Source organism: Mesocricetus auratus, unplaced genomic scaffold, assembly GCF_017639785.1.
Source record: "Mesocricetus auratus isolate SY011 unplaced genomic scaffold, BCM_Maur_2.0 Super-Scaffold_100028, whole genome shotgun sequence".
NCBI lineage: Eukaryota > Metazoa > Chordata > Mammalia > Rodentia > Cricetidae > Mesocricetus > Mesocricetus auratus.
In genome coordinates, this window is record NW_024429209.1 from 1,170,834 (window position 1) to 1,289,311 (window position 118,478).

The 118,478-nt window shown below is 41.4% G+C and overlaps 2 protein-coding genes across 4 annotated transcripts; one reads left to right on the forward strand and one right to left on the reverse strand.

The window, feature by feature from the left end:
• The first annotated feature begins 7,964 nt into the window (after window positions 1-7,964).
• Window positions 7,965-81,624, forward strand: Raly (RALY heterogeneous nuclear ribonucleoprotein). Of its 3 annotated transcripts, XM_021235636.2 has the most exons (11): window positions 7,965-8,096; window positions 36,536-36,621; window positions 64,971-65,074; window positions 73,623-73,887; window positions 75,487-75,559; window positions 75,725-75,772; window positions 77,157-77,323; window positions 78,621-78,734; window positions 78,835-79,073; window positions 80,232-80,280; window positions 81,316-81,624. In XM_021235636.2, the coding sequence occupies exons 4-10, from the start codon at window positions 73,632-73,634 to the stop codon at window positions 80,274-80,276; spliced, it is 942 nt and encodes a 313-aa protein (XP_021091295.1). In that variant the 5' UTR covers window positions 7,965-8,096; window positions 36,536-36,621; window positions 64,971-65,074; window positions 73,623-73,631; the 3' UTR covers window positions 80,277-80,280; window positions 81,316-81,624. The 3 variants fall into 3 exon arrangements, with proteins under 3 accessions (XP_021091295.1, XP_005084698.1, XP_021091294.1); XM_005084641.4 differs by lacking the exon at window positions 64,971-65,074; XM_021235635.2 differs by lacking the exons at window positions 7,965-8,096; window positions 36,536-36,621; window positions 64,971-65,074; window positions 75,725-75,772.
• Window positions 81,625-84,407: 2,783 nt separating this feature from the next.
• Window positions 84,408-99,264, reverse strand: Eif2s2 (eukaryotic translation initiation factor 2 subunit beta). Its single transcript, XM_005084640.4, has 9 exons — window positions 99,100-99,264; window positions 95,307-95,484; window positions 94,665-94,768; window positions 91,830-91,965; window positions 91,082-91,182; window positions 90,392-90,540; window positions 88,894-88,950; window positions 86,725-86,810; window positions 84,408-85,971 (listed from the first exon to the last, which is right to left on the reverse strand). The coding sequence occupies exons 1-9, from the start codon at window positions 99,112-99,114 to the stop codon at window positions 85,796-85,798; spliced, it is 1,002 nt and encodes a 333-aa protein (XP_005084697.1). The 5' UTR covers window positions 99,115-99,264; the 3' UTR covers window positions 84,408-85,795.
• Window positions 99,265-118,478: the final 19,214 nt, after the last annotated feature.

Genomic DNA, 118,478 nt, shown 5'->3' on the forward strand with positions numbered 1-118,478 from the left:
CCTGTGGCCTGAGGTCAGGATGGTGGTGTGAGTAGGTTGGGCTGAGAGAGCAGAGCAGGCTTCGCAGAGAAACAGTCACAACCTGCTAGGCCTTCCTCCTCCCCTTCCTTTTCCCTCCAGTTATCCCCAAAGATTTGTTTAGGAAGAGAATATGGATTTGTATTGTCCCAGAGCCAAGCTTCAGAATGATTTTCTCCCTGTAGTAAGTCAGTGCGCTTGCTTTTCATCTCATGACAATCGTTATGTACTCTCACTCGAGAGCACCTTCTGTGTGTGGGTCACGCGATACTAAACATTTTGTTTCTAGTTTTCCAAATAGTTTTCTATGTAAATGTTGTATGTGTCCACTTTATCTATAGAGGACAAAATTGGGGTCCACAGAACCACAGAAGCTTGACCTATAAGGATTGGGGTTTCAAGAGGCCTGCTCATTTCGATTTCTGGCTCCAGTGTCATCAATTATTGAACAGTAGGGAGGGCCAAGTTCCTGGCTAAGGCTTGCTAATGGATGCATCTGAAATGAGAAATGTCTTCAAGTTTCAGACATTTACAGTGATAAGGATTCAACACAGACTAGCCTGCATTGTCCTAGGAGTCAAGATGGGAAGCTCTTGCTCTGTTCTGTAATTCTATTGATGGGCAGCTTTCAGTCCAAATGAGTTCCCTTCTGTGGCCCTCACATCTCTGTATAATGGGAAAGTTAGACTAAATATTCCAAGGGCATTTGGAGTTCCAGTTCATCGTAATGCAATCTGACAGCACTTACTGGGGACATCCTGTGTGATAGTGCTGAAGGACACGAAGAGACACAAAGCCTTGGTCCTAGGACAGCTGGAAACATGTGCTCCAGCAGTTGTATATATACGGACCATGCAAACTTGGGCAGACAGAGTGTTTCATTTCAGTGTAGCCAGTGGCATAGGTGTGGAGGGTGATAAGATGGGATTCCCGGAGGAGGCACCATTGGTACCTGAACTTGAAAAAGAAGAATCAGAACTTATGGAGGTAGAAATAGAAGGGAGGTTTCCCAGACCAAACCACATGAAACAGAAGATGATCAGCCCATAAATTTATAAAAAAAAGAACAAATCAGGGGATAGAGAGATGGCTCAGAAATTGAGAGCACTGACTGCTCTTACAGAGAACCCAGCACCCACATGTGGATAACAACCATCTGCAACTGCAGTTCTGGGGAGATGGGAGGTCCTTTTTTTGCCCTCCAAGGACACTGCATGCACATGGTGTACAGACATACAGGCCAAACACTCACTGTTTCGAGTCACCAAGTTTTGAGGTGGTTTATTTTGCAGCAATAGATAACACAAACCTCAAAGATGTCTAGTTATAGACTTTAACAGCATTAGACTGCCAGTTTTTAGACCACAACCTACAATTATTGTTTTGCAGACATAATTTATTTGGCTTGCATAGGGTTATTTTTCAAAAGATGATCTGATACTTAGAAACTGGGAGATTTCCTGTGAAAATCCATATTTAGAGGTTCTCTTGAAAAATCTTGCATCTCACACCTGCGTCCTAGCAACAGCTGGTTAGCTGTTACCTATCTGTATGTGCACTCTCTAGTTTGCTGTGGTCCCTCCACTCCTTGTTATCTTGCCACTAACATGCTTTCTGACCCCTGCAGGCATTTGAATTTTTGATTCATGCTGTTGGCATGGCAATGGGAAGGCACTGGAGGCCTCTGAGGAGAGGAGAAAGAATAAGAGCTGAGTAGTGAGTAATGCATTGGTGGGGGCGACTCTGGAGCATGTGTAGTAAAAAAAATCTATTCTTTAGTCTGCTCAGAACCATGAACTCCATCTTATGGGAAACACTCCTTCCCTTTCTCTGATTGTAAGGTTCTAATTGAGCCGCTGAGATCTCCCTGAATCTCCCACTTTCCCATACAATAGAATAGGTTAATAAATGGCATTTGGATGCTGGGGAGAGAAAGTGGCTGAATGTATGCCACAAGGCTCAGATAGCTTTGGGTTTAAATCCTGGCTCCCTCACCTACCATCTGTAAGAGGCTGGCCATGTCACATGTCCTCATCCTTGAAATGGGGGAGAAACTGACTTTGTAGGGTTGATATGATTTAAAAAGACAGTTAAATAAAATTAATTTTAAATGTTCTCCCAACCTTGACACTGTAAAAACCTTTTTTTGTATCCAGTTGAATGTAGAAACAAGTGCCTAAAGCTAGTTTATTTTTTATTCTTATTTTTCTCAGCTCATACATCACTCTCTAGAGCCCTGCAGCTCTTCTATGCCCATATTCACACTTGCTTTTCCTTCTGTGTGGTGTAGGCAACTTCTATAAATGAAATCCTTATAAAACATGGACCCTATTGGGTCCTACGCATCTTCGTTAGTTTTAGTTAGGAAATTTCAGCTTCAAGTTAGAAAACCACTCAAACTAGGAAGGTGCATTTGTTATGGCTGAAGTCCAGAGCTGGGCTGAGGAGATGGTTTAGTCCTTAATGTGCTTGCTCTGCAAGCACAAGAGCCTGAGTTTCCTCTCCCAGACCACATAAAAAGTTGGGCATACAGGCAGGGCAGTGGTGGCACATGCCTTTAATCCCAGCATTCAGGGAGGGAGAGGCAGGCTGATCTCTGTGAGTTCAGGGCCATCCTGTCTACAGAGTGAGTTCCAGGACAGCCAGAGCTACACACAGAAACCCTGTCTCAAAAAACAAAACAAAATCTGGGCACAACAGCAAATATCTGTAATTCCAGTGCTGGGAGGCAAAGACTGTGAGTTTCAGGTTGAGAAACTCTGTCTCAAAAAATAAGGTAGGGGGCCCTGAATGTGGCTTAGTGGTTAAGAATACTAGCTGCTTTTACAGAGGACCCTGATTGGATTTTCAGCACCTGTATGGTGGCTAACAACCATCTGTAACTCCAGTTCCAGGGGGATCTGATGCCCTATTCCAGTGTCTGAGGGCACTGCACACATACATACAGGGCACAGACATGCAAGCAGGCAAAATACCTACACACATAAAATAGAAATCAAATCAAATAAATATTTTTTAAAAGTCTCTTCCTATAAGACTTGCAGTGTAAGTGGTCCGAGGTGATCTGTGAAATGGTCTAATACCCTCTTAACCAAGAAAACACTACAAACTCAGTCAAATCAAGTAGTTCAAGCCTCCATGCATATGAGAATACCTGTAAAACTGTCCACTCAGGTGGTCAATGTAATGCTCGTCTGAAAGATGTCACTTTAAAGAAGCAATGTGTGCCATTCTGTCAGTATAATGGTAGAACCGGGTGGTGTCTCAAGGTCAAACACTATGGCTGGTCTTGATGGCCTAAAAAAGGTGTTGGGCTTTTTCTGGACACACTTAAAATGCAGACAGTAATACTGATGGGGGAAGTCCTTCTGTGTATGTTTGTCTTATTGGTTGATGAATAAAGCATTGTTGGTCAATAGGGAAGCAAGATATGTGGGACTAGGCATCAAGAAAACAGAGGCACAGTCAGTCACCATGTAGGACACGATAGAAGAGGTCCGGACCCTTTCTCCAGTAAGAGAAGACCATGTGGAAATACTCAGATTAGCAGTTATGGGTTAATAATTAAGTCAGAGCTATCCAATAAGAAACCATAGCAAACGACCAACAGCTTTATAATTAACATAGCATCCTGCATGTTCATTTGGGACTGATGCTGCTCAGGGGTCAGGCTGGCAGGAAGAATCACGTTACATAATACTGAACTTAACTATTTGGATGTGGACTCTCTGGTCTTTGAACATGTCCAGATGAACAAAGTACCTAAGATGCAGCCCTGAATTTACAGAGCTCAGGGTCAGATGAACCCATACATGAGCTTCTAGAATAAAGAGTTCCCAAGCAAGAAGAAGAAGATATCCCAGAAGAAACAAAAACCTACAGTATGGGAATAAATACAGCATAAAAGCTTGCTTTTAAAGGTGGGGAGAGATGACAGAAAACACCCATGTCAACCTCTGTACACACACACAGACAGATACATACCAACATATACACATGTAACACCACCACCAAGTAAAAAGTTCAGAAGTGAGCGTATCTTCTGAACAGTTTCATTAGGTTTTTGATTCAATTTTTCAGAAATTATTTTCTAGATTCTGTCTTCCAAAACTTCTACATCTTCTGACTGATGTCCCTCATGGTAACTGAGGGAAAAAAATTCTGCTGTGATGGTAGGTGTTATATTAGATTATGCTATCCAGGAAACAAAAGAATATCTCTTCTTCATTCTTTCCTTTTATTGAGTAACTACCCTGGGTTTTAAAAAAGTTTTTATTTATTTGTTTTTGAGACAGGGTTTCTCTATATAGCCCTGGCTATTCTGGAACTCACTGTGTATACCAGACTGGCTTCGAACTCACAGAGGTCCACCTGCTCTGACTCCTAAGTGCTTCGATCAAAGGTGAGCACCACCACCCCATGGCCCTGCCTTGGGTTTTTAATAATTTAGGAAGACTGGAGATCCGGTTCAGCATCAGTTAAGCATTTGTTGCCCCTGAAGAGGATCTGTGTTCATTTCCCAGTACCCACAAGGTGGCTCACAATAACTCCAGTTCTAATGGACCTGATGCCCTCTTCTGACCCATTCAGACACATACATGTAGTCAAAACACTCATACACTTAAGATAAGTGTTAAAAATAATTAGGGAGGACATAGCATATTCATTAAGCATGTAGATTCTAAAATTGGACTCCATCATTTTCCAGCTGTATGGTTTTGGGAAAGTTAACCTCTTTCATGACTGCTTGTTCCTCTATGGGGATTTTAATAGTACATATTTCATAAGGCTGTTATGAGGATTAAATACGTTTGAAAAGCAGTCAGTTCACTGCCTAGCAACTAGTTAGTGCTCCATAACTGTTAGCTAGTGTTGCCAGTATTTCCTTAGAAACATCTCCCTTCAAATTCTCATCTTGTTAGATTGTTTTAGGCATTACATAAAGTCTTCTTGACATTTCTTGGTTGAATTTGTTATAGCCAACCGTAAAACAAACATTAAACGAAGGGGTCTACTATTTTATGCACTGAGGAGCAAATAAAACAGACAACAGCCTGTCCTTATGTTGATCATACTGTGTGGAAAGAGACAATAAGCAGATATACAGATTTCAGATGGGACATTGCTATGGAGAAGAATCCACTGAGAAAGGGTGTAAGAAGTGAAGAGCTGTTACATAAAATGTGGACAGGTAAGACTTTATGTAAGTATGTGTGAATGCATGTATTTCTTTAAAGATAGTTTCAGTATAGCCTTAACTAACTGGTCTTCAGAGTTGGTTTGTAGACCAGGCTGGCCTCTAGCTCCCAGAGATCTGCCCTGCCCAGGTGTGTGGATTAAAGGCGTGCTCCTGACCGTGTAAGACTTCTCTTTAAAAAGTCTGAAAATGGCTGGCCATAGTAGTGTACACCTTAATCCCAGCACTCAAGAGACTGAGAACTCTCTGGGAGTTTGAGGCCAGCCTGGTCTACATGGTGAGTTACTGGACAGCTAGGGAGCTACATGGAAAGATCTTATCAGAAAAACACTTTAAAAAAAGAAGAAAGGAAAGAAAAGGAAACTGTCAAGATGGTGAGGAGTGATCTTGCTTGTACAAATAAAGCCTGCCTGGGGGTCAGAGAATGGAGCTTGCCACTAGCTAACCATAGAGGTCTGGAGGTCTGTACAGACAGACAGGAAGTGAGATAGCTGGGCAGAAACAGGATATAAGCAGGTAGAAACAGGAAATCCGTTCTCTTGTCTGCTCAGAAGCTAAGGAGATAAAGTGTGCTGTGGCTTGCTCCTTCTCTGATCTCTCAGCATTTCCCTCCATATCCGATTCTGGCTTTTTATTATCTAGACCAATTAAGAACTCCATTTACATGAGCCAATCCAATACCTAGGAGGCCAACACAACAGCAAAGGCAAAGGCCCAGAAGGAGCAGTATGTTATAGACCAGGAAAAAGACCAAGACATAGCCAGAGCAAAGCAGCAGACTGCAACTTACACCGTGTCAGAGGGGTAACCAGTGATACATTACACAAGGAAGAACTCGAGCGAGACTGTTCTGCAGTGTTTTCATAATGCAAGCCATGGACAGAGCAGGGCACCAGCTGCAACTCTCGTAGCTGTGGGGTTGAGAGTTCAGGGACCGCTCCTCAGAGGAGGTGGCTCCTGAGTTGAGTATTGGATGAACTGGAGGTGTCTGGAGAGAAGTGGAAAAGTGAGACCGCCACAACAGAAGGTGGCGGGGGTGGGGGGGTGGGGCGGGGTGAGGGAGGGGTGGGGGACCTGCAGAAGCCCCATCTGCAAGGACAGCCTGGTCTACAAAGTGAGTTCCAGGTCAGCCAGGGCTACACAGAGAAACCCCATCTCGGAAAACCAACAACAACAAAAGCAAACACAACAAAAATAGACAGGTACATTCAAACAAATATGGTAAGACTACTGCACAGAGAAGGAAGAAAAGGTAGTCTGGACCGATGGATGGCAGTGTTTATTGAGCACTAGACATTACTTACTTCAGCTGTGACAGGCATTGTACAGGTTTGGGGAACACAGTAACGTAAAAAAAAATCAGTAAAGAACCCCTGGTCTTGGCGCTGGGGAGACGGGTTAGTGGTGGAGCGGTTCTGCAAGGCTTGAGAACCTGTTTGAATCACCCCTTCTCCACCTAAAAGGCCTGGCATCGCTGTGATTCCAGCAGCTGGAAGCTAGAGGCAGGAGGATCAGGAGTTCAATTTTTGGCTACAGAGCAAGTTCAAAGCCAGACTTAGCTACATGAGTCCCTGCCTCAAACAAATCACAGGTCTGCGGGGGATGGGGAATCCAGCCTTCTGGGAGGTCTGTAGCCAGAGCTGACAATGGTCCCGCTTGTGCTCTCAGACCTCTGATTGTCTGGGGAGGCCAGAGGGAGATGTGGATATGAGAGACCGAAACATTGATTCGAATGGGAGATCCTGACACAAGAACTATTTAAGAGCACCCAGGTTAAGTAAGAAAATATTTCATCTCGTAAGGACAAAACAGCTCGAGTAAGCTTCCCCCCCCCCCCCCCCCCCTTTTAGGAGAGGCACCCAGACCCTGGACACGAAGCCTCTCCGCCCAACCCTAGTCTACGCAGAGTGGCAGCATTCTAATTCCTAGAAAGTGAAATAACCCGGCTCTGATTACTTCAGGGCCCTGCCCACATCGCCACGGCTAACCGTGGGGGGCCCCTCTCCAGGCCTCGCCCACTCAAGCACCACCCCGTCGCTCCTCCTTCCGGCTCCTGCTCAGGGTTTACCTCACACCCACTCCAGCTCGCTCTGCTTCCAGGCCCACCTCCTTCAGGCCCGCGGGAACCTCGCGGCTTCTGGGTTTCTCTTAGCACCGCCTCCGCGTCCCTAGGCCCCCGCCCGGCCCTAAGTCTCCTCCTCTGGGCACGCTCTCCCGTCGGCTCCGCCCTCAGCCTGCTCCTCCCCAGGGTGGTCCGGTCCGTCGTCCCGGGGACCCCCCGCTCCGCTTTCAGCTCCCCGCGGGTGGAAGCCTCAAGCTCCTCTCCCTCAGCCCAGCCAGCTACCTCCGCCCCTCCTCCCGTCAGGCCCCGCCCCGGGCCCGCCCTCCTCCTCTCCGCGCCGAAGCTCTGGAGCTTTCCAAAGCCAGGCGCAGGGGTGCGCAGGGAGCCCACGCGTTTGGAGAGCCGGGCCGGGGCAGGGCGGCGCTGAGGGTTGAGTGCTCGGGTGGCGGGCGGCTCCGGTGGCACGGTCCGCCCAGGAGGACGCAGACGAGAAGCGGGCCGGAGGCGAGGCGGCGGGCAGGCCGTGTGCGGAGGCCTGTCTTTCCCTCCCCTCCCCGCGCGCGCCCGAGTGGTGGCGGCCGAGAGAAGGACTCGTGGCTGCGGGGCTCGCGCCTCTGTCAGTGCGGCGGGGCGCGCGAGCGGCGCGGGGCGCGGAGCCGAGGGAAGCTGAGGGGGCGGAAGCGGTCGCGACTGTCGCGCGTGTGCTCCGGCTCCTCACGCGGCGGCCGGGGCCGCCTCTCCCTCCCTCCCGCCCGCCCTCCGAGAGCGGCCGCGCCGTCGCCTTCCGCGCCGCGCGGCTTCCTCCAGATCTCAGCGCGGGTGAGTGGGGGCCGCGGGCCGCTCCGGAGGAGTGCGGGCGGGCTGTTCCTTGTGCCTTTTCGTGGCTCAGCTCCTCAGGCGGGCCGTTGCCTATTTTTAGAAACTATTTTTTTTTCCGGCTGTGCCTGCAGTCCTGGGAGCCGGAGTAACTCTCGGCGCCCTCCCTCTGAGCTTCCCCTTCCAGGCCCGCCGCCCCGGGGAGCCTTGCCCGGGGCTACCCGCGCTCGCTCTTGGCCGCCTGGCGTTCGCAGCTTGCCTCTGGTCAGCAGGCCGGGCCGGGGCCAGGAGTTGGGGGTGGGCCGGCGCCCGCTCGGAAGTTGGAGTCTTTTGTGCTCGCGCCCCGCCCCGACCGGCGAGGGGAGGAGCGGAGGTTGCGCCCGGGAGGCCTCGGGCGGGCTGGGGCCTGGCCCTGGCCTTGGTCGGGGCCACCCGGACTTTTTCCGGCTTTCCATCTCGGGCCAGCTCTTTGGGTTCTCTTAGGCGCGCAAAACTGGTCCTCCCCCGCGCTGGTTCGAGAGCCTCGCCCGCCACCCTTGCCTATCCTTTGGTCGTTGTCACCTGGGGACGACCAGCCCTCGAACCGGGACTGGGTCCCACACCTTGCTCTAGTCCTCTTAGCGGCCGAGCCTCAGTTTTCTCTTGGGTGAAATGGGGTCAAGAAGGGACGCAGCCTCGAAGGATGTTAGTGAATTCAGGAAGGGAGTTAGTACATGACAGAAGCGTTACATGCCAACAGGTGACGTTCGGTTAGGCTGACCCAGGGACTTCGTGGATGTATCGCCTAATGTCCGCAGCGGTCTTCCAGAGTTGTCCCGACTCAAAGGGGCAGAAATCTAGTTGCAGAGAAATGAAATAGCCTTAGAAGTGCAAAGCTGTTAGTAACTGTTGCTTGCTTCCTGATATGAGCATGTGTCATCTCTTGTTCAGAGGGCATTTTGATTTACCGTTAGGACGAACACCGTATAGTTAAGAAACGGTTCCTCCCTGAGACATTGACCTATCTGCCACATATCCCCTTTTGTTGCTACCAGAACTCTGAGGGAAAGGTGATTAGGATTAATTTGATTTGCTGGTGGTGTGATTAGCTACATCCAGAGATCTCCGAGCCTCGAACTTAAATGAAGTTCTGAGCTTAAGTTCTGAACTTAAATGAAGTTCTGAGCTTAAGGACCTCACCGAAGTCCACCTTCTGCTTTATTGCACCTCAAGTCGTGTGTGTTCTCCATGGTCTTAGTTGGAAGGTCAGGGGTGTAGGCGGCTCAAGTTAAGTGCTTCAACTCCCTGCCTTCAAATAGTGTTACTTTTCTTTGTTTCCCAATGAGGCCTAGAGGGGTTAAAGTGAACCAAAATGAACTTTGCAATTGTTTTCTGTCGGCAGTGAGTTTGATATTGGTTGTGGGGATCATCTGTAAAATCAGACAGGGCCGGGTCTTGAGGCTCTCATGTTTGCATTAGTTCTTCTGACCTGTAGGTTTGCTGTGCTTCCCCCTTAAGATTCTAGATTTAGTAGTGGTGGAATAAACAAGTTTGATGGCTCAATAGACCACCCATTCTTTGCTTTTAACTGATCCTTGAAAGGGAAGGTTGTCTAAAGAAGACTACCTTGGTGATTACTAGAATTCCTGGTAGCCTTCCAGTCTAGTGCCGACCCCCCCCCACAGTATGTTGTTATTTGTTGAACACAAACTACTTTCTCAGGCCTCAAGATCAGGAGTCTCAATTGATCATCTCAAAAGACTTTGTAGTCTGAGCCACTTTCTGTGCCTCATGTCTAAAAAGCAGGTGTCTGTATTTTAAGTTAACACATTTCTTTTAGTTTCCTAATGGTTTAGGTACTCAGTATTGTCTGTTTTCTAATTTAGTGTGAAGGGCTTGATTTATGTGTCAGGCAGTATAGACAGATTAGGACATTTGCTTTGGGATCACAGGATTTAACTGGTGTTGACTTCTACAAGGAGCTAAGTCATTCCTTGTAGCCCTTTGAGTCTGTTTTCTTACATGTAAAGTTTCATAGGGTACTGTGGAGACAAGAAAATGATTTTGAAAATGTTTGTTGCAGTAATAATAGCTAACATCTATTAATCAGTCATAGGACTGAAGATTTTTAGTGGACCATATCATTTATTCCTTGGAACAATCTATGAACTAAGTATTATTCCTGCTTTATAGAAGAAACAGGCTTAAAGAAAGATTACCTCACTTGCCTAGGGCCATGTAATTGACCATGCTGGATTCACTCTGCAGACAGTAACAGTAAAATCAGATCCTTTCAGAAATTGTGTCATACATGTATGTCATATTTTAAATAGTTGGCATTGCAACAATTTTACAGTGCAATTCTGTGGGAGTAAGTATACTTTTCGTTGTTGTACAGCTGATATCCCAAATTACCTTACCTTTTTTAACTGAAACTCCTAGTCAAACACTTAACTTCTTGTTGAAGATTCCTGGCAAACACCATTCTGTTTGCTGTAAATTTGACTAATCTAGAACCTTCACAGTGAAATGAAATAATTCAATCGTTGTCCTTTTGCGATTGCCAAAGCTTGCATTACCTGCCTTCATTTCAGTGTTGGATAAATGCAGAATGATATACTAGTTCTCATCTGTAGCAGAGAATGACATCCCTAGAGCAGGAATCCAGGCCTGGTTGTGTCTCTGGCAAAGCCCCCTTCTCCACACTACAGTTGAAACTTAAATGCTGGAAGCCAGTTCTGGAATTACACTAGCCCCTGTATTTTCAGAGGGAGATCTTCCTTCTACCCTTGAACTAGAACCCAGACTGCTCCATAGTCTTTGCAGGTTTGGGTGTACAGCTGTAGTAATCAGGCGTAGCAGACTATGACAGCAGCTTGGATTAAATTTGTCAGCTGATTAGGTGGATTAATTACCTCAATGACAAGCTCCCCTTTTGTGTCTCTCTTTGCATCAAGGTACACAGAAAGGATTAGAGTTTGGAGTCTGGAGTCTTAGAATCTTGTGAATCCTCACTGCAATAGGTGGTTAGGGTGGGGTTAGGGTTACATTGAGCCTTTCAAAATTCACGTTGGTTAATCTGTTTCTGTGTCTTGTGAGATTTTTATATTTATGAAAGTTGGCTGGAATTTTGTTCTGATAGTAATGTGACTTTGGAGAGTAGGGAGTGTTCCAGAGATGGGGGCTAGGACAACGAACTTGGTTATGTTCTGCTCTCTAAAAATCTGATAGCCTACATTGCCTATATACTAGTCAGTGTGTTGAATAGTATGTTTGATAAAGTGCCATTTTCTCTCTTTTTTTGTGGTTCTTGAGATTGAACATGGAGTTCGTGCATAGATTTGTTTTTATTTTATGTGTATGGGTGTTCGGTCTGCATATGTGTTTGTGTACTATGTGTAGTGCAGTGCCCAAGGAGGCCAGAAGATGATGTCAGATTCCCTAGACTAACTGAAGTTTCAGACAGTTGTGAGCTGCCACGTGGGTGGTGGGAGTCAACCAGGTCCCCCGGAGTGTAGCTAGTGCTCTTTTTTTTTTTTATTTTTATTTTTATTTTTAAACTTAAATTTAAATTAGAAACAAGGTTGCTTCACATGTCAAACCCAGGTTCCTCTCCCTTCCCCTCCCCTCTTCCCATGCCCTCCCACCAACCCCTCCAATATCCCCTCCTTTCCCCAGGGAGGGTGGGTAGCTAGTGTTCTTAACCATTGAGCCATCTCCAGACCTTGGATTGGTCTGCATTGCTATTTAGACCAGACTTCTTTTTAGCATTCCAGATGTCTACTTGTTTCAATGGACACCTCATTATTGGAAAGTTTTTTAATTTACTGAATTAAAAAACAAATTTTTTTTTTGGAGGAAGGGTTTTACTATGTAGCTAAGACTGTCTTAGAACAGTCTGAGAAGTGTTGTGACAAGGACAGGCCCTTGAAAGCATAGAGAGATGATGTCTAACCTAGCATTGTTGGGTCAAGAGGGCATCCTTGGAGAAGTTTGTTAGGGCTAAACGTAAGCCAGGAAAATGAAATTTGGGGAGCTACAGTAGAGGCAGAGACAGGACTATTCAAGGCAGAAAGAACTGTAATTCTAGAGTAATGGTAATGATGTTATATGAGACTTTTGTTTACTTACTGTACTGGGTACAATTGTAGGCATTTAACATTTGTTAGCTTCTTCCTTTAGAGGTAGCTAAAATTATTGCCATCCTGTAGGTGAGGAAAGCATCTTGGGAATTAAATGAATTTCTCAAGATTCTCAGATCAAGTGTAAAGTCTCAGCTGAGTGGATGTGGTGATAACAGGACTGGCAAGGTAGGCAGAATAGAAGTTAGCTCACAGAAGGGCACTGCTGACCCTGTGAAGGACATTGGCCCTTATCTTGAGATAAAGGGGTCTGTGACTTTGCATCTTTTGGAGGCTGTCTCTGGTAATTTCTAGGCGAGTAGACTGAGAGCTAGAGCACTGTGCGTAGAGACCAGTTAGCCTTGTGTAGTATCACTGGCCCGAGAGTCTGGTGTTTCAGATGACAGAAACCATAGAGTATGTATATATGAAAAAAGAGAACCAAGTAATAAGAAAAGATTGTTAGAATGGGGAGTATGGAAAGAAGCACATTTTAATCTTATATAGATGAGGTTTTTTTTTTTGTGTGTGTGTGTGTGTGTGTGTGTGTGTGTGTGTGTGTGTGTGTGTGTGTGTGTGTGTGTGTTTTGTTTTTTCGAGGCAAGGTTTCTCTGTGTAATAGCTCTGGTTGTCCCGGAACTCACTCGGTAGACGAGGCTGACCTTGAACTCATAGAAATCCACCTGTCTCTTTTCTCCCTAGTGCTAGGATTACAGGCATGTACCACCACCATCTGGCTAGATGAGGTTTTATGTGGGAACCAAATCAGGGAGTATAGAAGGGAAGGGTGAGAATTTATCTGCTTTCATTAAAATCTATTATAGATACCTGTTCTGTATCAGAGCTAGGGACATTGGTGAAGGGAAATGGGGATTAGTATGACTTCAAAACCTGTGGGTCACAACCATCAGAAATATTATTAGGAACTGAGATACCACTCAAGCAAAATTAGTTATGAAGTAGCAATGAAAGTAATTTTATGGTTGGGATCACCACAGTATGAGGAACTATAGTAAAGGGTCAAAGTGTTATGAAGTTGAGAACCACTGGCCTAAACTGAGTGATGCAAACACTAGTTTTGGAAACAGAAATGTTAGTTTCTAGGCATGTAGATTCTGTACAGCTGCAAAGAAAGACTGCTTTTGGTAAGCCAGGATAATCTTTTCTCTAGGTAGCGTTTTGTAACATTCTCTTGTGTTCCAGTGTGCTGCTCTATAAGTATTGTCACCTTAGCTAGGCACCAGAAAACCAAAAAAATGAGTAAAGGAGCTCAAAGAACTCCCTTTCTAGAAGAGCAACAAATCTTAATGACTTGATAGAGCAACAGGGTGGGGAGGGGAGAGGATGGTGGGATTGAGCAGGACAGGACAAGACAGGACAGGATGGGACTGCATCAGGGACTGTTTTCATTAGGGATACAATTTCGAGACTTCCTATTTGGTGGCAAATGTTCAGGTTTGTTCATCTGAATAACTAAGGTCCCTTTTAGCAGTAACATTTTATGACTAAATAATTTAGGAACTATATATCCAGGAGAGGTTATTTCCCTCCTAGACATCTTTGGCAGTGTTAGGAGTTAGGGGAGGAGATAGCAAGAGGGCTTTCACATGAGTGCTTTGTGTTAAGGAGAGAAAAGGAAAATTTGAAATCTTTGTTCAGGATGCAGTTCACAGATAGTTAGGGTAGAGAGAGTCTTAAATTGGATGATTAGTAGCCTGAGGATTATCTGGTCTGTTTCTTTGATCCTAAGTGTGTTGGCTAGAATAGGCTGTTTTCATTCACTGATCTTGTTTTCTTCATAAAGTAATCTAGGAGGTTCCTGAGAGTCTATAAAGGCCCAAAGACTAGAGATAGGAAGTGGTGACAGAACAAGATTGGAGGTCCCTTCCTACTCCTCCTCCCTCTTTCTCCTTAGGTAAATACATAGGATTATGCCCAGGCACCATTGCTAACTTCTCTCATTGTTTCCATGGCACTTCCTTTTCTTCCGTGTTAAGTTTCTTGTCATTTCATAATTGCCTTTGTAGTAAAACATGTGCTGTACCTTCTGGGAGGAAAAAAAAGAAGATGAAATGTGATCCCTTTTTCTAGTTTCCATTTCTTAGAAGAATACTTGAAGCTGTCTACTGTGCCCTGCTCTGGATGGAAGGGTAAGAAGTCAGGGTTGTGGCTGGTTACATAGGTTTCCCAGAGGGCGTGTGTATTTGGAATGTTGAGAGTGGATGAAAATGTAAATCTAGCAGTCCCCTCACCATGTCTAGTGAGCTCCATTAGGGTTAAAAAATCATTTGATGGGCTTTGATGCTGTCTGAACTCAGTTAGTTAGAATTACCTAAGACTGGAATTTTAGTCTTTTGTGAAACAAGGTGATAGTACTAGATAATCTTTTAATTTTATTTACTATTGTGTGTATATATATGAGTGTGATATATGTGTGCCAATTGGCGTGTGTGTCCTGCTCAAGTGTGGTGGTCTTTTGGAAGTTGATTGTCTCCTTTCACCCTGACTATGTCATCAGGCTCTGCACTGCAGGTACTTTGACTGGCTGAGCCATCTAGCTGGTTCTAGAATAGATTCCCCCCACCCCAACAGTATTTCCTCTGTGTAACCTTGGCAGTCCTGTAACTCACAGAGATCTGCCTGCCTCTATCTCCTGGATGCTGGGATTAAAGGTGTGTGCCACCACTGCCTGGCTTGAAATAGATATCTTAAATGATATTTCTACTACAGTTATATGGAAGTGGCTTAGGAATTTTTCTCTGGAAGGAGAAAGGGGTTTACCTAAAGCATTAGAAGATATCTGAGGGTTAAATTCTGGGGTCATCAGATAAGCGTTTGACTTTATAAACACATGGATCTTGCCTTTTAAGAGTAGACAGATTGCTGAAAAAAATATGAGGTTAATTTACCAAATTATCTGCTGAGTTCCATTATAATCTTGGAGCTGAAGTCCTGTGGGACAAACTTGAGAACGTAAGACTGTATAGAACATTAAATTTAAATATGTGACAAACTGAAAAATCACATAATGAAAGGAAAGTAGAAACAGTAGGAATGGGAAATACTAGCTCCAAAACTGTTGTTGTTGTTTTTGAGACAGTGCTGTCCTGGACTTCACTAGGCAGAGTGTGCTGGCCTCTAACTCACAGAGTTCCATCTTTCTCTGTCTCCTCATTGCTCAGATTAAAGGTGTGTGCCACCATGCCTAGACCCCAAGCAAAGAGTCTTTGCAGAGCTTTAGCCTTACGATATAGTAGGTACTCCTATTTCAAGACACCTGGTCCTTGAAATGACATCTATAGAGAATAAGTAGTTCAGTTTGTCAAGCCAAGAATGATTGCATTACTCCAAATACATATTCTCTTTCAGAAGGCCAAGTTTAGCAGCTTAATGTTTTTGGCCAGGTTTTCTTCATCCTGGAGACATTTATTTGGTATTTAGCTGTCTCCTATTTATTGAAAATTTTAGTGAGCTTAGTTAAAGGTGATGTTTGCATGGTGTTTCTTCATCTGTTTGTCTAGTTTGCTTTGTAATTCTTTGTGCTAGTGGAAGCAAGCCCAGCAGTAGGGTCATTTCTGTAACTCATCATTTTGTAGGTCTAGGTTTTCCCTGTGTTAGGTCTGATCACACGGTACTCAGAAGTCAAATGTAGCTTGTTCCACAGACAGACCATTTTCAGGCTTTGGACCTTGTTCTTCTAGATAGTTGTAGGCTATTACTGAGGAATGGTGCTGTCAGTATAATGAGGACTGTGCATGAGTCAGTGGAATACAAGAATTACTTTTCTTAAAACCTTAAAATCTCACCTTAATTTTCACATCAATTAAAATGGCCCTTTTATAGCTAGGGTTGTAAGTGGAGTTGGTGTGTTACCTTGGTGGTGTAACGTTTGGAAATCCCCACAGCCTATCTCCCATCCCTGTGCTCATGTAGTCATTGCAGCAGTTTGTGTGCCTGCTGTGTATTCTCCTAGTAGAGAACATAGAAACCAAGTGAGACATGATTGCTTTCTATATTATGCTATCTATACGGTGCTTTGCCTGCATGCGTGCCTGCAGGCTAGAGTAGGGCACCAGATCTCATTATGGATGGTTGTGAGTCACCATGTGGTTGCTGGGAATTGAACTTGGGACCTTTGGAAGAGCAGCCAGTGCTCTTAACCTCTGAGCCATCTTTTCAGCCACGTGAGACATGATTTCCATCTGCAGATATTTTTCAATAGTGGGAGGGAAACAGGTAAACAAATCAGGGGGTAGCTAGATGGCTCACTGGATAAAGAAATTTGCCACTAAACCTGATGACCCAAGTTTGATTCTTGGGGTCCACATGTGTAAAAGAGCCAAGCCCTGCAGATTGTCCTTTGACAATGGGCATTATGATGAGAACACTGCACACACTCCTTAAATACAATTAAAAAACAATGTCAATTTGTATCCCATTCCTACCTTTGCTTCTCTGGCCCAGGTACCTGAGTTGTAAGTTCATACTGGCATTAACATAATTGGTAGATAATACCACCATGAAAGGCTTTGGTTTTTTGGCTTCTAATGTATTGATTTGTTTTTGGTATTTTCTTCCCTTCTCCTTTTCTTCTGCCTGTTTTCCAGTTGTTGGTCTTTATGTCCAATGTGTCCAGTCCTTAGCAAGTAAAGTCAAGACCATTAGCATAGGGGAGAACACTGGTCTTGTTTAGGGTCCAGTCATCTACCTCACACCTTCTCTAATTCTTATATCACTTCTTTGGCTGGCTTCCACAAATACTATCTTTCTTCTGAGATAAGAATAATGAGAAATAAGTTTCATATTGAATTGCTACTTTCTTTTGATATAAAATAAATCTGTTTTGCTTGCAGTAATTTGAGTTGTGTTTTTTTGGAATTTGATTAATTTGCAGTTTACTAACTGATTCTCAACACTCATCACTGTAATTGCCTTCTTTGACTGCTTTGCTTCATGGAGTCCTAAAAAAAATGGAAATAGAAATGTGTAGAGAGAGCCTTTTCCTTGCCAGCAGCTTGGTTCCCCCACCTGGGCTCTGCCGCGTTGTAGTCCCCAAATAACACACAAGATGCTGTATTAACTATGAAGCTGTTGACCTTGCTTGTTTCTTACTGGCTAGCTCTGACTTAAGTATTTATCCCATAATTGTTCTAGGTATTTCTCTTACCGGAGAAAAGTTCCGGAAATCTTACTTCTCTGGCGGGCTACATCGTGACTCCCTGTGTTTCTCCTACCCAGAGTCCTCCTGGACTCCTAGTCCCACCTATCTTGGTTCCCTATTGGCCAACAGTGCTTTATTGACATATACACAGGACTTCCCCAACAGAAATGGAGGGAACATGGAGGTTTCCCTTCATCTTGAAGAACTCCTTTCTCTTAAGGGAGAAAAGTTACTTAGGGTAGTGTATTGTGATCATGATTTTTTTCCAACAACTTAGCTTTGCCTGAGAGGTTTAAAGGACTAAGTGGGTTCTTGAGATAGTTCATTGGGTAACTGTACAAACCTGGTATTCTAAATTCCATTGCCACCATGTAAAGGAGAGAACCAGCGTCTAGAACTCTCTCTTCTCCCTGCCCCCACTCCTCCAAGAGATAGCTTGGTGGTTAAGAACACTGTTGTTCTTCTAGAAGACCTGGTTTGATTCCCACCACCCACATGCGGTTCACAGCTGTCTGTAAATTCAGTTCCAGGGGATTCAGTGCCCTCTTCTGGCCTCTGTGGGCACCAGGTGTGAAAGTGGTACACAAGCATACAGGCAAAATACTCCTAAAATACAATAATAAAATAATTTTAAAAATAATTAATACTTTTTTTTCAAAAAGTTTAAGAAGTATGCCTTTGCTAACCCTTGAAGATGAGTGATAATGTTGAAGGTAGTCGGCCAAACTAGAGCCCATTGAGGTGCTCTTTTGTCTTCAGTGACGTTATATTCTCCGTGGGGGAGATAAAAAAAAGCTGATAATGAGGTAGGTAGTGTCTTGGACAACAAAACTTGGGACAGGAAGGTCTACTCTTTCATGGCACTAGTAAACTGGAGAAATAATTTTTCTTTACTGAGCTTTGTTTTCTCTTTTATAAGGTGGGGTTAATATTCTGTATCTTGCTTTCCTTACCATGTAAGGGGAAAATTAGGTAATGTTACTAAAAGTACACAGGAAAGTAAGATGGTGAGGCAGTTTTAATATGAAGAATCCATGAGTCATTTGTCAGATGTAATAGGTAACTGGCAGGGGTTTCTATAGAAAGGGAAGTCTTTGGACTGTAGTGGTGAGCAAGAGTATCTGAGCCAGTCTCTAGAATCAAGAGACATACTTGAATGTCTGAGCTGTCTTGGTTTTGTAGTATAAAGATAGTGACTGTTGTTTGAGATGTTCCTCGTTTCTAATATTCTGACTGACTCAGCTTACAACTGATTAAATGCCAGTATTTCTGTTTCTGGACTATATTCCCCAGACTCTACCCAGAAGCAACATGCAAACACTTATTCTCAGTTACAGGAAATCCTTTCTTTCCTTCTACTTTTACAGCTTCTAGTCCATTACCCAGGAAGTCAGGACAGGAACCTGAAGGCAGGAACTGATACAGAGTCCACAGAGGAACTTATCAGCTTGCTCTCATGGTTTGCTCAGCCTGATTTCCTTTCTGCTTTTTAGTTGCAGGACAGCTAGGGCTACACAAAGAGAAACCCCATCTCAAAAAACCAAATATATTATGTTTTGTGTATATGTATTTGTACCATGTGTATGCATGGAGATCAGAAGAAAATGAAGGATGGTTATGGACTGCTGTGTGGGTGCTGAGAACTGAACACAGATCCTCTGCAAGAGTAATAAGTGCTTTTAACTGCTGAACCATCTCTTCAGCCCCAGCCTGCTTTCTTCTCTGTCTAGGACCACCTGCACAGAGTGGCATCACCCCATTGAGCTGGGCCCTCCTGCCTCAGTCATCAATCAAGGCAATGCCTTACAGACTGCCTACAGGTCAGTCTGTGTAGCTATTTTCTCAGTTAAGATTCCTTCTTCCCACGTATGTAGAGGGTTCGTTTTCTTTTAAGCAGAGGAGGAAAGCAAACACTGACACCTAAAGATTTTAGTCTCTCAGCTCACCTATTATTTGTGTATTTGCTCAGGGGAAAAAAATGACCATTTCTTTGTTAGCTTTTATCCTGCCAGTGGAACCTTGCTGGGTGTTTATTTTCTGTAGTTTTACCAAATCACTTTAAACACTGGCATGGACATAGATCATGTCTTAGAGCCTTTCTTCTTTGTTCTATAAGCAAATACTAGAAAATGTACCTTAAATTACCTGGTTGGGGGGGGGAATAGATGGTCCTGGCTGTTCCCTAATGTTAAACATTAGTCAGCTCTTGAGTCTGTGTCTGTAGGGCATTCGTTAAAAAAATCTGGGGGTGTTGGAGCTTCCACTAGAGACATTCACCAGAGGGTTATTAGGCTCCTGGTCAATTCGAATATTTTTTGTAAAAGATCTGGCCTGGGTTCTGAATCTGCCTTCATTTTAATAGCTACAGTGAATTGTGTGCCTATTTTGTAATTATGCCGTGTGTGGTACCATGTATTTGTGTTAGTAGACCTGATACTCAAAGCTATGTGCTAAGCCCTTTAAAAATATTTTTAGTTCTATTTTAGCCCTAAGAGGTAGATTCTGTTGTCCTATAAACCTGTGTGTGTGTGTGTGTGTGTGTGTGTGAGAGAGAGAGAGAGAGAGAGGGAGGGAGGGAGGGAGGGAGGGAGGGAGGGTGGGTGGGTGGGTGGGGGGTTGTTTCTGTGACCATAAATATAGCTAGGGAAACCTGGTAAAGAAAAAACATATGTTTTTCTAGCATTAAACCTTCCTGGGATTGAGTTACTATTTCATGGATAACTAATATTTTCTTGCTGAGTAAAGGTATTTTTGCTTTTGTGAAATATTGAAGGAATCCAGAGGCAGTAGAATAATGTTTGCCAGGGGTAGCAAACATTTAGGTGGGACTGTTGACCCCGAATGGCACCTCATGAGGACAGTTTTTGTGAACTTCAGAGAAGCAGTCTCTTTGAGAGAAAACAGTTCCTTTAACCTTTTAGATCTCTTCACAGTATCTTATTCTCTAGATCAGAGATTAAAAACTGGCAGCCCCTGGGTTGGTAGGCCCTGAGTATATGTTGTCTTTGACCTGTGATGTTTTATTTTGAATTAGACCCTGAGATAGCCCTGGTATGTATGTTACAATGGTGACTGGTAACATGTGAAGAGGGTTTTTGTTTGTTAGTATACAAAGTAATGAAAGGGTTTCATTATTTCATTTCCATACGTATTTTGTAATTTGTTCTTATCCCACTTCCCTACTGTCTTTCCTTATGCTCTCTGCCCTCCTTTTACTGGTCCCTGTTCTTCCCCCAAAGGCCCTATTTTTTTCTTTCTTCTCTTCCCTTTTACTTTTAACTCTCTCTCTCTCTCTCTCTCTCTCTCTCTCTCTCACACACACACACACACACACATACACACACAGACACCCGTCTTTGTATAAGATAAAATGTGATTATTTGAGTCTCACTTATAAGTGTAATGATCTCCAGTTTTAGCCATTTTTACTGCAAATGTTATGATTTTGCCTTTCTTTTGTGACTGAATAAAATTCTATTGTGTGGCGTGGTGGTGGTGGTGGTACACACCTTTAATCCCAGCACTTGAGAGGCAGAGGCAGGTGGATCTTAGTGAATTCAAGACCAGCGCTGTCTACAAAGCAAGTTCCAGAACAGCCGGACTGTTACACAGAGAAACCCTGTCTTGAAAAACAAAACAAGACAAATAAGTTTAAAAAATTCCATTGTGTGTATGTAGCACATTTTCTTTATCCATTCATCTATCAGCAGTTAGGCTGGTTCCATTTCCTGGCTATTTTTAGTAGTGCAACAATAAACATGGATGCTCAAGTATGTTTGTAGTATGTTATGTTAACTTTGGGTGTATATCTAAGAGTGATATAGCTTGGCCACATGGTGGTTCTATTTTTAATTTTTTTCCCACCCCTTATGGAACCTCCATGCTGACTCTTGCATGATGGGTACACCAGTTTACATTTTCACCAGCAGGCTTGTCTTTCCCCACATCCTCCTTACACTTGTTACCTTTTGTTTCTCTGATGGCTAAGAATAGTTATTACTTTTTCAAATATTTAGTGGTCTTTTGTATTTGAGAGCTTTATTCAGTTCATTGGCTTATTTATTGACTGGATGGGGTTTTTTTGTATTTAATTTTTGCAGTTCTTATATATTCTAGTTTTGTTTAATGTATAGTTGGCAGACTTCTCATTTTGTAGACTGTTGCTTCACTGTGATAGTTATTTGCTTTGTAGAAACTTAAAAGTTTTCATTTGCCAGTTGTTGGAACCTTTCAGAAGTCATTGTCCACCCATATCTTTAAGTCAAACTATGTTTTTAGAGCAGGAATTTTCGTGTGTTTGTGTGTCTGTCTGTGCGGTATATGTGAGGTTGCATGCATGCTATAGGTTTATGTGGAAGCAGTTTCCTTCTACTGTGTGTACAAGGTTTCAAGAAGGCCTAGTTGGTGACAAACACCTAAGTCGCTGACCTGCCACCATTCTAAGAAAGATGTGGGGTTTTTTTGTTTGTTTTGTTTTAAAGTTAAAAGAGAAGACATCAAAGAAACGAAAGATTATAGAAAACCTTTTGGTCTTCCAGTGGGTCTAATGTTACTAGATTTTGACAATTATAAGAATAGTTAGAAAATTTTTAAAAGAACAGTCCATATGGCTCTAGTTGGCCTGGAATTCACTGTGTAGATCAAGGCTGGATTGAATTCACAGAGATCCACCTCCAGTGTCTGTTTCCTGAGTACTGGGATTAAAGGTGTATTTCACCATGCTGCCTAATTTTAAAAAGCATGATCTAATTTTGAATGTTGGTAACTAATCTGGGATTTTTAAACCAGATTTGTATGGATCAGAGATACCTGTTTTAGTGACCTATAAGATATATTACTGGTCTGGGAAGGAATTAGACGTTGGACATGGCTAAAAAGGTAATGGTGTCAAAAATGGCAGGCAATTACTGAAACCCTCGAGTAGAAGCCTGGCTCTGGGTTTGAGCACTTGCCCCCACAAAAAGAAAAATGACATAAAACATATAAAAGAGAAAAAATTGACAGTTTTGTCCCAAGCTGGAGACAAAGCCATATTCAATTTGTCTGTTTTCCCCATCGAAATGTTAAATTTTATAGAAAAGATAAAGCCAGGGAATAGGCTTATGTAGATTTATGTGGTTCTCATTGATTTGAAGTGGGACAGGTGTCAGTCACTAGAGTTCTAATTCTATTTGGTTTTTATTTAACCTACTCAGGGCTTCCGAGCAGGCTGTCTCTGCTGTCAGCATGGCGTTTCTTACAGGGAGCTGGGGCTGAGAAAGCCAGTTAACATTTTTTTCTTCTTAGGCTTGATGAGTTCTGTTACAGAATGAAGCTAAGAGACTTGATAGGTTAGGACAAATTGTTACATTAAACATCACCCTCTTGTTGCAGGCCATCCTCCCTTCTTGTACATGCACTGACACTCCTGCCTAAGTCCCACATTCCACACACACTTAATGCAGTAGTGCCTTATACACTCCTTACACTGAGATGCAACCATTTTCTTCCTAGAGTTTGTCTATCTTCCTAACAAACTTTTTTTTTTTTTTTTTTTTTTTACAAGACAGGGTTTCTCTGTATTGTTTTGGAGGCTGTCGGTCCAGCCCAGCCTCGAACTCACAGAGATCCACCTGCCTCTGCCTCCTGAGTGCTGGGATGAAAGGCGTGCGCCACCACCACCCGGCTCTTAACAAACTTTTTAAATTAAAATTTTATTTTTCTCCCTGATACAGGATCTCACTTTATAGCCATCACTGGCCGGGACGTGGCAGGCATTTTAATTTTAAAAATTAGGGATTTTTGTTTGTTTTCTTGTTTTTTTTTTTTTTTTTTTTTTGTTTTTTTTTTTCCTGTGTAACAGCTCTGGCTTTCCTGGAACTCACTTTGTAGACCAGGCTGACCGCAAACTCACTGAGATTCACCTGCTTCTGCCTCCCAAGTGCTGGTATTAAAGACGTGTGCCACCACTGCCCGGCCAAAAAGTAGTTTTTAAAAGAAATGCCTACTGACAACTTAGTGGATTGCTTGTCATTTATTTTGTAGATTGTGAACTATTTATGACAGATCTTTTAGAAATAACGTAGAGGAAGGTTGGGTTAGAACAGCAGTTTTCAACCTGTGGGTTGTGACCCCTTTGGAAGTCCCCTTCAACAGGGGTGCCATATCAGATAGCCTGCATATCAGATATTTGCATTCATAAGTAGCAAAATTATGAAGTAGCAACAAAAATAATTTTATAGTTGGGGGTCACCACAACATGAGGTATTAGGGTCGAAACGTTAGGAAGGTTGAGAACCACTGTAGATCAGGCTGGCCTTGAACTCATATGCCTGTACTTCCCAAGTGCTGGAATTAAATGCATTGGCCACCATAGCCTACTGCTTTATGCGTAATTTAGTCTGTTGTTTCAATCTCACTAAAGTAGTCTCCAATGGGCAGGCATTTCAGGACATTCAGTAGAGGCTATCTAGAGCCTGACCTGTCAGAAGTGTTACAGTGGTTCCTAATTAGAAACGGATCTATATGGGCTTGTAGCCAGAGCTGGGGAGACTCCTGATTACCATGAAATGGATCTGGTTATAATTGTTAGCATCATGGTTCTGAAAGTATAGTCCTCTCCTGGGATCAGTAACAGGCAGAACTGCCCTAAACAAATTGTGGAAAGGCTGGTGAACTTGTGCTCTCCTTCATTTTTTCCTCACCTAATAAAATCATGCTAGTGCCTAGTTACAGACCACGTTCTCAGATGGAAGTCACTTATTTAATACTTCATAAATGTTAAATAGTAGGGTAAGCTCTTTTACATGTTTATATCTTCTAAGTTACCAGAGTAGGTTAGAAAAGGAAATGGAAGCTGAGAGAATGAAATAAAAAATACTTGACTGTTCATTTTTACATAGCATATTGTCTGTGGTGATGACCAAAATTTGAGAGACAATTGTAATTCCAACTACTGAATTTTTTTTTTTAATCAGGCCCACCTTTATCCTCACATATATTCGATTGAACATCAGGTCCTGTCTTTGTAGCCCTTCAAAGACTGGAGGAAATTTCTTTTAAAACCAGTGGTAATATAGTTACGGGGTGGGGGTCTCTGCTTGTTTTTACTTCCTCATCTCCTTTTCAAGGTCTAAGGAATGAACAGGATCTAATGGGAGAGATCAGTCATCATTTGGGATCAATGGAAGAAGGCCTTTTAGAGTGATGCTCAATTGAAGGAGGAGAAAAGGACTCTGGATATTTCTATGCACTGAGAACCTGAAGGCTTAGTATGTTCAGTTACCTGTGTTGTGTCAGATCCTGGATGAGTATTGTCCTATATATTAAGACTTCTGCTTGTGCCAAGGATTCCTAGATAACTTCACAATCTAGCATCATTTAGGGAAGGATACCAACCATGGTAGATGGTGTGTGCTCTTTAATAGGATCATGCATAAGGATGAAAATGGACTTTCCTGGGGAATATAAATGATTTGTGCTTTTGTTTTTTTTTTTTTGAGATAATCTCATGTAGTCCAGGCTGGCCCCAGACTCTCAGTTCTCCTACCCTACCTCCCAAGTGCTGGGATGACAAGAGGATGCCACCTGTTTTATTTTAGGATTTTACTTATTCATTGGTGTTATGCGTGTGTGTCTGTGTGAGGGAATCAAATTCCCTGCTCCTGGAGTTAGAGTTGTTAGCTGCCATGTGGGTATAGGGAATTGAATGAGGATCCTATGGAAGAGCAACCAGTCTTAACTGCTGAGCCATCTCTCCAGCCCCCATGGTTCTCGTTCTCTTTCCCCTCCCCCCTCTTTCTCTTCCTTTTTGGAACTCTCCATGTAGACCAGGCTGACCTTGAACTCATAGATCTGCCTGTCTCAGCTTCCTGAGTGCTGGAATTTCAAGGTGAGTGCTGCCATGCCAGGCTTTACTTGTGATTTGAAGGAAAAGTGAAGAGTTAAGGTAGAGAAGGAACCAGCACAAACAAAAGCATAAAGTTATATTCAAGAACCCAGGGTATCTGGGCGGTAGTGGCACACACCTTTAATCTCAGCACTTGGGAGGCAGAGGCAGGTGGATCTCTGTGAGTTCGAGCCCAGCCTGGTCTACAGAGCGAGTTCCAGGACAGCCTCCAAAACAATACAGAGAAACCCTGTCTCGAAAAACTAAAAAAAGAGCCCAGGGTAAAGGAGTGGACATTAGAGTAGTTGTTAAAATAGCAAATCTGATTGAGCCCTTGGCCTTTGCCACATTTCTGCTGTAACCATTAGATATAGGACTATAGGTGGTGGAAGAGTTAGATTTATAAGAAGGTACCACTTGAAAGTTTTAGAATTCCGTAGAGGGAAGGCAGAAGGAAAACTGAAAACCAGCAATCTTTTGGACCAAGCCTGCCAGAGGTTCTGAGTTTTTGGCAATGATTTGAAAATTCTGGCCTGGGCAAATTGGTTGGTTTTTCTGGCAAAATCCCACTAGCTCCATATAGTCTGCCCCTCCTCTCTGCTTTTAAAAAAAGAAATTAATGGAATCTGTTCAAAATACTTCTGAAATGAAATTACATTTTTAACTCTAATTACCCTAATTAAAACTTGACAGCCGTAATCCTGAAATGACAGATTAGTAAGTACCCCAGGCCTGTGACAGGCTCACTTACCCAGATGAAATGTCGTTCTGTTTTGGGCTTAGAAAAATTCTTTTATGTTTCTCATCAGCAGTGTAGTCTTTGTGCCCATAGATTTACCAAGGTAGGGGAGCTGTAGTGGTGGGCTGAAGGCTTACCCGGACATAGTCTTTGCAGAGGTGCCATCAAGATGGTTGTTACCGCATACATCTAATGTTTTTCTTAAGTTGAAATTGGACTTAAGCCTTTGAATGAAATTCTCTGCTTTGAAGATGAAGGAAATGGCATTTGTTAGAAGCCTGTTGATCTAGGGCTAGACCTTGTTCTTGGGTAAGTTATGACTAGTATTAAGGACACTTTAACTGTCTGTGGTGATGAACACCTGTAAATCATTGCTGTAAATCCAGGAGGCTGATGGCAAGAAGATCACCAGGAGTTCAAGACTAATCAAGGCCTGTTCCAAAGGCAAGCAAACAAAACCACCAACAATTTGAGATTAGGAACAAGAAAGTCTGAAAACAGAAGTGTTTTCATGTATCTCCAATTCCTCTAACTTTGTACAGTCTTGATGGTTGCCTAGTCTTAACTATTTACCTGGCTACCCTCAAAATATCTTGGGGTGAGAACTAGGTCCAAGTCCATGAAACTAACTGAAGAATCGATTGATACCAAGTCAGGAATTCTGCTAGAAGCCTTTTTAAGTCACCAGACACTGACTGCTATGTTTTATGCTAATAACTAGAGAGAGAGTAAGACACAATCCCTGATCCTGAGAACCTTAGAATTGTGGTGAGGCAGCAATAGGTAAGGAATAATCATTCCTATATTGACAAATTATGAAAGGCAGGATAAGCCTTATTCAATGTTAGAAAGTTTGAGTGCCTTATGTATATGAGGTACTGAAATGAGTACATAAATATTTCAGATACAGGTTCTACTTTCAAGAGTGCCTAGTAAATTAAGACATGTAGGCTTGTGAAAAGTTGATTGTAACACTCAACATGTAGATGATATCTGCTGGACAGATTTACCTGGAGAAGAGAGGGACTGGTCAGGAAAGTTGAAAAAGGATTAATTTTTCCACTGATCATTGACAAAGATTTACCACAGCCTTTTTCATTGAGCTTGCCCTTGAATAGGGAATAAAAGAGAAAAGCATTGCAGGTGTTGGGAAATAGCTTGGCAAAAGTTAGGATCTGTCAAATGATAGCTGTCTGTTGTGATTTGAGTAGTGTACAGGGAAAGGATGTGGTAGATGATGAGAGTAGAGTTTAAACTTCATCCAGAGGGCAAGGCAATCGAATTCATTGAGATGGTATAAGACTGAGATAGCAGTGTATATATGGTGTAGTCTCTGATAGAAGTGATTGGAGACAAGTAAGTTAAAACAAGTGTCAGTAAATTATTATCATAGGCTGATATATAGCCTCTGACCCACAGAATGTATGTGTAATGTTTTTGCTTTACAGTGATGGGTTGAATACTATAGAGATTGCTGCTGTAGTAGCCCACAAAGCCTAACAGTCTAGCTGTCCAGCCCTGCACAGAAAAGGTTAACTGATACCTGAGTTAGGTAATTATATAGGGTTTGTAAGAGAAGGTAAATGTTAGAACTAAGTCTGAAATAGATTGGCAATATTAAAAGAATTTAGCAATATGATTTAACAGGTAACATTTGTCTCTTCTGCCTCTCAAGTTTATAAAAACTAACTTTGTTGAAATATCATCATGTCAGAAAAAGGCATTTGATGTGTAGGCAAGTACTAATGTGCTTTTATTAGCTGCTAACCTTGACCCAGTCATCTAACTGCTCAGAGGCCCAGATGAATCTAATGTAGTAAGTAGGATAAAAGCCTTACCAGCTTGAGTCTTCCTTACAGATTTTTTGTTTTATTTTGTTTTGTTTTTATAGACAAGGTTTCTCTATGTAGCCCTAGCTGTCTTGGAACCCATTCTGTAGACCAGGCTGGCCTTAAGAAATCTGCCTGCCTCTGCCTCCTGAGTGCTGGGTGGGATTAAACGCATGCGCCACTGCATGTGCTGGTGGAATTTTGTAAGTCATCCAGTTGGAAAGACAAATGTCCTAGAAAGTAGTTGGAGTTATGTTAGGCATGGTGGGTGTGGTGTCATATTTAATCACAGCACTTGGGAGGCAGAGACAGGTGGACCTCTCTTGAGTTAAGGTCAGCCTAGTCTATGTAGTGAGAGCCAGGCCAGACAGGGATACAGAGTGAGACCCTTTGTCAAAAAGAAGTTGGGCAGAGGGTTTGGTGACTGAGTATGTCTGGAGGTATAGGGGAAGTAATTTGAAAATACCATGTACCTTTTCCCTTCATTACTTCTGACATTTGTTGTAGCCAGATTGAATTTGTTTCTATCCTTCAACTGCCAAAAACCAAAGGCTGGATTTATCCCTAGCCAGAAACAAGCATAAGTACTAATTGACATTTGTATTGTTAGCATCAGTTGTCAATGCAATCTGTAGTCCATCTTCTGAAAGGAGAACCTCAGTTGAAGAATTGTCTACATCAGATTGGTTTGTGTGCATGCTTGTGGAAGAGTGTCTTATTAATTAATGCAGGAGGGATCACAGTCCACCAAGAGCAGCGCCACCACTAGACACTTGGTCCTGGGCTGTGTAAGAAAGCTAATTAAATATGAGCCAGAGGGAGAGCCAGCAAGCAGCATTCCTCTATGGTTCTGACCCTGACTTTCCTCAGTGATGAATTATGACCTGGAAGTATAACCAAATAAATCCTTTTCTCCTGTGTGTTGCTTTTAGTCAGTGTTTTATCATAGCAACAGAAGAAGACGACTAGCTCAACCGACAAAGGAGCAACTTAAGATAGAATTCATTTTGCTTAACATTTCAAGGTACATGCCATCATGGAAAGGTAGGACCATAGAAGTGGCTCTGAGCAGAGCAGTTCGAGAATGTAAGTAACCATACTAAGCCTTAAGGCCCACATCACAGTAACCCTCTTCTAGCTAGCTCCACCTCTTCTATCTAGGCTGCACCTTCTGAAGGTTCCACAATCCCCCTAAACAGTGTCATCAGATGGGAAGGATCATTGTGAGGAATTTTTTACATTATAAAAATGAGAAATATAGCCAGGCATGATAGTGTAAGCCTTTAATCTCAGCACTTGGGAGGCAGAGGCAGGTGTATTTCTTGAGTTCAAGGTCAATGTGGTCTACAAAGCAAATTCTAGGCCAGCCAGGGGATGTTAGAGAAACCCTATCAGGAGAGGGAGAAATATCTTCTCTATAACTTCAAAAGTCCTGGTAAGTCCTAAGTCTCATCCGAGCCATGAGACACACTCTTGGCTGTGAGCCCTTGTGATTATTAAAATAAATAAATAAATAAAGTTCTAAGTGTAGATTGAGAGGATAGCAAGTAATGATGGGTTAAGTAAAAGTAAGCCTGAAACCTAATAGGGCAAACACCAAACCTTGCAACTCTGTGTTTAGTGTTGGGATTATGACTTGTGCTTTAGCTGATTGGGGTTTGCACTTTGCATATTTGCAAACCAGCATCAATGGGTGACAACGCCAGGTTCTCCCAGTTTGAGATGTAGCATGGTCCTCTTGGATTACAATTGCTGCTTCTGTTATTGATGGGCAGAAAACACTTCCCTAAGTGACACTTAGGACAGGATTGCCCAGAGTTCTCAATAGGTTGAGTCCTGCACTCAAGGTACCTTTCTTATTGTCCCAATGCAGAGCATGAGATTGACAGTGCTAATAATATTTTTTCTTTTTTATTTTTTTTAAAGATTTTATTTTATGTTATATGAGTGCTCTATCTGCTTGTACACCGTTACGCCAGAAGAGGGCATCAGATCCCACTATAGATGGTTGTGAGTCACCATGTGGTTGCTGGGAATTGAACTCAGGACCTCTGGAAGAGCAGCCGGTGCTCTTAACCACTGAGCCATCTCTCCAGCCCCAAGGTGCTAATATTTTCAACAATTGACAGCTACTTTGCTCACATTACCATGTTCTCAACTTTGACCAGATTCAAGCTCCTTTTCTCATTTTCCATCTTTTTTTGCTTTACTTGATGCTTTCTTTTGCTGTAAACCTAGGTAAATGCAGCAAACAGTAACCATACCACAGCCTGAGTGTTACACTGTCATGAAATTTCTTCTACCAAATTAGTCTGTTATTTTTAAATTCACCATATTCATGTCTTTTAGGACATAGACAGATGTAGCCAGATTCTTTACCAGAGTGAAACTTAGTGGTTTCTAGTTCATTCCTGATAGAGATAGCTAATTTTCATTGTCAATTTGGGATTTAGAACCATCATGGGACATACCTCTGGATGTGTTTATAAAGGTGTTTTCAGAAAGACTTAACAGCAGGGAAGAATGTGGATGGCATGATTTCATAGGTTGAGGTCCCAGACTGAGTAAGAAGGAAAAAGCAAGCTAAGTACCAGTATCAGTCTCAGCCTTGCCTGCTGGTTATGGTTGTTGTGTGTCCAGTTGCCTCATGCTCCTGCTATAGTGTCTATCTTGAAACTTTGAACCAAAACAAATTCTTCAAAATCAGAAAAATATTTATTGAATGAAGAATGGGGGGGTAGGGCACACATGTGCTCATAGTATAGTGCAAGTATGGTGGTGAGAAGCAACTTTGGAGTTTCCACTTTTATGTTGGTTCTGGGCATTGAATGCCTACTGAGCCATTTGGCCTGCCCTCTATTCTTGCGTTTGTGTCTTCTTTCCATCTTTGGAGCTTGCTTTAGAAGAGCCCTCCACAGTGACCCATTAAGCTCTGCTTGTACCATTCTAATTCTTTTCTAGTCTTCAGTTCTTTTCCCATGTGGGTCAGATTGAATGCAACAATGATTCCATTTGGTTTTGTAAAAAGATTATTGTTATTTATGTGTACATCTATGTATGTGTACGCACATGTGCGTGTGGATACCTGTAGAGGCTAGAAGAGGGTATTGAATCTCCTGGAGTTGAGGTTATAGGTGGCTGTCAGCTGCCCATTATGGGTGAAGGAAACTATAAGATCTCTTAAATGTTGAGACATTGACTCAGCTCCCATCATTTTTTTTTTTAATGTTTTTGTGTTGCTGTCACCAAGTAGCTGACAAAAAAGTAACTTTAGGTATATTTAGCTCATGGTTTTAGAGTACAGTCGATCATGGTGGATATCTTTGGCTCTTGTAAGTTCCAGTACAGATGGCCACTTTTGGGACTTGGGATTTCTTTTCAAGGGGTAGTGTCAAAACATATCCTTTTTCGTTTTAACCTTTTCCTAAAGTTTCCCTCTTTTAGTGTAGAGTATGAGTTTATGCATGTACCTTTATGTGCTTGAAATTCACCACCTTTAATTGTGAAGACTGTAGCCATCTGTAACTGTTCTTAATAGCCAAACTTCATTTTACAGTTTATCATTTGATGTAGACAGTGATTTTCAATGATTAACTCATTGAGAGAAAAGAAGTAGTAGAGGAGATAGTCAAGAAAACAAGAGTGATCAAAGCACTGTCACCAGTTTGGGTGCTTCAGCTAGGGCTCAAAGCGAGACCTATTTCCTTGGTATTTCAGTTGTATTTTGCTGCCTTTTCTTATAGGAGCTTGGGAAAGGAATGAACTCAATGGAAATGGTAGCAAATAGATAGCCTTTGGAGACTGGCCATTGGGGAAGCCTGGCCTTGGGTTCAGAGATGTGCTTTTATCTCAGGAAGGACCTAAGTTCAAGGCAGGTGCCAAAGATAGGGGCTTTCAAATGGACCTAAACCTATTTAAGTAGTAAAGCCTCATCATGGTCAACTGGCTGTGTCCTGAATAGCTGCAAGAGCTCCACAAGATCTTGCCCTACAGCCAGCAGCCTAATGTGAGATAACAGGAGGAAAAGTTGATTCCCAGGCCTTACCAGGAGGAGAAGAAATCACAATTTGTTTGATAGCTGAATTTAAATTTCTCAGTCTCAATTTGAAATGATAAAGCTATGGTAGCTAGAGAGAGGCAAGAAGTGAGTCTCAAGCTGAAAAGCAAAGCACCTCTCCCAGCAGAAACAAACAAAAAAGCCAAGCTTTGATAAGTTATGTAAGTTATCCCATTTTCTTCTCAGCTTAGTATTTGTAAACCTGGTGCTTTTTCCAAGAGATCAGGTCTTTTTCACTGACCATGGCTGGCTCTGAACAATAGTGTCTTTCAGTTATCTGTTTCCCTTTACTCTGATCTGTGAAGCTTTTGATAGTTTCTTCATTAACCTGGGAACAAACAGCCTGAGATCTCAGTATAGATACTTAATGTCTTACTATACCTAAGGTTCCTTCTTCCTTTAGGCTAATCTCCCCTTCATACAAATGACCTGAATCCCAACTGAAATCCACGTGTTGTCTTTTTAATTATTCTATTCTCCTGTGGTGTTAATTTGGTGGAGTTTATCATTGTCTCAGATTCTGGTCTTTCACCCAGGCCTTGGTTTTCTTGGGTTGAGTCCACATCTACATAACATTGTTATTGTTGGTTCAAAACTGACATGAACTTAACCTACAATCCCAGCTTCCATACTGAGGGAACCCCAAATTGATTCTACATCACAAAGTCTGGATAATGTGGAAAGCACACTAGTTGGGAAATAAGAAGGTTCATTGTGGTCTTGCCATTCATTGACTTTGATTTTAGACAGATCCCCTTCCAGCTCTGGTCTGGCCTGTCCTGTCAGGTGGTGTGGTCCTTCTAGTGCTGCTCTCATCAGGGATAGGAAAACTATCTTCTGTGTAGTCTTAGTTGCACAGAACACTGTCTGACATGAGCTTTGGTGTGTTGGTTTCTGATTGTAAAGTCTGAGATTCTCCTCTTAGCTCTAGAGGGGGAAGGGGAACCATCCAACTGTCTCATTAGCATGGAGAAAAGAAAACAGTAATTACTTGTGCCTCCCTTGATAATTCTGCAGGGTTGGTTCTTAGGGAAGGAGGAGGGGAAAACTGGAGACAGCTTCAGCTGAGGAAGGAGAAATGTTCTTACTTAGTTCCCAGAATATGCAAAAGCAAGAATTTGCACATCTGTTGTATTCTTAGGACATTCCTCCGGGCAGGCTGGAGACTGCCTGGATTGAATTTCAATTTTTGTGACATACATTAATGTGCTTACTGTCTGACATTAAGTTACTGGCTATGCCAGGCATTCTGACATTTGCATTTGTTAAGGAGTAGGGTGGAGATTTGCTGGACCACTTTGTGACTTGGCTGAATTTTTGTTATGAGATCTTCTTGAAGCAACACAATATTTGGATTTATTATTCTATTCAAGGTTAGGTGTCTTTGTAAATGGGAGGAGTCTTGGAAAAACTGCAAGACTGTAGTGTTCTGTCAAGTCTAAGAAAAGCAGGACTCCGGAGGATTGAGGGCAGCTTTGAAAGTGGGAGGACATCTGGAACAGAATTAGCAAATTCATATGCAAGCTTGGCTGTGGACAATGACTGTTTGCTCTGTGTTAATCTTTCTTTCCCTGTGTGGGCAGTTGTGAGCCCAGAAGTACTGATTGTAGTAGAAGTGAATTGGAGAATGCCCTTTGCTGGTGAGCATTGCTGGAGGGAGCTTGGAGCTAGTAGGTTCTTCTGTTACTGTTTTCTCCTGCTGGTTGCTACTCCAGAGGGCAAGAGAACTCAGTCTCTGTCTCTGTCTCTGTCTCTGTCTGTCTCTGTCTCTGTCTCTCTCTGTCTCTGTCTCTGTCTCTCTCTCTCTCTCTCCCCTCCACTTTTCTCCCCCCTCCTTCCCCTTCCTCCTCCTCTCCACCTTCCTCCCAGGAAGATAGTTTCAGTGCCTCCTTTCAAGTAACCTTCTTTTAGACTTTGGAAGTCATTTATTGTAAACCACCAAGGGATATGTAAAGACATGTTTAAAAATTTGTTTACAAATATATAGGAAGTGATTGTTTCTGTCAGGTTTATATTCTTCTACCCCTTGAAGTATTCCCTTTCTTCCTCCTTTGGCCTTTTGCTTGATTAGTCTGCGTTTGCTGTCCAGGCTCCAGTGTTCCCTTAGCCTCTAGGTATATATTCCTGGTTTCCTTATACTTTTGTAGAATCTGTTTCCTATTTTTAGATGGAATGCTCTAAGGGAGGAGTAATTCTCTTCAGTCTTAACTTGCAGTTAATTGGGCCATAGTAATGTGGTTCCCAGGAACAGGGATAGAACACACATCCAGGACACAGTAAATGCTGATTATCAGAAAGGTCTCCATGTTATTATATAAGGTACTTTGATCAGATATTTCAGGAAAGGCCTACTTGTTAATAATCTCAACCCTTAGAATATAGTCTCCAGGGAATGGAGAAATGGCCTAGTGATTAAGTGACTGAGAATAGTTGCTACTCTGAAAAAGTAAGGCCCCTAGCACCCACATCCAGTGACTCACAACTACCTATAACTGTCACTTTAGGGGATTTGATTCTTTTGGCCTCCATGGGTACTGCACAAATTTGACATTCATTCACAAAAATCCACACAGAAACACATAAATAAATAAAAATAAATCATGCTCCTTTATAATTTTATTTTTGTGTGTTAATATTTATTTTCTTAGTTTTATTTATGCATGTCTATGTTTGTGTGAGGGAATGCCTTGTGTATGCAGGCGTCCACAGAGGGCTTGGGAGTTGCATTTGATAAGTGTTTATGAGATAGATGTCTGATGTGGGTGTTAGGAAACAAATATGTCCTATGGAAGAACGGGAAGTAAAAACTCTTAATCACTGAGTCATCTCTCTAGCCCCCAAATAAAACCAATCCTTAATTGGTGGGGTAGGGGAGTAAGATTACGCAGTGGGTAAAGGAACTTGCTATCAAGTGTGACTACCTGAGTTTAAAACCTGGGACCCACATGGTGAGAGGAGAGAGCTGACTCCTAAGTTGTCTTCTGACCCCAATATATGTACCATACATAGCATGCTCATGTGCAAGATACCTCCACTCCCACCTAAATAAGTAAATGGTTAAAAAAAAAAACAAGGATGTGGCCCAGTATGGATGGTAAAAGCCTGTGTTGTGGTTTCAAAGTGAAATGTCCCTTGTAAGTTCATGTATTTGAATACTTTGTCCTGAGCTGGTGGTGCTGTTTTAGAAGGGTGTAGACTCTTTTGGAGCTGGAGCCTACCTAGAGGAAGCAGGTGACTGTGGGACAACTTGAGGTTGTATAACCTAGTCCCATTTCCTGTCTGTCCTCTGCTTCCTGACATAGAGTGCTGTTAATGCCCTCCTCCCACTCCGTGGTGGACTATATCTCTTCTCCTTTCTAATATTGACTTACTAATTGAATTGTGTATGTATGAGTGTGTGTAGGTCAGAGGACAACCCTCTTGGTTAAGTCAGTTCTCTTCTGCCTTTTGGGTCTTTTGGATAAAAGTCAGGTGGTCAGACTCAGTAAAGTGCCTTTATCCGCGGATCCATTTTGCCAGTCCTGTACCCCTTATCTGTCTCTCTACTTTTCTTTCTTTATTTCTTAAATTTAACTTATTTTATATGTGAGAATGTTTTGCTTGCATGTATGTCTGTGTACCATGTGTGTGCCAGGTTCCTGCTTAAGTCAGAAGAGGGTTTTGGACTTGAGTTATGGATGAGTGTGTGTCACCATGTGGGTATTAGGAATTGAACCTTGGTCCTCTGCAAGAACAAGTGCTTTTAATTAACCTGAGCTTTCAGTTTCCTCTATCCCACCTTAAAGCCAAAATAGACTCTTCCTCCCATAAGTGGCTTTTTAAAAAGATTTATTTTTATTTTATGTGTGTCTTTGTCTGCATGTATGTGTGTGTATGTGCCTGGTGCCTGCAGAGGCCCGAAAAGGGCATTGGATCACCTGCAACTGGAGTCATAGGTGGTTGTAAACTGTCTTGTAGGTGGCCAAACTAAATACTGGTCCTCTGTAGGAGCAGCCAAGTGCTTTTAACTGCTGAGCTTTCTCTTAAGTGACTTTTTGTCAGGTATTTGTCACAGAAAAGTAACTAATGTACCTTTGTGATCTCCTTATATAACAATAGACTGACAGCTGGTTGGGCTGCAGAGACTTCTTTAATCCTGGTACTTGGGAGGCAGAAGCAAGCGGATCTCTGTGGGTTCAAGGCCAGCCTGGTGTGAGTTCCACAGAGAAACTCTTGAAAAATCAAAAACAAGCCAAAAAACTCTAACAGACAAACAAATAAACAAAATAACACCAAGAAAAGTGTCAAAAAAACAATAGCTGACAGCAGCATAACCAGGGTTGGGTGTGGTACATCTGTGCCCAACCAGGCTTGGAAAGTGGAGGCCGGAGGATCAGGAGGTAAGGACCATCCTTGGTTACATAATGAATTGAAACCCAGCCTGAGTTACATCAGATCCTATCTCAAAAAATAATATTTATATAATGGGTCATTACTGCTATTCTTTTAAAGAGAAAAGCCCTTGGTTTTTCCTCACTCTGCTCTTATGGCATCCTTTGAAAGGCTTCCGTGCCATTTTATCTAAAGTAGATTCTACTCTTAACTCCCTGTTTTTTATTTCATAACTGTTTAAATTTTCTTCCTAATACTCAACATGGTCTGAAATGATAGAAACCAGGATTCAAAATGACCTTCTTTCCTCTGTTACAGGTGAACCCTGATTATAGAGGAGACAGCTGCTGCTGACCCTGTGCCCCTAAGGCCGAAGTAGCTGGCTAAACTCATTCTTGGTACAGGTGAGTGAGGGTGTTCTGGCAGATTTGGCTAACCATGGTTAAGATAAAGGGTAACTGGTTTAGGAATTCTTTTCAGCCTTTGTACTGATATCTTACAATTACTATTTTTTTTCTAGGTATTGGATTATTCTAGAGATTGGATGTGAGCCTAGGTAGCTTGTTGGCCTGAGAGGAGAATTGAGGCCACTTTCTTGGAGTTGCCATAAGAATGTTTGGGATCATTTGCCAGAAAAAAAGTGCTTCCTTCTTTCTTGCTTTTGCCAGTGCTGGGGGCAAGGGTAAATCTCAGGACCTAGATCCTATATTCCCATTGGGGATCTTCTTGACCTCAGTCTCTTTGGCCTAGTAAGCCCCAGGTTAGCCTAAGGAAATCTTAAGTCTTCTCTGTTCTGCAGAATGTGATCATGAATGGGTTAGAAAGCAGTGATCCAGTAGAGCTGTGTGACTGGGTTAGAAAGCAGTGATCCAGTAGAGCTGTGTGAGTGAGTAAGGATGCAGTGATCTAATAGACCTGTGTGACTGGGTTAGAATGCAGTGATCCAGTAGAGCTGTGTGAGTGAGTAAGGATGCAGTGATCTAATAGACCTGTGTGAATAAATAGGTAAAGATGCAGTGATCCAGTAGAGCTTTGAATGGAAAGGATGCAGTGATCCAGTAGAGCTGTGTGAGTGTTAAGCAGCCCAGAGAGGAAGAGAAGGCACGACATTGAGAATGTATTATGTTAGCTCTCCCTTTATCTAAGATAACTCCATTTTATAGATGAAGAAATTGAGGCAAATAATCTAGGAACCCATAAAGCTGATCTTAGAATCAGCTCACTATGAACACCATTATGATGTGACAGACTTTTCTGGGAACTGCTTGATAGTTTCCTTGGAATTCTACTGTTTCTTTCTTAAAATTTTTCTAGAAAATTTAAGGAGCCAGCCTTCCTCAGAGATTCAAGTTATTTGAGGAACCCATCAGGACAGGGAGGAATTGGGGTTCCTTGTGATCAATGATGCAGTCAATGAGAAGGTCAGGGAGTACAAGGCAGGAAGATCTTAGTCAGGAAGTAGCTTATCTGTGACTGGGAGGAGAAGAAAATACCCTAAAATGAAGAGGTCTACGAAGTTGAGCTGACAGGAGTTACGGACCTGGACAGCTGGGTTGACATTGGGAGACAGTTTCTCTGTGTAGCCCTGGCTGTCCTGGAACTTACTCTGTAGACCAGGTTGGCTTCAAACTCCCAGAGATCTGCTTACCTGTGCCTCCTGAGTCCTGGGATTAAAGGTGTGCACCATCTTGAAATACCTGAGTTTTTAATTTCAGCGTGTCTTTGGACAGTCTTCATTCCCCCAGTTTGTAAAATTGTAACTTCCTGCTTCCCTGCAGCATTTTTTCCGTGTGTGCTAAGGACTGTACCTAGGGCATTGTATTTGCTTGGCAAGCACTCTACCACTAAGCTAAATCCCCAGTTCCCTGCCATATGTGTGTACAGCCATTCAGTAATAATGTAAAGACCCAAACAAGAAATCTAAATCAGAAAACTTTTGTGAATTAATATGTAGCATGAATGAAACCAGAAAGTGAGACCTGTTTGTTACCCTACTCCCCAAAGTCAAAAGAGAAGGTTTTTCTTAGGATGTTTCTGCTGTCTTTCCCCGAATCTTTCTCTCTTCTGTAGGACTTCCCCAGAGCAATATTTTATCATAGAGAAATGGATTCCAGGGCATAGGTGACAGAATCATTCAACACTGGCAGTTGAAGTTTGCAGCATGTGCTCTGCAGAGTTAGGTTTAAATGCACTCAGGGGCCCAGGCTTCACAGCCTCTGCTGTGGTGTAGATCTTGAAGCATCTCTTTTTAATAATCCATTTCAGAACTGACCAGCTCAGTACATAGCTTGTTTTCTGTTGCCACAGAATAGTCTACTACCACATCCACTGTTAGTGAAAGAATGGATACCTATGTTGAAGTTTCATGCCTTACTGGAGATCATCATTCCAGTTTTCCTACTGTCTTGCTTTTCTCCTCTGACCAGTGATTTAGGCTGTTTTGTTTTTCCCCTCTGTCTACTTGAAGGGGCACAGAGGAATATAATGCCCACATAGTGCTCGAGTTTTGTGTTGGCAAGTTTCAGTTGTACTCTGAATCTTCAGGTTTTTACTAATATTTTTCTGTCTTGCTGATCTAGAGTTCCAGGGATTATGATCTTTCCATGGCTTGTGTGCCAAGTTTAGAACTTACTGCTCTATGAAAACATTTCATTGTTACTTAAACATGTGAGCGGTTTCTTGTAAATAAGTGTGTAATATACAGGCAGTCTCATGGTTCCTAGAGCCCAACTGAAAAACAGAGAAGCAAACAAAACATTGCTGTCCTTAAGCCTTGCATAGTACTGATAAAAGTCTTGCTTTTTTAAACTTTTGCAGATAAAATTAAAAGCAATGAGAGGAGCTATGCTAATATTAATAACAGCTAGAGGTAAGAGGCGAAAGCTGGCAGTAATGGAAAGGATAAAAGAAAAATGATAATATACTTAAAATAATAGGCTGGAAGGCATTGAATATAGAGGTGGGTAACCGCACTACAAATAAATACCTGTGTGCTTTACTAAGATGGGGGTGGAACTTAGGGAAATAGGTAAGTTCTGTGGTTTTATCAGAAAAGTTAGTTATTTGTGGGATATACTACATTACTAGGCACATTCTGAATCTTCTATGTAAATTTATTTCATTTTCATAACAGCGCTTGGGATGTATTTGGTGATATTCTTGTTTTATAAATTACTAACACTTAGAGAAGGCACGAAGGCATTAATTGGAAGAGCTAAGCTTAGAATATAGTAGAATCTGGGTACAGAGACCTAAACCTTTTCTGTTATACTTGGGTTTGGGTTTTTAAACTGTTGTCCTTTTCAGCCTTTTGGATCAATAGCTCCCCATTTTTATTCATCCCACTATATTTCTGTTTTGAAGAAATTGTTATTAATTTACTTAGTACTTACTGGTATTTCCTATTCACCATGCATGGTTTTAGGTTTTGAGATCTAGCAGTGAATAAAATAATTTGATCTCAGCCAGGCAGTGGTGGCACACAACTTTGACCCCAGCACTGGGGAGGCAGAGGCAGGCAGATCTCTGTTGTGAGTTTCAGGACAGCCAGGACTGGTAAACAGAGAAACCCTGTCTCTGAAAACAAAAAGAAAGGAAAATAGTTTGATCTCATGGTTTACATTTTACTGGAAGAAAGCAGAAGAATGAATAAATATGAAGAAAAATAATGTAGGATAAGGGAATATGAGAACTATAGATTGAAAAAGGTCTGTCTGAGAAAATAAGGTTAGTGCAGAAGCTGAAGTGTTGAACTTTGTATATCTTGAACTAACATTCTAGGCACAAGGATTCAGCAAGGTCAGAAGTCCTGAAACAGAAGCATACTAGTTGTGTTTGAAGAAACCAAAAGTGTCCTTAGTGTCTAGAGAGGAAGTAAGCAAGGGACATTAGACTATGGAGAAGTTGTCTTAAAGATTAAGGACAAGTTATGTAAGGCTTTTGAATAGAGAAATGTTATGATTAGCTAGCTGTCTTTAAAAAAATATCCTGCAGGCGGTGATGGCATACACCTTTAATCCCAGCACTTGGGAGGCAGAGGCAGGTGGATCTCTGTGAGTTCGAGGCCAGCCTGGTTTACAGAGTGAGTTCCAGGACAGCCAGGGCTGTTATACAGAGAAACCCTGTCTCAAAAAAACAAAAAACAAAAAAACCAAATCCTCTGACCGACTACAACAGCTACTACCTCTTACTCTCTATGTAGTATGGTGTTGCAAAGAACTGGTGAGAGCGTTACCTTGTTCCAGTTCTTATTTATTTATTTTACAATGTAGTATTCAGTCTTAATTTGTTTGTGGTGGCTTACTATAAGAAAATTCCCTTTTACTCTAAGTTTATTGAGAGGTTTTATTATGACTGGTTATATTCTGTCATCAACATGGTATTATATTGATTTTCAGGTGCTAAATAAACCAAACTTGTATTCCTAGAATAAATCCCACTTTGTAGTAATGTATAATTATTTTTATGTGATACTAAATTTGATTGCATTTTTGTGGTGTCTTGACTTTCATATCAGAATAATAGTGGCCTCAAAGGCTAAATGAGAAGTAGAGTCACAGTCTGTTTTATAGTCTGAAAATTTGTAAAGAATTATATTATGCTTTAGAAGTTTGATAGAATTTACCACTGAAGCCATGTGGACATGAAATTTTCCTAAAACATCTTAAAATTACTAATTCATTATAAAAATGTTTTAGGGGTTTGTCCCTGAGTCCTCCCTACCTATCATGTCAATCACATTGTTTTCTATTGGTAGTTTGCCCTTTCCCTCTTAAATTTTTAAAAAGTATTTAGGTGCATAGGTGTATGCATGCTATTAGAAATTAGTTTGCAAAGAAAGACTACAATTATTCCAGTAAGAGTCTGAGCAAGGCAAAATTTTACTCTTGGTCTTTATCATGGGAATATACCATTTTATTTTAGCCGTTATCTTAGAACCACCACTTTGTGCAGAGAGAGTAAGTTGCTAGTTTTCCACTCTAGTCATGCTGCCCCCACACTTAAAACTAGTAGCTCATTCTCCTCTCTAGTCAATGTGCAGAATTGTTTGGAGCCTGGCTACATTCTTAACCTCCACAGAAGCAATTGGAAGAGAATTGAGATTTGAAGTTGACTATTTCTGGGTTTGAGCCCTAGGAAAACTTCTCTCTATTCTTATTCTAGGAATACAAGTTTGGTTTATTGAGCACCTTGTAAAGAGAAGCTTTTTGTTTGAGAGAAGCCTTCCCGCCAGCCTGGTTCTGGAGCCGTATCAGTCCCAAATAAACACACAGGAGGCTATATTAATTATGAAGCTGTTGGCCTTGCTTGTTTCTTACTAGCTAGCTCTGACTTAAGTAATTACCCCATAATTGTTAATCTAAGTATTTTTCTTACCGGAGAATAGTTCCGGGATTCCTACCCCATGGCGTTACATCTCGACTCTCCTGTGTTTCTCCTTCCCAGAGTCCTCCTGGACTTTTAGTCCCTCCTATCTTGGTTTCCTATTGGCTCAACAGTGCTTTATTGACATAAGACTTCCCCAACAGCACCTGAAAATCAATATAATACCATGTTGATGACAGAATATAACCAGTCATAATAAAACCTCTCAGTAAACTTAGAGTAAAAGGGAATTTTCTTATATAAGCCACCCACAAACAGATTAAGACTGAATACTACATTGTAAAATAGCTTCTCCCTTTTCCCTAGTTAATTACTAGCTAGTATTAGATGGGAGTCTTTATATACTCAGTGCTTTGAGCATGTGAATCTACAGTTAATTCAACAGTCAATTTTTAAAAAAAATTCTTTACTAGCATATACTATATATAACATTGAGTTTTGCATAACATTGAATTTTATGACATTTTCATGCATGTATATAATCATATATTCATGTCCTATCACTGATCTCCTTCCTCTTCTTAAGTAGTTTTCCTACTCCAACCCCATTGTCAAATCAGAGTAGGCTTACTACAGGAGCATATTTGAGAATACAGGCAACATAGAGTGTGGCTACACCACTGAAGAAAATGTCTAAGCTGGAAAAACTTTTAAAAAGAAAGCAATTATATATATATATACACACACACACACACACATAAATACATATATAATATTACATCTAAACACATGGAGCGAAGTCTTGTAGAAGTTAGGATTCTGCATGTATCTGCTGTACAATTGTTGCTCTGGTCCCCTTCCCCCTTTTTGCAATGTAAATTTGAGGTCTTCTGCTTTTCCCATCAGAGCCCTAAAATTCAGCCTCAAAGCCATTTGGAAAACCTAATGTGATTATGTCTGCTCACATCAAAACATTTCTGATGATTGAACAGTAGTAATCCAACTGGCAGTGTGCCACTTGGAGAGAACAGGATGAGAAATGATTATCTAGGTACATGGGGACTGTTAGATCCATGACTAGAAATACTCCACAAATCAACTAAAGATTTTGAAGACAGGATTTGCGGTAGGGGGTTCCTATCTAATCTTATAACTTACATTGGCCTATTTCCATTAATTTACTTCCTGCCTTGTGGCTTTATTACCTTTACTCTGCCCATGTTGCTTTCCTGCTTCCTCCATGTCTGGCTGGTGACTCCTCCCAACTCCACCCTTCTTCCCAGTGTTCTCTCTGCCCCGAAAGTTTTTCCTAACTATTGGCCATTTAAATTTTTATTAAACCAGTTACAGTGAGATATCTTCACACAGTGCAAAGGAATATTCCACAATATAAACAGTTGCACATTTTCCCATGTACTTGTATAAAAGACAGTGAATTGGCAAGTGTCCAAATGTTGCTGAGGCTGATGGGAGGCCACCTCTGCTATTCTGGACATCATTTCAGGTGTCTCAACAAGGTTATTATAGTTTGATAGAACCTTTCTTCATAATTATACAAATAAAGGTTCTGATTTCTATATGCTTGTTTACTAATTATGTTCCTAGGTTAATTCTTTCTCTCTTAAGAGCATCAGTTTTTATATCTAATAATAATAGTACTGTTTATAACGGCTTTTAAGATTCTGATAGTTTTTAGATATGAAGGTATGGTGGTGGGTCATTCTCTGCTTCCCCAGTGACTTGATGGCTTGGTTTTCTAGCTAATGGCACTGTTGAAGTGCTTAGACCATAAAGGTGATGACTTCATCAATGGGTTGAAACTATCCGTAGATTCATACTAAATGGGCTTTTAGGAAGTAGGCCTGGTTGGAAGATGTAGGTCAATTAAGACATGAGTTTGAAGGATAAATCTGGCCCCTCTGTCTTCACTTATTACTAGTTGCCATGAGGTGAGCAAACTCATTGGTTATAGGCCCATAGCAATGGAGCTAGTTAGCCATGGACTGAAACCGTAGACAAAAATAAATCTGTCCTTTTAGATGATTTGTCATTGTGACAGATAAACCTTACAGATTAGTATGAGAGTTCAAAATACTTCCATAAATATCATAATGTTTAAAACTTGCTTGAGTAAAGGCTAAGGTGAGCTGATCTGTTTTTGTTAGCTCTTTGAAGACTCCAGGAGATGGCAGAAAAGTCCATCTTTCTCTAACCACCCTTATCCTTAGAAATGCTGGGTCTCATTTTCTTTCTTAGTTTCATGGCCCAGAGGACTTGGGCAATAAAAAAGCCCCTCAGGTCAGGTTCTGTCATACCATTCGTCATACATGAGTAACCAGGACTGTAATGTAGCAGATACCAAGGGCAGGGCAGGGAGCTCAGGAAGCGAGAGCCGATGAACAAAAGGCTTTCTCTCTGTTCCTAATAAATTGGTCCTTGGAGATCCTAGCTTTGAAATTCTAATTGACACAGGAGGAAAAGATTCATTAGGCTCTGGACTCATTAAAATGCTCTGCTGCTCACCTTCAATTTATTCTTGGCAGTTCTTCAGAAGGAATTAAGTAAACTGACAGTCTGTGATGCTGTTGACAGCAGAGTCCTATGTGCTTGGTGGTATTGAGGGCTGTGGGTGTTGGTTGTGCCTCCTGTAATGGAATATATAGATGGTTTGAAAAGCACAGCGTCCCTGGGACTTCATGAGTTTAAATCTCACATGTCTTCAACCCTAGAAGGACATTCTGAGATCATAAGGGAGAGCTCATTTACAGATGGTCCAAAGAGTGACTGGAGCTTGCTCTTAAGATCACCAAGCACTTTAATGGTGAAATTACAGTCACATAGACTAACTTTGGGCAAAGAATATTTCCCTTGAACCCATTTTGAATTTTTAGAATCAGAATGTCAGTTATTGAAACATAATATTTTTATTTATGTATATGGGCATTGGGCATTTTGCCTTCATGGTGCTTGAGGAGACCAGAAGAGGGCATAGAATTAACAGGCAGTTGGGAGCTGCCATGTGTGTGCTGGAAACTGAACCCAGATCTGGGGGGTGGGGTGGGGGTGGAGATAAGTGTTTTTAGCCACTGAGCCATCTCTCCAGCTCTTAAAACACAATACACATTTTGTGTGCCAAGATTCTGTGACAAAGTAAGCATGGGGTTGGGGAAGGGGGAGGGTAGAAGAAGGGAGTCATGTACCTTTACCATTTTAGAGATTAGAAAAACTACCACATGGACTGAGGGGATGGGGTCAGTTGGTAAAGTGCTTGCTTGCCATGTAAGCATGAGGACCCCAAGTTCAATCCCCTAAACCAGAGTTTAAAAAATTAGCTCGCTGGTTGAGGCCAGCCTGATCTACAGAGCAATTCTAGGACAGGGAATTGAGAAACCCTGTCTCAAAAAGCAACGCCCCCCCATTAAAAAAAAAAAAGCTTGCTGGTCATGGTGGCTCATGGCTTTAATTGTGGGCAGAGGTAGGCAGGTCTCTGTTAGGTTAAGGCCAGCCAGGTCTACATAACAGCTCCAAGTCACTCAAGGCCACATAGTGAAACTGCCTCAAAAAGTAAGTTAGTAAATAAATAAATAAAAACTGAATGTGGTGGCTTGTGCTTATAATCCCAATGCTAGGGAAGTGGAGATGCCCTGTTTGAAAAAGGCAAACAAGATGGGTAGCTTCTGAAGAATGAGATTGACTTCTGGTTGCCACACTCACCTGTGTACAACAATTTGCATACATACATTCATTCACACCTACATGGACACATTTCACAGAAAGAATGACAGACAAAAGAAAAACGAATGATTACTACCAACGAGGAATTTGTTCACTAGAGAAGCATATATGGAATATTAAGGCTACAGGCCCAGCGCAACTGGGTTCTGTGACCCAGTCCTGAGATTAGATATAGTTCCTTCATTAAGAACACAGACTTAGACAGCTTCACTGTTCTACTAGGGCCTAGATTCAAGAATGCTTTTGGTTTTAGTTGGTAAAAGCATGGGAGAACAGATGGCCATCTCTCAGCAGTTTAGACCACGAGGGTATGATCTCAGACAAAGCTAGAAGATACATTGAGAGCTCTATATCTAGTTACTGCTGTTTTTTTTTCTTTTTCTTCTTTTTTTTTTTTAATTTTTAAAACTAGGCTCCTCCTAAGCTATTCTCTATCTCAGAACAAAACAAAATTAGCTAACTCTATTTCCCATCTCTAGCCTTCTACTCCCAATCCTTTCCCTTCTCCTAGTCCCACATATTTTTCCTACACTGACCTCAGTGTAAGAGCTACTGGAATCTGCTATCCTGAATGATCCTTTGAACCTATTTCCCAGGCATGTCTCAAGATGAAGTTAATGAGTCTGGTCCCACAACCCCTGTGATGTCTACTTTATTTAGATCGTTTTAGCTATAGGTCTCCTACCAGGCTCCCATCCACTCTCCCATTTCTTATTCCCAACCTTGAAGAATTAGATTGGCTGCTTACTATGACTGCATAGCAGCCTAAAGAATAATCAATACTGAGAGAAACTGATGGTTCTTGATTATCTAAAATGCTGTCAAATTTTAGTAAGTATTAAGGGGCACATGACTTGGAATCCCTGCAAGAGTGCCATAAAGTTTTAGGAAAAAAGAAAAGATAGCAATATGTATTTATGTCATATTAGAAATTTCCTAATATCCTGACTTTTGTACCTGGTTTTACCTTTGAGCTATTGAGCTGCTCTGAGGGAAATAATATAATGCAAGGATTTCTATTTCTGCTTGACATTTATGGAAGCCTAGGGAAGGTTAGTGACCATTTAATAATCTTAATGGCAGAGCCCAAACAGAAATAAGATTTGGGAAATAAATGGTTACAGACTTGAAACATAGTGTTCATCACTTTCTAGTCATGTGACTCTGAGGAAGTTATTAAACCTCTCTGGGTCTGTTTCTTTCTGTGTCATATGAGGAAAACATGTACTTAATATAGCTGCTTTGTGTTAGCACCCTACGGAAGAAATATTAGAAACTCAGTATTGTTCCTATCTCAGTGGGTTTTCTTCCCAAAGATTTATTCAACTTGTTTTTAATTTTGTGTGTACCCTTGTGCAGCAGCATTGTGCATGTGTGTGTGTGGGGCTGTCAAGGCCAGAAGTCTTCTGGAAGAGCAGTACATGTTAGTACTGCTGAGACATCTCCAACTCCTTATGGTCTTTTATTTTGTTTGTGAGACAGGGTCTCACTCAAGGTTGGCCTTGATCTTTCTGCCTCTGTTTCAGTGCTTTAAATGTGTATTATTTATTGTTTTTTTGAAAATATATTCTTTTTCTCATACAGTATACCCTGATTATAATTTCCCTCCTCTGCTCTTCCCAGTTCCTGTCCATCTTTCTTCCCTCTCCTCCAGATCCACTCCCTTTCTGTTTCTCCTTAGAAAAGAACAGACTTCTAAGAGATAACAACCAAATGTGACACAATAAAATAAGATGATGTAAAAACTATCTTATTGTCAGATATGGCCACCCAACAGGAGGAAAAGAGTATCAAGAGCAGGAAGAGGAGTCAGAAACACACTTGTTCTCAGCAGTCAGGTATTCCATAAAATACTAAGCTAATAACTATAATATATATGTAGAGGACCTGGTGTAGACCCATGTCGGCCCTATGCTTGCTGCTTCACTCTCTGAGTTTATGTGCACTTTGCCTAGTTGATTTAGTAGAGGGCCTTGTTCTCTGATGTTCTCCATCCCCTCTGGCTCTTAAAATCTTTCCACCTCCTCTTCTGCAGGATTCCCTGAGCTCTGACGGAGGAATTTGATGGACCTCCAATTTAGACTCCCCTCCCCTGGCTGTGGGTCTCTGCATTTGTTCCCATCTGCTACCAGAGGAGGTCTCTCTGATGATGGTTGGACAAGGCACTGATCTTTGAGTATAGCAGAATATCATTAGGAATCATTTTATTATTTTTTTCTTTTTAAAGAGCCATAGTGTTTGGTTTTACCCTAGGTCTCTGGGCTATCTAGTCTCTAGTTTTTGGTTAGCTAGGCAGTGTCAGGTATGAGTTCCTTCAGACATTGGCTGACTGTGCCACCATTGCTTTAGTATATTTTGCAGGCAGGACAGATTGTAGGTCAGGTTTTGTAGCTGTGTTGGTGTCCATGTTTCCTTTCAGTAGCCTGCAGAGTACCTTCCTACACCAAACAGTAGAATGTGGTGGTGAAGGCTTCATGTAGGCACCAGCTCAGCTTCTCCATGTTCAGTGAGTTGTGTGGGTGGTGTTCTTGGCAATGGGATCTTGCTGTCCATTTGCTGAGAACAACAGTTTGAATTGTTTGAGGATTTCCATGGGCCTTCTTAACCAACAACTCAATTGAATTCAACCGAGTCCAGCCACTGAAGTCTTGCCTGGCTACAAGAGATGGCTAGTTGAGACTCCATATGCACCATTACTAGGATTCCTCAGTAGGATTACCTTCATAGATTTCAGGAAGTTTCTGCTGCACTAGGTTTCCACACCACCCTACAAATGCACCCCAATTCCATCTCTTCCCTACACTTCCTCCCTCTACTCCATCTCTCCCCTCTCCCTAATTCCCCACCCTCCATCCCAGTCCACCTATAAAATTTATTCTATTTTCCCCTCCCAGGAGATCCTCTTTTTGCCTAACCTCTGGGTCTATGGATTGTAGATTGGTTATTGTTTCCTTAATGGCTTCTTTATCAAAAATCAGGTGTTCATGTGTATGGATTTATGTCTAGGTCTTCAGTTTGATTCCGTAGATCAACTTGTCTGTTTAGTTTTGTAGTACAACTTGAAATCAGGAACGGTGGAATGTCCAACAGTTCTTTGATTGTTTTAAATATCCTGGGTTTTTTGTTTTTCCATATGAAATTGAGAATTGTCCTTTCAAGGTCCAAAGAAAATTGTGTTGGAATTTTGATGGGGATTGCATTGAATCTGTAGATGGCCATGTTTGCTATGTTAATCCTACTGATCTTAGAGCATGGGAGATCTTTCCATCCTCTGATATCTTCAGTTTCTTTCTTCAAAACTTGGAAATTTTTATTCTACAAGTCTTTTCACTTGATTGGTTAGAGTTACCCCAAGGTATTTCATACTATTTGAGACTATTGTGAAAGGTACTATCTTCCTGATTTCTTTCTCAGTCAAGTCCATTTGTCATTTGTATAGAGGATTTTTTTTTTCTGAATCTTGTTTCCAGTCATTTTGTTGAAAGTGTTTATCAGCTGTAGGAGTTTCCTGGTAGAACTTTTAGGATTGCTTACGTATACAATCATACCATCTGCAAATAGTAAAACTTTGACTGCTTCCTGTCCAATTTGTAGCCCCTAATTCTCCTTCAGTTGTCTTACTGCGCTAGCTAGAACTTTGAATGCTATATTGAATAGATAATGGAGAGAGTGATCAGCCTTGTCTTGTTCCTGATTTTAGTTGAATTGCTTTGTGTTTCTCTATTTAATTTGATGTTGGCTACAGACTTGCTGTAAATTGCCTTTATTATATTTAGGTATGTCCCTTATATCCCTAATCTCTTCAGGATGTTTATCATGACCAGCTGTTGGATTTTGTCAAAGGCCTTTTCTGTATCTAATGATGATCATGTGATGTTACTCTTTCAACAGTGTTCCTTCTGTTTTTATTTTGTGGAATAAGTCGAGGAGTATTGACATTAGCTTTTTCTTTCATAGTCTTGTAGAATTCTGCCCTAAAACATCTGGTCCTGAGGTGCTTTCATTTGTTTGTTTGTTTGTTTGTGATAGGGTTTTTCTAGCCTTACTTGTCCTGGAACCTCATTCTGTAGACCAGGCTAGCCTCGAACTCAAAGAGATCCGCCTGCCTCTGCCTCCCGAGTGCTGGGATTAAAGGTGTGTGCCACCAACACCTGGCAGTAGTATAGGGGTTTTTTGTTGTTGTTGTTGTTGTTGTTGTTGTTGTTGTTGTTGTTTTACGAGACAGGGTTTCTCTGTATTGTTTTGGAGGCTGTCGGTCCAGCCCGGCCTCGAACTCACACAGATCCGCCATGTCTCTGCCTCCCGAGTGCTTTGATTTTGTTAATCTGAATAATCTGTCCCTGGCTTTTAGTTAGTTTGGATAAGTATTTGTCTATTGTTGATTTTTCTTAAAAAAAAAAAAGATGCCATGTTTCATTTATATATTTTTTGCAGTCTCGTTTCTATTTTATTGATTTCATCTCAGTTTGATTATTTCTTGAGGTCTGCTCCTTTTGGGTGGCTTACTTTTTGTTCTAGAGCTTTTAAGTGTGCTCTTAAGTTTGTGGTATGAGGTATCTCTACTTTTTTTATGCAGGCACTTACAGTAAACGTTCCTACTTTCACCATGTCTCATAAATTTAGGTATACTACTTATTCATTCTCATTTCTTCGTTTCTGTTTTTTTTTTCCTTGATCCACTTTTCATTCAGTAGAGAGTTGTTCAGTTTCCATGAGTTTGTAAGCTTGCTGTTGTTTCTGTTGATACCTAGCTTTAATCTGTGGTGGCCTGATAGGAAGCAGGGAGTTACTCTAATTTTCTTGTATCTGTTGAAACTTCCTTTGTGTGTTCAAGTATGTGGACAGTTTTGGGGAAAGTTCCATGAAGTGCAGAGAAGAAGGTATATTCTTTTGTGTTTGGGTGAAATGTTCTGTAAATATCTGTTAGGTCCATTATTTCTCTTTAGTTTTTGTCTGGATGGCCGTTCTCTTGGTGGAAGTAAGGTATTGAAGTCTCCTACTGTCAGTACGTGAAGTTCAATATGTGATTTAAGGTGTAGTAGTGTTTTTTGTACAAACTTGGGTGCCCTTTGTGTTTGGGCATAGATGTTAAGAATTGAAATAACATTTTGGTGGTTTTTTCTTTTGAGTATATGGTGTCCTTCCCCATCTCTTTTGATTAGTTTTGTTTGAAGTCTATTTTGTTAGATACTAAAATGGCTACACCAATTTGCTTGTTAGATCCATTTACTTGAAATACCTGTTTCCAACCCTTTACTCTGAGGTGATGTCTACCCTTGATGTTGAAGTGTGTTTCTTGGATGCAGCAGAAGAATGGATCCAGTTTTTCACGTCTATTGTGTCAGTCTGTGTCTTTTTATTAGGGAATTGAGACCATCAATATTATAAGGTATCAATGATTATTGAGTCCTGTTATTTTGTTGTTTTTGTGTATTGTGTGTATTGTGTGCTTCCCTTTTGATTTCGCTGGTGAGATTATTTGCTATACTTTCATGGGTGTAGTTAATCTCCTTAGGTTGGAGTTTTCCTTCTATAGGGTTGGATTTATAGATAGATATTGTTTAAATTTTACTTTTTCATGAATATTATTGTTTTCTCCATCTATGGTTATTGAAGGTTATTCTGGGTACAGTAGTCTGTGCTGGTGTCTGTGGTCTCTTACAATTTGTAGGAAATCTCTTCAGGCCCTACTGGCTTTTATCTTCTGTGTTGAGAAGTCAGGTGTAATTCTAATAGGTGTAATGCCTTTATATGTTGCTTGGTCTTTTTTCCTATAGGTTTTAATACTCTTAGTTCTGTATGTTTAGTGTTTTGATTATTATGTACTAAAGGGACTTTCTTTTCCATTCTAATCTATTTGGTGTTCTGCTTGCTTGTTGTACCTTAGGCATATCCTTCTTAGGTTGGACCTTTGAGCTGGATTTCTTCTCCTTTCTCTATACCTATTGTTTGTAGTTTTGGTCTTTTCGTTGTGTCTCAGATTTCCTGGATGTTTTGTGTTAGGGTTTTTAGAGTTGATATTATCTTTGACTGATACATCTATTTCCTCTATCATATCTTTAACGCCTGAGATTCTCTCTTCCATCTCTTGTATTCTGTTGGTGAAGCTTGCCTCTGTAGTTCTTGTTCAAATTCCTAAACTTGTCATTTCCAGAATTCTCTTAATTTGGGTTTTCTTTTTTTTTTAATATTTTTATTTTTGCCTGTTTGAGTGTATTAGATTCCTTGGAACTGGAGTTACAGACAGTTGTAAGCTGCCATGTGGGTGCTGAGAATTGAACCTGGGTCCTCTGGAAGAGCAGCAGTGCTCTTAAGCACCGCGCCATCTCTCTAGGCCCTCAATTTAGGTTTTCTATATTGATTCTATTCCCAATTTCAGGTCTTGGACAATTTTATTTATTTTCTTACACCGCTTTCTTGGGTTTCTTTAAGGAATTTATTAATTTCCTCTTTAAGAAGCTCTGCCATATTCATAAAGGCTGTTTTAAGGTCTTTTTCTCTTCTTCAGCTATGTTGGACTATTCAGGGCCTGCTGTGGTAGGATAGCTTGGCTCTAGCAGAGACTTTATTTCCCTGCATGTTATTGTGTTTTTGTTTTAGGTGCATTGATGTTTTGTCAGCATGTATGTTTGTATGAAGGTGTCAGATCCCCTGGAGCTGGAGTTACAGATAGGTGGGAGCTGGGAATTGAACCTGGGTCCTCTGGAAGAGCGGCCAGTGTTCATAACCACTGAGCCATCTCTCTAGTCCCCACTGATTGTGTTTTTATGTTGGTGTCTCAGTATCTGGGGTTGGGATGATTATAGGTCTGGGGCTGATTGCTCAATTTGTCTTTGTTAGGTGGTTGTTTTGTTCCTTGGTTTCTGATTCTTTGAATTTTTGGAGAGTATAATGGCTGTTGCCTGTTTTCCTGGCATGTTCTGCTGGTGTGTTCACAGGGAATGCCTGCTGGTATTGGAAGATGGGATACTGGGATGAGTTAGGGGAAGGAAGGGTGGAGGAGGTTTTTTGTGATCCTTTGGGAACATGCTCAGAAGACCACAGCAAGTTTCCTGCTACAGAGGTGGGGATGAGACTGGGGGAATTGGATCTTAGGAGCCTTTGGAGAGGTTTGCCCTCAGCTTACTTGTTGCCCTGGGAGGAGTGGCCTTTGGGTTAGCCAGGGCTGCCTGCTGGAGTTGGGTTTGGGAAGAAGCAACAAGTGGAGGGAGGGAGGGGAAAGTCTATAAGATCCACAGAAGATACAGGCAATGGAGAAGGAACACCAGGGATGAGACTGGGGGAACGAGAAGGTCTGTGGGCAAACTACCTGGTTTTCTGTCAGGTATGACCTATGGTTTATCAGGGGGTGTCTGCTGGAGAGGGGGCTGCAATACAGCAACAAATTGGGGGAGAAAGGTTTAGAGTGGTTGAAGAAACTGACCAGAAGTAGATGAGATGGAGTGTTAATGCTTCTTAATATTAGGCCCTTTTCTGAGGAATGGTCACTAGATTGTTAAAGGGCATTAATTTCCATTGAAGAATCACTACAGAACTGATCTCATCTTGCCCCTTTATTTTCAGGATCAGGTGGGTAAGGTTTGCAATTGAGCTTTTAAACCCACTATTTATATAAAGCTGGGGGAGGGGGCAACTCCTGGACCACAACAGTATTTGTATTGCATTATCCTTCATTTTCTAACCAGCAGATCCTGAAATTATAGGCATTTCTATAGTCACTAATCAGAGCACATTGTCTGAGCATCACGTTTTCTGTTTTGATTTGTTTGTTCCAGTGAGCAGGAAAATAAGTAAACAACAGATTTAATGGCTGTCAAATGTTTCCAAACATTTGAAGGAACAGAGAGTCTTGGTCAGATAATTAGCTTTGTGTCTGCAAAGGTGAATCTAACTCACAGGCTGTTTTCTTACATCATTGTCTTGCCTCCTCTTTTGCTCTACTAAGCTGCAGGGTGAAGAACTTGGGCACATTCAGTTCTTCCTGTAAGTTTAGATTGTATCCCAGGGATCTTGGGGTTCCACCAACTCTGACTATCCTGGAGCTCTGTGTATAGACTAGGCTGGCCCAAACTCACAGAGATCCACCTGCATATGCCTACCAAATGCAGGGACTAAAGGTATGTATACACCACTATGCCCATCTGTGCTTTTGGATTTTTATCCAGCCCCTGGGAGAAGTTGTTTTGGCAATTGGTGGGGATTGTCTTTATAGATTTCTAAGCCGTCTAGGTTGGATCTAGTTAGTAAACAAACAAACAAACAAACAAACTTCCTTAGCCGGTCATGGAGGCATACACCTTTAATCCCAGAATTTGAAAGGCAGAGGCAGGTGAATCTCTTAGTGTGAGACCAGTCTGGTCTACAAAATGACTTTCAGGGCTACACAGAGAAACCCTGTTTCAAACCAAACCAAAACCTCCCTTGTATTTTCTCTCCAAAGAAGAGCTCTTAAAAGCCCCCCTTTTTTCTTTAAATTTAAATTTATTTTTATTGGTTTCCCTGCACATATGTCTGTGTGAGGTTGTAGGGCTTTCTAGAACTGAAGTTATAGGTAATTGTGAGCTACTGTATGGATGCTGGGAATTGAACTTGGGTCCTTTGGAAGAGAAGTCAATAGTCTCAACTACTGAGCCAGGTCTCCAGCTCCAAAACCTATCTTATGTTCAAAAGAGTCCAGTAACATTGACGTTATTATTTCCCTTGTCATAGGCCATTAAGGTGGGGAAAGGGGTGATCATTTATAGGTTTACTGTTATCTCACAGTTGCTTAGTATGATCTTGATGTGTGATTAATGTCCAAGAAGTGGTTAGTAATTTAAAAACCATTAATCTGAGGAATGAAGTTCATGCCTTTTTAAAACAATGCTTTGTATTTGTTTCTGCATGGTGGGACACCATGCAGTATATTGAATATCACTGGGTAATACAGAGAGGGAGGGCTGGGTGTCCCTCTCTTAGTTAGTTGCTGATAGATGGGTGTTTTCTGACTTTTGCTACTTTCCACTTGGTGAAGACTTTGTGCATCTTCCTACCACAGAAAGCTCGGATCCAGAAGTCTGGTCTGAATACTCAACTTCTCTTTTTCCTTTGCTCAAAATAATGTAATGAACTCAGCTTATGCTTTTGCTCCAACTTTGTTTTCTCTCTTCACTGTCTTGACTCTCTCTCTTTCCTACTGAAGGGTAAAGGACTTGGGCACATCTTAATAACTACAGCTATATATTTGACATTAAAGAATTTCCCTGTCAGGAACTGTGAGGAATCATTTATTGTAACAGGAACTTGGGTAATATTCTAAAATGAAATGACAGGGTCTCACTTTGTAGCCCTGGCTGGCTTGAAACTCACTGTGTAGACCAGACTCTTGAGCTAGCCGATATATGAATGCTGGGATTAAAGACATGTACCACCATGCCCAGCTTTGGGAAGATTCTTACACTTATTTGTTGGTATAAATTTTAGCAAACACATGCTGGTTTCATGGTAGTAGTGTTGGAGGCCAGAATTGCAGTGATTAATGTAGTAGTCTCTTTTTTTAGCATTTAGAATTTAGTAAAGGGAGACAGATGTATAAATACAGAAGTGCGGCAGATACTGCAGCTGAAGTTTGAGAAGGATTTCAGAATCTCAAGGATCTGCATGAGAGGAAACAAAGGCTTTTCCTTGAAGAGCTTCATCAGGACTATCAGTCACATTAAGGGATTTGTACTTGGAAAATTCCTTTGTCTTCAGCTTCCATCACCACATTTGAGATTTATAGATGCACAGTCCTGCTTTATAGATGCGCAGGCTCTCTTAACACGAGCCAGTACTAATACTGTGATATTGGAACCATCTAGTAAATGGGAAAAACAGTAATTTTTACTGAAAACAGTTCTTATTTAGAGAATTCCCCCAATGATTAATTTTTCTAATATTTTATTAAATTCTCCCAGTGACATATATGAGAAAGATCCTATAATATTTCCATTTTACAAATAAGAAAACTGGACTGATAGGATGGCTTAGTTTGTCAAGTTTGATCTGAGTTCAATCCTCAGCACATGGTAGAAGGAGAGAACCAACTTCTGCAAGTTGTCCTTTGACCTATGTGTACATATGTGCCTCTTTCCCACTCTTAATAAATTAACATGCAGTAAAAACAACAAACTTAAGGCACTGAGAGGTTAAGTTACTTACCTAGCATCCTAAACCTTGATACCTGAGAAAGCTCATTTTGTATCCAGGTCATTGTCTTAAAAGGGCTTCGAGGTATGAGCATGATGGAGCACACCTATGGTTTGAACTGCTTAGAAGGCTCAGGTTTTAGGATCATTTCGGCTCACAAGTTCAAGCCTAGGTAACATAGTCCTGCCTCAAAAAGGAAAAATAAAAGCCTCTACTCCCACAAAGGACATTGAGACTGTTGATATAATTCCTTCAAGAGTTATAAAGCCAGGGCTGGAGAGATGGCTTCATGGTTAAAATAAAAAAAGTTGTAAAGCTGAGACGTTAATTATTTAACAAAGCACTTTGGGGGGTGGTCAGCGCTACAGGTATGTAAGATCTCTCCCTACACCTTGATGTTTACCACTCTAGTGGGCAGCATGAACCTGGAAGAGCAGGGACTAAAAATGAAGTGACCTAAAGTCTCATGCAATAGCCAACTTGGTTTGGAGTATCCAACAATTTATACTCTATTAAAAAGAAGAGTCACCCAAGGAAGGTATATAATTACTAGGATAAACCACATACATTTTCCCTTAGAGGTATATAAACAAATAGCAATAGCTATCTGTAATGAATAATCTTAAAGTGAACTCACTCCTATCTGCTATACTGGGAGGGGCATGAAAGCACATTCCAAGAACAATTCCATGTTTTTGAAGAAACTGAGGTCACAAGATTCTTGTCTTGTTTTCTTACAAGCATTCAGAATCCCCACACCTCAATTTTTGGACTGTGTTCTAACACCATATGATAAGCAGTAATTATTTGTATTACAAGAAGTGATTCCTAAAGGCTGATGTGGCTTGCTTAAACGTTTGCAAAGATGTCTCATTTTCTCTCCCCTGCTTCTTTGTTTCTTAAAAAGTAGGATTGGGGAAAGGGGAGAAGTAGAGGTGATGGTGCATGGTTTTTAGCTCAGTTTCGCAGATAGTCCTCTTGACAGGCATTGAGGATGCTGAGATAAAATAGATGGTGTTTGCTGTTGTATTAGGATGAAGTCAGGCTAGGAAGAGATGACACCGAGACATCATTTTGATAATGGTCTCCTCAGATGGACTTTAGCCAGCATATCAGACCTACAGCCCATGCCTGATACCACAGCAGCAAGGTATTCGTATTAGTTGTTAAAATAATCACCCATATCCTTGCCCTCCTTAAGGTACTGTTATTAATATAAAAAACAGTAATACCTTAGATATTATTTAAGTCTTCTCAACACTAAAATTAGTAAATTCTATTTTGATGTTACAGTGCTGGTAAGGCTGAGGAGAGAGTCCTTGCCTTGAGAACTGTGCTTTAGGAAAGGATTTATGTCTCCCTAGGCATTCTGTCTGGCTACCTGATGTACTTCTTAGTTATCACATACTTTATACTTTTTTGTACCCAAGCAATTTTTTTCTTCCTAATTTGGTAAAATGAACAAGAAATAGGAAGGTTTCTGAGGTCAGACAATGAACTGAGTGGTTTCTAAGATGAGAGGCTATGCTAAGGCAACGAGGGCTTATTGAATATTATTGTATGAGGAACTTCCAAATAATCTGTGTCTGTGCACATTCTTAGCACCTCTGCTATGTCTAGCAGTGTGCTAAGTGAATGGAGAATAGTAGATAAGTTCTGTGCTGCTTGGTGAGAGAAAACTAACGAGAGAAACAGAAATCAGCGTTGAGAACAGGGTGCTCTGCCCTGGGGTTGGATTCAGGGTTAGACTCTGAAGAGCACTTTAGTGTGTGCTTCCTTCAGAGCACTGTGGCTTGTCACACAGGAATAAATGCTGGCTCTCATACTCTTTGGTGGCAACAAGGTCTTCCTGATGTACTGTCATCCAGTTCTCTGGTGTCATTTTCTGTAGCATGGATCCTTATGCATCCCAGAGCACACCTATAGTTTTTAAGCTTCTATAACATTTTGCTATTTCCATTTCCCCCGAGATGTGGACTGATTTAATTTTGTCCCTCTTAACAAGATTAGAATTCCTTGCTGATTCCTCTAAGGATTGCACATATTGGATAACATAGTACTGGAGAACTAGTGGGTTGTGAGCTGCCTGATGTGGGTGCTGGGACTCAAACCTGCTTTCTCTGCAAAAGAGTAAGCACTCTTAACCTATGAGTCATCTGTCCTGCTCCAATAAATGCTTTCATGATAAATCAGTAAATAAATCTTTTTGTTCTTTTGTGTAAGTATCTATAATTATTTCCTTGTAGCAGTCAAAACTCTGTGAAGTAAAAAAGCCAGCAAACAAAATCAGAAGACTATTCATATTCACCTGGGTAGAACAATAGATGAGGATTTGTTTTCCCCTACTAATTCACATGTTATACATAAGCACAATATAATACATGATCCTGTTTGCTATGAAAGTGGCAGTCATTCAAGATAGCACTGTAAATTGGCATAGCCATTTGGGAAAGCAATTAGGCTGTATATCTCAAACTGTAAGAATGTTCATAAATATGACCAGTAATTCTGCTTCTGACAATCTATCCCAAGAAAGTATGTAGAATAAACTTTCCCTTAGATATTATTTATAATAATGAGAAGTTGGAAAATAGCTGCAATGACTACCATTCTGGACTATTACAAATTCATTTAGCTCATTTAGTTATTAAAGCAGTAGTTCTACAGAATGATGCTTATTGAAAACTATGAACAAATAAAGTTGCTATTATATGTATATGTCTAATTATGCTAATTTGGAAAAAGGGTTATACTGGGCATGGTTTGTGTATGGGTGGGCATTTGCATGGTAATTTCAAATAATAGGCATTAAATGAAGCAAGTTCTCAAATAGCCATATAGGCATTTAAAAATAATAAAGTACATTTTTAAAATCTTAATTTTCATTTTAGGCTATAAACAATGAGGTAATATTTTTTTAGTGGCAGTAGAAGATTAATTTTAATAATAATAGAGATTAGGGGGCAGGTGGTGGTGGTGCATGCCTTGGGAGGCATAGGCAGGCAGATCTCTGACTTGGAGACCAGTCTAGTTGGTCTACAGAGTGTGTTCTAGGACAGCCAAGACTACACAGAGAAACCCTGTCTTGAACGCCCCCCCCCCAAAAAAAGCAAACAAAAAATGGAAGGCAAATTCCAAAAGAGCTATTACCTAGTCAGGTGGTAGTGTTCACGCCTTTAATCACAGCATTCAGGAGACAGCGGCAGGTGGATCTCTGTAAATTCTCAAGGCCTAAAGACAACTATAACAGAGTCCTAAATTACAATTGAGTTAGCACCCATATATCTACCTGAATGTGGGAAATAAACAAAACCATAGCCAGTGAGTGCATTTGTTGTCTTTTAGGATCAAGCCTTTTGTGAGGCTATTAGGGATGGTGGTCAGAATTTTCAAGGAGAAAGATTGTTGTAATGAAAATATTGATTCTACTTGAAAGGATTTTAATCAATACTTATACTTAAGAGGCAACACACTTGGTTGCAATGCCAACTTGTACTATCCTGTCCTGCTTCCAACTGATTGTTTGCCTATCTGGGTGGCTCTGCCTGTGAAGATTTTCCACCCTTAGGGGGTCTTCTTGCATGCAGCTACATAGCACACTCAGGTAACACAGCATGAAATCTCCTATTTTCACAAACACCTGTGTCACACAGGGACAGGACAGAAGTTTTATTTCCGCTTTATACAGGTGGGGAACCTAGAGGTTTTGTTGTTTTGAGACAAGGTCACACTATGTATGTAGCTGGGTCTGGTAATCTGTCTGGTTTAGTCTTGAAGGGGTGGAATAAGGATGGGAGGCACATTGGGATTAGAGGTCTGCACTACCTCACGGTGGGGAACCTTGTGCTTTGAAGAAGTAATATAACTTTCTAAGGCCTCTTAGCTAGTAGAGTTGGGATTGACTTTCAGCCTGATAAGGAATGGGTTAGGCACCCTCTCTGTTATTCTTTACTTTCACTCATATAGACCCCAAAAGGGTAATATGTGCACAACTGTGATACAACACTATGCAGTAATTGGAGTAGCTACAGACTATAGAGCTTCCAGCAGATACGGTATACTGAATGATCAGAGATGACTTACACTTTCGGCCCTCAAGGCTTTCTTTCCATATAGAGACTAATCTGTGTGTCTGGTTCTCAAGGCACGAGGAAGCTTTTTGGGGGACCTTGGCTTAAGGGTTCTTTTTCTGTTCTCTTCAACTTGGATTCTTTGTAGGTTCAATAGACTGCTTTTTTATTCCAGATACCTATTCATTGAGTACTTAATGGACACCCAGTTCTGTGATGTTCAGAACCATCCCTGTGGTGTTAAAAGACATGTCTTTACTAGAATTTGGTGACCCATTTGAAGAGTCTTGATTGTAACCAGTGATAGTACTGTTCTCTTCGTCATAGTTTGACTCTAGGTTATTGTTAAAGTAGAGCTGACCACCTGTCTCATTATAACCTCAAGGAAATTTTTTAAAGTTCTAACAGGACTAAACATGGTAGGAGGAGCTAATGTATGCAAGTTTTGTTTGTATTTGAGTCCTGGGATTAGAGGCCTGTTCTACCAACCTAACCTTATTTGCATGCTTTGTAATGTTTTAGAAGCTTACATGAATTAAGTTGTTTTATCTTCCTATAACCCTATTGATATGAATAGCTGCCCTGTTTTAAGGTGAGGTGTCTTCACAAATATTGTAATGTATTTTGGAGGCTGGAAAGATGGCTCAGTGGTTTAGAACACTAGTTGCTCTTGGACAGAACCTGGGGTGAGTTCCCAGTACCCAACATGGTGGCTCACAACCATCTGTAACTCCAGTGCCAAGGGACTCAACACCGTCTTCTGACTTCTGAGGGCACCAGGAGGCATGTGGTACACATACACACACACAAGCAAAACACTAATACATATAAAACAGATCTAAATAAAAAATTTTAAAAGAGTAAGCATATTTTATGAAGTTACATTACACAACTAGTTCAGTAATGGGATGAAATGATGTGGTTTCAAAGAATATTTATTCTCTTGGCTACAGTTCATGGTTCCTTACAAGGAAAGATATTTTAAGTGCTGACTTTTGCTCAGTGGCAAGCTGTGTGGGTTTTTTGTGTTATTTGTTTGTTTTGAAACAGGGTCTCTCCATATAGCCTGGCTGTCTTGGAACTTAATATGTGGGTCAGGCTCACCTCAAATTCAGAGAGGTCTGCTTGCCTCTGTTTCCTGCAACGCTTCACTTAAAGGCATACACCACTGTAGCCAACTTAATTTTGCTTTTTAAAATATATTTTTAAACATTTATTTTATGTGCTTGAGTGTTTTGCCTGCCCATTGAGGCCAGAAGAAGACATTGGGTCTTTTGGAACTGGAGTTAACAGTTGTTAGCTGCCTTGTGGGTGCTGGAAATTAAACCTGGGTCCTCTGGAAGAGGAGCCACTGCTCTTAACTGCTGAGCTGTCTCCAACCCAGGCTGTGCATTTAATGCCAACTCACAGCAAATTGTTTCCTTCTCTGTAATGTGTATTGTTAGTTCTGGTTGTACTAAAAATAACACTAGGTATTCTCTCTCTGTTGTGGGCTGGGGGGGGTGGGTAACCAGGACAGCCAGGGTTGTGTAAAAAGATCCTGCCTTTAAAAGGGGGGAGAGGGGAATGCTTAGAATAGAAAGAAGTTTGTACACTGAAAATTTAACCATGTATAAAGAAGGTACAAGGTATATAAGTAGCTCTTGTATGCTTTCTCAGCTAGCCACAGTCTTAGGCATATAGTTGTTTTGGGGAATGAATTTGGTATTTCTCTTAACTTCCTAGATGAAAGGAGAGACTGATGTACAAACAGCCACAATATAATATTAAACATAACAAGAGGGTTAGAGATATGTTTCAGTGGTTAAAATACTTACTGTGCGAGCACAAGGGTCTTGTGTCTGGATCTCCAATGCCCACCATGCCAGATGTGGCATTCCATGTTTGTTACCTTAGTGCTTGGGCAGGGGCCAGACATAGGCAGATCCTGAAATCATCTAGCATACTGTGAGCTCCAGGGTTAGTCTCACAAAAAAAAAAAAAGATAGCAATAGAGAAAGACACCTGAATTTGGCTTCTGTCCTCCACACATGCACAAGCACACACATTGGTTTCCTTTTTATTGTGGTATACAGAGAGACAAGACAAGCATATCATTCTTCTGGAATATGTCCTCTTCTTAGGCCTCTGGCACCAGAAGGTTGTTCTAGTTCTTGTTAAGCCTAAGTCATCTTCCCTGGCACATGGCTTACAGAGTAGATAACCAAGAAAATTACCTCTAGTAGAACATACCCTTGGCCTACTTATTCTCTTCACTCTCAAAAGGATGGTGGCAGCAATTTTATGAAGTAGTCTTGACACCAAAGTAATTTCTTACTTTTTTTTTCTTTGTTTTCTAGAGTTTGGTAGGGCAGAGCCTGGAACCATTCTTTTAAATTGTAACCCATCTGTTGCTAGTTCACTCTAAGTATGAAAATTGAGAGTAAATACTTAGAAACCTTGGTTGCTTGACATTTTCTTGTATTGGGACTTAGATTAGAATTGTAAAAAACAAGACAGAAAACTGATCCTTCATTAATAGTTTTGAGAAATACTGGCTTACTTGGTTATTAGTATGATAAAGTAGAAAAGAGCTTTGGTCTTCTGGTCTATTAAACAATCAATACCTACCTGAAAGAGTTGCTTTATAGATGATTTGATGGTAGATATTTGGGTTGCTTAATATACGTGTGCATACCACTTAATCCTCACCACCATGCTGAAGCAAGTATCTCATTTTTCTGGGGCTGTGTAGGTTATAGGGCAGTAGTGACTATGGATCTGCATGGAGCTATGCTATTTTCTGCATAGAGTGGGCAAAAGAACTCTTCCTTGTCCCTTTACTTTTTCTGTGTCACCAGAAGTAGAGTTCCAGTTCTGCCACTAACCTAACTTAGTTTTAACCTTAAGCAAGTCACTTTGTCTGGTTCTTAATATTCTCATTTACTTGCCATTATTGAGGGACCATATTTTGTTGTCTTGCATTCCTTAGCATCTAGCATGACAGGGCTTATCATGTTATAGGTGTTGAATACTATGGCCACTGATTATAATAGAGGTTTTCTAAAGGTCCTTTCAATTTGTTTTTATCCAGACATCCATTTTATCTTATGCCTTTCCTCTGGAGGATCATGTTTATCTGTGTGTGTGTGTGTGTGTGTGTGTGTGTGTGTGTGTGTGTGTGTGTGTGTGTGTGTGTGTGTGTAACAGTGTAACAGTGTAACAGTGTTAACAGTGTTCTGCCCGCATGTATCCCTGCAGGCCAGAGGAGGGTACCAGATCTCATCATGGATGGTTGTGAGCCACCATGTGGTTGCTGGCAATTGAACTCAGGACATCTGGAAGAGCAGCCAGTGTTCATAACCACTGAGCCATCTCTCTAGCCCCCATGAATGAATATGAATATATATATGAATATATATATATATACGAATATTCTTACTTTCTCATGTCTGTTTATTTTAGGCAATCTCTAACCTGACTACTTTGAGACAACCAATATGACTAAAGTAAACCACCAAGGGTTATACTATAAAGGTAAAGGTGGCAGGGGCCAGCTCAAAAGTCAGGAAAAGTACTCTTGTCTGCTCTTACTCTATGGGGCTTGGGCCTAGGGCAGCCCTGCCAGGCCTGAGTAATGGCTGCAGCTTCCAGCAAGGTTTTCCATGCACTATACTGGGGTCTCCAGTAATTGGAGCATGGCACTTTCCAACTTATAATGGATAGCAAAACGAGAGGGGCATTTGTCACTGCCTGACGTCCCTGCAGGAAAAAGGCTCATAAGTCACAGCTGACAAACCCTTTGATGACTTTTAAACTTCATTTACAGCAAAGAATAGCTATAATCAAGCAACAGCAAGCAGTGACTAATCTTGCTACATTATCACTGTGAGGAGTCAGCCTCATGAGGCATGAGAAGTGAGAGGGGGCCGTTTTGCAGTTTCATAGTATGTGTGGTTTGGCTCTTGGCCTTGTGAGCATGCTCTAGGAAAAACCACATGAATTTGCCTAAAGGATCAGAAGCTGATCAACCGTAGACTCAGCATTGAAGCCATTGAACCAACTCTGTCTTGTCTCACTGAACTCTGGCTTAAGTAGGACACCATCATCTGCCTCAGTAAAGACGCTTAAAAGATAAAATAGTTGAGTAAGGGCTCTTTTTATGCTTGCCCATGTATACAGACCTGGAAGGGTCTTTTGTTGTCTAAAATCTAATGTTTATGTGTTCCAGAGAATGACCTATGGCAACCATAGTTTTGGTTTTGAACAAATGAGCTAAGTATATAGCAACCCAAAATAAAAGAATAAATATCAGCCGGGTGGTGGTGGTGGTGGTGGTGGTGGTGGTGGTGGTGGTGGTGGTGGTGGTGGTGGTGCACGCCTTTAATCCCAGTACTTGGAGGCAGAGGCAGGCGGATCTCTGTGAGTTGGGAGACCAACCTGGTCTACAAAGTGAGTTCCAGGACAGGCTCCAAAGCTGCAGAAAACCCTGTCTCAAAAAACAAAAAAACACACACAAAAAGAGTAAATATCAAATGATAGATAGATGATAAATAGCCAAGCAAAGCATCTTATCAGGTTCTTAAAACATTCAGCAGAAATTCACTGGGGGAGCCTCTTTAAGTCAGTCAAGTCAGCTAGAGTTCCCAATAGTGAGTCCCTAGTAGTGTCCCCCTCCAGTGAGGGTTCCAAGTAAAAAAACAAATAGCATAGTACCCAATTTGAATTTTTTTTCTCACACATCTAGCAGAAACCAATTGGGGAAGTTGAGACAGTCATCTGGGGTTCCCAGTTGTGCTTTTTGTCTATGGCTGGATATGTGGGATAAATGGTAGCATTTTTACCTTCTAGCTATTCTCAAAATCATGTGGCTTTACTTTGGAGTTGTTTTCTTGTACTTTTTCTCCTTGTCAACAGCAGAGTTAAGAGGATCAATTTATCTTCAGAAAAGGGGCCTTAGAGAATAGTTTTGAGATAAACATGCTTGGGTCTGAAACAGCAAGGGAACCCTGATTCCAGGACTAGCTTCTCAGTGAGTTCAAGTAGCACATAGCAGTTTACCAGTATAATGTATAGTGTGTGAGGTTATATGAACACTACTGGTAAAGCCAGGATCATTCTTATGGATGGAGAAATCACTGAGAGTGATCTCATGGAGAAGGAAGAACATAAATGATCAAAGCTGCATTAGTCTTCCCACTCTAATCAGACTAATTACTGTGGCTCTCTGAGACTCAGTTGCTCGTTAGTTTTTTATTTTCTTCCTTTGTGGTAACAGAGGAGGGAACCCATGGCTTCATGAATGCTAAGCAAGTACTGTACTACTGAACTACATCCCCAGCCAGAGACTCGGCTTTTTAATCCGCAGAATGAAGAGGATACTAATTTCATTAGGTTGATAGGGATCTTGAGGAATCATGTGTATAAAGCTTCCACGTGTCTTGATTAAAGTTGCTGTGTAGTGTGTTCTCCCTCAGGACAAGAATAAGTGTCAATCAAGTGACTAGGAGGCAATAACAGGTGTTCTCCCATTTCAAACTTTTTCCAGCCCTACTCTGTGTATATATATTTACCAAAGCAGGTGAGTCATGATAAATTTGAAATACACAATTCCTGTATATTGTTCCTACAGTTTCTCTTGCCACCACCCAGTGGTAATTCGTCTTAGACATTTTCCCTTTTGGTAGATCATTCTCTCATGTTCTGCTGCTTTGTCTTATTACCCATGCTGTTTTTGCTGAGGCTGCTTCTGAGGCAGCCAAGGGATAAGAGCATTGATAATAGACTTCCTGTTGTGACTCTCTTACTCGCAGGTTAAATAAATACTGCATTGGGAGATGAACAGGTAAAAACCATAAGAACTGGGCACAGCTACTTTGTGGCCATGTGGATGCCCCGTTTGAGTCTAGTAACCAGATTAATTACTAGATGAACAAACACATAGATTATCTGCTAATATATAGCCCATAATTAGATTTTTGGATTTTTAGTGATTATTAGATGGATAGGTAGGTTTGTGGATGACTTCTTAGTAACTTAAGTCAGTTTTAGATTATTACAATAATCATCTACCCACTGTTTGCCTTTCCCCTAACTGTTAAGGAATGTATTTCATAGATCCTAAGCTTTCACTTAAGACTACAATAAATTTTAAATTTGAATTTGTGAATCAGACATAAGGGAGGTGTGATATACACCCTGACCATGGTATGGAGTGGTGACTGAGGCCTTGCCCCACCTTTTGTTTTTGCTTTACATGTTCCTCCAGGGCCGTCTACTTACTGACAACGGTGAAATGGTGCAGAAGGTAGGGCCTTATGGCACAAATGAGTGAGGGTAGCCTGTGCAAAGCTTGGAATCCCTTCTTATGCTTTGATGGTCTGACAGGCATGGAGAAGAGACACTGTTAAAGGTCTTAGGTACTAACTAGACACTAAGCCAAGGTATAAGAGCATTGATAATAGACTTCCTGTTGTGACTCTCTTACTCGCAGGTTAAATAAATACTGCATTGGGAGATGAACAGGTAAAAACCATAAGAACTGGGACTGTGGATCACCTAGAGTGTATTAATCTGCTGTCATGGGGCATTAGGTTATCCAAGGTGTCAGCTTCTGTCAGTGTGACAAAATAGATGAATAAATCATTTAAGGAAAGTGAGGGTTTATTTTGGCACAGTTTCAGCCCATGTTTAGTTCTTTGTTGGGTCATGGTAAAGGGCACGAATGTCATGGTAGAGGGCATAGTAAAGCAAAACTGCTCATCTTAAGGTGTCCAGAAACAGAAAGACAGAATAGGGCAAGAGATGAGTTATATGGTTCAAAGACATGCTGCTGGTGACTTAAACATCCTTCAACCAGGTGCTGACTCCTTATAGCCTGTTCTGCCATTAGCTCATCAGTGGGTGGGTTAATCCTTGCTAGACTGACTGTCCTCACAGTCCAGTCATTAAAAATAGTGCTTCTAGTTGGGGAATAAAACTTCAGTACATGAACCTTTGGGGCTGTTACATCCAAACCATAACTTACTTACTTACTTCCTTTATTTTTGTTTCAAGATAGGGTTTCTCTGTGCAGCCCTTGCTGTCCTGGAACTCACTAAGTAGACCAGGTTGACCTCAATTCCGATCCTCCTACCTCTGCCTCCTGAGTGGTGGAACTAAAGGTGTGCACTGCCGCCACGACCCAGCTACATTTTATTTAATACCTACCAGCACCTGACATTATACTGGATACTACTTAAGCTCCCTCCCCTCCCTCCCTCCTCTCTCTTTTTGAAGCAGCATCTCTCTGTGTAGCCCTGAGTGTCCTGGAACTCGCTGTATAGACTATTCCATATATATGGAATGTTTTTCGTCTGTGGTTTAGCTAATCCAAAGATGAATGCCAATGAACAGATGGTCCAAGAAACAAGTAGTTATTCAGTCCAAGAGACTGGATGTCTCAGCTGGTCTGCAGTATATACTGGAATTTCAGAGAAAGTAGGCTCTAATGCCAGTGAAGGAATGGACTTGCTACAAAAGTGAGAGCAAGCAGGCAAAGAGAAAATGAGCTTCCTTCCATGTTATTTACATAGGCTGCCAGCAGAAGCATGGCCCAGATTAAAGGTGGGTCTTCCCACTTCAGATGGTTTAGCTAAGAAAAATCCCTCACAGGTGTACCCAGCCAAGTTAACAACCAAGAGTAGCTATCACACTGGGCTGGCCTTGATCTCACAGCGATCTGCCTTCCTCTGCTTCCAGAGTGCTGAAATTACAGGAGTCTATCATCATGCCTGACTTCATTCTTTTTATTTTAAACATTTTTAAAAACATATAATATAGTTTTATATGCATTGGTGTTTTGACCACGTGTATGTCTGTGTGAGGTGTCAGAAGCCCTGGAGCTGGAGTTACAGACAAGGTATGAGCTCCCATGTGAACACTGGGAATTTGTTTTGGGTCCTCCAGAAGAGCAGTCAGTACTCTTTAACTGCTGAGCCATCTCTCCAGCCCCCTGACTTACATTTCCTTTAAAATTCTCATCCATCCATCCATCCATCCATCCATCCATCCATCCATCCATCCATCCATCCATCCATCCATCCAGTGGGTGCACATTTAGAGTTTAGAGGACAGTATTTGAGAACTGGTTCTTTTCCTTTGCTGTAAATGTCCTATGAATCTAACAAATTCAAGTCTTCAGGCTTGGTGACAAGTGTCATTATCAGCCGAGCCATCTCCCTGGCCCCTGCTTACTATCTCTGGCAATAGCAGAACAGCTTTAATGCTGCCTGGCAGTTGAGGATTCTGAAGCCTAGCAAGGGTTAGAGCTGAGCTCATAAATTGACAGGACTAGATTTGGAACTCAGTCCTACCTGATTCTAAAGTTTATACTGCTTTTGCTATTTCATCATGTTTTTTGGGGAGGGGAGACTAATAACAATAACAAAACTGGGTTCCCCAAAATGCTTTTTTTATTTTTATTTTTTGAGACAGGATCTTAACTATGTAGCCCTAACTGGACTGAAACTATTTCGACTACACTGGCCTCAACTTGCAGAAGTACACCTGCTTCTGCCTTCCAAGTGCTGGGATTAAAGGCCCGTGCCACTATGTCTGTTGAAAGAGGGCTTCTTGACAATAAAGAGACCAGTCTCTATTTAGTTTCTCAGCAAGACCAGTATAGGAAACACTCAAAAGTGGTTGTTTGAGTGTGCGGGATAGAAATTGGACAGTAATAGAAACAGGTACAATCCTATCTCTTTTCATTAATTTGTTACAGATAAAACAGCACTTTCCATTGGTTAGCTCATTTGATCACTATGCAGATCTGAAAAAATAATCAGGGAGATGCTTTCTGTTTTCAGAATAAAGGTGTTAATGATTGTAAAAATCACATGACTTGTTTCAAGTGGCATGAACAGCCAAACCAAAGTGGAGCTTTGTGAGTCTGTAGCCAGTTCAGCTTGTACTTTCATGCCTCTGGAAGCCTTCTGTGGTTGGCTAGTTGAGAGCAGGGGTTTCTCATGGGAGTGAAATTTGTCAGTACTACTTGGGAAATTAGTTCTGTCTGGCCAGTGATGATCATTTGGGCAGTGTTAATGAGTAGGGACCTGAAGAGTTTAATGAGATTAATAGACGTTCTGTCATCCATGGCTGCCTGGCAACCAGGTTCTCTGGACTGAGGAGTTCCTAAACACTGATCCATCTAATTGCTTGGCTTTCTTCAGGGATAGTCTCCTGTCACTGACAGCTCTTTACTACTTGCTGTCCTAGGGTTATCTGAGGGCAAAGGCAGGAGAAAAACCAGAAGTAACCCAACATGACAGGCTAAAACTAAGCAGCATTGGGACAACAAGACCAAGAGCAGCAGCTCCTCCTTGGAAGTAAACGTTCCACAAGGAGCAGATCCAGTCCTGGGCAAGTTTAAACACAACTCAGTTTAATCTGAGAGGCAGGATTGGAAGCTTAATAAGGGAGGCATGGCAGAGTCAGAGTCAACAGTGGATGAGTCTAGACTGAAAATCTTCAGCCTTTAAAAAGGGTAGGAGAGAGAATGACCAGCAATGATATTATTTTAGCCCTTTTATGATTCCTTGACTTGCTGTTTTATTAGCAATAAATTTATTTATTCAAGTTCCAGAGTCCAAAATGAAGGTATCTGGCTAAGTGTGCCCATGGTTCCAGGACAGGTCTTTTTGTTCTGTTCTTCATTGTGGAAAGGCAAAGGTAGTTCTCAAGAGCTCTTTATTTTATAAAGGTACTAAAACCCATCTATGCAGAGTTGGCTCTTATGACCTAATCATCTAAAGATTCTGTCTTTTTGCCCTTAGATACCCTTGGGGATATCTGAGTGGTTTAGAAAGAATGTTGCTATCAGATAAAGACAACCATTTCTGAAGAAAACTAAGCAGTTTCCCCAAAGTATCTACTACTTCCTTGGTTCAGCTGCTCTTGGTTTCCAGGCAGCTAGGGATGGACAGAAGGCCTGTTGATCTCTAAGCTCAGGCTAATATGTGTTCATGTTTCAACATGGAATTTGAAGGAAGAATGCAGAGCCTGAGAGAGATCAATAGCATTCATAAAAGTCCTGTGCAAATTGAAGAATTGTAGAAAGGGGGAGGACAAGGAGGGTGTGTGTGTGACTCAGATGAGTATTCTTGCCCTAGAAACTATTACTTTGGGAATTTTTGCACACACAATCTGGCCTCTGTGGATGCCTGTTTTTGTGTTTTTTCAGTCAGACAGACTTGAATTCCATTTGTGGCTTTGCTTTAGTAACCAATTACTTTGTCTCATTTTCCTATTTAAGGTAAGCCCTTATGTGGAGATTAATGGGAAGAGATGCAGAAGCACTGGTGCTCAGAATCAGAGCCTTTTTACTGTAAGGGATTTTTGGGGAGCGTCTCAGTTACCCCAGATTTAGGAGTTGGGAGGTACCTTTTAAGACTTTTACATTTGCAAAGCTCTGCTTTTCTAGTGTTAGCTTTTGTGTTCTATCTGAAATGTTTGAACTTGGGGAAATGGTTTTTTTGCCAGATTTCTTACTAACTTGGAGAAGTTGGCCCATCCCTTTGAGCTGTAATTACATTTCAAAGCTTTTGTCCCTGGTGGGGTTTAATTAGTTTAAGGCTTCAGCTTTTTTAGCAGTTTATCTAGCAAGTGAAAGTGAAGACATTAGCCTAGGAGTTTTTCTCCAGCATAGCAGTGTTTTTGAGATGCTGTCTTTGTTTTCTGCTCTATGCTTTCCTGGATGCCCATCTCACTTAAAGGAAAAATATACAAAAATCCTGATCTTATGGGGTGTGATAGCTCAGACCTGTAATTTTAGCACTTTGGAAGTGGAAGCAGGGAGATGAATTCAAGGCCAGCTTGAGCTATATGAGACTCTTGTCTTTAAAGAGAGGGGTTGGGAGAGGGTAGAGGGATGGAGAGGAGAAAGGATATGGAAGGGCAAAGGAAATAACAACAATAAAACCCTCGATTTAGAAATGGAGGACACCCCAAACCCTGGGGTTTATGAACCATGGTATCCTGGCCAGGTTCTTCACCAAAGTCCCTGCTAATCTGACATTACAGATATCTCTAATAACACATGTGGTTGCTGTATGATTTCTGCTCTCTCCAGGCCCACCACCCACCTCTCCTCAGCGTATTATTAAGCATAAGAACCTCTGGAGTTGTTGGTACCTTGCACTCAGTTACATAATTTATAAAGCAAGGTTTGGCTGGTAGTGGGGAATAGCTTATCAAGTTAGGTAGTTTTTATTGAAAAGAATATTGACATTTTTAGGACCCCCACTCTTGAAAAATCCAGAAAGAGACTAGATGTGGTAGCACATGCTGGTAATCTCAGCAGTTGAAAAACAGGGGGGTTAGGAGTTTAAGGTCATCGTCCTTCAAGGCCAGCCTTAGTTAAATGCTACTTTGTCCAGTTTTTAAAGGGGGGAAACAAAATGGGGTGTTTATTAAATTGGGGTGTTGGTTTGTGAGAGTGGGCATTTGGATCAGACTAGAAAGCCAGGCCTGAAAGCTAGTCAGTGTGGCATACACCTCGGAAGTACCTACCATTCAAGTGTTTTACAACTCCCTAGACATGTGTCTGTGCTCTTGGGCTTAGGGAGTCTGTAGAGTAGAAAACAACTTACATCCTAAAGCATCATGCAAGGCCTAAAAACCAACTGGGAGGATATAGATTGGGATTTGGGTACCAGAGCATGTTCCACTTTATCAGGCACATGCATATACTTTGTGTGTCATCTCTACAGATGAGAACAGGGTGGCAAGGTTGACTCTTCTTGGTATCCTAAGAATGTGCTCGCTCCAGTCTGATCATGACTCATCTAGAATGGTCCCACTACTAGTGGTGTTAATAGAATAGATAAATACAGTTATACTAATAGTTGATCTTGTAAAGGCCTCCAGTTTGCAAAGTTCTTTTATATTTATTGTTCCAAAGCTCAAGTGAGGAAAGATTGGCAGAGCCAAACCTGAAAGACTGTTCTCCAGCAAACCAGTGAGTGCTGATCCCTCCACAGTGTTCCACAAAGGAGCTCAGCGAATGATTCCTACTCAGCTATGTTAGAGGCTCCTAACAGCCGGAGAGATCCACTACTGTCTTGTCCTTGTCAAGTAAATGGCAGAGCCAGCAATCTGGTTGGTTCCCTCCTGCTGAACAAAATGGCATCTCTCTGTATAGTGATCAGTCATATAGGTGTCACATAGGCACCTTAAAAAGTTTCTTTATATTTGTGAATGAACAAAGAAGTAACTGTTGAATGACTTACCATCCAGATAGGAAGATTTTTGTAACTGAAAAATGGGGAGCATTAAACATTTCCTATGCTTGTGGAGAGTATATTGGATGTGTTCTTGGGTATCTCCTTGTGTCCTTCACTACTTCGTAAATGTTGCCTGTCTTGTCTAAGTCAGTTCTAAAGCTCATTTCAGCCTCTTCATTAGTAGCAGCAAGAAACTCAGCCCTTGCTTTATGATAGTACAAAAAGATAGCACATTTCTTCAACTTGCATTCTTAATTCTCTGAAATGAAACTTTCAACCCCCCACCCTTGTATTATGTAGAATAAACATGCAGGTTGATGAAGGTTTTTATACCTTCTGCTTGAAGACTAATACCTTCTGAAACTGCCCTGGGAGATGAGATTGGAGTTGCACTCAGAACACAGGGCTAGTAAATACAAATGCCAAGACCAGACTGCTAAAATTAAACATCCTCTTTCCTTTCTCTTGGGGCTTATGCCAACATGCAGCTGTTCTGCAGAGGGGCTCTGTAGGATGAAATGCCTTTTTTTTTTTTTTTAAGCCAGAGTCTATAGCTTTCCTGAAATTTGCTGTGTAGATCAGGTTGGCCTTGAACTCACATGCCTCTTCATCCTGAGAGCTGGGATTAAAGGCATGCTCCATTTGGCCAGCAGGATATACATTTTAAAAAGTCAAGTATAGGGTTATGCACTTGTAATACCAGGTCTAGAGGAAGCAGAGGTAGACTTGCTGGATAATGAGATCAGCCTACTTACTGGACAAAAGAACAAGCAGGTAGGTGGACTGCACCTGAAGCATGGTACCTCAGTTTGTCTACTGACCTGCATATAGACAGACGCACATACAAGAGTAGTTGCAAACTTGTTTATAAGCCGAATAGATTTTGAGTCAGTATAAAGTGAATAACTAATAAATTATTAAAGACCATTCTTAGGCTTTAACTCCAGGAATGAAGCTGACAGAAATGGGCTTTAAAAGTGTTTAAATGCCTCTTTATTATCAAGTTAACAATCTTAACAAAAAAAAATTAGCTGAGTCTCAGTTTCTGGTAAAATAATCCGTATTCATCCACGAGTTCTTGGTCATTCAGTATTATATGCTACCCTTAGCCTACAGTGAGTACCTGGCAAGTCTATATAAGCACACGTTTTGCCAAGTGACTGGCACAGTAAAGACTTTACTGGCTGGGTTAGTAAAGAATGAGGTATATCTAGATCAGACTAAACAATTTTTATAATAAGGGACTGTTCTTGAAATTGCCACATGTCCTTCTCATTACGGTTCTGCATTGAATGAACAAAAAGAAAAGCTGTAGAAAATTATTTAGCTTTAAAATGGGGTAACATTTGTGGTAAGTATTTTTAAAGATACAAGGTTTAAAAGAAGTGGAATCGAGGCTGGAGAGATGGCTCAGCAGTTAAAGAACCCTGGCTGTTCTATCCCAGCTCCACATGTTGACTAAAACTGTCTGTAACTTCTGGTTTCCCGCTGGAAACACAAATACACATACAATGAAAATAAATAAATGAGTAATTTTTAAAGCTGGAGTCAAGAGACTGGTTAATCCCAGCCTTGCTGTTGACTAGCATTGTGACAACCTTCCATTGTTGTGTTTTCCTGTGTGTAGTATCATGTGAGTACCAAATGAGAGAACATTGTACAGCACCTAATGTAAGATTAGCAGTCAGTAAGTGGCAACTCTTGATAATGTCACAAGAAAACAGGATGCAAGAACAGGAAGAATGGGTGCCATTGGGATGAGAATGTGTAGAAAGGCAAGGAACAATCCAGGTGAGTCGGGATAGCCGCCATGACCATTCCCCAAGCCTAGCGTGGGAACCCAGTTTCACACTGGCATTATCTTTTCAGGTGGACACCATGTCTTTGAAGATTCAGACTAGCAATGTAACCAACAAGAATGACCCCAAGTCCATCAATTCTCGGGTCTTCATTGGAAACCTAAACACAGCTGTGGTTAAAAAGTCAGATGTGGAAACCATCTTTTCCAAGTATGGCCGTGTGGCTGGATGTTCTGTGCACAAAGGCTATGCCTTTGTCCAGTATGCCAATGAGCGCCATGCCCGGGCAGCGGTACTGGGAGAGAATGGACGGGTGCTGGCTGGACAGACTCTGGGTAAGTTAACCTCTTCTGTCTGAGTAGCTACTGCCTGGAATTTTATTTCGGCAGATAAAAATTATATTTGTAATTCCTAAATGAGTGCCTGTAGGGGATTGTTACAGAGGCCCCTTTTCTCCTGTCCTTGCTTTCCCAATGCCTCTTAATATAAGTGTGTGTGTGTGTGTGTGTAGTGTTTCTGGGATTGATGCCATGTGCTACTAATCCCAGCACTTGGGAGGCAAGTGGATCTCTGAGTTCAGGGCCAGCATGATCTAAAGAGCGAGTTCCAGGACACCCAGGGCTACACAGGGGGGCTCCTGTCTCAAAAGAAAAAATAAAAAGTGTGTTTGTATACATCTGCACGTGTATATGTAAACCATGGTTCCTGTGTAGAGGTCAGAGGGCTAGAGTTGGTTCTCTCTTTCCACCTTTATGTGGGTTCTAAGAATTAAACTCAGGTCATCAAGCTTACTAAGCAACACCTTTACTCCTGGTCTTCATAGCCTCCTCTCCCCACCCCCTTAAATTAAAAGGATTTGTTTTGATACAATATATCTGTAATGCCTTTTTTTCCTTCCCTAACTCCTCCCAGATCTTACCTACCCATCTAATTTTGTTGTTTCTCCCTCTTTCAAAAAAAAAAAAACAGAAAGAAATGAATAAAAACAGGAAAATCAAATAAGCAAAAAAAAAAAAAGAGGGAGATAAAAGTACCAAACAAAAGCCCCCCCCTTCAGAAAAAAACAAAAAACATGAATTTATTTTTCTGTTGACCAATTGCTCCTGGACATGGGGCCTGCCCTGGTATGTGGTTGATAGACCCACTATCACCCCATTGGAGAAAACTGATTTTCCTTTTGCTGACATATATCAGTTGCAAATAGCTTCTTCTTTAGGGGTAGGACCCTTTGTGCACTTGACTCTTTTTAGTGCTGCAACCCAGTTAGGCTTGAACCTGTGCAGGTTCTATGTGTGCAGCCACAGCCTCTGAGTTCATATGTTCATTAGTCCTGTTGTGTCTGGAAGACACCATTTCTTTGTAGTGTTCTTCACCTCTGGCTCTTACAATCTTTTCTGCCTCCCTCTTCTGCATAGATCCCTGGGCCTTGAGGGGAGTAGTTTGATGAAGACATTTAGAACTGATTGCTGCAAAGTCTCACAATGTTCAGTTCTGGGTCTCTGTGTTAATTCCTGTCTATTGCAAGAAGCAACTTTCTCACATGTGGGTTGAACAGTGTACTCTCTGATCTACTCCCATAACCTGTTAATAACAAGCTTTATGGTTCCAGTTAAAATACAGATTCTTCATAGAAAGGGAACAAAATGGACTAGTGTAGCCTGTTACCCCAGTCTGTAGAAGATATGGGTTAGAATCCTTTCTAAAAGCTATGATGAGCTAGGATTAAAGGGAAGATGTGTGCTCTTGGCATTATTGATTACATACATACATATGAAATGACTGTTGGTGTCTACCTTATGGGTGTGTGTGTGTGTGTGTGTTTAAAGACCTGAGTCCCATGTGTACACTGTGAATACATGGAGGCATGATGGTGATGTGTGTTGACATACTGCTATCTTGTTAGCATTCCAACTCTGCTTCTTCCCTCCACACAGACATCAACATGGCTGGAGAGCCCAAGCCCAATAGACCCAAGGGGCTAAAGAGAGCAGCAACTGCCATATACAGGTGAGACTATATGTCTGCTTCTTTGTCTGCGTTGGTTGGGTTCCTCTTTTCACAGAGGGAGTAAATGCCCATAGTGACAGTGCTGAGCTTAGAATTTAGGACAACTTTGAAGATGAGGACCTGTGGAGAAGTGGGCTGAGTGGCCATCTCCCTTTGTTTTCCCAGTGGCTACAGCTTTGACTATGATTACTATCAAGACTACTTCTGTTCGAGGTGAGCAGGGAAGGGGCATTAAATAGCCAAACTGGAAGGGTCTTAAGAGATTGCTGGTGTAGCTCATAAATGTGAGTGGGTCTTTGCTTCAAGGTTGCTTCACAAATCAGGGACAGAGCTAGGACTAGGATCCCGTTTTGTAAGTGCTCAGGCCAGAGCTCTTACTGTCACACCCAACTCTCACATTCTGACTGCCGTGCCTCTTCCTAGTCTGTAGTGTAGAGGGGAGTGTATAGCTAGGGCAACTGGAATGCAAAAACAGGCACAGTGCTTTCACAGGTAGTGCCAGTAAACTCTGTTCAGTCTATGACTCTATAAGCCAGAAAGGAAGCCTGCAGATAGTTTGGTCTGACCCTATGACTAAGAAGTCCCAGTTATTTGGAGGCCTGAGTTAGTCCATGATGAGTTGTGATCTGCCTTCTATCCCAATCCTACCTAGACTTCAACTTTGAAGTAAGTCTTCTAGAGGCCCAGCCATATTTGTTTGTTGAGAATAGTTTTAAAAACTCATTATTCTCCTGTATCTGCTGGTTGAGTTGCAGGGATTACAAGACTAACCACAGTGATAGCTCCTGGTCATGTGCTTGCCCAGACAGCCCAGGGAAAAGAACTTTTCTGAACCATTTTCTCTGCTGTGTTCTCAGGAAATAATTTGGCACAGTGGGGAATGTCATAATCTGGAAGTCAAGAGACTGGATGCTAATCTCAGCTATGCCATTGAATAGATAATCTGACTGTGCTTCCCTTCAGAACCATGGTCATTGCACATGGTGGGAGAGCTCCCTGCTCAGCCTTGCATCTCATTCAGCTGCCCACCCTTGAAATGCTGTCGAGCGCTTGGCTTATATCTCTGGAGAAAAAAAGGTGTTGAAATGGTCCAAAAGCAAAAAGGAGTTTAGAAGCCTGAGGCCATGGGTTCCTCAAATGAGTGTGTCAGTCCCCTGGTACCCAGCTTTTACTTGTCAAACCTTCTCAAGTGTTTTTAATGAGGTTCTCATACTCTACCCTTACTGCACACTCAGGTAGCTAGTGAACTTGGACAGCCCTCTTCATTAAGTAGGTGGGAAAACAAGGGTTCAAGGGTTGGTCACCCATTTTCAAACCTGTTTCCAGGTGGAGATTTACACTGTTTTGACATTTACAAGCTGATCTGATCCAACAAAGGATACGTGATTATCTGAGTAGAAGGTAGTGACCTTAGGAAACGCTCTTTTCTGAGACTGGGCTGTTTGTTCCTATACTGCTTCTCCTAGCATGGCTGGGGGGATAAGGTGGAAACAGTAAGGTTTTCTTTCATACCAGGTTACACAGGTAAAGTTAGTGTTTTAGTGCCTCCTGGTGGCCACAGGCCATGCTGCAGCCTCTGGTTTATTTGCCTTTGCAGGCTGTTTGATTATAGAGGCCGCCTTTCTCCAGTGCCTGTGCCCAGGGCAGTCCCAGTGAAGAGACCCCGTGTCACAGTCCCTTTGGTTCGCCGTGTTAAAACTACAATACCTGTCAAGCTCTTTGCCCGGTCTACAGCCATCACTACTGGCTCAGCCAAGATCAAGTGTGAGTGACTTTTTTGTTTTTGTTTTGTTTTTATTTTATTTTGAGGCAGTGTTCTACTGTGTATCTCTAGCTGGCCTGGAACTCACCATGTAAACCAGACTGATATAAAATTCTTCTACCTCTGCCTCCTGAGTGCTGGAATTAAAGATGTGTGCCACCACATCCTGGTGAGATCTTTTTATCTTTCCTGATCTTGAACCCCCCTTTGAGGTTGCATATCAGATATCCTGCATATCATATATTTACAATTCATAACAATAGCAAAATTGCAGTTATAAACCAGCACCAAAATAAATTTATCATTGGGGGTCACCACAGCACAAGGAACTGTATTAAAGGATTGTAGCATTTGGAAGGTTGAAAACCACTGTTCCAGATCTACCTAAAATGATAGAATCACATTTTCTAACAACGGATTTTTTTCAAAAATTTTTAACCTTTTTATGTATATATGAGTGTTTACCTGCATATATGTCTTGGGTATATGCAGTGTCTGTGGAGGTTAGAAGAGGGTGACCAATCCCCCTGGGACTGGAGTTAGAGTTTTGAGCTGTCATGTCTGTGCTTGGGATCAAACCCAGATCTTCTGCAAGGGCAACCAGTGCTCTTAGCCACTGAGCCATATCTCTAGCCCCTAGAATCATACTTTATTAACACTGAGAAATAAAGGAGTAAATCTATAGTTGAGGTTACTCTTAATAATCAAGTGTTTGGATGCATTTCTTTAAAAAAAAAAAAAAAGGCCAATGCTGTGGTATGGTAGTATTTTTTTCTCTAGTAAGGATAAATTCAGACTTATTCTGGTCTTTGTATACTGCAGTCAGACCACCCAGGAAATCTAATTGCAGAAGACATTTTGTACTTTTAAGAACAGACCACACCCTGTAACACAGCTAAAAAGACACGTCATTACCTAGGTGTTCACAGAACACACCACAGGCCTACATTGTTTTTCTTTTTGAGACAGGCTCTCATGATAAACCAGATTAACCTTGAACTCAAAATATTCCTGCCTTAGCCTTCCAAATGCTGGGATTGCAGATGTGTGGCACACATGGCCTAGACCTGCATTCCTATTTATTTGCAGTCCTTATAGGATTGGGAGTTCTAGGACAAATGGCAAGGGTCGTGTGTATGGACTGGTCACTCCTGGGGCCTCTCGGTTCTCTCAAGAAGAGACCTTTCCCTTGGCAGGAAAAGAACCAAAAAAGAATGGCTTCCCTAGTTGACAGAATGAGGCTAGGGTTTTGTTTGCATTGTACCCCTAAGTGATAACCCTGTCTCCCCTCTACTCCAGTAAAGAGCAGTGAGTTACAGACCATCAAAACAGAGCTGACACAGATCAAGTCCAACATCGATGCCCTGTTGGGTCGCTTGGAACAGATTGCAGAGGAACAAAAGGCCAACCCAGGTCAGCTTTGAGGGCAGCACTTGGGAAGACAGTGTGCTCAGGGGTTAGGGACTGCTCTAGCTGAATTCTAGTTCCTTTTCTACTACTTTTATCCTTCAAGATGGCAAGAAGAAGGGTGACAGCAGCAGTGGTGGAGGAGGTGGCGGCAGCAGTGGCAGCAGCAGTGGCAATGCTGGTGGTAGTGGCAGTGGCAGCGGTGGTGGCGGCAGCTGCAGCAGCAGCCGACCACCGGCCCCCCAAGAAGACACAGCTTCTGAGGCAGGCACACCCCAAGGAGAGGCCCAGACTCGCGATGACGGTGATGAGGAAGGACTGCTGACACACAGCGAGGAGGAACTGGTAAGGGCCTGGCTAACTGTGTGACTTGGAAGGGCTAGAGCTGTTCCCCTTTGAGCTCCTTCCCCTCTGCTTTCCAGAGTGTCAGTCAGTCCTATGAGGAATAGGGAAGAATGAGCAGTGTACATATAGTTCACTGTATGAGCTGCTGAACAGCAAAGCCCAGGGCCCAATCTACCTTCTACTCTAGGTGTATTAAAGAAGAGGGGAATTGCACCTAAGAGTTGCACACGCAGCCTCTAAGGAACAGTTGGTGTTGACAATGAAATCCATGAGAAGATGGGAATTTTAATTTCACATGAAAATTTTCTAAAAGCCATTGTCTTTTAAGCATCTAGTAGGCTGTCTCTTAAAGGAGTAAACTCCTGTATATGCTGGAAGTATTCAGGGTGAGGTTAGGATCCATGAGACAGGGCTGATTCTTTCAACACTCTGATGCCTGCTACAGTGTTTGCTGCTTGTCTAGTGAACACTTGAGTTGAATATCACACTTTATAACTTAACCTCAACAATAGATTAGAATGGCCACATTTACCTTGAAGAAGCTGAAGCTCAAAGTTACCAGGTACCTTGCTCAGACTGGTCTGTGATAGGCATAAATCCTCCTTTTCTTTTTTTAAGTATAGCCTGGTACTTCATCTTATTCTCTTAGGCATAGTACTCTCAATAAAAGCTCTAAAGACTAAAAAGTAACCCAAAGTTGGGCAGTCCACTGATCTATTTGGCTTTAAACTTTACTGTAGTCCATGATTTTTCCATGCATAGAAATGTATCCCTGTTCCACCAGCAATCCCTTCAAATAACCCTCTCAGGATCCTTAAGCCAGTTTTGTTTTGGTTTAGTTTGGTTTTTCGAGATAGGGTTTCTCTGTATTGTTTTGGAACTGTTCTGGAGGCTATTCTGGAACTCGCTCTGTAGACCAGGCTGGTCTCAAACTCAAAGAGATCTGCCTGCCTCTGCCTCCCGAGTGCTGGGATTAAAGGCGTGCGCCTCCAAGGCCTGGCCCTTAAGCCAGTTTTATTGGCTGTTTTCTTTAGTTGGACCTCCTTTCCAACAGTCCTCCAGGCAGTGCTCTGAGCTACAAGATATTCCTGAACAGATCGCTCAGGGTAGAACTTGGGACCTGCAGTGAATGATCTGTGCTTGTCTTCCTCCTCTCAGGACCACAGCCAGGACACAGATGCAGAAGATGGGGCGTTGCAGTAAGCAGGTATGGGATACTTAGGGAGCACAGAAAATCAATAAAGTGAAGGAAGGCTGCAATTTCTTCCTGACGTGGGTCTAGGGAGCCATACTGCGCAAAGGCTGAAGGTCCATACGTGTAGCCTTACTCCTGTAACCACACATATCAGGGCCACTCAAAAAGTGTTCTCTTGGGGAGAGTGACAATGGAGGAAAACTGTGAACTGGGGTGGTGGAAGAAATGCTGTGCAGCTTAGTCTGCATCTTGGTGAGGGAGAAGCATTCCATAGGGGGAGAGAACAGACAGCCATATTGGAGCACAGCATTGTGAGTCTTTAAGGTGAGCAAGGACAAGAGCTGTCTGTTCTGTAGCCCAGCCCTGCAGAGTAGGGGAAAGGTGCCATTCATTTTAAGAGGGGATAACTAAGAGGTGTCTCATCTCCCCCCATACACACACAACACACCCTTTTAGGAGTTCAACTTGATCCTGTTAAGAGATGTCTTGCAAGCTCCTTTTATGACAGGAGCTGTTAATCTGATCTCTTCTACCCTGCAAGATTAGAATTGTGTATATACCATAGAAGTGGAAATGCAGATGTTGAAGGGTAGAATGAAATCTCAGCATGTCTCATGGGATTCCAAGATAGTAATTGACGATTAAATTCAAATTCAGTAACATGCAGCCCCAAAGCTTCCACTCTGGCCACTGTCTGTTACCCTGTTATGCCCTACCCTAGAGGAGGTTTACAGGTGACAGAGAGGTACTTTGATAGATCACACATTTATAATACAGGATCTCTGTCAGTAAGAGCTTCTAGACTAGCTCAGAAAACTCCTCATGTAAGTCTTCCCTCTTACCCAGAAGACTATTATATATTGTGAAGCTAGTTCATGTTAGGTATTAAGGCTTAGGTGGGGAGCTAGCTCAGGGCAGGGGTTGAGCCTTTCCCATGATGAATTAAATGATCAGAACATTGGGAAAGGTGCAGACAGTCCACCTCTTTTCCTTACCCCTATGATCAGAGTTTCTGTCTCAGCCTTAGTTTCTTCTTTGCCTTGACAGGAGAAATGGCCATCAGCAGAAGAAGGGCATCACTGTCTCAGGCCTCAAGCCAGGCACCCATCTCTGGATGCCAGTTTGTAGTGGGTACCAGAGGAAAGCTGGCAGCAGGCACTCCTCTCCCCATGCATCCCAGCCAGTGAGTGCTACATCCTTTGCAAGTGGAGTTACTGGCTTACCCTTACCCCATGCATTCTTCCTGTCTGCACTGCCTGGGCCAAGGGGCAGAACACATTCTGCCCTTCTTCCCCAGGGAATTCCCAGGCTTGGATTTTTCTATAGGTTTGAGGGGGGGTGGAGGGGGGGGGAGAACCTGACAATAAAAAGATTGGATCCAAATATGCTCAGATGGAATGGTTTGCTTATTTGGTTGGTTTTGTTTACATTGTTATTGTACATGTATGATATGGGGTGGGATGCATTTGCATGTCACACCATTTATTTGTGGAGGTCAAAGACAACTTCATGGAGATAGGCTTGCAAAGGAAACACTTGACCCACTGACCCTTCTCACTACTTCTATGATAAAACACTATGACCAAAAGCAAGTTAGGGAGAAAAGGGTTAATTTTATCTTCTACTTCCAGATAGCAGTCCATCATTTGGGGAAGTCAGGGCAGGAACTGGTACACAGGCCATGGAGGATTGCTCTTACAGGTTTGCTCCTCATGGTTTGCTCAGCCTGCTTTGCTTTCATACAGTGCCCACATTGGGCTGGACCTTCCTTCCCACATCAACCTGCAGTCAAAGTGCAGCATAGGCCAGTCCGGTGGGGAAAATGTCTTACAATTAAGGTTCTTTCCCAAGTGACTCAAGCTTGTGTCAAATTGACAAAAGCAGCCAGCGCACAGGCCTGTGGTTTTCTCAGTGGTATTCTAGCCTTCCTGTCCACCAGAGAGCTGGTATGCTCAACTCTTGTGTTCTCCCATCACTAACTTAACAGGGAGCACTGTCTCCAGTGTCCAATACTGATCCATTAGCACCAGCACTCCTCTGCTAAAATGTTTATAGTTAGTTAGGTATGACAGCACATGCCTATCATTCAAGCACTTAGGGAAGTGGAAGCAGAAATACCAGTCCATGACTGGTGAGGGTTCCATGAGACCTTATCACAAAAAAAAAACCCACAAATGTACCAATCATTTTTGGAGTGTCTATGCAAACACTAGAATCTAAATAGCTTTAAGCAAGAAGTAGCTTTATTCCTTTCCTAATGGTATGTTTATAGGAGTTTTAAATTTTAAGCTGGGCAAGATAGCATATAAGTAATCCCTAGATTATTTTTCCTTTTTGGGTACACTTAGGCCATTTGTTCTGCTTTATCAATGCCATTTAAGACAGCACTCAGACACTGTTTTGACCTGGCTCCTGTTTCCTTTTTTTGGAAATGGCGCCTTGATTCAGCTGCTGTTCCAGTCATTTCAGGCAAGTTTCCATACTAGTTGACTGCTCTGAAGGAACTAACTTGTCCCCTTCTTGGAAAGGCCTCCCCACCTGAGTTCTTACTCAGTTTGCAAGCCTGTCCTACTGGGTCCCCTATTGAACATTACCAGTTGTAGCTACCAGCCATACTGCAGTTTCTGACTCCCAAGTATTGGCAGAGAGGCCGGGTGCTGAATGTGGGACCTGGGCATGGAAACCTGAGAAGTGGCTCCCATCCCAGCAACACCTATCTGAGTGGGGCTTTTTAGGTTGTCTTTGTTATGTAACCCATGCTGAGATTACAGGAATGTGCCTCCACATTTGCCTTACTTTTGCTTTAGCTATACCCTGCTTTTTGCAATACTGGCTCTATAAAGGGTGTGTTGAAGGGAGGATAGAGATTTCATGGGCATTCTGCTGAATTCTTTACGGGTATTGTTTACCCCTACAACTCCCAGAAGTGGAGCTAGATCATCCTGTTAATCTACTGGAAACTGACATATTTGTTCAAGCTCTTGTCACTTGGGAGTTAGTTACCCAAATCTCCACTTGTACCCCATACTGCTGCTGAGTTCTGAGTTTCTTGAGCTTTCCTCTTTTGTACATTGCAGTGTTCTTTGCTGACTTCCTCTCATGCCTGAACCTCTTTCTACCCTTTTCCTTTATAGAACCTAGCATATGGCATCACTATACTCTGGCAGCTGCACTGTAGTATCTTCGGTGACCTGAGCCATTCTACCCTGTCCATTCCCACTTGGTCTTTTTCATGAATCCTCACCTGGACAATAGCCACCATTCCCTGCCCTGACACATCTTCCACTCCTTCCTAATTTTTCCATAGTAGTCTAAAGTCAAACATGTTCCACTTCTTGACATTTCAACAAGAGGTTACTATCTATAAAGAACCATGTGATTGAGTTACATAAAACACAAAATGTCATATTTTTAAAGTAAGCTTATAATTTTGTGTATCATATTCACAGCTATCTTTGGTCTGCTTGCTGGCCCTTTTTCATATTACTTTAATTGAAAAAAAAGTCTCATGGTTTTAGGGTTGTTTTTTTTTTTTTTTTTTTTTTGGTTTTTTCGAGACAGGGTTTCTCTATTGTTTTGGAGGTTGTCCTGGAACTCACTCTGTAGACCAAGCTGGCCTTGAACTCAGAGATCTGCCTGACTCTGCCTCCCGAGTGCTGGGATTAAAGGTGTGCACCACCAATGACTGGCTATGTTTATGACTTTTACCTGTATGAATGTAACTATAACATAGTCTCTGAGGACAAAAGAGGGCATTGGTAACTAGAATTAGATAGTTGTGAGCTGCCATGTGAGTACTGGAATCAAACTTGAGTCCTCTCTAAACCACTGAGCCACCTTTTCAGCCCTAGACTCTTCACAATAATCTGTTCTCTTTCATATTTACTTTGCACCAGGGCTCTGCTGTTCTGCCTTCCTCCCCTTTTTTAAGATAGGTCTTAAAATTAATCTGTGTGTGCCAGTTTTGCCTTTTACCAGTCCACACCCAGTTTTGCCTTTTACCATCATGAAGTTGAAAAGTGGTGGAAATCACTAGCAGATACCAACCAGTCATCAAACGGCCACATGCCATCCCCTAAGGAGTCCCACGAAGAATTGGACAGAACATACATAAACACACAAAAGCAATGGAGCACTAGTTACACAAGAGGCACTGATCCTTGCTTTATTCACGCAATAATAGCCAACATTGGGAATTAGGGGCAGAGGTACAAAAGAACAGAAAAAAAGAAAAAAATAGTCATCAACAGCTGTGATCAACATGGCAGTGAGTGGTAGCAGGTCAGCCAGACTATGGCACATCTCTTGACCTACTTGGTCAAGGGGACATGCCCTCTGCCACTTCACAGCCAAGTACTTGGTATAACACTTGGCCTTACTTGAAAATCCAGGATCACAGTAATTAAATATAACCTTGTCTTGGCTGAGTGACTGTTGTTGGGATGTTTAGCAAGATTAACATCTGATGGCAGGAAAGTGAGGAGCATCATGTATGTCCTTATCCTGGTAGGTGCACGTAAGGCAGATTATAGCACAGACCCACAAGATGGACCCTCCTGTGCACCGATGGAGAATACCTCGCTAGCTCAATCCTCAGAAACAGAGCTGGAGGTAACAGCAAGACCACACACGCAGCAGCATCTCTTGGTTTCACGGCCACATTCAAGTTAGTTTAGTACAGAAAAGCATTTGAAAGGGGTCTTTTACTGACCTAGAACATAGGTTGGAGAAGCTTCCTTAAGTGCTGCTATTTAGACCCTAAGACTTCTCTGTACTACATATGCTTTCTCAACAACAGAGGCCTAACTAACAGTATGTCAGGTATAGGACATACTGGCCTGTAACAAGAATTCCAAGGATGAGGAACCTAGCACCTGGTAGTTCCCTTGAGTGACAACAGCTGAAATTTCAGCTATCTCAGTCTCAAGTGTTGTCACAGGAGGGAAATGAGGAATTGGCAGTGAGGTAGTAGCAATCCTCACAAAAGGAAATCCTTCATTCTCTGGAAACTAAAAACAGGCTGCTGTCCCATTCTTCTCTTCCAGCCACTTAAGTCATACCTACTCTAGCCATGTAACTTGAGAAGTTGGAAAGGAAAATGGCTTCCCAGCTCCAGTGTTTGCCAATATTCAGTTTCTGAGGTCAAAGTCCAAGAACCAAGTTGGTTGTTTTGTATTTTGCTAAATTCAACGAGCATTTTATTATAGAAAAGAAAACTGAAGGACAGATCAAATTGAAAGAATCAGTTATAATAACTTTAATTTATCTTGCATTTTACAGAAGTCTATGAACGATTTTAAAAAGCACCTCCTTACCCCATCATGTTTCTTTGACAGTTGTTAAAGTAGGCAACGAGTATGTCAACAGCTTCAGTATCGGCATCTTGCAAGGATTTCAGATCACTTGCCAAAGAACTTGGCAGCTTTTCTATCTTGTTTTTTAATTCAATGGTACATCCACTCTGATGGTAACCTGTCCAGCCAAATCTCCACCACACATTTTGGAAAAATCAATGGTGATTAGCAAATTAGTTAGCTTTGGCACGGAGCTGTGCTCGCTTGCCCGTGACAGCCTGGAAGCCAGTTTTGATACTGGCAACAGAGCATCGAGAATGACAAGTTTCACACTGTAAGAAATAGAGTCGGGTGTCCTTCTGTAGGATTGTGTCCGGTGATCGGCATGTGTGACAAGTGACGTATTCCTCTGCAGGAAAAGCAACATGGCATTATCTGCTAGATACAGTAAGGCAGAGGCTTCTGTTTGCACATAGAAATGCACCTAGCTAAACAGCTATTCTAGGGGTAAGCATACAAACTAAGCTGTCATAATGTTTTTGGCAGCATGATACATGTTGAAAGGACTTCAAATGCCCCAGTTAGGGAAGGTTGCCAGATACCTATTCTTGGTGCCATCTATGGATAATCCACTTATGCCTTAGGTGAGAAGAGGCAAGGCATGCCAATTTTAAATGTTTGTGACAAAAGAGGGCTGAGGCAGGCCAAGCCAGAATCAGAGGCAGGTTTCTCTGACTTAAGTCTTTAGCCCCAGAATCAGCCAGCAGAGGCTGCATCAATTTGGCTGTCTGCCTCTTCCTATCATTTTCCATGTCCCCTACAGGGTTTCTCTATGTAGACCAGGCTGGCCTCAAACTCAGATCTCTTAAGTACTGGAACTATGTGTGCTACCATGCAAAGCCCCATTTTCCATGGTTTTTTTTTTTTTTTTGGGGTTTTTTTTTTGGAGGCTGTCAGTCCAGCCTGGCCTCGAACTCAGAGATCCACCTGCCTCTGCCTCCCGAGTGCTGGGATTAAAGGCGTGCACCGCCAACGCCCAGCTTACACCATTTTCCATGTTTTTTAAGGCTTGTTTTCCCAGGTTCATTACAAATGGATCTCCTCAAAATGCTTTAGAGAGAGCATTTCAGAATTATACGATAAAATTCAATTATACACTTACTGATATATCTTCTCAAGACATTTTCTATCTGTTTCTGTTGGAATCTTCCTTTGATTACAAGTTGGTTATTACCATCTATAGAACCACTATGAAAGAAAACAAATAAACCCATTACTTTTGTTCATTTTCCCAGGAGCCCAATTCCAGCACCTTCATACTTAATGAACTTAAAATATATTCATTGTGTAAGATAATTTCTAGGGTGTGTTACACTATTTGGTTCTTCACATTTTATTTCTCTTTTTAGTGACAGGAATTTATGTGTTCCAGGCTGGCCTTCTTTGCCTTCCGGGTGTTAACATTACTCGCATGAACTGCTATACTTGGCCTGAAAATTCTTTTAAGAGTTTATCTTTTGCAAAAATTTTATTCTTAATTATGTGTGTGTCTGAATAGTTACGTATGTGCATGTGAGTACTGGTTCCTGTGGAGGCCAGTGTTGTATTTCCTGGAACTAGAATTGCAGGTGGCTGTGAGCCGCCCAATATGCATGTTGGAAACCTTACTCAAGTCCTCTACAAGAACAGTATCTTCTCTTAACTGCTGAGCCATTTCTCCACTCAAAATTATTGAAATTGGGTTCCCTTGTATAGTCCTGGCTGTCCTAGAACTCACTCAGTATTATCAGAAGGGCCTCAGAGATCAGCCTGCCTCTGCCTCCTGAGTGCTAGGATTAAAGATGTGCACAACTACTGCCAGGCTCCTCAAATTTTTTTTTAAAAAATTTTGGGGGGGGTGTTCGAGACAGGGTTTCTCTGTGTAGCTTTGTAGACCAGGCTGGTCTTGAACTCAGAGATCCACCTGCCTCTGCCTCCCAAGTGCTGGAATTAAAGTCATGGCTGATTTACTCTTAATAGTTAATCCAACTTCAGCTATCTAGTAACAATCAGATTTGTAATTGACTTTATGTCCAAAAGTAAACTGATCCCTTAACTGTGTAGGTTTGATTGTCTGTTCAACTTAAGAAAAAGAAACTCTTTACTGAATGTGTGCCACCTGCAAATATGAGGGAGATATAAACATAAAAAAGTTGTACATTATTAAGCCGGGCGTTGGTGGCGCACGCCTTTAATTCCAGCACACGGGAGGCAGAGGCAGGCGGATCTCTGAGAGTTCGAGGCCAGCCTGGTCTACAAAGTGAGTTCCAGGACAGTCTCCAAAGCCACAGAGAAACCCTGTCTCGAAAAACAAAAACAAAAAAGAAACAAAACAAAAAAAAAAGTTGTACATTATTTTTAAAAGTCTGAAGCCAAGGTGGTGCACACCTGTACTCCCAGCATGTGGGAGGCAGAAACAGGAAGACTGCCACATGTTTAAGGAAGGCAAGCCTGAACTACATAGTGAGACCCTTTCTCTAAAGTCAATATATGAATAAATAAACCAAGCCAGATACAGTAGGTGAACCAGTAACCACAGTCATTGAGTAGCCTAAGCAAGAGATCACTACATGAGCCTAGGAGTAAGACTCTATCACAAAATAAATTAAAACTAAAGCACTACAGTTTGACAGTTACATATGAAGACACAGCTGAAAATACACTCAAATTGTGGGTTGTATGTCAAAAAGCTGTTACCAAAAAAAGTAAAACTGAAATTCCATGCTGCAAACTGTCAATGATAAACACTTGAGAAAGTAAAGATCCTTAGATAAGACATTACTGTTTGTTAAAAATGATAAATCCAAGTAAAACAAAAAATGATAAATCATAAAACAAAATTAAGTCTTAGAGTTAAATTTATATTTGTTCCTATCTTAATAAAGTGGACTTCTATAGAAACAGATTTTCCTATCCTAAAGATTTACTATCACATACCATTAATTTGTAACCTTTGATCCCTCCCTATCTAGGCTACCCTGATTCCAATGTAGGGCATTTTTCATTGTCCAAAAAAAAAAAAAGGAAAAGAAATGGGAATTTGCCTAACTCTGAAATATTTAACCCACTGACCATAAAGTTTCACAACCTGCTAGAATTTACTACACCCCTTCACCAAGTGCAGGTTATTCTGAGAAGTAAAGAAATATGTGGCTAGCTTTTCTTAAACACTGAGTATAATTCAAAACCACAACTATGACAATCCTCTGATAATTAAGATTAATTTTTTTCTGACACACAAATGGTTCTTTTGAAGTGTCAAACAATACTCTTTATGCATACAGTTTCTTACCTTGTACCCAATTCTGCCAATAAAAATGCAAGGAGATGTTTGGGTTGACGATGTAATCTAAAAAGAAAATCAAATACTTAAATCTTTCTTGGAAATCCTAAAACAGAAACCATACTGTTTACTATTTCACTGTGATTACTCAGTTATTAGGCATCTCAGTGATTGCACACTTGTGCATAGAAGTAGCACTGGCTATAATTTCAACACCCAAGAGGCTGAAGCAGGATGATCAACCTTAATTTCAAACCCAGCCTAGGGCAGTGAGTGCCAGTTTCAAAAACAAATAGGCTGGAGAAACAGCTCAGTAGTTAAGAAAATTAGCTGGAAAAAAAAAAGAAAGAAAAAGAAAAAATTTGCTGTTCCTCCAGAAGATGAACTAGGTTTGACTTCTAGCACCTTCGGTTCCAGGGGATCTGATTCCCTCCTACCAAGCATGCATGTGGTACACAGACAATACATACAGACAAAACATCCATACATGTTAAAAAAAAATAAAAATAAAAAACCAACAGCCGGAAAGTGGTGGCACACGCCTTTAACCCAGCACTTGGGGAGGCAGAGGCAGGCTGGTCCCCAAGAGCTAGTTCCAGGACAGCCTCCAAAGCCACAGAGAAACCCTGTCTCAAAAAAACAAAACAAAAAAAACAACCAACAAAATGGCATATGCTACTTTACAGTTTGATACTCATAAACTATCACATGTTGTTTCTAAACACACCTAACCAAGTAAATACCCAAAAGCATGAAAGCAAAACATTAACAACAAAGTTAAGCTATGATTATCTACCTCCTAAAAGTGGATTTACACGTAACCTCTCACTTTCTTACTGTATCTTTTCTAATTTCTAGTGAACATACACTATTGCTGTCATCAAAAAAGTAAAATATGTTGAGTAATGAAAATGGATTACCTCTTCTGTAACAAGCAAGTATGATTTGAAACTGAAAAACAGTAGACTAAAGTGGGTGGCTGGAGAAAACTTGCCAGAAAGGGCAGTGACCCCAGCACAGGGTACAACAATGGTGATTAAAAACTAAAAATCTCATCCACTGGGTCCTGACAATCCAGGAAGCTTAAATTCAGCTACTTCCTCAGAGTTCATTACTTATTTGTCAGGCCCACCCCTGGCTTGAGAATCATATCCAGCCTCTTCATTCCTGGCTCTGCTTAGGAGCTACTCCATCCCCACCACGTGTTCAGGTGTTTTGCCCACATCATATTCCCGGGAATATTCCCTGTCTAGAGTTATAGACAGTTTTGAGTTGCCATGTGGGTACCAGAGTCATCTCTCCAGCCCCTGGGATCTACTCTCATTAGTCAATATTGACTTACCTTTAGATGCCAAGATAAAATGAGCTCTGACAACATACAGACATGAACTGTGACTTCCCTCAATCTATGCCCTATGTACTTTGATGTACTTTTTCAACCTATAGAAAAAGATGACCATTAAAAAAAAAATACGGTATTTGAAAAGGTCTCTACTAGCCCACTTACAGTTTACAGATATCTGTAAAATTGACAAAAGAAGTTTTCTTGGTTCCTACTCGGACAACCTGTGGAGGTTTCATAACAAATTTCCTCTTCTCTCCAGCAACCATATCAGGATTCTTTTCTCTCATGATGTTGAACACTCGGTTCAGCAACTATAAGGAATGAGAATTCAAGCACATCCTTAGTAATAGCAAGAGTATAAAATTTCTATTTGAGACACTTTTGCTTTAATAAAGCTATTATATTTTTATTAAATGCACAAATGAATCTCCACATGTTCTGGGAACTTCTTGAGGGCAGTAGCTCATTACTTACCAAGATCTGGCCTTTATGGAGGCTCAGTTACTCTACTGATTTTACAGGAAAGCATGTGACACATGGGAAAAACTAAAGAAACCATAAATGAGCAAACTCCAGACTACCCTGACCTCAAACTGGATATGTATCACCCAGGTCCCACTGATTCCCAGAGGGCTCCATACTATAGTGACAGATACACTCTGAACAGGCTGCCCCACAAGTTTATCAGGAATTGCCATGCACTGGCCACATGGCCTACTAGAATCTGTTTATCACCAATCTTATGCCAGGGGCTCTTCCAATACAGGGATTCCATACCTACTCTTCTCTGAGCTCAAATGATAGCCTTAACTGCCTCCTTCTCCTCAAAAACAAAACAAAAATGTGTCTCACCTCCTCATATGTGTAGTCTCTTTCTGAGCCTGCCCAAGCAGGCCCAGTCTGGTTACTGAATGAAATGCCATCATCTTTTTTGCTGTCTTCATCTTCTAAAGCTACAGATAACAAAGAGTACGAATGAGCAGTAGACTTTGATCCAACAAAGAGGAGTACAGATATAGACAATGTAAGCTTTAGATACTGTTCTTCCCTTTCACAGTGGTAGCTGCAGTAGCTTCAAGTACAAAGAGAGGCCAGAAACCCCTTTCCTTTATAGACAAAAAAATTAGAACTTCACACAAGATCTTTAATAAGACATCCATTGTAACAGTGAAATGTTTCTTGACAAACACAAGACAAAACATTAACTACTTAAAGGAGAGCCCAACTGTTTTCAAACCTTTGAGAAACTTCTTTCTATATATATATATATATATAAAACCCATATGTTTAACTATATTAAAAAACTTGTAAAAAATCTACAGCATATAAAACTATAAACATTAAAAATTTTAAATATTAAAAACTCAATTACACTAATATTCCTGTGAGTCAGATTTTTGTGCATCATTTTTACTATACTTTAATAAAGTGAAATTTTTTGTCTGCCATTATCAAGACTTTCTTTTTAGATTTCATTATCATACAAGTGGTAGTAAAAGGCAGTACAAATATTTTTTTAAAAGCTCCTCAATCTAGTCAAGGAGACTCAAATCAAAGGCTTATATTACTTAAAACCAGGATGTTGAGTTCCCAACATTACCTTCATCTTTTTCTAGTATTTCATCTTCATCTGGGAATTTGACATTCTTCTTTTTCTTCTTTTTATTGCCAAGCATAATATCCAGGTCATCCTCTGGCTCAGCTGGCTCTTGGGCATCACTTTCAATCTTAAGATCCTAAGAAATTGAAGTAAGTCTCAATATTTTGATACTAGACTATTTTTAATGACACAGACAAGTACCATCTTAGAATATTCACATATTCAAAGCTAAAATTATAATGAGAAATGCTTCTCAGATAAGCTAAATTGCCTCAGACTCTTTGTCAAATATTTAAACTATGAGGTCCTTACGATAATTTTGTACAATTGCTCTCCTTTCTTCAGCTCTTCCTTTTTATTACATCATTAGGATGTTGTTACTATTATCTGTATTCTAAACCAGGCTCTCTACCTGAATCACCTGAGAAACTTTAATATTCCTCAATCTTCTGACTGGCCACATTCAGCAGGAACAAGGCTCAAAAGTATTTTAAGTTTCTCTGCCTGTCCCTTGCTGCATTTTATTCATACTAAATGCTCAGAATAGGTAAATCTACAGAGGCAGTAGATTAACAGTAGCTGAGGCTAAGGTTTGGGTTACTGAGAACTAGAGAGTGACAATGATCATGGGCTTTGTTTTCAAGAGGATTAAGTGTTCAAATTTAGGACAGTTACAGAACTCTGAAATGCTAAAAATCATTTACTTTAAATGGATGAATGAATTATATGGTAAGTGAATTATAGCTTAATAAACTTTGTTGCTTCAAAATAGTGGTTTTCATTACTGCATTTGCAGGTATACTTGTTTTGCCCTCAACCCTTCTCCATCCCTTTTACGTTTCTAAATATGACAGGCAATGGAAGGAATTTTCCTACTGACACCAAATACATGATTATTTTTTGCACGATTCTCTAACTTCCCAATACAAAGTAGGTATAATACTGATTATTTGGAATAATTAATCAGATACCCTATGTTTAAAAGCTTGGCTTCATAGTTTAAGGGCTTTCATTTCAGACACTAGTAGTGAGTTTCACCTACACTTTTGCTAAGCTAAAATTCAAAGACCTTCGGCCTCTATTGAGTAATTTGCTAAAACTCACAGCACTCAGCAAAGTTTTACTTATTATCATCAGTATATTCATGTGAATATACTGGTATATGATTAACTGAGGAACACCCAAATGAAAATAATGCATAGAACAAGCTATGGGGAGTAGGGAGTTGAGAGGGAATCAAGAAAAGCCAAGTATCTAAACATACTACCCTATCATCACTTCTGTGGGGTTACCAACCTGTATGCTTTGAACTCCATCACTTAGGGTGACAGAATTCAGTGTCCACACTGTCCATCACAAAAGTAGCAGGGGTCATTCAAAGTTCCAAACCCTAATAATGGATATTCCTAGTGACTAACCATCCCAAGAGACTATATGTACACCAGATTTCTTAAGAGCAAAGGATATCTATTACCTCTGAAGACTGCAAGGGTTTTCAGGAATTGAAAATGGGGTAACAGAGGTAAAGACCTAATTACTTTTTATTATATTTATCACATCAGCTTAGAATCAAACTATGAAGAAGTTGCTAGGCATCAGTTCAATAGATGTGACATCATGAAAAAGGAAAGACAACTCATGGGGAATCAGTGTCATGTGATGAATGGATAGACATGATACAGCCTGACTCCAAGGTTTCTTGCTTACTTGCTGTGAACTTGAATGTGAAAAAGGCACATTAAGTCCTAAGAGATGAATCATAAGCTCCTGAAAAGAATAGAGGCTCAGCCTGTTTCTTGGCTTCTAGTTTCTGACCAGCTTATCCTGCTCCCTAACCCGAGTATATTACCAACACAATCACAATTACATTTTTTGTGTCTGTGTCTTGAATGATTATTAACAATGGCTATAGTAATTTCACATATATTGATAAACTCAAAAACACAGAGATAAGTAAAACTCAAACATGAGATCCTAAATCTAGCTGTGTAGTTCTGGTGCCACATTAATCAACCTACAGTATTAACCAGACGATACTCTATAATAAAAGATCAAATAGTGACCTAGTCTCTATGATGATGCAATAAACATACACCAGCAAAGCTGTAGTCATCCACATTGTCTAATTAGGATACTTGTTAACATCCTTTTAGGCTGTAACCCCAGAAGCAGAGAAAAGAGTGTCACAGCATTTAACAGAAATAGGGGTTCAAGTCCCTACAAGATCAGATCAGTGCACTCTCCACAGAATTTCCCAGAGAAGCCTAATTTTCCTATTAGATCACTGCCATCAGCTACCAACTACCGCACTGGGGTACGTTCTTTGCTGGTACTGAAATTTGTTCAAGATATCTCAGTCAGAGACATCTTTCCTTAACTAAATATTTTTAGCACGGTTAAAGACAATGCGCATTTTTGAGTCCATTTTAATGACACAATACAATATTATAAGACCTAAATCCCTCTGAATACACGCATGCTTGCATGCACACATGTACGCACACACGTTTTTCAAGATAGGGCTTCTCTGTGTAGCCCTGGCTGTCCTGGAACTTGATCGGTAGAACAGGCTGGCCTCAAACTCAGATCACCCCAAGTGATGGTGACAGGATTAAAGGCGTGTGCCACCACTGCCTGGCTCTTATTATAATCCTTTATACATACATACATACATACAAACATACAGTCAGATACATTCCTAAGAAAATTACCTTAATAGTGGCTAAATGCTAAACCACCAAAGCAAGGCTACTAAGAGAGGAGATGAAGGAGGAAACAGCTATTAGCAACCTTTCTAGAATTCCAATTTTACCTTCAACAAGAAAGCTATACTACCTTTACACCTTCTTCAGCTTCATCAATGTCAAATATCTTTTTTGTTTTTTTCTTCTTTTTCTTTTGATTAAAGAAGTTCAAGTCATCTAAGTCATCAGAAGCATCTAAAAACAGATTAAAGATTTCTAATTATTAACAATTAGAAGGCAAGGCATCAAATTAAGAGTTGCACCAACTTCTTTCATGTATTCTTTCTTTGTTTTTTGAGACAGGGTTTCTCTGTATTGTTTTGGAGACTGTCCTGGAACTTGCTCTGTAGACCAGAGACCAGCCTGCCTCTGCCTCCAGCGTGCTGGGATTAAAGGCATGCGCCACCAACGCCAGGTCTTCCATGTATTTTTATGGTGTCCTACCGCCACCATCAATGTTATGGTTCTGAAGAAACTGACAAATCAACTCAAAGCTTTCTAGAAAAATCATTAGGGACCTTGGCTGAGAACATCAAACTCAATAATCTGACCATGTAATGTCAGAAAGTGCTCTCTGACACAATCTCCAAGAATATATCCAACTGTATCTCTCTATTTCAGTCTACCCCTCTGTTCTCACCCACCTTCTATCCCTCAATCTCTGGCTCCAGCTCTACCAAACCAGTGGAGAACTAAGGTTTCCACAACAACTGTGACTGACACAACTACTCACCTTTTTTTCTACTGTCTTCTTCATCAGCTTCCACATCTTTGTCTTCAGTTGGTTCTGGCTCCACTTCTTTTGTTTCTGAGGGCTGGGTTTCTTCTGTCTGGGCATCACCTTCTTCATCTAACATAAAAGGCTTCTTCTTCTTCTTTTTCTTTTTGCTCATAGTAGGATCAAAAATCATCTGTTTAAATTTAAAAGGACCAGGCGTTATTTTATTTTTTCCAAGACAGGGTTTCTCTGTGTAGCTTGTTCTGGAACTCACTCTATAGATCAGGCTGGTCTTGAAACTCACAGAGATCTGCCTGCCTTTGCCACCACCACCCAGCTATATGCTTTATTCTTAAAAAATTGGATACATTAATTCTAAAAGGGGGGGCTGGGGAGATGCCTCAAAGTATAAAGCCACTTGCCCCCAACCACTTGCTTGTTTGCACACTCTTTCTTTCGAATGCAATAAAAGGCAACAAAAATACAAAAGAAAACAGATTTACAAAAAGTCCACCTAACCTCCTTTACATTATTAAACATGGGGAGTACTTCACATGTCTTTTAATTTATAAGATATCATAAGCTATAACTTCATTTTTTATTTTCATGAGCAAATTTAGACCTGAATGAATCATGAAGTTTAGGGAAAGGACCTTAGCAATAACGTATGCTGTTTTCCTGATTTACGGGTGAGATCAACAATGTCTAGGCAGATGATAAACATTTAAGGTTGACAATTTAGAGTGGCTAACACCAGATGATCTGAGACTTACTAGTTTTTTAAAATTTTTATCTGCTGAATAGTGTTTGGAGGAGCTGGGGTAAATACAATCAAGATATACTGTAACATATATGAAATTGTCAGAATGCCTAGCAGTGGTGGCACACTCCTTTAATCAAGAAGCAGAGGCAGGTGGATCTGTGCTGAGTTTAAGGGCAGTCTGATCTACAAAGTGAGTTATAGGACAGCTAGGACTATACAATGAAACCTGTCTCAAAAAACAAAAAGATATCAAAGAGTAAATAAAATGTTAAAGTTTTCTTCAATTTTAACTTTTAAGGAAACCTAAAAGCAACCTTATTGTAAGAAAAATTTCTAAAATTCTAAAAAATTTCTAATTATAAGAAAGTTTCCTTTACTGTTTTTGTTATGCAATGCGAAATGTTCACAAGCTATAAAACAAGTGAAAAATTAATTTCTAACCAGTAAATTGATGGCAATGATCCCTTGATATAGTTTGAACATATAGAGCATATTCCTGCTAGCAAAAAAAAGCAAAGTCTTTAGTCAAACAGAATTGGATTTGAGTACAATTATTTTCCCTACCATGCTTAAATATAGCAGTTTGTTCATTGTGTAGTAACCAAAAGCACAGGTCTGGAGACTCATTACTTGAGTCCAATCCTGTCTCAAAACAATAAAACTTTAAAATGGCCTGAACATTTCTGAATGCCTGACCATTAGGGAATCTTGCCCTCCTCATCAAGGAGCATCCACATTCCTGTGACACTTTTTAAAAGGTAAAGCTTTTGCTAGGTTAAAAGGAATGTTTTAGTGAGTCTGGGGCTTACTTACCCCAGTTTGTTTTTTTTTAATGTTTACTTTTTATCAAGAAATCATTTAAAGAAAAGCTACTTTTAAAAATAGCTTTATTCTCTATCCTGCCTACCAGTCAGAATAACCCATTCTAGAATGTTCTGTGAGGTTTTTAAGTCACTTCCAAGTACAGGTTTTCAGTTAATCTTTATTAAGTTAGTAGTCATAAGGGATTTGTCTGGTAACACTTCCCTAGTCAAAGCACTAAGAAAAGGCCGGGTGTTGGTGGCGCACGCCTTTAATCCCAGCACTCAGGAGGCAGAGGCAGGGGGATCTCTGTGAGTTCGAGACCAGCCTGGACTACCAAGGGAGTTCCAGGACAGCCTCCAAAGCCACAGAGAAACCCTGTCTCGAAAAAAGAAAAAACCAAAAAAAAAAAAAAACTAGGTAAACCAGAATCACATCCCATGTTCATTGCGCCTCTACCAGTAAATTCCACCTGAGTGAGAATAAAACCAAAGGCAAGGGTTCTAGTACCATTCAACTTTCTGCATGGCCTAACCTCCTTGGGCCCTAATATTCAATTTATAAAATGAAGTTGTACTGATAGGTCTTAGGACCTACATACTTTAGATTTTCAAGCGACTGCTGCTGGTATGAAAGCTGATTCCACCATTTCTGCTTGATAAAATCCTGTTCATGCTCTAGAAATGAATTCTTACCCCACACCTTTCAAAAGATCTCATTACCAAAAATTGACCTGTCAATCCCCCTCCATTACTACAGGTGTTAGCTATTACCTCTTACTACATACACCATAAGCACTTTACCATAGAAGCAATAGATCAAATACAGCAGTATACAGGTGGTTATTTCAAATGATAAAGTTTGGAACATTAGTAGAAAGAAAACAAGAGGGAAACACTTCCTCTCAGAACTTTTCTAATGCATACATAATACAGCTAAGAGCAATGTCTACCATGTCTTTCAAGCAAGAAGCATCTATCATCTCCTTCAGACAGAACTGCTGAACTTAGTAAGCTTGTGAGAGCCTCCTGGTCATTTAGACGGAGGCAGCATGGGACAGATCTGGGATTGTGCTACTAGCTCAGCCACTTGGAGTTTGATTATAGGCATAGTACAACTCTAGTTTTCTCATCTCTAAAATGGACCTTATACAGAACTGTGAAAAATCAACAAAAATAGGTTTTCCTTTCCTCCAGAGTCAATCTCAAATTCCTTAATGCAGTTTTTTAAGCCCTCCATGAACTAGCCAGTGTCTATTTCAATTAACCTGGTGAATACATCACTTTCTTTAGGCATTTTTTCCTTTCTTGACCATAAATGTCTTGTAATCAATCCATTTTCTCACTGGTTGAGAAAATTCTGATCAGCTCTAGAGTCTACTCAAAAGCCAACTCTGTAGAGAGCCTCCTCTTATCCTTCCTCTCCTAGGCCCTGTAAGTCAATTAAATCACAAATTCTTTTGGGGTTGGGGAAGACTAGTTCAATGTTTAGCAATATGCAAATGAGACAACTGTAACCCCTTCTTAAGTCGTTTAATTTTATGTGAACTAGGATAAATCTGGGAGGGCAAATCGTAAAACAGGGAAGGGGGCTTGATCAAAGCCCCGTGGAAAAAGACCCAGTCAGCTTCGCAGCCGGACTTCCCTGCTCACTTGGCGTGTTAAAGGAAACTTGGGGACTCGCGCCCGGAAACTTTCCTCGAAGGGTGGTTACTTTTTGAGACTAAAACCTCTTTTCCTCTGGTCCTCACACCGTGTCTAAGAAATACAGCGTCGAGCGAGGAAAAGGAACGAGATTCGCCCGGAAAAGCCTGTCGACAAAGTTTTTAACCGCGTACTCCACCGGAACCGAGGGAAGCTTCTCAAGGCACCTGAGCACTCAGCAATGAGCGCTGCGGCGGCAGTGTTTGAAAGAATGCCGGGGTCGCCTGCCCTAATTCTGTTTAATCGTGGAAACTAACTCGGTATTCAAACCCTTTCAGAGAGGGCGACTCAACGCGCTTTCCATTCCGAAACGCCGATCACGGTAGGAGGCCGGCTCGACGCCGTCGCCCTGAGGAGAGCTGGGTGCGGCCAAGTCTGAGGATCCGGAGTCCTCGCCGGCTCCACAGCTCCGGGCCGCCTAGGCCCGGCTGCTCCACATGGCGGCCGCCCACCGCTAGGCCGCAGGCCCGGCTTCCCACAGTGGTGTGGGTTCGGCTTCCTGTCTCAGCTCTTAGCTCTAGCTCCGTGCTCAGGCTCTCACCTCGTCCCCGGACATGGCTGTGGCTCTAGCGGGTTCCGCACGGGTGGGAAGTCAGACCGGTCAGCTTCAGACCCCGGAGTCGGCGCAGCTCCTACCGACACTTCGCCCAGCACCGCGCTAGGCTCTTGCATCAGCGAAAGGGAACGACACCCCGCCCTCCTCGCAAATGTTGTAAGTGCGCCTGCGCAGAGCTCGCCAACGCGCAGGCGTGCGGCAGAGACAACCTCGCGTGTTGCTTGTGGCGCGAGTTACCAGGCGACATCCCTGCGCCGGGCATGCTGGGACTTGTAGTTTGCCTAGAAGAAAAGGGCGCTTGAACTACAGTAGTTTCCTAGGTCGGGAGCGACTGTTTTAGCGCCATCCAGGAGGTTCGGGTTCTTGTGCTACTGGTTACCTCAGCAGTTCGGGAAGCTCTGAGTTGCTTGTAGAGTGAATTTGGGGCCATTCTCCCGGAGTTAGGTTAGTGAGACTCTGTAATTTGAACCAGCGGGGCTGATTTCCCACATGCCCCTGGGGTGTTCTAGTAGTCGAGGAATTCTAAGGGAGCAGGAGGCATGCTCCTCATTAAAGGCGTTTTACTTCGTGAGAAGTTTACGTTGCGGGCTTTTTACTTCACAAGTATCTTCCCTGGTTCCCCTGAGGTAAACCGAGAAACAGCCCAGCCAGCGACAGTCTGTCAGGAAGCTTCGCAATACGTCATGACTCGCTTAATGAAGGGATATGTTGAGAAATGTGTAGAGTAGGTAATTAACTTGTTGATGAACCTCATACCACACAAGGAAAGACACTACAACGTCCTAGGAGGTATAATCTGGGACCGTGGTCGTATGATATTTTTGGCAAAAGCTTCTTTATATGGTGCATGACTACTTGTTTATGAAGTCTTTGCTAGACAATTCTGGATGCATCATCCAATTTCCCTGGGGAGATACAACTGCCACTTAGAAAGGTCTCATTATCTTCAGTGCCATCCAGTCAAAGATCGTGGAGAGCCAGGCGGTGGTGGCGCACGCCTTTAATCCCAGCACTCAAGAGGCAGAGGCAGGCGGATCTCTGAGTTCGAGGCCAGCCTGTCTACATCGCGAGTTCGAGGTCAGACAGAACTGTTACACAGAGGAAACCCTGTCTCAAAAAACAAAGATCGCAGAGACTACCCTTGTGGTCAGACAAATAGGGCTTATGACCACAAGAAACAGAAAAGCATCACTGTCCAAAAGAATGCAGTCTGGACTTCTCAAATGATTGAGGGAATATAAGTAAGCAGATGCTATCAAAAGATGGGAGTAGCCGGGCGGGGGTGGCGCTCGCCTTTAATCCCAGCACTCGGTAGGCAGAGGCAGGTGGATCTCTGTGAGTTCGAGACCAGCCTGGTCTACAAGAGCTAGTTCCAGGACAGCCTCCAAAGCCACAGAGAAACCTTGTCTCAAAAACAAAAAAAGAAAACAAAAGATGGGAGTAATTATTGGGGTTTTAATGCTTCTGCATAAGAAGAGTCCAGTGAAGATTGGTGAAAAACCCTTCATAATACATGGCATGGGGAATATTTAGTTATTTTTGTAGTTGGCCCTAATGTTCTTGGTTTTATTTTTGTATTCATACATGATTACAGCATTTGTTTGTCTTTCTTTTTTTTTAGAGATATATTTATTATGTATATAGTGTTCTGTCTGTATGTACGTCTTCAGGCCAGAAGAGGGCACCAGATTTCATTATAGATGGTTGTGAGCTACCATGTGGTTGCTGGGAATTGAACGTAGGACCTCAGGAAGAACAGCCAGAGCAGCCAGTGCTCTTAACCTCTGAGCCACCTCCATCTCTCCAGCCCTTATCTCTGTTTTTATCTGCTGAAATCACAGAGAGATCTGTAAAGGCAGGAATATCAGAATTTCATGGCCAGAAGAGAGGAGAGAGGAGAGAGAGAAGAAAAAAATCTTAGTGTCTTCTTACAAATCACTTTGCTGTACACTATTAACTTATCCTAAAAATAAACTAAATTAAAACAATGTTCTAGCCGGGCGTTGGTGGCGCACGCCTTTAATCCCAGCACTGGGGAGGCAGAGGCAGGCGGATCTCTGTGAGTTCGAGACCAGCCTGGTCTACAGAGTGAGTTCCGGGACAGCCTCCAAAGCCACAGAGAAACCCTGTCTCGAAAAAAAACAAAACAAAAATGTTCTATTAAATGATTTAGTTCAGCACACCCTAGATGATAATATCAGCATACCTCCCCTCTGTCTGAGACTATTCTCCTCCTCATTATGATCCATAATGCTTTGAGCTTTAAAATAACTGAGATAACCCACAAATATTTAGTACCCCCTAAGCATAGCATGTCCTATAGGAAAAGCCTATAATTTAGTGAGAGAGATATTTTATTAACTTCCTTTTCTGGATGAAGAAACTGCTTGTGTAGCACCAGAAAAATTATCCACAGTTATATACAGACAACAAAAAAGAGAACCTGGGACAATTTGATACTGGTGGCTGTTCTTTTACCTTGAGAATTTGAGTTGCTGCTGCCATACCACAGTCTTCTTTAGCTACCAACATCTATGTGTGCCAGGATTTCTTACCAGCAACACTATTGTCACTTTGGACCAGACAACTCTGTTGTAGGTTGATGTTCTCCTCACTGAGGACATTCAGTGCCTGGTCTATATTGATCCTAGTAGCACACTTCGTCTAATCATGTCATTGCCAAATGTGTCCTGGGAGGTGGGGTAAGCATCACACCCCTGATTGAGAACCACTCGCATCTGGTATTCACATCTTGTCTATTCCTGGGTTGTTGAGCTAGAACAAATATTCTCGGCTAGTCCTCAACTCAGAGTTGGGGAGCCAGGAAGAAGAGAGAAGCAAACTGGACTGTTTCTGAAAAGCCTATTCATTCAATGATAAAAACTGAAAGGGGAAATCAGCGGAAAAGTGATAGCGGTGGAGAAAGGGAATTTACGAGAAACCACCCTTTCATAATTCAGTTCATGTTAGCAAAGTTAGTTGACCCTAATAAATATACTAAGGTGCTGTCTAGTTTTTTGGGGTTTTTTTTTTTTTTGGTTTTTGGTTTTGTTTTTTTTTTTTTTTTTTTTTTGGTTTTTCGAGACAGGGTTCTCTGTGGCTTTGGAGGCTGTCCCGGAACTCACTTTGTAGACCAGGCTGGCCTCGAACTCATAGAGATCCGCCTGCCTCTGCCTCCCCAGTGCTGGGATTAAAGGCGTGCGCCACCAACGCCCGGCGGTGCTGTTTAGTTTTATGTCAACTGAACCCATGCTAGAATCATCTGAGAGGAAGAAACCCCAGTTGAGTAAATACTCCTTAAGATTAGGAGGCTAGCCGGGCGGTTGGTGGCGCACACCTTTAATCCCAGCACTCGGGAGGCAGAGGCAGGCGGATCTCTGTGAGTTCGAGGCTGGGCTGGACCGATATCCTCCAAAACAATACAGAGAAACCCTGTCTGGAAAAACCAAAACAAAACAAACAAACAAAAAAAAAGATTAGGCAGCTAGGTAAGCCTGCAGAGATTTTTCTTAATTAGTGATTGAAGAGGGAGGGCCCAAACCGTTGTGGGTGGTGTCATCCCTGGGCTGGTGGTCCTGGGTTCTATAAGACAGCAGGTTGAGCAAGCCCACATGGAGCAAACCAGTAAGCAGCACTCCCCTATGGCCTCTGCATCAACCCCTGCCTCAAGGTTCCCGTCCTGTTTGAGTTCCTGTCCTGACTTCCTCAGTGATGGGCTATAAAACAAATAAGCCCATTCCTCCCCTAGTTGCTTTGGTCATGTTTTTTCATCATAGCAATAGTAGGACTAAGTAAGATAGTACACTTCGTAAGGCCTTCTCGTCTCTCCACTCTATTTGGGAGATATTGGTATACATAGCAAATAGTCAAATCACTTTGTGAAGATTTTCTTTTCAGCATGATACCCAGTGTAACTATCCTCACCTGTCCACTTGAAGGAAATCTTGCTTCAGAGATTTCATCTTTCTTCCAAGGTAGTAGTTTGCTTTCCAAGAAAAGCCAGGATCCCCTGGTGAACTAGCCAAAGTCACCAAGCAATGATAACTAAGCTTTTCCAGTTTTTCTAAGAGCTAGAGCCCACTTAGCATCAACACAAATAATCATTTGTATTTTATAGCTTTTTTCATTTAGCAATCACTATAAAACATATGAAACATTTAGTAATTTTCATTTCATGCCTATGAGGCAAATCACTATAGATTTTCCATTTTCTAAATAGAGAAGCCAAATTATGGACTCTACAAAAGTAGTGAGAAGTCTTGAAGTAGTCTACTGGACTCTTTACTCTGGACCACTCTTTATGCCTAGTGTCACCCCAGTTCTTCAGCTGCTGAATGGTAAGTTAATGGTGATAATTAACCAACCCTATACTAAAGTGTATTTTAATGCCCTTGAAACAGTCCTTATGTTATGCCCAGATCTTGGGGTCCCCCCAAAACCACCATGGAGTCTGTACTCATATGCAAAAGCAAAGAGCCTTTTTTCAAGCTCGAGGTTGGACTCTCTGTCTGCACAACAGCGCAGTTGGGAGCAGAAAGTGCCCAGCCCAAGCTGGGTAAGGTGTTTATGGTAGTAGAGTTTGTGGGTGAGGGGATTGGCTTCAAGGCCCTGGTTGTCTGGGGGTGTCTTGGTGAAAGGGGAATAGATGTGTGCTGGGTTCAAAGACATTTGATGATCTTATCTAATGGTTGAGATGTTTGGAATAATCAGGTACTTCCCTTTAGATGCGACTCTCTCTGGATGGTGTCAGCTGATGGCTTTTCCTGGAACCTGGTGCTGCCTGCCAGTAAACTGAAACTCAGGCCTGCTTTTTAGCTGGTTTTTATTAAGCATGCCATAGCAGCAGTATGCCCAAGCTGTTCTGGGCTCCACACTTACTCTCTTGAGTTGACCAATGTAGTATAGTTATTTTCTCTGACCTGAAACATTCCCTTGTAGATGAGTGCAAGAAGCTCATAGGACTCGAGGAGTTCAGGGAAAATACAAGTCTCTGACAGCACTACAAGGTACAAAGCCTCCCCCTCTACAAAGTTATAAAAGAAAGGAATAATTTCAGGGGAGAGGAAACTTATTTTGACTCCAAACTCTTCAGAGAGCTCCAGGGATGTAACTTTTGTGAGTGCACACCCATGTTTTGGTAGGCTTTTCAGTGACACAAAAGGCTGCCTGTGAGTCAACTACACTCCTGTAAGGAACATCAGTAAACTTATTGGGTCAACAAACTAGAGGTGTGTAATCATTCCTTTGTTCTGTTATTAGAGCCCATTTGGATTGAATAGACATTGTTCATGTCTCCCCAGGAAAAGCTACCCAACACACTCACAAAATAGCAGATCTGTGGAGACTGTGACTTGAGTTGTGACAGTATTTGAATTAGAACCAAGATCTTGGGAAACTTGCTGGGTGTGCTGGTTTGAAAAAGAATGGTCCCCAGCAGGGTAGTGGTGGTGCATGCCTTTACTCCCAGTACCTGGGAAGCAGAGACAGGTAGATCACTGACAGTGATCAGATCTACAGAGTGAGTTCTAGGACAACCAGAGCTACACGGAAACCTTGTCTCAAAAAAGCAAACAAAACAACAAAAAAGAATGGACCCCATAAGCTATTAGTCATTAGGGAGTGGAATTGTTTGGAAGGATTATAAGGATTAGGAGATGGTGGTTTTGTTGGATCGGGTAGCCTTTGGAGGAAATATATCACTGGGGATGGGCTTGAGGTTTCAAAAGTCCATGCCAGGTCCAGTCTCTCCAGTCTCCTTGCTCTCTCTCTCTCTCTCTCTCTCTCTCTCTCTCTCTCTCTCTCTCTCTCTCTCTCTCTCTCTCTCTCTCTCTCTCTCTCCCTCTCCCTCCTTCCCTCCCGCTCCCCTCTGTCTCTGCCTAAGGATTAGTCTGTAGCTCTCAGCTACTGCTCCAGCACCTTCCAGCATGCCACCATGCTCCCCGCCATGATGATAATGAACTAATCCTTTGAAATTGTAAACAAGCCCCTAATTAAATGCTGTCTCTTATAAGAGTTGCCTTGGTCATAGTGTCTCCTCACAACAACAGAGCAGTGACTAAACTGGGCAAACTAATCACCTGAGTTCAATCCTGGAACTGACTCCTAAGACTTGTCCTCTGACAACAAGTGCCATATGGCACATGGGCGCCCCCCCATAATAATAATAAATTAATTTAAAATGTGGATTTTAGTCTATCTTTTGCTTAGTAATCTAGGCCTATTTACCCCATTTTCACTGTGAATACTGCACTGTGTGGGCCTTTAAAAGTTAATGTTGGTGAGGAAAAGAGGAAAGTCACTGGCACATTAATGGAAAACATTTTTTTTCCAAGACAGGGTTTCTCTGTAGGTTTGGAGAATGTCCTGGAACTCTCTTTGAAGACTAGGCTGGCCTCGAACTCACAGAGATCTGCCTGACTCTGCCTCCTGAGTGCTGGGATTAAAGATGTACGCCACCACTGCCTGGCAATGGAAAATATCTTGTAACTACAAGATTAAATTAATCTTTGGGTTGATCTAGACAGAAGATAAAGTGAGGCTCCTCACAAGAAGTCTTGGATAAAGTTATTTTATGTTTATTATCTATCTATCTATCTATCTATCTATCATCTATTCATTCATTCTGGTGTTTTGAGGCAAGGTTTCTCTATATAGACCTGGATGACCTAGAACTTGCTCTGTAGACCAGGCTGGCTTTGAATTCAGAGATCACCTGCCTCTGCTTTTGGAGAGATGGAATTAAAACCATGTACCAGCCTGCCTGGCATGAGTGGAATTATCTTTTTTGTTTTTTGGTTTTTTTTTGTTTTGTTTTGGGTTTTTTTGTTTGTTTGTTTGTTTTTTCGAGACAGGGTTTCTCTGTGTAGTTTTGGAGGCTGTCCTGGCACTCGCTCTGTAGACCAGGCTGGCCTCGAACTCACAGAGATCCGCCTGCCTCTGCCTCCCGAGTGCTGGGATTAAAGGCATGCGCCACCACCGCCCAGCGGAAACTTATTTCTAAGGAGGAAATAAAAGTCTGTTTTCCATTACTCGGTCACAGTCCTTATCATATGATGGTATTGCTTTGAGGTGTTGGAGGACAGGATCTGTGTACTACTCATTTTTCTATAGACAGCACATATATGTGAATGAAAAACTCTAATGAGGTGATAGATATGACGACTCATAACTAAATCACCAGGAGTCTTAGATTCTTGAACAAGCCTGATTTCTGAGACACAGTGGGGAACTTCCAGCTGTGTTCTATTTGGAATAGTTGAGTGCAAATGTAGTCAAGAAGAAAATGTGTTTTTCATCCTCCCTTCATGACTCATTGCATTCATAACAGATCAGCGGGCTTTGGAAGGAGTGGTTCAATATACCTTGTACATACTCAGCACCTTAGATTGTCACTATTTGTAGCTCATATATCTCCCTTGCTTTTGATAGGCAACCTACCGACTCCACACACTGCCCAGTATGTATTAGGAATTCAGTAAGTGGAACTGAAAGAATGTTCAAATTAATAAATCAAATAAAGAATTTCACTCTCTTTCATCTTAGGCCATTTAAGCCTACCCTCTCAAAATGATTTTAGGCACTAGCTCCTTTTATAGCTTTTTCCTAATCAATCCAGCCTATCACAATTTCACCCTTTTCTGTTATGATCCAATATTCATCAATATTATTGGATAGGCATTTTAATGCTTTTTGCTAATTTTTTTTAAAGAAGTCTGGGTCTGTGTAGCTCTGACTGGCCTAGAACCCACTATGTAGAGCAGGCTAGCCTTAAACTCATGAGTAACCCTATTTCTGCCTCCTAAGTACTGGAATAATAGGCATGTACCACAATGCCTAACCAATGCATTATTATTTTAGACTGCATCTGTCTCTTCTTTCCAATGAGGTTATTAAATTGTTTTATCTTCTTCTTTAGTTTTTTTAGATATAGTTTCATGTTGCTGAAGCTAGCCCCAAACTTAATGTGCAATGAAGAATGATCCTCCTGTTTGATCTGCCTCTCAAGTGCCCACAACTAGCTCTAAAATTATTGACTGTAGCAAACAAGTGTTAAAAGTATGCGCCCTGAAGTGTCTTAAATCTAGTAGGATTGCAATGTTATAAATAGCTGGTAGTATCCAGGGATACTTAAAGTTTTGCTATCTTAGCAGATGATTTTTTATTTTTTATTTTTTGGTTTCTCTATGTAGTCTTGGTTCTCCTGAAACTAACTCTGTAGACCAGGCTGACCTCGAACTCACAGAGATCCACCTGCCTCTGCCTCCCAAGTGCTGGGATTAAAGACATATGTCACCCCCACTCCACCCTACCTCCATTTTACCAGATGATTTTTAATAAATCATAACGAGATTCTCCCTTACAGTCATTAGAATGGTCACTATGAAAATGAAGCTAAGAGATTCATACACCAAAAAATGACAAGGGCTAGTGATGATATGGAGAAACTGGAAGCCTTGTGTGCTGTTGATAGGAAGGCAAAATGCTGTGTCCACTATGGAAAACAGTAAGGCTATTCTTCAAAAAGAAAAGTTTAAGTAGAAGTACCACAGGGTTTAGCAGTTCGGCTTGTGTGTGTGTATCCAAGAGAACCAAAAGCAGGGTCTACACCCACATTCATAGCACCACTATTTTCAAAAGTCAAAAGGATGAAACAATCTAGCTGTCCATCACCAGACAAATAGACAAGCAAAAATGTGGTATATGCATACAGTGGAATATCACTGAGCTTTTAAAAGGAATGAAATTGTGTTGTATGCAGCAACATGGGTCAACCTTGAAGACAGTCTACAAAAGGAAACAAACCAGTTATAAAAAGACTGGATAACTGGAGAGATGGCTCAACAGTTAAAAGAATAGACTGTCCTTGCAAAGGGCCTGAGTTTGTTTCCCAGTCCTCATGTCAGGTGACTCAGAACCATATAACTCCAGCTCTATGGCATTTGATGTGCCTTTCTAGACACACACACACACACACACACACACACGCATGCACGCACGCATGCACACACACAATAAATCTTTTTAAATGATTTTTAAGGTTATATTATAATTACATCATTTTCCCCTTCTATTTCCTCCCTCCAAACCTGCCCATATGCCACCCTCCCCACTCTGCTCTCTCTCAAATTCATGGTCTCTTTTTCTTTAATTGTTGTTACTTTATTATGTATGTGTATGTGTATGTGTTTCCTAAATACATAAGTACAACCTGCTCGTTCAGTGTAATGTTATTTATATGTATATGTTTTCAAGGCTGACCATTTGGCATTGGATAACTAATTGGTGTGCTCTTTTCTGGAGAAGACCGGTTTTCCTGCTCTCAGTATTTCCTAGTCACCTATAATTCTTTGCCTAGGGTTGAGATTTCACCACCCAGGTTAACATGTCTATTGGTGCCCTCCTTGTTCAGGTCATGTTTAAGCAGTCATACTGGTGAGACTTCATGGTTGTAGCTTCTGGTATTTGTAGGAGACAAATATCACTGCAAGTTCCCTGTTTCTCTGGTTCTTACAATCTTTCTGACGTCTCATTGGTAATGATTTCTGAATTTCAGGTACAGGGGTTGTGTGGTAGATCTATCAGTTGGGACTGGGCTCCACAACCCTGCATTTTGATCGGTTGGGGTTTTCCATAATGGTCTCTGCTTGTTGCAAAGGGAAGTTTCCTTAATGAGGGATGAGGACTACACTTATCTGTGGGTGTAAGTAATGCAGTTAGGAATTAGGCCGCTTCAGTAAAGTGGTGGTTGTAGGTTCTTCAAGATCCATGACTTGACTAGCCCTAGGTAGTTGGCTAGCTTTCCAGTATCGGGTATGATTTCTTTCTTGTTGAGTGTGTCTTAAGTCAAACCGGAGAGCTGTAGGTTATCTGCAAGGCATGAATGCCTCTATTGTACCTTTAAACACAGTGCCCAGAGTCCCCCAAGCTGGATATTTCACGATAGCTTTCTCCTGAGGACTGACTAGCTTTCATGGCACCAAAAAGTACCATGCAAGCTTCCAAAGGAGAGAAGTGAGTCCTACCCAGCTATGACACCTATGAACTACACAATGACCAGCACGGCATGATAACAACAAATCCTTTAAAAAGACAAATGTCTTCTTGAACCTTTTATATGAGTTACCCAGAGTAATAAAATTCATATTGGTTACCAGGGGCTGATAGGACAGGAATAGTGCTGGTTAAGATACATAGAATTTCAGTTTATAGGATGAAAAGCGTTCTAGAACTTTGGGTAAGAAAACTTAACTGTGCACTTAAAAATGGACAAGATGATATAGTATGGGTATTGCACTTTTAAAAATTGAATTTAGGGCTGGAGAGATGACTCAGAGGTTAAGAGCAGTGGTTGTTCTTCCAAAGGTCCCGAGTTCAATTCCCAGCAGCCACATGGTAGCCCAAAACCATATGTAGTGAGATCTGGCACCCCCTTCTGAACTGCAGGCATATATGCAGATAGAACACTAAATAATAAATAAGTCTTTAAAAATTGAATTTATTTTATCATTGTATTATTGTGTATGCATGTATGATGTGTGTGAATGTGTGTAAATTCAGGCATGGATGTGCTAGAGCAGGCATGTGTCAGAGGACAATTTTCAGGAGTTGGCTGTATCCTTCTTTATGTGGGTTCTGGGGATTGAACTTAAGTTGTTAGGCTTGTATGGCAAGTACCTTTACACACTGATCCATCTTGCTGACCTTTATCACACTTAAAAGGGCACAGAACAAGAGGTTGGAAAGATTGCTCAGTGGTTAAGAGCATTTGCTTTTCTTGCAGAGGACCAGAGTTCAGTTCCTAGTACCTACATCAAGTGGCTTACAGTTGCCTGTAGGTCTAGCTCCCAGGAATCTGATGCTCCCTTCTGGCCTCTGTGAGTGTACAGCATGCACACACATGTGCATGCACACAGAGGAATAAATTATAGATATATGTAATGTAATTATATATATAATTTTAAAAGGACACATAACGTTCTTGGTCATTCCCTTTTTTTACTTAGTGTGCCTGTTGCTTCATTTAAAATCAGGATAATATGCCTGACAGTTCTGGTTTTTATGAAATCATAAAAACAAACAAAAACAACTCTTATGACAATGTTTTGATTAGTAGGTTTTACAGCATTCCAGTATTCCTCATCTTATACTCATTACAAGTTCCGCGTCTTATTTCATAATGCAATGTTCCTAAAGGTACCTCAGCAAACGTTTATGACCACTTCAAAGAATATGTATGCCAAACCCCCTCAATTTGGGTTATACACCTTATAATTTGACTCTAGGACAGCAAATAAACAGCTTTTTATGAAGACTATTGATGATCTAAGATACTAATTATCAATGTGGTTTAGCATTAATTGAGGAAATATAAATACAGGATTCTCATGTTAATGTTCAAAGAGCTAGCCCCAAATTAGGAGGCTAAGAGAAAGAATTAACATCTGTTGAACAGCAGTTAAGTGTCAGGCCCCAGAGCAGGCATGCTACCTGTGCTATTTCATTTAGTAGCCACTATAATATTTGGTTGAGATATAATATCAGGTTGGTAAAACAGGAAACATAAAGTTGATAGAGGTTGTCACTAACTCAACAATGAACAAGATGCAGAAATGGACTTGGGATTTAGGTTCAAATGACTGAAGCCTGCACTCTTTCTACTATCTTACACTGCCCCTCAAAATATATTTCTCTATCCTTACTTATATAGAATTTATGGTAACCAATATGTATTTGTTCCACATTTATGTCCATCATCTGACTTGGTCAAACAAGTAAACTAGACTCTGAGGGTAATTGGCACCATTTTAGAGGTGAGGACACAGGCAGTCAGGCAAGCAGTAAGCAATCAGAACTTGGATGCAGGTACTGTAGTTCTCAAGCTTTCCTTCTCTGAATCCTCCTGGGAGCAGAACTTTATCTGTTTACTTGTCATCACTCTTCCTGATTCTTTTAATAGGTATGAATTCTGAGCGTCTTGACAGTCTTGCACTCTGACGGTGTGTGGCAGAACAACACACACACTGCTTCCTGCTTATACTCCAGAATCATTAAAATAACTGTGAACCGATATAGTTTTTTTAATATTTAGTTTTTAGCTGTGTGGTGGTGGCACACACCTTCAATCCCAGCACTCATGAGGCAGAAGTAGGTGGATCTCTGTGAGTTTGAGGCCAGCCTTGTCTACAGAGTGAGTTCTATGACAGCCAGGACTACACGGAGAAACCCTGTCTCAAAAAAATTAGTTTTTAACTCTTAAATTATGTTCATTCATTTTATTTTATGAGTATTTTGCTTGCATGGGTGCTGGGGATCAAAACTCAGATCCTCATATTTACACAGCAGACACTTTACTCACTGGGCCATCTCCCAGCCCTACTGTTTTTTTCCCCTCATTCCTGGAAGTACTGGAGATTGAACTCAGGGCCTCCTGCATGCTAAGCAAACACCCTGCTACTAAATTGTGGCCTCAGCCCTCATAGAATTAATGTATAAAACTGGGGGGGGGGGGGGAAAGTCCCTAGAAAACAGAACAAAAAAGACAGAAATGAAAAATAAAATGAAAGATATTAGAGGGTAAATCCATAAATGGATTAACAGGTATTCTAGAAATGGGAAAAAGTGGGTGAAAGGAAATTATTATTAAAGAGATATTCGATTCTCCAATAACACAATAAAAAGGCAGCGGGGAGAGATGAAAGAGAGATGTAAATGAAGAGCATGAGTCTCTAGAGTGGCAGAGCCTGCTGAAGGCCTAGAGTAATGATGGGAAGAAGACAAAATTTAAAACACTGGTGTATCATCATCACAAAATTTCTAGACACAAGTGAGTAAAGATAGAAAATAATCTTGACAGTAAGAGGTAGGAAAGGAGAAGAGGGTCCTGTGTTAATTGCTCTTCTATTGCTGTGAGAAGACACCATGACCTGAACAGGACAACTTATAAAAGAAAGGGTTTATTTGGGGCTTACAATGTCAGGGGATGAGTCCATGATCATCACATCATGAAGCATGGCAGGTGGCCATGGCTCTGGAGCAGTAGCTGAGCGCTTACATTTTGATCTACAAGTAGGGGGCAAAGAGAGCTACCTGGGAACTTCCCAGGCTTTTGAAACCTCAAAGCCAACTCCCAATAACTCACCTCCTCCAACAAAGCCTGGCCTCCTAATCTTTCCCAAGCAATTCCACCTCCCAGTGGTGAAGCATTCAAATGCATGAGCCTATGGGGGCCATTATTCTCGTTCACACCATGGCAGTTACTTATAAAATAGTGGTAATAAGCGTCAGGATACCAGACTAACATCGAACTTATAAAGATCTACTCACTTTTGCCTCCTGAGTGCTGAAATTAAAGGTGTGGGACATCATGACCAGCCCATTTTTAAGTTTTGAATAATGAGGATATGTGTGTCTGAGTGTAGGTTTGTACACTTGAGTGCAGTGCCTGAAGAGGCCAGAAGGGCATTGGCTCCCCTGGACCGGGAGGTGAAGGTGGTTGTGAACTGCTTGGATGAGGGCACTGGTACCAGAGCGCTGGTCCTCGGCAAGATCAGGGCAGCTCCTTTACTGCTGAGCCATCCCTGCAGCCCGAGAGCTGTGTATTTCTTTGTGTGTGTGTGTTTATTTCTTTTTTTTTTAAAGATTTATTTATTTATTATGTATACAATGTTCTGCCTGTATGTATCCCTGCAGGCCAGAAGAGGGCACCAGATCTCATTACAGGTAGTTGTGAGCCACCATGTAGTTGCTGGAAATTGAACTCAGGACCTCTGGAAGAGCAGCCAGTGCTCTTAACCTCTGAGCCATCTCTCCAGCCCCCGAGCTGTGTATTTCTTACCAGCAACATTGCCACCAGGAGATAATGAAGCAGGTGTTTTCATAGTTTTGAGAGAAAATTGTATTTTCAACCTAGAACTTTACTCATATTATCAGTCAAGTCTAGGGAATAAAGGTCTTTTCAGGCATGTAATGATTTAAAAAAGTGTCTCCTCCACACACATTTAACTTTTCTTTGGGTGCTGCTGAATGATGTGTTTCACTAAAACAAAATAGGAAGATAAAGGCCTCAGGAAACAGGATGAACCTAGGGACACAAGTCTCCAAGATGCCATCCTCACAGGGACAGTCCAGTCAGCCTGAAGGATGAACACCCCTGGGGAAGCATTTCAATTGAACCCTATGCAGTATCTGTGATACTTGACGGTATTGAAAATAGCTGAAGCAGTTTTACATTTCTCTTTCAGAATCCTTAATGATTAACAACATTAAAAAATGGCAAATTGAAAGCTGGGGTATTCCAAGAACAACAGAATAGGAAATATAATTTGTAATGTGAATAATTATTTAAAATAAACCACATTTATAAAGCCATAGGCTAGAAATATCAGCTTAATAAAAACATTAAATATTAACATTGGGAGACTAAAGGGAGGGGAATACAAAATTGACTCCTCTGTTAGGTCTTATTTAACCTTGAAAATCAATAAATTGCAATATAAGAAATTTTCTTGAGACAGGATTTCTTGTATTCTAGGCTCATATCAAACTTCCTATGTAACTGAGTATGGCCTTGAACTCCTGACCCTCCTGCTTTCCTTTCCCAAATGCTGGGGTTACAGTCACACCTGGTTTATGTGACAATGGGGATCAACCCCGGACTCTGTCTGTGCTAGGGAAGCACTTTACCAAACCGAAATAGTCCCCACAACTTTAATTTAGGAAAATGAACAGAAGCAAGGAAGCATTTCAGAGGACACTTCAGGCTTGGGAGCCTCTCCTCTGCCCTCAACCTCCCCCCATTCCCCAACCTCATCCCTTCTTTTAAAAAATCATTATGAGCATGAACATGGTAGTTGTTCTACAAGCACTTTGTATTTTGATAAACATTTAATATGTCAAAGAAACAGGAGAGAGAATGAATGCCTTGAGTATCTTTCTAGGCCTATGATATATAATGTGATGATGTATATATGTATGAATTTATGTATTATCACATTTATATATACATAAGTCATCACATTGTATATATATGTGTATATACATATCTATATATGCATGTATATATATATACCCTCAGCTATCAGAAAATAATATAATATTAACTAAACTGTTTTATTTGAGGCATCACAAATAAAATTTGTGTTTGGCTTACCACAAGTATTGCCATCCCAGAGAAGGTGGTCTGGAAAATGCCAATCCCTTCTCAGTCTCTTGACTCATGTTTTAAAATTGTGAACTACATCAATGTCATGGAGGCTCTGGAACCTCAATAGGATGTTGTCTTGAGGTCAGTGTCATAAGACTATCTTCTATATGGAAATAAGAAATTCAGGTTCCTTTCTTTTACTTACTGTCCAGGTGTCTCTGGCTTCCCATTTCTTCTATTTATCAAAGATGTCATTATATAGTGAATAATATCCAAAGAAGAACTGCTTCTTACTAAATGCCTCTCAATGGGAAGTACATCCCAGTATACTTATTAGGAACGAGTCCATCTTTTATTAAACTATAACAACTTTAAAAGCACCAACTTTGTCTTTGCTTCTGGAATTTCCCACACACTATGACTACTATGTTCTACTTTTAATAGCTACTACATAAGGGATGTTTGCTTGTTGATTGGTATCATGGCAAGGATGTCATTAAATATCCTTGAAATTTTTAGAAATTACAAAAATTCCTTATTCTCTAAGAAGATTATACTTTCATAGAATGTTTATAATTAATTAGGACAATGAAATTTTTCTTCCTGAGCAGTTCCTTAATGATGCATTGTTCTATAAAAAGTTAAGATTTTCTTTGTGAGACAGGTTTCACTATGTAGACCAGGGTGGCCTTGAAATCACAGAGATCTTCCTGCCTCTGGCTCTTGTCCTAGTTAGAGTTACTATTGCTGTGATAAAAAAAATGATTAAAAGCAACTTGAGGAGGAAAGGGTTTATTTGGCTTATGCTTCCATATCATTATTCATCGTCATAGGAAGTCAGGAACTCAAACAAAGCAGGAACCTGGAGGCAGAAGGCGATGCAGAGGCCATCAAGGTGTTCTGCTTACTGGCTTGCTCACTATGGCTTGCTCAGCCTGCTTCTCATAGAACCCAGACCCTACAGCCTAGGGGCAGCCCCACCCACAATGAGTTAATTATCACCAGGAAAAAAATTTCCACCAAATTGTGCTGTGCTTAAACACCCTGGGGAGGGGGTCAGACTCCCATGGTTTGAATCAACACCAGCTACTTAGTTGTGTTGAACTGCACTGCCTTCAGCTACTTAGTTGTGTTGAACTGCACTGCCTTCAGCTACTTAGTTGTGTTGAACTGCACTGCCTTCTTGCCTCCCGTGGATTGTTTCTCTGCTGGCCACGGTGTTCACAGAGACAACCCTCCCGCCATACACACACAGGTTCCTGTAGAGGCCAGAGGCGTGGAATCCCTGGAGCTGGAATTATAGCTGACTGTTGTTAGATTTCTGAGGCAGCATAAAAAGACAGAAGGCAGAAAAGAGCAGGCATTGGTGGTACACGCCTTTAATCCCAGCACTCGGGAGGCAGAGGCAGGCGGATCTCTGTGAGTTCTAAGCCAGCCTGATCTACAGAGTGAGTTCTAGGACCGTCTCCAAAGTTACACAGATAAACCCTGTCTGGAAAAACCAAAAAAAAAAAAAAAAAAAAAAAAAAAAAGATAGAGATGGGGATGTGACTTTCAACAGACAGAATTGTGTTTATTAGCACACACAGTGAGGGGCAGCCTCTCTCCTAAGGGAAATGGAGGGGTCTGCTGGGGAAAAAAAGCTGGCTGCAACCCTTTATAGGGGAGGATGAAGGTGTTGCAGCCTTAGGAGGCTAGATGCCTTTCCTGTAGTCTCTCTTTCCTAAAACTGTTTGCCCAAGGTAAGACTGTCCCAACAGATATCCCTTTCTAAGACAACGAGTAAGGATGGGCAAAGATGGTATCTGTCTTATAGGAACCCTGTCTCACCACCGAGGCCCTCTATCAGTTGTGAGCCGCCAGACTTGGGCGCTGGAAACCGGACCGGGATCCTCTGCCGTAGCAGTGAATGCTGTTAAGTGCTGAGCCGTCTCTCCAGCCCTGTAGTCATCACAAATAAAACTCTTATCCTCTAAGCCAATTCCTTTGATAAATGTTACTGTCTTAGTTAGGGTTATTATTGGCTATGATGGAAGAAAATACCTTAACTGAAAGCAAGTTGGGGAGGAATGGGCTTGTTTGGCCTACACTTCCGCATCATAGCCATCACTGAAGAGAATCAGGACCAGAACTCAAACAAAGCAGGAACTGCTGCAGAGACCATGAGGGTGCTGCTTACTGGCTTGCTTCCCCATGGCCTGCTCAGCCTGCTCGCTTATAGAACCCAGGACCACAAGCCCAGGAATGGCACCACCCATAATGGGCTAGGCCCTCCCTCGCCCATCACTAACTAAGAAAATGCCCTACAACAAGATGTTATAGGGGCATTTTCTCAACCGAAGATCTATCCTCTCAGATGACTGTGTCAAGCTGATATGAAACTATCCAGCAGAGTTACTAAGAGCAGAGTAATATTTTAAAGAAAATCTTGTTGCTTTAGGTACAGAGAATTGAGTTCTAGCTTTACATTATTTTAACCTTAGATGATCCCTTACATAAATTTATATTTTGAAACATCTATGAAAAAAGAAAAAGAAGCCACCTCAAGTATATTTGTAAAAATAGCATAAGGCATCAGCTGTCTACAAGCAGCTGGATGTCTGGGATGAGGCAGTGGGGTCACTCAAGTCCTTTTGCCTTCACATTGTCAGCAGAGAGGCCCTTGGTGTTAGGGCCTTATAGAAGCCTGAACATCTTTGGGAGCTAGAGAGGAACAGGAGCAGGAGCTGAAGCCTGGGCCCGTTCCTGGGATGGAGCTGCAGCACTGATCTTGTCTGGGGCCTTTGCCTTTGGCTGGCAGAGCCTTTCACTTTTGGTATTGCAGGTGTAAACACAACTTCCAGGCTTGGGGTGGGCAGTGAAAGCAACTCCATGGGGCTTGTAATCACGCCATTTGTAGTCTTAGGTTTCACCTCAGACTGTACAAGGACCTCAGCATGGGCATCATGGCCTTCACATTGCTTGTCTGAACCCTCTTAGGCTCCTTTTGCTGTACTTGGAAAAAATGATTTTTTTTCCTGAGGAATACTTGGAGTTGAACCCCTTAAGAAATTAGTATCTTTGTGATCAGGTTTCTTGATGCCATTTCTGTACTGTACATTTGCAGGACTGGTTGTATGTACTGTGGTTCTTGGATTTGAGCATGTCTATATGGAACCCTGGAAGGAAAGAGCTATTTTGAAACATCTTTACAAAATTTTTGAAAATAGCATCAATGCCCATTAACAGACTTGTGACTAGATGTTATGTATTTCAATTACTCCTACTATAAGCAAAGCTATAAAGTGACCATTAAAAGATGTCAGCCTGTCAGGTTGGTATCATATGGGAGGCAACGGTATCTCTGTGAGTTCAAGGCCAGCCTGGTCTACAAAGTGAGTTTCAGGGCTTCCAGAGCTATATAGTAAGACCCTGCCTCCCTAAATGAGCCCTGATTCTGTTAAAAGCCTGGCAAAATTAACAAGAAACAGAAAACATTAAATTATTATTTTTTTAATGCTAGCCCTCTTTAAATTTTATTAAAAGCAGTTCAATATTCTAAGAAAGTCTAATTGCTTTGAATATAAAGTATTACAAATATTAATAGCATTTTCATTACAGTCACTTTAATTAAATATAAATAAATCTTTTTGTATGATATATTTCTCTGTAAACCTCAAAAATTATGGAGAGCATTTATATTATGTGGTCACTATATATTTATTAAAAACATAAGCTGGTCCCGGTGGCACAGGCCTGCAATCCCAACTGCTTGGGAGGCTGAGGCAGCAGAGTTACAAGTTCAAGACCTTCTTGCTCATACAGTGAGTTCAAGTTTAGCCTGAACAACTCAGTGAGACTTGTTTCTGAAAGTTTTTCTAAGATGTATTTTATGTTTGTGTATATGTTTGTGTGTCTGTGTGTGCATACCATATGTGCAGTGCCCATGGAGGCCAGAAGAGGGTGTTGGATTCCCTAGAGGTGGAGTTACAGATGTCTGTGAGCCACCCAGTATGGGTGTTGGAAACCAAACTTAGGTCTTCTGCAAAAGCAGTTACTGCTCTTAACCACTGAGCCATCTCACTAGCCCCTAAAAAAGTTTTAAAAGATTATGGTGCTAGGGAGATAGCTCAATTGAAAAAGTGCTTGCCTGAGTTTAATGACCAGAACCTACATGTAAAAAGGTGCCAGCTGCGATAGTGTGTTTACAACGCAACACTGGAGACGAGGTGACCGGTGAATC

Bases quoted from the DNA above. Each gene is read 5' to 3' on its own strand.
- Eif2s2 (XM_005084640.4), bottom strand. The intron at 91,966-94,664 runs GTAGTATAGCTT...TCAATTTCTTAG, and splicing joins AAGCTGAAGAAGGTGTAAAG to GATCTTAAGATTGAAAGTGA. The intron at 85,972-86,724 runs GTAAGTGTATAA...CTTTTCCTGCAG, and splicing joins TGTCTTGAGAAGATATATCA to AGGAATACGTCACTTGTCAC.
- Raly (XM_021235636.2), top strand. From the start codon at position 73,632: ATGTCTTTGAAGATTCAGACTAGCAATGTAACCAACAAGAATGACCCC. The intron at 75,773-77,156 runs GTGAGCAGGGAA...TTGCCTTTGCAG, and splicing joins CAAGACTACTTCTGTTCGAG to GCTGTTTGATTATAGAGGCC. The intron at 79,074-80,231 runs GTAAGGGCCTGG...TCCTCCTCTCAG, and splicing joins CACACAGCGAGGAGGAACTG to GACCACAGCCAGGACACAGA.